This window comes from Strix uralensis, chromosome 17 (assembly GCF_047716275.1).
Source record: "Strix uralensis isolate ZFMK-TIS-50842 chromosome 17, bStrUra1, whole genome shotgun sequence".
NCBI classification, from domain to species: Eukaryota; Metazoa; Chordata; class Aves; order Strigiformes; family Strigidae; genus Strix; species Strix uralensis.
In genome coordinates this window covers 8,197,487-8,299,546 of record NC_133988.1, presented here as the reverse complement: position 1 = coordinate 8,299,546, position 102,060 = coordinate 8,197,487, and the positions used below count along the sequence as shown (strand labels likewise).

Genomic DNA, 102,060 nt, shown 5'->3' with positions numbered 1-102,060 from the left:
TGTGTGCCTTCAGCCTCCTCAGAACAGCCCCGCCGCCCTCCTGCCTCCCTCAGCATCCCTTCCTCGAGTGGAGGGGGTTCAGATGGGTGCCCAGCCCCTGCCTGGGGCTGGCAGAAACCTCTCGGGTGGCAGCACTGGCCGAGATGCTTTGGGGCAGAAAGCTGGGGACAGAGACACATGCCTCCAGAGAGCCCTGTGGGGTTATTTTTTAGGCAGTCCCATGGGGTTATTTTTAAGGCAAAGGCAGGGACTGCTCCAGGTTCCCATTTGCCTTCCCTGTTCCTCCTACCCCATTTCTTTGGGGGGAGAGTGAGTGGCCAGCAGCACCCAGCAGCGTGGCCCACCAAGGCCGCACCAGGAGTTGCATGATTTTTATCTGCACTTTCATCCCAGGATGAAAAGGATGATAGAAAACATTTGTTTTTATGATAAAAGAAATCGACCCTGGAGGAATCTGCCTCCCCAGGGCAGCCTGCAGCAAATCACAGAGATAAGGCACCGACATGCAGCAAATGCCAAGTGCTTCCAAGCCTCTGAGCGACTGGAGAGCAAATCCCTCCCCACGTGGGAGGAAACCTGCACTGGGTTTCCACCGCTGCTCCTGAGCCTGGACAATGTGGCCAGTTACAATTTTAGTGGATTTTGTTGGGGTCGGGAGGACCTGCAGAAAGGACACTATTTTTTTTCTTTTAACGAACAGCCAGATTTTTTTATTACAGACATCTTTGCCACAGATCTCAGTCGAGCTTTTAATAGATGGGTTCCTCGCCAGCGGCAATTGCAAATTGATTGCAGCAGAAATGGCAAGTGAAGACAAATATAGTGCAGGCTGCCTGCAGGGAGAGCGCACGGAGGAAACGTCGGATGCTATTTTTGGTGCTTTGTCTCCACCGCTTACAGTATTTCTAATCTTTGTTTCTCCTTAAAACATGCTTGAGGTTGGCATTATTTTTTTTTTTTTGGTTAAAAAATATTCCCTTCCCTGGAGAAAGGGTGCTGTGTCCATGCCCAGCTTTGTGGAGCTGGTGGGTGCCATGGTCCCAGTCAGTGTGGTGGGAGGACAAAGGCGCACTGGTGGTGCTGCCTCCATTCCCTCCGCCGGGACTAGAACCGGGCTGGTCTCTCTCCCAGGTGCTGTGTAGGGGCTGACATGGAGCCAAACCCTGATTTCACCCTGATCCATGGGAACCTCATGGGGGGTACAGGAAAGTTCAGCATGCTTGCTAATAAAAAAAGGACACAACACCATGGGGGCCAGCAGTGGCAGTCCCAGCCCTGCAGCAAGCTATACTGCTTGGCACCAATGCACCGAGTTTTGCTCAGTCTCAGCCAGCACCAGGAGCCACAGTGACCAGATGCTCCCAACACACAGCGGGACCCAGCTGGGTGCTGCGGGCAAAGTGCTCGCCCTGGAGTGGAGCAGGCTGCAAAAATCATAAAATCCAGGCATGACCGAAAGTGCACGCAGTGGAGCCCAACTGCGGGGAGGTGGAGAGGGGAGTGTTGGAAGTCACTCAGGTTCCTTGACAGAGCAGAAAAAACACTCTGAGTTATTGCTGTGTTTGGGGAGCCACAGCTAGGTGACACTGGAGTGATATTAAAGTCTTGATGGCACTGACGCCCTAAACTTCTCAACCCTGGGGGATGATCAGGGACTAAGTGGCAGATTGAGGCACAACCAGACCCCAGCGCAGAGGCATTTTGTTGACACCTGTGTCCATGGGTGTGAGAGCTGAGGCTGCAGTTATAAAGGAGCAGAAATGCTAATAAAAGTGACAAGTAAGCACAGGGAAGATCTGGGTTTAACCACAGAATAGCAAAATAAAAGCAGCTCATGGCCTTAGTCCTGCACTTTCTGTGTCCACCTGGAAACCTGGGACCTTTGCTGCAGCGGCTCAGGGGAGACCATCCCCTTCTCTGAGGATCTGAGGACTGTGTGGTAGCATTTGTGTTTGCCTCATTAGGAGGCTTCTTGGTATGAGAAGCCCCAGATGCTATTCTGCCATCTTTTTACACATCCATGTCTGTGCAGACCCCATTTTGCCTTGATTCGATCAAACTGCAATCTGGCGTTCACAAAAAAATCCCTCTGTTTCCCATGTTTGCCCCTAAATAACATAAAAGCCCCACTCCGCCAGCATGCTGGATGGTGCTGGAGTTAAAATAAATATAACAAAGATAGGAAAAAGAAATTGTTCATCAGTGGCTCATTGAGCCCTCTAACACAGGGAATCTGTGGCCCTTTCATGCCAGGCCAGGCTGACATTGCATGTCCAGCACAGCACAAGGCTCACACCCAACAGCTCACTGTCACCCACCCCAAGCCAGGGTGGGCTGTGGCTGTTGAGCACCCCCTGGAAAGAAAAAAAAATAATTAAAGAAAAAAACAACAAACCCTCACTCTTTTTTAAGATTTTTAAGGCAGACACTAACATCCACTTCTGGTAATTCCACTGTTGGTGCAGCAGCTCTGGCCACCCGCCCTGCAGTGCTGCTCCCACAGCCCTGCCGCAGGCCGGCTCCTGTCCCGCTGGGCATCTGCAGAGAAGGGGCTCGGTGCCACGCTGGGCACATGCCCTCTGCTTGGCATTTCCCAGCTGGGAAGGTTTTCAGCTGGCCTTGCCACGGCTGGTATGTGCAGATGTACCAGGGAGGAGCGCAGCAACGCTTGGGAGCCATCCAAGGTAAATGCATATATTTGGTGCAAACATGCATCTGCCCAGCACCGGCACTGGCACCGGTACCACACCTCAACGGGAGGATCTCAACGCTTACCAGTCAAACCCCCTTTTCTGGGGCTGCAAAGGCCGCAGGGGCAGCACGCGTCAGCTCAGCCCCCTCCCTGAGGTTATTTCGCAAGAGAAGTCAGCTTGTGGAGGAGGTTTTATGGCTGGGGATCAAAGTCCTTGGCACCCTCCCAGTTTCCCAGTATTTAGCTGTTGCACGGCCCAGGTTTGCAGCTGGGTTTGTGGGCCAGCACCACAGTGGGGAGGCAGCGGGGAGAGGGGGGAGCCCAGGGCTTGCAGGGGAGGAAGTCTCAGCCATCCCAGCACTGGGGTGCTGGGGTCAGCCCACTCTCCCACAGCTGCTCCCACCACCGGGCACCCTGGGACAAAGGAATGGGGGTCAAGCCCTGCAGCCACCCTTGGGGAGGGCAGGGGGAGCCAAGGCTGCTGGGGAGAGGGACTGGTGGTGAATGGGACTCCCAAGCTTCAACAGGCAAAAGGAAGCAGCTTTTCTTTGTCCAGAGACAGAAGCATCGTGTCCAGGTCCTGCAGGCATCCTAGCTAGTGGGGCTAGTGGGAGCATGGCTGGGTGCTGGCCCTCCCCCACCCCCAATTTGGGCAATGCCAGCCTCACCCCGGACAGTAATCCTGCTTTCTCCATCCTGCTCGACCTCCACCAGTCCTGGTCTGTCTCTTGGTCTCCATGGTTCCCAGGTCCTCAGCTGAATAAGCTCATTTCTTGCTGTGCTTTATAGCTACAGACCTTGTGGAGCGCTGCAAGGAAGCAGGCAGAGACACAAGGGAGACGTTAACTAACTTTTACAGCTTTGATTATTTCAGTGCGTATATTTATAGTGAATAACCTGGAGGGTCACATTTTAAGACACTGATGTATTCCCTCCTCCCCACATAAGGCAAACAGTGTGCTGTGGGGATGCTGGGTGGCATCAGTCATGGGGTGGGGACCGTGGGGGCAGAGCTCGGCTCACTCCCCAGTGCTGCACCCAGTGCAAACAAGGAAATCAGGTGACACAAATCAACCCCACCTTGCCAGGCCTGAGTTAAACGTTCTTGGCTTCTCCTCTGCCCATCGTGGTGCCCCCCGCCCCCCATCAACGCTCTCATCCTGTGGGAGCAAAAAAGCTGGGAACTGTCTTCTTATTTCCAGAATAAATGTCTTCCCAGAAAATTCCCATCCTGAAGCACTGGCCTATAAGCCTTATCTGTCTGTGTTGGTTTTGCATTTCATTCAGCCATATTTCCATAACCACCTACGGGGGGGGGGGGCACAGCTGTCACCTCCCAGTGACTGCAAACGGCAGCAAAGGGCTGGGTGTCATCCACCTTCCCCATCACCACCCAGGGCCGAGGAACCATGGCTCGCTCACGCCGTCCCTAATCCCCAGCCACGTCACTGCCAGACACTGTCAGCAGACACTGGGCTGGCAAGAAACCAGGCTGGCACTTGCCACAAAAAAAGGGTAGAAAACTGACGGTTGTGGGGCCGGGAGCTGTTCCTGCTGTATTATTATTGGCAACCTCTGTTATAAGAAAAAAAAAAAAAAATTAAGAATAGATGTAAAGAGCAACATGTTTTTTTCGCCGCCCAGCTGAGCTGTCAAGACTAAATCATTGCGTTTCTTTGCAAACACTCGGCAAGGCTGGGGAAATCTGCTGGGAGCCGGAGCGCTCAGGTCAGGGCTGTCCTGCCAAGAGACGATTACAGCCTGTCCTGGGGCCGGAGGAACAGGGAACGGGGCCAAGAGCGGCTTCAGGAGGTGCCTTGAGTCCAGGAATAAGATTACAGGCTGCAGGGTCAGCAAAACCCTCTTGCGCTCTGGGCGGCACCTGAAACCTTTCCAGAAAGGAAACCACCCAGCTCAGCACCACTGTGCCCGGCAAAGGGCCCTCCCGGCGGGGGCAGAGAGGCTCTGGCAGCCCCTGCGGGGAGACAGCAGATGCTCAGGGAAGAATTAATCAGTCGATACGTGGCATTTCTACTCGGCACTGAAATGAAGGGTCTTGGCTCCTGGCCATCACTCGTGCCTTGTGGCAGGGTGCTCCCCAGACCCACGCCTGGGCTGTGTCCCACAGGCCTGGGGCTGGGGTGCTTAGAGGTGGAACCCCCCACCCTGCTCCCAGCCTCCTGCCTGTTGATGCACAGAGACAGGTCAAACATCTTGGCAGTCTGTAGCTCCCACAAAAGCACAGATGGCAATCTGTAGTGTGCCCGTCTTAAAAAAAAGTAACAGAAGAGTAGGTTAAACGGCCAGTTCAGCAAAGTGCTGCAGTTAATCTATAACAAAACAGGTTACATGTTGCTAGACCTTGGCCTAATTTTTTTTTTTAGCGTGTATGTGTTTTTCCCAAGGGTGAGGGCTTGCACGTGCCCCGCTTGCAGCGTCAGGACTGCTCGCTCTGTTGAGGAATCGGAGCCAGCCTGAGCTTCATTCAGCACAAGGGCCTGCTCTGCCGCCTCCACGCCCCTGCCACGCTTTCTTCTTCCATTAACATCAAGCCTGTAGCGCAACGAAGCTGCTGAGAGCAACAGTGAAGTCAAACCAGATGCCACTTGGAGCTCATACCAAGGAGACGTTGTCCGGGGCCGTGCAGAGGTGGTGGCAGGGTGCTGAGTGATGGGGAGCAGAGGGGACGGTCCTCGGGTCTGTGTCCCTGCCCATCAGCTGGCTTCAGCATCCGTCCTGTAACCTGCCCACAAACAGGCAGGTCCCTGCCCAGCATCCCACACCCCAACGGTGCTGCAGTAAGCCAGGCACAGACATTCCAGCCAAGTTTTAAGGCAGTGTTGGAGCCAGGTGGTGCTGACAGCAGGGAGATTTCCCCAGGAGGACGACACCCACCTTCACTTCGCAGTCCATTGTCTCAGGGGACCAAACATTTGTGCAGCTCAGCCTCACGTAAAAATGGGAAAAAGAGGGGAAAACAGAAAACAATGGGGAAGAGGGGTAACCACCAGCTCTATCGATATTGCTGCTGGCTGCTGGTGCCTGGGAAGCCTGACTGGGCCAGCCTGGGCTTCCTGGGCAGATTTCACTGACACGATGTGAAGGCTGGAGACACTCACACAGCCCGGGTGCTGCCCTCGCCTCTTGTACATAATTTAAATTAAGGACCTACTGCATGGCTCAGAGAAGACAAGCTTGGTTTTCAGAGCCAACGTGCACAGAAACCAGAGAAGTTTCCATGAAGCCCTTCACGCTGACAGTGTTGGGTAAAGCCCCAGCTCTTGTTACAAGTCTTGGGATTTTTGAGTGGCAAAACTGTAGCATGTTTAATGCTAGCTAACAGGCACCGGAAGGACAGCTCCTGTGGTCAGAGGGCTCGGATGTTGCACCTTGGACCAGCCAGGCTCCCTCCCGGGCAGACAGTGCTGCTCCTTCCCCTGGGAAGGGGTCATGTCCCAGCCAGCAAAGTCAGGCCATGGTATTGCTGGACATCAGCAGCTCAAGCAAAGCCAGTAACTGCTCCTGGCTGTCAGGCTTTGTCTGATTGTAGCACAGCAGAAAGGGAGAAAGAGCTGAGGAGAGAGAGTAAAGGGGGAAAAGGAAAAAGAAAAATGAGAGAAGAGAGGAAAAAAAGGTAAAGAGAAAAGAAAACCCGAGAGATGCAAAGGAAAGCAATGGCAAGGGGTGGCATTGCCGCATGGTCAGGGGTGTAGTCAGGGCCGTAGAAAGGCTCTGGGGACTCCCACCCCCCCAGAAGAACAGCTGGACATGCTGCCCACGTCCCATTGCTGGAGTTGCATCTCCAGTTATGTTAATTGCACTGAAATTATTTTTCTTTCAACACCACTAGCCTGAGCATCTAATGGCCCCAGCACAGCACCCAGCAACTGGTTTCCCTGGGTCAGGGTTGGTTTCCAGCAGGAGCTCCCAAAGCCTTCACCTGCCACCCTGAGCTTCCCGGCAGCCCGCCCCACGCCAGGGCTGGCAGCAGAGGAGCTGTGCCCAGGCACTGCTGGATGCAGGCAGGGCATCCTTACGGGCTCTGGGGCTCCAGTGGACCAACACAGCTCAAACACTCGATTTGCCTGCTTGTGCACACAGGCTGTGTCCCATTGTGCTGTTTTGAAGGGCTGCTTTGCCTCTATAGCTCAAATGGAAAAAGCAAACATTAAAAAACACCCCCCACCCTCTGGCACAGCTGCAAACACTTCGTCATGCAAACCTCCTTGTAATGGTCGCTGCTGTGTTGATTTAAGAAGCCCTGTGGACTGGGTTTCTGCTTGCCAAGCCAGCCACTGGATTTCTAAGAAACCAAAGGATGAGGCAGGTAGTTTTGCTGCAAGTTTGTGGCCTGATGTGATCAGACACTGTGCAGTGGAAAAGGACCATAAGTGTCAGCCACCCTGTGCTATGCTGGGCAGGGAGCAAGAGCCCTTGATAGGCGAAGCTGCTGCTGCCAAGGCAAGAAACGAGTAAGACATCCACACCCAGAGCCCCGAGAGGCAAAATGAGTCACTGCCCTGTGCTGGCAGCATCCAGCACCGGGGACACGCCAGCCCCACATCCCTGTGGAGTCTTCTCAGGACAGGGGTGGGTGGTTAAGCGAGGTGGGGACATTTTGGCTACATTACACAGGGCTCCAGCCAGCAGGACCCACAGTGTGGGGCAAAAGCGTTTTGCCAGCCCACACCTGCCCTGTTCACGGCACCGCATTAACCTTTGGATAACATTTTTTTTTCCCTTCCACTGCCTCTGTGTGCAGTCTGGAGCTGGACAGGCTTCACGACAGGACAGGGTGCAGGTTGCCATTGGGTGATGGGGCATGGAGCCAGCCAGATGCAAAGGGGAGAGCATGGGGAAGCAACAGGGACTCTGGGCTTCGTGGGGCATGGGAGACTTCCCAGGCACTGGCTAAATGATGTTAATAAGGGGAGAGGGATGGGGGAAAAAAGGAACAGCAAATCGAGGCTAAAATATATGGAAAAACATCAACAGCACAATGCAAAAGCAAAACCCCAGGGGAGGCCAGCTGATCTGGTCATGATGTGGGTGCAGTCAGGCGCTGGCTGAGGGCTGACAGAGCGCAGAGGCTGCTGCAGTCTTTGCTGACAGGTCGTCAGCAGCAGGACGGGGCTTCTCCGGACCCCTGACCCCCTGGGAGCTCACCCTGACGGGGTGGAAACCACTGCCACCAAAGCAGCCCTCCCTACATGCACATATAGGCCCAGGCAGATAAACAGCAAGCTCAGTAAAACCCAGAGTTCAAGACCTTGGTGCCTCTCAGGAGGAACATGCTAAATAAAGAAACAAAACACGCTGTATTTATGATCTTCCCCATGAATGTGTGTTGCAGACAGGCTGCTGCAGTGTGCACAGCTGTGCTCGGGGAGGGTGAGGGGAGAGGAGGCTGGGAGGCAAAAAGCACTTTTCCTGGAGAGGTGCACCGCTGTGCACATCTCAACAACGTTAGCAGTGCTTGGTTATCCGGGACTCTCACACATCTCAATTCAGCTCCCAAATTTTATTAAACTTTTTCCCCTCCTGAGTTTGGTATTAAAGGGGTGTCTCGGTGCAGCATGTTGCTGCTTACCACTGTGGTCTCAGTGCATGGTGCCTTTAAGCCTTCCTGATGGTTCCTGCAAACCCCAACTGGTGGTGGGGCTGCTTAAAACGGCTTTGGACAAGCCCTGGGGCACAGGAAGAGCTGCCCACCTGCCTGAGCTCCCTGACCCCCGCCCCATCCTGCTGCACCCTCTCCCAGCTGGGCAGGGACACTGGGGGGCACAGCACTGCCATACAGACCTGGAAGCACCAAGGCAAATCCCCAGATGGGGCTCAGCCACGGCACACAACCCCCCCCACGAGCAGCCAGACACTGCTGAGCACTGGGACAGCCCCCTGTCATAGTGCCCCCACTGTCCTTGCCGCATCCTCCAGCTGAGCCCCTTTGGGAGCCTGTATCTCTTCAACCAGAGCCTCAGAGTCTAAATATCATCCTGGGACACACGAAGTCTCTTAGAGCTCCTGTAGCACAAGCAGATTTAACAGCCCATTGCCTCACTAATACGGCGTGCTTGCATACAGCCATGCACGAGGATGCTGAATTGCTTTGTGAGCAATGAGCTTACATTTACATGGCACCTTTTGCCAGAGAGATCCCCATTAATACTGCAAATACCACATACGTGCATGCAAGCTACCCACATCAGTCATGTCACTCTCACTCTGCAACACATCAGGTCCTCTGAGACAGTCAGAACCACCCAGGGAAAAGCGGGCAAGAGGCAGATGCAATTACCCCAGCTGCAATTTAGCCAAGGGTACAGGGTCAAAACCTCCGTTCCCGTGAAGATGCCCAGAAAGCTTTGACTGTTGCATGTGTTCAGGCCATTTCTATCTAATTTGAAAGCAATTGGACAGGACCAGCTATTGCATTTGTCTCCAGAAAAGCAGAGATTGCTTTCAGTCCTCACAAAATTAGGAGCTGGCATTGTGTTGTATTTCTATGCAGACAAGCCTTTGGTAACCTCCAGTGCTCCCAGGTAAGGTGTAGTCAGGTCATGGCATCAACCACTATCTCAGATCTGTCTCACAAAATATTTGCAGCTATTTCTGCCCAGGCAAGCATTGCCATCAGTCCCCTGACCCAGTAAATGCTGTAACTGAGAGGGGTTTCTAATAGAGGCCCAGGAATTGCAGCATGTTACAGTACAGACAGCTTTGCTGGATTAGAAACCTGATTAACAGCCTCAGGGCAGATTAGAAATTGCTATTTTGAGAGGGGGTGTTCATAGCAGGCCCCGTGTAATCGCCAGCCCGAGCGGACGGCGTTATCCTGCACTGGCTGTTTTCTGGGCAAGCGGACACTTCAGGGAGCAGGGGGAGGCCAGGCAAGGGAGTAACATTTCTCTCTGCTAATAGACGTGTTTATGTTTTCTGCAGTGCTGGTCCCTGACTGACCACAGCAATTACATGGGGGAGTCATATTTACATGTTTTAGCTGTGAAACACTGAGCAAACAAGGAAAGCTAATCATTAACTTCAGGAGCTGTTAACCTTCAGCGTGAGTTTTGGCCAGTGAAGCAGAAGTCTGCCAGAGCAAAGTCTCTATTTTAGTAAACATTGAAAGAATGACGTGAGAAACCTTTTGTTTTTGTATGTTATGGGTAGGTAATTAAAGGGCATTAATGTGTGTCTCCAGCCTCTATGCTGCAAGAAACTTTTCATTATAGAAGAGAGGGGGAAGGGGAAAAATTGCTGCTAAAGCAAAATCCATTGGCTTCATCAGCCTGGGAGCAGGAGCAGAGGCGATAAAGCAGAGCATCACTGGAGGGCTATGGGGTTGTGGTTCATTCATGCTCATTTTCTGTTGATTATCATGCCAGAGAAACAGTATTTTGGCCTCAAACCTGCTGCAGGAGTTTAATCAGTAAAGCAGCGATAGGTCAGCAGCAAAGAGCAGCACCTTGTCCTCTGCCCTCGAGATCGGAGGACTGGCCATGCTGGCTCCCCGCACAGGGCTGCACGTCCAGCCGGGGCAGGGTGGAAACACGGCGGTTCCCTCTGATTCAGCAGTGAATCAAACTGGGAAGTATCAGTCTCGTGCCTGACCACGAATCGTTAATGGTGCCCGTGGGGTAAGGCATTCTGGAGGGGAAAGAAGAGGAACAACAAAAAGCAAAATGCTGCAGACTTTGGGCTGTTACGGGTATCATAAAGAAGTGGGGAATTGAGGAAGGAGGAAGATAAAAGAGGAAGAAAGGGAGGGAAGGTAATTTAAGTACACAAGCAGAAGCAGATTTATAGTCTTATCGGTTATACAAGGTAATGAAGTAAAGCGTGCCATCCAGTGCAATAGGGCTTATTTGACCATCAGTGGGAAACAGATGACTAATTCAGGCCTGTAAGGAGATTATGGCCAGAAACAGCCTCTTGCCCCAAAGCGCAGTGGTTAGGACAGCTGTGGGTTTCCCACCCGAGCCTGGCTTCAGGCAGTGCACTCCCACCACAGTGAGCTGCCTCATGCCCAGCACAGGTGATGTTTAGCCAGTGAGCAGGGTGTTCGGGCAGAGGCAGATCCCTCTCTACAGGACACACAAAAAGCAGTTTCATTTCCCATTTAACACAAGGCTTTTGGGGATGGATGGCTTTTGGGGGACCCAAATTGTCACAAAATTTCATCTTTTCTCATTGATTTGCAGTTGAACTCTCTCTGCAGGACAGGCTGTAAGAGACTTCTCTTCTACAGATTCAGCTTTTTCCTAGCAGGCAGAGCCACCCCCCCAGCACTGCTGAGATCAGTACCCACCCCTCCTGTCCCAGTGCCCTACATACCTTTCAAACCCTGGCTATGTGGCACTTAGCACATGCCTCTTGAAATGGTTTCAGTGGCAGCTCCAGATCAACAGATCGAAGGTTCACTACGATAATATCAGCAGGTTTCTCCTGCGCATGGCAGAGAATTTATTTATATTTGTTTAGGAAATACATTTGTTTAGGAAAGCCCCCCAGCCCTCAAAAGCATGTGTTTTACATCTGCAACCTCGTTCCCAGATGTAGCAATCCCCCAGGCCCCAATTGCAAAACAAGCTCCTCTTGCCCTTGGCAGCCCTGCTCCCTGTCACAAGATCCCTGACTTCTGGTGAGCTCTTAAAGAAAGGTTTGGAAAAAAGTTTGTTTGCACAATGCACAAAGCTCCTGCAGTTGGGTTTAGGATTTTTTTCACTTTTAGTGTTGTACCTCCGTGAGAGTGGATTTATATGAATCAGTATGAAAACATTTTAAACAACCTTTCCTGCAGAATAAAGCTTATTTTATTTCGATTTAAAAAGGAGAAATAACTTGAATCACAATTCAAACACACTGGCTATTAGTGCCACTCAACCCAAGCTCAAAAAAAATTAAAACTTTTACCACATTCAGTAATATACCTTCCCTGTTCTCATACCGACAAGATGAGCTTTCAGCCTGAACTTACTGGGACTGAAGGTGCCCGTGCAAGGTGAGCACTTGCTTCTAGGACAAAGAAACTTGAAGATATTCAGTGTGAGATCAGAAATGGATGTAGCCTGACTCAAAGATGCTGTTGGTTGTAATCTCATGTGACCACAATAGTCTGCCTTGTGGAGTAAAGTACAAGGCTACCAGCTTTGACATATATACTGTACAGACATGCACAGAACAGAAAGGTTAGCAAAATCAGTAGTGATCAGGCTGCTGCTCAAGTCACTGAAGTTTTAATTTTACAACACTTGAAACATAAGATCAAAAAAATTTTTTCAGATGCCCATATACCGTGGCTTCACTGTCATCAGCTCCAGGTCCCAAACTGGAGGCTTTTGCTCATAAATGATTTTGTAAAACTAACTTAACTTCCATCAGGTGTAAAGTAAATCAGATGATCACTGCTAGTCATGTCATAAAGGTGTTCTGACCATTAACTAACATTCGCAACCCTTCTTGCAGGTAAAGGGCGAGCCATGATGTAACATTCTGTGGTGGAATTTGAATACATGTATATATTTTAACATCAGGATGCAAACTCCATTTTGAACAAAGGACTAGTTTTGTCCTTCCATTGCCTTTGCCTGAGCTAGAAACTTCTAAAGTCTATTTAGGCAAGAAGGAAGCTAAGCTACGCTATTTGCTACTAAAATACAGAAATCAGACTATGAAAACCTCCCAATTATTTCATTAAATACTGGAAAACCTACGTTGTCTGTTTTCTAGAGTGATCTTTACTAAGTAAAATCTTTGGGCAATCAGGTTTATACATAACACAAGCATAGATTAGACTGCTACCAGGATCATAGAGCATCTCAGATCCTCAGCTTTGCAGTTTGTGACCTCTGCCCAAATCTTATTCAGCAATACTATAGAAATGAAAGAGCCAAACCCTCAGATTAGCTCAGCCTTTGCTAGTGGAGAAACCGTTAATGCTCATCAATTACATGGCTCAGCAGAGCTGCTTCACAGCCAAGGAATTACTTTGTCCAGCCTCAGTTAATCCACAGCTGCTTTGCTTGTCACAGGTGCCAGTGCCAGCGGCAGCACAGGTGCTCAGCTCCGCTCCACGGGTTGGACCCATCCAGGGAAGAGCCAAGGGGGAGGGTGCAGAGGAAGAGACAAAAATGGAAAGAAAACCTTACATGGACAGAGTAACCTAACCAGAGCCCTTTTCAGAGATTAAACTAAGCCTTAGTTGTGACTCTTCCCCTGTTCAGGCTAACTGGATTTTGTAAACAGATTCATGCTACAGCTTCACCTACAGCTACGATGTTTCACATGTGGGGGAAGAACCCTCAGCTGAGACCGCTGTCCAATTATTGAAATTTAATGGGCAAAGACATTTAATGGAAGGTCTCCAACTTTAGATGAGGCATCTGCCCATCTCTATCTGGAAGTCAGAGATCCTCCAGGTACTTTCCAGCTGGTAAGACACAACACTGGAGTTCACATTTTCAAAATTATTCTGGTAATCCAGTTGCTGACAGTTTGCATTTTTACAGTTCCTTTGCTACACCAAAATTCAATGGGATGTTACTATGAACATTTTGAATATGTAAGATACGTCTGTGTTATCTGAATCTTTATTACTTTGATTATATCCATGTCAGAAGTTGTTTTTATTCAATTAATACCATTAAATATTCATCTCATAAAATGCCAATTTATCTTTTTTTTTTTTTTCCCCACATCTGGAAGGATTCTTTTTTCATGCCCTAAGACAGTAAAGCCAAGAAAAGGTTAAAAAAAAAAAAAAAAGAGGCTGACATGATAGCTTATAAGCACATGAATAAAAGAAAGGGTAGTAGGCTATCTTCCATTTTTCTTAAGATGAAAATATTATGTTTGATCTCATATGTAGAGCATGCCCATCCCTTTGTGAGATGGAATGATGGGTTATTGAAGAGGCACTGAATAAGCCTGCACTGAATGACTTCATTCTCAGCCTCCGGCAGTCCAAAGGGGTCATATCTGATGCACTGTTGCCAATGTTCAGTAATTGAACATTCAGCTAAGTCAAATAAAAACCAAACTCCCCCCAAATCCTATATGAGTCCTTGCTATCAATTTCCTACTTGACTCAAAGTGTTCAAATGCAAACAACTGATGTTTTGTATCTGAATTCTATGTACCCGACTGGTTTATCATGCTAAAAATAATCAGATGATCACAGTGACACAATTTAGCCTGCCTTGGCGTTAGGAGAAGTTCCAGGAAAATTTCATTAACACTTTAATATTACCTAGCATGCACCTACATCTTGTACTAGCAAGTAAGTCTGATGTGAAGCACTTCCTTGAAAGTTATTTCACATGGTTTAATGTGATTATTATCACATTGACAATTCAGCACCTGTTATTATATAAAAGAGTAAACTAAATGACTGGTAACAGTCCCTTGCTACAATTTTAAGAAATTCCAAAGGATATTTTACTATCAGTAAACAGAGCTTTTTTTTAGGGATTTGTTTAAACTGTGGCATTGGTTGAAGTCTTTCAGACATGAAGCCTTTCATAATAAAGTCCCAGTTTACCTTTGTTTTTGTAATCACAACCATTAAGATTAATATGACCATCTTCAGATTAATCTTCAGGAGAAAACATTGCTTTGCTTGGCCTAGCAATTTACTAAATCATCAATGAGTGCCATAGGCTGGATTTTCAAACTGAAAAGGACCTGTGGGGTTACAGTGGATACCAGGCTGAACGTAAGCCAAGTGTCCCCTCGCTGTAAAGGAACAAACCACATAGTGGTACTACTGTAGGAAAGTAGCCAGCTTATCACAGAAATCATCTCCCTCCTACTTAATCATCCCTTCTTAACCAAACTTGCTGTTTTGCACAGAGATTTTCCACTGGAGGATCTGAGAGCTGGTCATGCTGGCTGCTAGGGACATCTGGTGATGTACGGGTGTGATCTTTAGGGAAAAGCTCATATTTGAATGTTGAAGGGAGTCCTTCACAGCTATGCAAGCAGCACACTGCCTCCTGCAGATACACAGGTGGAATAAATCTGAGTCAGTATGAAGCCCACCATGACCTGGGCTCTTGGATGGAGAAGACCAATCTTCATCATTCCCTTGTTACTGACTCACAGCGGGGACCTGAACTCCACCGACACATGAGAAGACTGTTAATCTCACTGTAGGAACTACAGAAGTTCCTCCCAACCAAAGCAGAAATAGATTGAGTGACTGTGCTCAGAGTGCTCCTCTGGTCAACACATGACCAAGATAATGCAACAGAAAGCACACCCACACTTCCTTCAATTTCTCTGAAAGTTAGTTTTGTGGTGTGGACAGAATCATTCCCTTTTTGAAGAGAATTCCATGATTGGCTCAAAATGAGCAAAAGCTCTGAAAGCAGCAACACAACTTCCTGTATTTTGGAAAGATTAGTGAAAGGAAAAAACCAAATGTTTAGTAGCAGTCTTAAAACCACATAAAAATAAGATTCAACCCACATTTAGAAGTTTTTAAGAGCAACTAAGAGCACTAGCTTTTCTCTCTGGCTTTATCAGAGGATAAAGCAGGAGAATTTAATTAGCAAGAAAAGATCGCACAAAACAAGTAACTCAACAAAACAATTGAAAGCTTTTATTGTGATACCTCAAGTAGATACAATATAGTGAAACAACAAATGATGTACAGTATTGCTAGGACAAAACAGCAACACAGCCATGTCACCTGTAAAAGAAAGCATTGTAAAGAGTTTAAGAAACAATGAGGCACAACTCAACTGCCATTTACGACTCATGCTTTAGGCCTTAAACCATTTGTAACAGTCCTTTTAAAAGAAACCTCTGAAGTGTCTGTCCCTTTTGCAGTAAGTGTTTATACTGCTGGTTGGCTTAACATGAGTCTCAATGAAGTACAATAGTGTCCAACAAGTTTAACAATAATTTGACAGCTTCTTCCACTCACCACCATTATCAAAGAATGGAGATGTTCAAAATTTGGTCTGAGAGACTGTAGGTCACTGCTGTTGCAACCTGACTGCTGAGATGAGCGTGCAGAAAAAGCTCTACAAGCATTACTCAGAGGGAAGCGTGTCCACCAAAAATGGTACAGAGCATTCATGAACTCTTGCACTAACTTGACACACCAATAAGAAATACGGATGACCATTTAGTTATGGGCGCAGTGATGACTATTTGTCAGAACCTCTGAGGCCAGATTTTAATTCAAAGAAATTTCATAAACTCTATTACCCCTCCTGTCCCATGGATTGCAAAAGACAGCAAGCATGCAAGGCACACCACTCAGACTGGCCATTATACTAGGCCGTGCTAGGGGGAAATTAAGATGGAATTATAACAAACTTCATTAATACAGTTTGTCATTGTATAGCTTACAATGAACGAGGGAAATTCATATTCTGGCCCTTTTTACTGGCAGATAAAATTGAGATTACTAGACTGCTAAAAGCACACAGCAAAAGTAGTTAGGTTGATCTGTCAGCAATCCCTCACCAAATTCTGCAGCTTATTTCACAGCAAGTTTGCAACTTAATTGGATTTTTATAGATGGCAGCATTACCTTTTAATAATCAAAAAGGTACTTGGGAGTGACCAGCCAAAGGATAACTCTAGTGTTTGGAGGCAGACTCAGTCCTGGAACACCATTGTTACAGCCATTATTTTGGACCTAGATAGAGAATGTGTGGTCAGATTACTAAAAATCACATCAAATGATGATCAATTACTTTAGAACAGGCGTGGCTTTAGAGGTTCAGAGGAAAAAAACTCAATACATGTACATTTTTGCTAGCAAATTCCTATGCATCCCAATGAACATTTCTTCTAAGCCAGCTCATAGTCAGTTCATTTGGTCCAAGAAAGAGCCAGCAAGAAACAAAGGTTCACAAAAGCTTTTTGTTACAGTTTATAAAAAACAAAATACAAAATAAATGTTAAGACCAACAATAAAAATAACCAGTACAAGTAACAAAAGTGCTCAAGTTGGAGGGGAAGTAAACTTGCCCAGAGCAAACACATACAAACTTTAAATATAATCTTTAATATATTACAAAAATTGGTTAGAGGGAAAATGCTTTAGTAAAATTTTTTTTCAAGTAAGTTTATTTTTCTTTCAAATGACTGCTGGAGGGTTCAGTGACCAGACTGACCTCTTCACATCAGCCAGCAGCCATTGCTATCTGGATTCTACTTTCACCAAAACCAATAACAAGAACTCTCTACATCTTTACAAGGGGAGAAAATAATCACTGACGCTGCCAAGCAACATAGGAAGAAAATTCACATATTCCCTCCTCAATAGAATGAGCCTCAAGAATTGTTACATGGCAGCATGAAATAGCAATTTCTGTACTAGTTCTACTCTTTACTCCTTCTAAGCGTCCACTCTTAAAAGACCAAAAAGAATATTGCTTTGTTTGGTTCTCTTAAAAGCCATAAACATCACATACCGATCATTAACTCTTTATGCCAGTAGTCTGAAGCTCTATGTGCTAAGCACTTGATGAAGTCCCAACCTTTGGCATCAAAGTTAATTAAGGTTTTGGTGAAAATGTCCAGTTTGAAATATAAATAATGCACTGAAGAAAGAGGTTGAATTTCTAAGTAAGAATCAGACTGTTACAGACAGCATTAACTTACTAACAAGAGATAGCCAAACCTCCAATTTTAGAGAGAAAAATCTTTAATACTTTACATATCTTCTTTAATTTCAACTCTCTACCAAAAAGCAGCCATTACTTTTGTGTTCAGTCCAGTGTACTGCTTCAACAAGCCTGTAGCCAGGAAATATGAAAAGCCCAAAGATACACAAACTTCACGTAAGCATGTTCACAAGCATCAACATTGCAACTGGACTTTGAAGCCAACACAAACTTTTTGCCGATAGAAGTTTTACTGCCTTCTTTGTTGGCAACATATATTACAATGGAGGGAAAAAAAATCCCAAGAATTCCAGGTCAAAAAGATCAAGAGACAGGCAACACCAAAGCCCATCTTGCATCATTAACATTGTTAAAAAAGAGACTTTGAAGCCTGATGTGAACATGAAGTAGTAAAGTGTAAGCCACAAAATCCAGATTAAACATGACTGTACCACCTCAGGTCTCTGGACTGAAACCCAACAGCTTTAACTACTTCTCTAATTCTTACATTTTAATTCATAATTATAGATCACTACATCTTGAATGCAGTTTAGCCAGCCTGCATCATAGAGAATGCGTACACACAGGCAAACTCTCTTCTCTCTCTTCCTCTCCACAAAGAGACCGGAAAGCTGGTTTTAAAGATTCATATTGCCCCTACCCATTGGCATAATTTTTCATGTATGACAAAATTTCTAAAGTGCAGCAGAGTTTAGAAAGCCTATCAGAGATTCCCAAAAACGTAACAGCAGCAACAGCACCTATGACTAATCTTGCAGGTGCCATATTAGAATTGTTATTGAGAGAAAATGATTTTGTATTGCAAGGCTTCCATATTGTTCAGTTATAGTACTTACGTAGTGTTAAAGGTTTTCTTTTTCCAAACATTTTGTCCTCAAGCATTAAAAAGATTAAAATACAAAAAAGTTTTCAGAGACTGTTTAATTTGAAAATAAAGTTAGCAAATTTATGTAGAGCATTTCTTTCACAGTTGCTCAGAATTTGCATGCACAGATACCAACAGCTAATATTGTGCATACACTTTCCGGAAGTTTTTCTCAACTCATTCCATTTAAGAAACAGCGCGAGAACAGAAGAGAAGGTGAGTTTCATATAAATTTTTATTATAAAAAGGTACTTGGGGATGATTTAGCCAGCAAACCAAGAAACCCTTTCCCCACCCCCAAGTTTTAAAAACTATCTTGTTACTTTATGAAAAACTGAGACAAACTTCTCTTCCCTATTATTACCCCTCCTTTGCCTACAGGTACTATATTAATTTTCATGTCATAGGCTCTGGCCATTTCTCACAAAAATAAATATTTTTGTTCAAATGTAGCAGAAGCAGAATACTTCAACAAGTTTCCTTGATATCAACCTCTTTGTCCAGTGCATTAGGACTATACAGTTACATGGAACCAGCCATAAAACTTTACTTATGCACAAGTCCCTGTTACTGGCAAAGGTACAGTACCAAAACTTTTTTTTAATACACCGACTAATTTTTTTTTTCCAAAATAGAAGATGCATATATTTTTCTGCCTTTTTAATCTTGCAAGCTATAGTTTTATAAATTTCTTTTCCAGCAAACTCCTTAGGGAATATGTTGGTCTTAAATGAACATATTCTATAGCATTATTGATTTAAAATCCTTCTAGGGTATTTCATTAAGATACAAAACCTCTAGCATAACCTTTCCTAACAACTTGAGACCTGCTAACTTCAGTCAGTGCAATTGAAAAATTGAAATTTTTTTTTTTTTAAAGTGAGCACTGTACCTTTAACCAATTCACCTACAAGATGTACATAGGTTGTGGTACACTCAAATTTAAAAAAGAAATTAGTAACTACAATACTGCATCCTCTTCACTGCCAAACACATCAGAAATTGCTACATATAAAAAAGCACCCCATCCCATACATTCTTTCGGACTGCTCAGATATAGAACTTCTACAGGACTGGAGTGTAGGTGTTTAGGCAAGAAGCATGCACAGCAGAAGGTAGCATTGAAGGCATAGGTCAGAGATAGATGCTAACCAGTAAAATCCGCTTTCAATTAGTGAATTGTTTCTCTAGTTTGAGAGAGTTTAGAAAAAGGTCATCCAAAATGTTCCAAAACAACTGTTCACACAATAATACATGTACAAAAGAGGGAACTTACACAAGGAGAAAAGGCAAACATGGCCTGAAATAGCCACTTACACTACACTACTCATTTGTGAGGTTTCAGAGTTCAGTGATATTCTCAGGGCCACTCTAGCCAAGCTCTTCCTTTACTTTGCGTTAGTCTTTGTAAAGCATGTTCCACAGAATATTGTCCAAACAGAAGGAAAAAGGTTACAATTCACTCCCAGCCATTGTCTTTTATCATGTGGGCAAGTTCAATGATAAATTTTCCTTCTTTGTATTTCTGACTGCTCTCAAAAGCATGTTCCTGGGAAGAATAAAAAACAAGACACTGAATTAAGCTGGGGAAATTAAGTATTTTAAACATCAAACTTGCATTAAAAATACAAATGTGGAGACATTCCAGTTAACATCCCATATTGGTTACACCAAATCAAGGGCGGGAGGGAGGAAAGAGAGGGTGAAGAGGGCTGAGAAGGAAATAGGAGTAAACCTCCTAAGTGGAATCAGCAGATCCACTGCAAAACAAATCCTGCTTTAGAACTTCCCATGTTCTCTCACTGCTTAGGGAGTTTTGACACTTTTTTTTTTAAAAGTGAAGATTAGGAAATAGCATGTTATGTGTGTTTAGTTTCCTTATTCCCAGAAGCAATGAAAGAGGGAACTGGAACCTTGTCAAAAGATCTCCTCTATCTTCATCATCAGAGGGAACGCATTAGGACAACTTCTTTCCGTAAGATCTGAAGCTATACTGAATCAATGAAAATCCTACATACCCAGAATCTAACATTTTCAAAACATCAAACTTGCAACACATCTGCTAGTGTTACAGGTAACTGTGCAAGTGCACAGGTAACTTTTCAAACAACAGAATCCAGATCACATTAGTTGTAAGCAGTGTAAACATGCTCAGTACCACTTACTGTAATTCATATTTTTGCTAATGAACCAACTCTTGCAAGCCAAGAAAACAAAGACCCACTTTGACAATTTCTTCCATCCAGTTTAGTGTATGTGGTTGGCAATCTTGCAAAAAGGTGTTACAGAAGTATTAGATAGCTGTCATAACACCTGTAGTTCATGCCTGTTTTGCAGTCCAGAATAAAGTTACCTGCTACAGCATTCCAGCAGATGTAAAGCAGGAGAACTGTCTTACAGTCTGATATATGCAAAAGCACTAGAGCTAACTCACTGAAACTGTCAGTATAGGTGCTAGTCAATGGCCTACTCAAATATCTGTGCTTCAGCATATAAACATTTATCAAAGACTTAAGTATATTGCTTACGTATTTCCATCCAAGAGTGGTTTTACAGTTTTCACAATAGATATCTGCTACAGCATGTAAACCTGTCAGAAGAACTCTCTCCTCTGCTGGACCACAGCCCACATTTACCCTGAAAAAAGAGAAGAAATTACATCAACTGCACTAGAGTGTTTCTTTTCTTACCTGTTACCCACCTTTTCTCCAGAGGACAAAAAATAGTTTAAAAAAAAGTGCCTAATGCTGCAAAAGTAACTTCCTCTGTTACACTGAGCTGAAGGACAGGAAGGAAAATGGGGTTTGTTTTTTGTTTCTCAAGTGGCTAGTCTAAACAGCAAACTGTTGGCAATGCCCACTTACTCCCATCAACAAAGACAGGCTAAATATTTAAACTTTCAGAGAACAGAACACTAAGCAGTAACTGGACACGGCTGCAGTTTCGGGCTTTCCTTCAAAACCAATTTGAGACCTCTATAATGGAAGTCTGTACCAGTAAATCAGCACCAACAGCTGAATTTAGAACCAACTCCAAAATAGCAGCAAGGAAAAAGCCTCATAAATATTTCTTTCCTACAGATCAGCAGAGTAAGCCATGATGAAAAACAGCAATATCAAAACTAAACATCCTGTGAAGTACTGCATCAAGCTTGTTTTTTCATGAACAACAGTCAATGCAGAAAACATGAGGCAAGACTAAACCAAGTTTTTAGACAGTTATATATACAAGAACAAAATATTGCCATTTTTGCTGTTGTATTACCATATTCTTACTACTACAATTATACTAGAAGTCTCAAGCCACCACTGAATGACTATATATAAAAAGAACTTCAAGGATCTGCAATCAAATCCTTTGCAGTTATAGTTCCATTATCCTGGTCTAAAATAGACTAAGACACTTAACTGCATTTCTTTTTCCAAAATGCTCCAACACAATAAACTGCTGAAAAATGAAGACAAAAATGCAATCCTGCATATTAGAAACTTAAAATAAATCCATTAGCAAATTCAAAGAGCCTTATATCATGGCTAGAACGTGCCTAAAATTGCAAATATTAGGCTTGATAAGATCACAGAGACCTTTTGCCTCTAGCACATTTGCAATATTCAAGGTCATTTAAGATGTACCCAGTTTACTGAAACATTAACCTGTAAATGTATCTAACTATCACACTGGAAAATTCTTCTTTAGACTACAGCAGAGTTGTCTAAAGCAAATTTACAATCACAATATTTATTTTTTTGACTTCTGGAGTATCTCAGAATGGCAACTCTTACTCAAGACAGTTACCATTACGTACACAAAAGGAATTTCACATTAACACCCTCCCCCCCAACTTTCAGCTAGTAGCAGAACTACTTAAAATATAAGATAAACTAATATGTGCAAAGGAATACTTAGGAATCAACTCAGTAGCTCTTTAATAACTATTGCTGGTGAGTAAAGCCAGCATTAAAAAGAACAGGGCAAAGTGCAGCAATATTAATTCCTACTGTTCTCCACTTATGAAGCATACCAGAAAAATTACACTCTGTAGGTAGCGTGCATAACCATAACAACGTACTTACACAGAATTAAAGAGGTAGGCTCGTCCCTGGCTTCCCTGGAAGGACTGCATTAAAAAAAAAAAAGTTGCACTTGTTAAAAAACACGAAAACCCCCACCAAACAAAAAAATAGTCCCAAAATAGCGTGTTAGTAAGCATATAAACATAATACAGACATAAACTATTTCAGGCAAATTACTTTATACCAATTCTTTATAGGAAATCCTGGTCAGCAAAGCTTTTACCCACAACTATTTTACCCAGCAACTATTTTAAGTTGTTAAGTATTATTGTTCAAAATAAGGCATCCATAATGCAAACAAAACATACTTTTTCCTACCCCTCTGCAAGGTATCAATTCTCATTTTCCTAGACATCCTTCATGCTAATTAAAATAATCTGCTTTTAACTCAAAGAGAATTATTTCCATCTCCCCTGTTCTCTCCCGCTGCACCCAAAAGATGATTTATTTCAATTTCATTGCATCATTTGATGTAAGACCAGTGAAATTCTGGACCAAGCATAAAGCCAGCATACTCTGTTCGGGAAATGCATCTGATCAGTTTATAAGCTCAGCTTTATTTTAATAAAACAACTGTTATCATCAAATGCCCAAGCACAGCCCTATGCTTTCAAATCTCTTACATTCCTGATAGATTATGGACAAAAGATGACTGTTAGACTTTCTTAGCTGGATGTAAATTAATGTTTTAGTTCAGAGCAGTAGCACAGTTTTGTAGTAAAACCCCTAATCAACCACGCTTACTGGGGGTTGGTTTGGCTTGCAGAGCAGTTTCAGTGCCTGTGAACTACATCTTTGTTCCTTCTGTACTGAACTAAACCAGAAGCTCTTCTACTATGCACTCTACAAACGTTAATGACGACATAAAGGCCTGAACATTATGTTAGATCAAACATGATCAAACAGCCTTGAGCTACAAACATACTGGCAAAACTTGTGAGCAGACTAGACTCAGCCATAGGTAAAACATTCAAAATGTATGTAAGGCACATCACTGCTTTCATCTGTTGATTTGTTCCTTCTATATTGAATTACTTGATAATTTAGACATAGCCATTATTTACCATTCAAACAGGATCACACTGAGATGGATTTTTTCTTTTTTCTCTCTTCCATACTAAATTCCGTTTTAAAAAAGTTCCTAGACTATCTTGAATTTCTTTTTTTCCAGAATTTCCATTCCCTAACATGCTTCAAAACAAAATGAACCATTTTATCCATGCTGAGGAGCAAGCACAATCATTTTTAAGAATTCTTGCAGTTCTAGTATTAAAGACCAAAGACCAACTTTTCTGAAACCTACATTAGATCAACATGGAAGGTTTTTGGAAGGAAAAATCTCACCTGGAACATTTTTGAATGGTTTTAGTAACATGGAACCATAAGGCAGATTGACCCTTCTGCAATTTAGTTATATCATTAGAAGTCACTTGACACCAAAATAGATATTTTTGCCAGTCTAATGATTAGCAACACACCACCAGTAACTGCCGTTATCTTAACTACTTACTCAGAACAGTTTGCAAAAAAAGATGTAAAAGGGAAATGTATATAAATGAACACTTTTGGACCAACATTAACCACATTATATACTGCAACAAATAATATTAAAAGAAATTCATGACTCTGAGCTACTGCAAAGTAGAAATGATGGCAGTGTAGTTACATACAGCCCTTAGCTACTCATAAAATCTCACCTTAAGATGAGAAGTTCTACCTAACAGTTCACGGCGTTCATATTTTAGTAACAATTGTTTTAAATGTTTGCCAAAATAATAAATGGAGATTTTTATTGACAGAACATATTTCTTCACCTATAGCAAAGACAAAATAAAAGGTACTCTCTGTCCATTAGCCAGAACTGCAAGTCTTATTTTTCACAAGGCAAGGAAAAAAAGATAGGCTATGCAGTACAGTGAAAGCTAAAACTTCAGGTAGGACTGACCCTGAAAGGAGAGACTCAGTTGAGTAGAGTCTGAACAGCTCTGCCAGGAAGTAATCCTTACCCCTACCTTTAAAACAGACAGACAAAAAACCCCTCACTAGTTCAGTTCTCCTGAGATACTTAAACATGCATCACAAAACTGGCAGAATGGTACAGAACCTACAGTCTGTAGTTTCTGTAAAATAAGCAGTGCTCTCCAAATTAAAGCCAGTGTCTCATGATCAAGAACGATGCAGAGAATGTTTACTGCAGTTGAAAACAAAAACTATTCAGGTATATACGCTCAAAAACTGCCCATTAACAAATGAGTAACTAGCCTAAGCCAAGTACACATGAATTTAGAGACAACTACAGTTGCGCAACCCCAAAATTTAAGAAAAAAGCAAAGGAAATATTTTAAGGGTCCTCTTTCCTCTTATTCATTAAGAAGTAAACTAGAACTTCCTTGTTCCATGTACACAAAAATTACAAAAAAGAACTTTCAAAGCCATGATGACCATTATTTTTAAGCTACTGTAAAAATTCTTAAACTAAAAAAGTTGCAGCCATTTCTCTTTGCTTTAAAAACTCAATGTTGTGAATCAGAATTCACAAATCCTTTTTCAAACTGCACCAAGAAATACTCTCCTGTTAATCACATGCTAGTTTCTCTATTTACATGTAATTAGACATGCCAATCGCATACAAATTAATGGGGGGAGTTTTTTTGTCTGGTCCTACACAATCACTTCTTAAACTACTTATATGCCATACTTGAAGTTCCCCAGCTAGCTGGGGAAGAAAAATACTCCAAAACAAATGAATAGTCAGGAGACCTTTTGAACTACATTATGCAATTATTTCTGCCAGGCTTATGTTTAGTCTTGACTTAATATCACCTAATAAAAGCTCTCCCTTGACCATGCATTTCTCAAAATTAAGCAGAGGCCAGTAGCAGGATGCCAGGAACAGCAGAAAATGAAGCTCTTCCCCTCTCTTCTTTCATAAACTGAAAAAAAATTCTAGCCAAATGAAATACAAGCCGTAGGTTGGAAAGTACTGCTTTAGTTGTCCTTTCTTCCTGATGTATTTTTAAAGATGACTTTTCTTTCTTGCACCCTTTGCTTTGTTGCCCTAAATATGCTGTACTGTCCTAGGCTTTTTACCCCTCAGAAATGGCTGTCATCGTTACCTTCTCATTTTCAGGATTACCAGGGTAGAGTGGAAGGAGAAGCAACACAAAACAGAACCTTTTCCTGAGAAGTGGTTTTAGACAGAAAATCTGTTCACAAACATTCCACTGTGAAAAGCTCCTCCATTCCCACCTTCTCTAGCTTCCTGTTAGCAGAGCTTGGTTGATTCATTTGATACCATCTTTCTTACCTACGCACATGTTTAGAGGCTAAATATTGTATTTACATGCCATAGAACAATTGTTTCTTTGCCCAGCCGCGAAAAGTGAGTTCCTCCATGTTTACGTCACTCACAGATAACAGCAACCTGTAGCAACTTGTGTTACTGTGTTCTGGAATACAGAACTTGGGTCTAGACAACTCAGACTTTCCTTTAAAATCAAGTGTCCAACGACAACATCGGTATGACATTGAGCACTTTAATAATCTGCAGTCCATCCATGTGGAACTCATACACTGACTTAAGTAAATGCACTGTAAAGATACCAATTTTTAACATGTGCCCTTCAATTTTTATGAATTTCTTAACTCGTCAGAGCTTGGCAGCCATAGTTTCTTATTCACGTGAATAGCTCAGAAGATATTTTTCCAAAAACTGTATTCAAACAGCAAAACCCAGTATACATCTGTCACATATGCATTCTCTTGACCACAGAATATTGATTAGCATGTAGGGTTCCACCTACTAACAGGTATAAGAAAGATTTATTATCAGAGCTCTACTTCCTGATGCATCCTATTACTAGAAATGAAAAGAGGACAGTCCATTTCGGCACTTGAACTGCCTGCTAAGCTTGTAACTTGGCTAGAAACAGAGTATTTTGCATAACCAGAAAAAAATTAATACTGAACAAACATTCGTTTTTACCAGCACTAAGTTTCTCACACTCTGCACTGTATGAATTAGTTATACTGATACGAATTTTAAGAGACTGACAGGTTAAACGCCTTGTGTGTCAACTCCCCAAAGGAAACGAAAAAGAATATTTTAAATGGCAGTGTCAAGGACTAACAGGCATAACTGTTCAAACCAGTCTCCAGAAAAACTTCTTCTACAGAACAAACACCACCTATGCAAACACAAACTTTTACTTTGCAAGATTTGTTCTGTGCTTCCAAGATTGCTAGCACTATACATAAATCATAACTAAAACAGAATATTGTACTGAGTCTTAAATATATGCCTTACCCAGTAGAGAGGAATTAGAAGATAGTGGTAAATGTGATCAACTCTCATCAATAATGACTCACATCAAAACCAGGATTTTTACTTAGAGGCTGGACAATTTATTCACAGTTAAAACAGTTTTAAGTCTGCCTTCTCATGATCCTCAATTAATAATATTGTATTCATTTATGAGTTAAATTTTCCCCTAGAAAATTCACATATTTGACTAGCCGTCCATTCCTACAGGAAGATCTACAAGATCCAAAATTTTTTCTTGTTTCAGCACAGTTGTATCTAGAATGTCTGATAGTGTAAGCAAAACTGTTCAATTGCGCTTAGGAACTTTACTAAGGTCGACTGAGAGAATAGTTTGGTATTATGATCTTTTCAAGTCATCTGACAGACCTCAGTCATCAACACATTTTGTAGTAAAGAAACTTTATAGATGTTTCACTTACACACTAGTACATACCTGCAGAATTAGGTATGATCTATGCTTCTAAGTTAAACCTGTCATTACCTCTAACCCCAGGATTAGCTGGTTTACCCAGGAGAAAAGGAAGTATCAGTTAAGCAGAACATGTATTTACTGCCCCAAGGCAAACCTAAGGGCATGGGTGGGGGAAGGGAAGCTACAAAAAAGCTTATGTAATTAATTATTCCCCACAGATGGGATTAGATTGCATGGCTAGAGATCATGCTCCACAGAAAACATCCAGAGAAAGTGCCACCTTAGCACGTATTAAAGTTGCGGCAGGCATTATTATAAGCAAGTCAGAATGCCATTAACAGTAGCTTTCTTAAGCACAGCTTGCAAGCCACTCATAACACAAAAAAATCATTTTAAAGAATGGAAATGAAAGAAGTCCATAAGTGGTTTTTTGTTTCATTTTATTGAGTTTCCTTTCATTTGCCAGAGTTCACTTTACAAGCTAAGATAGATCAACCTGAATTAGTATTGTGAACCAATATGCAATTCAAATAAATATTACTAATTCAGAAGACAGTATTCTTAGGGGCAGTATTGTTAAGTAAACCAGAAACACATACAGGTGCTCTGATGACTGAAATGATCTTCTCAGTAAGCTGCATCAGAGACTGTAAGGATATCCTGTCACTTCCAGATTTGCAAAATTAATTTAGAAAATTTAATTCAACATAAGCTACCGACAAAAAAAAATTATCAGGGAAAACCAAGATTTGTTCCATTTGATATTTCTCTCAGATCCAACTCCTCAATACTCCAGAGAACTAGAGATAATGCTGCTCAGCTACTTACTAGGTAAATTCTAGATGACTCCATGATAAGTATTTAAAAAAATTTTTCAAAGTATATTTTTATTCAATTATTTACTGATTTTAATAAAGCAAGTTATAAAGTTCAGTATGTAACGAATAACCTTAAAAAATTCCACCCCAAAAAACTGCATGCCTGCAATTTGGCAAATGATATTTCCTGAAGTGAAGACTTTGTCAGGCAGGACAGTTATACAGCATCTTGAATGTATTTCAGAAATAATTATGTCAAAACACCCGTACAGTAGAACACTTTCCTTGCACATTTTCCAGCTCCTTTAAGCCTTTAAATCTATTCTTGGATGTTTTCCAAAGATTGCTTCTCTTCCAAAAACTGATTGTTCCCCCAAGAGGAAAAAAAACAGAACCCAAAAAACTAGAAGCCTCTTAAGAGAAAAAAATTATCACCAGAATATTTATGAAATTAGGCCCATTCTCAACTTTTTCAGCAGGGAACAAAAATGGCCTTCAAGCATACAACAGGCCCAAGTATCTTTCCAAGTACTTCTTATAGCATAAGCAAAGGGGGATTACCAAACTGAATCAAGCTAAGAACAGCATTTTTTACTTAAAGACAACAAGCACTTGAAAAAATTCCTCTTGAACTCATCAGTTAAACAGTGGAGGACAAAAACACGGATTGCTAAGCAAGGCTTAAAATGCTTTGGCATCTATTTAAGCTGAAGACTTTTCCTTCTCATCAATAATATAATAGCAGACATACCAAATGCCTTGGAGAACCAAATTTAGTCACCAAGACTGTTCTTTTACCCATAAGGTGAAAGGATTTCCCAGTGAAGTCAATGACAGTTACGTATATATACCTTTATGCAGAACTTGTTCTTGAAAATATTGACACATCTAGTCTTGTCTGTGACTTCATATGACTTTTTCCCCCTCTGGTCAGAAATGCTTTGCAATGAATGAGACAGAAGAAAGTGACAGTATTTATACAGGCATCTATACAAAATAATTCAGATTTTCCTCCATCCCCAGCATTAAGGCACATTGTAAGACAATTCAACAGTCTTTCAAGCAGGTCTGCCTTGAGTAACAAAGCATTATGCTTCGCAATATATCCACTAGGTTCCAAGATTTCTATTAGGTACTTGTATTTCTTTGTAATTTGTTGGACTGTGCCTGAATTTCTAAACAATTACTGGAACTTAGTGGGTACAAGCCATTGTCAAGTGCTTTGGAACTTATGCTCTTCAAGTAAAACTTGTCTCCTATAAAATTAAATAGCGCTAATAATCTCTGCACATTTTCTACCATTTACAAACAAATCCAAAGAAAGCTCTTTCAGTTAAGCCTTTCACAAAACTTATTTTAGAATCACTTTAAGAGCAACATAGATATAACTTTTTTCACAGGCCACACAAGTGGCAACTTCCCCCAGTTTTCAAATTGTCTTGTAGAGGTTTTCCCTCAAACAATTTTTTAAATTGTTGGGATTTTTTGAATTATTACCATATACTGTTGGGTTGGTTTTTGTGCGCTATTTGAACATTTTAAATCCAACAAATGCCTCCTATGGCACCAATTTTTTGTCCTGCTCTTTATTAAAGCCTGTGATTACTTGCTGATAGAGGTTAATTCTCTTCTGTGCCTGTAGTCATAGTAGGATATGATTCTAAAAATATCCCTTTGATTCTTTAAAGAAAAAAAAGAAGCTGCAGGTTCTCCCCCTGTCCTCTGTCCCCCAGTGCAGTGAAGACTGGTATACTCCCAATAGTATTTTTTTTTTAGATGTTTAACATTCACTTTGTAGTCTTTGCCAAAGAAAGAGAAAATCCTGCACTCGCAGACTTGTTAGACACTACTGATTTGCACCGTTAAGATCTACCTAACACCACTTCAAAATCACACTTATTTCAATTAAGTCATCTACAGTTTGTTAGTTCTCTTATTATGTATCCTTCAAATCAGTGTTTTCCCCAAGATGATTGGCATTATAAATTATTAAGGCAACTGTTCATTAATGTGTGCATGTGTTCAGCTGTACAGACTAATGTTTGTCAACATGTCTACTGCTGATGACCTCCTAGTTTGGGACTTGTTTTCTATGGACCTTCTTCCCATTCCTCCTCTTTTCCCCAAGTTCCTCTCTAGACACAGAAAACATAAGGTTATAGAGTCAAAATATCTAGAAATATACACTCTAATCACCAACATCCAAGTTGATTTCAACACTAGGCAACACATTGAGTCCTTTCATAGCTGCAGAGAAAACTAAAGCTGCAGACAACAATGAATTCACTTGTGCAGGTAGCACATTTTTATACTCTTATTAGTCTGCATTCTTACTTCTAAGCCATTGCCAAGACTCTCAGTTGCCATTTTATCACCAGCAAGGGCATAAGGAAAAAAAAAAGAGCCTGATGATTAATTCTAAGGCAAGAAAGAGATCCTGCTGCTCAAACAGAACAGAAATAAAATGAAAAGGTGATTCGTGTACACTGCCATCCTTGTCAGACAATTGGCATCAACAGTTCTCAAAAGCAGAACTGCAAATCTGTATTGAAGTCTAGTATTCCGAGGACCAGAATCAAAACGATGATTGACAGAAATATGCAGCACTCTTTACTTTTCCATGACAGACTAACATTTAAGAGAAACACCACTCATTTCATAGCACAGCTTATCTTTTCATCTTGGAGTTGATAACATTATAGCGTCAGGCATAACAACTGCTTATACCTCAAAGCACATTAGAAAGCTAGTTGTAGCTGCTTTAAATTAAGAGTGCACCATGTATTCAGGCTCTTTTCCCCAACCACACAGAAGGCAGCAGCGGCAACCACCATGTACCCAGGAAAGGTGGGGGACAACGACACCCACATGAAGCAGTTACAGTTAGGTATCAAATACTGTTTGCCTTTATCTGCTGAAGAGTATTTGTGGCACTAAGGTTCTGGAGTGAGATTGTAGAGTAAGCATTTGGAAAAAAAAGTGAGACAATCTTGAACAAAAATTGTATTTAATAAGTGTTACACAGAGCTTAAGCAAGGTGGGGGTGGGGGCAATGTGGTTGAGCAGTCCCCTTCTCTGCTCCATCAATAAATCCCAAACAGCACAGGAACTGCCCTGTTCTTAGTTAACCTCAGATGGTATAGAATCAACTTGCTACCCTCAGGTTAAGTATTTTTGCAGCAGCTGGATAGATATAGTAACTAGGATTCTATATATTGTTAGTATAAGTAAAAAACCCACCTCTCTGACTTAAGTTCATTGCACATAACATGCATCAATGAAAACACTTTAAGAGAACTTCAGAAAAAAGATTAATATAAAACACCAGTTCTGAGGTACACTCATCTGTTAGTCCTTTTACAGTTCTGTCTACAAGTGTTGTCCAGGATATTTCTTCAGTTATTTTCCATGTTAACCTGTGTTTTCATTTAAACCAAATCAAATCTTATTTCCTCCCAGCACTTTCCCTGCCACCCCCCAGGACAGCACTAATTTTTAATGATCCAAGTGTGTCTATTGCTTTGCAGTTGTTTCCATCAGAAGAACTTCTCCAATGTTGGAATATATACAAGTTAAGCTTAAAGAAGGGTGAGTTTTTTTAAAGCTATGTTCCAAATACAAGTACAATAGATGAGAAATGTTCTTTTTATTTTACAAACATACAAAAAGATACACCTCAGATTTAAATATATTTCTCATTATCACACAGATTTAAACAATAAAATACCATCAATAAATCTTAAGTTGACAGAATATGGATCAACTGTCAAATAAACACATGGTCAACCTGAAAGTACAGAAACTTTTGTAAGGTGTCTTCACTGAAAATTATGGAAGCCAAAAATAAAGCAGAAGCCATATCTAACACCCTTCCCAACACCATCAGAAACAACTTAGAAATAAGTATTTGCATTTACTAGATTAGAGTTCTCCATGTTCTTTGAATTGAACATGTTTTTTTAATGTTTGAAATTATTTATGAAGCTGTAATATGAACATGCAATTTGCTTAAGAACTTATTTAAAATACTCTGTTGACCAAAATTCCCGAGACCTTGGAGAACAGCCAGCTCATGTGGTAACTGTGCCAGTTTAGTCGACATGCAACATCTAAGTCCACTAAAAGAAGAACTTCCTATTAAGTATGTGTGCTTGGACTACATTGTCTCGATGAATCTATACATCTCAAGAGACAAGAGCTAGCAGAGTTTCATTCTTCCTGTAGGCATCTACAACCTGAAGTTCAGGAAAGATTAACCCCTCCCACTAGTTTTTGGCCCAGAACATGTAGTGAATAATGAAGCTATGATTGCTTGTAATTTAGAAACCAGTGTTTCCAAAAAGACCCCTTATATTCAAATTCTGAAGTCAACATGGCAACAAATGAAATTCAAATGCATTCACATTACTATTTGAATAACTCTCCTGTTTTTGCTGACCTTAAAACAAAGTAAGATTAGTCACTATAATGAAAGTGAGGAACATTTTTCACCTTGATACAAGTAAAACAAGTCCTCCCTCTTAATTTCTTCACATCATTCTATATATGTAGGTAGCTCACTGTTTCACATTTCGTAGGTCACATTTGCAGTTCCATGCCTCAATACATGTACTAAGCTGCAGAAAGAATTTATGGGGAGAGACTAAAAGCAGAGCAGAAGCAAGCAAGCAATACTTCAAAGAACCATCCCCAATTTTACTATTTGAACCAGAAAGTTGTCTTGAGATCTAAACAAAGATCAAAGATCAGTAACAAGAAAAATGGCATGGGGAAAACCCCATTATTTCCTGATAACCCTCTAAGGGATAAGCAAGCAGGTATACTCCCTCCTCACCCAAAGAAAATCTCAATTCAGAAGTAGCAGCATTCTCACACCCTCCCCGCCATCTCTTCAGCGCTGCTGAAGATACAAACAGGCAGAAGCAACAGAAAATTAGTTATAAAGGGTTTGACACTAAGCATTTTATTTGACAAAACAGTTATATAGAAAGCAATTTGTATTAAGAGGTCTGAAAAGTAACTGAAGTGTTTTCTCCAGGACACCATTAAGAGCAAATTCATCAGGAGCTTATTTGAAGCAAAGAATGAAACAGTCTGGCAAGTATTTATCCCAAACTTCAAGTTTTTCTACTTATTACATCAAAAATCTTGGTTTCTTCCAGAAACAGGTAAGGATGGGCCTAGCCTGTTTCAAGGATCCACACATCCTCTAAGCTTAAGTTTAGACAGTCCAACTATTTTGAACATCTGTGGCTAATCATATTCCTTAGGAACTGGATTACAGCAGAAGTAAATGTGTTTACAGATTCCATAATAGAAGTGGAACATTCTGGAAACAGACAGTTTTATGACCTTCAGAGTCAAAAATCTTTATCGGAAATAAACATAACCAGAATAATTTCCCTACCCAGAGATCCATGTTTTCTTCTGACATTCCTTAGCAGACTTCAGATATGACAGCTCACAAATAGTACCTACCTGACAGTAGACAGAGGTTGTCAATATGTGGAATACATTAGATCAGCCTTTATGTCACATTCAAAAGTTTCCAGAATATATCCAGTCCTCAGTACACAACATGTATGACCCAAGAGTGAACCCAGGGAAGATGCTCTGAAGTATGCATCAATTTGCATCCCTTATCTACTGGGAGCAGTGATACAGTGATAACCATTTTGGTTAAGAAATAATTCATGAGGTCTCTAAACAAACCACTTGCCTTGGAGATCAATTCATCATGATTGGCTAGATGGGCTCTGCAGTGGATACAGCTGTAGGTTCGATGACAGTTTGGCAGGTAAGCCTGGAACGTTTTTGATTTTGTCATTTTTACCATCTCTGCTGGTGGCTCCTCACTCAGCTCAGGGCTGGCACTTGAAGAATTACAACTTTGCTGAACTCGCTGACAAAAGAAACACTGGAATATGCAAGCAAAAGCCGTTGTTGTTCTGGAGTGTGTGTGGCACTTTCCACACAAGTGACAGAAGAGAAACAGTCACAACCTGTAAGTGAAAAGAGCAGAACAATTAGCAGATTACAACAAAGCCAGAATAAACTTGTTATTCAACAATTTTAGACAAAGCAAGGTGTTATTTGGAGCAAATGCCTGGCTGCACTGCAGGCCCCTTCTATGAAGCTGCACAATTCAAGTTCCATTCAACACAGCAACGAGCAGTTCTGTTCCACTAGTGGCTTCTACTCCATCACACTTCTAACAAAGGAGATTCAAACAGTCCTCCATGAAACACGAGCACTTTCTAATATACCAGGTATACTCTAAGACCTCCACACAGAAAATCACAGCAAAAAGCAGGGGATTAGAGAAAGTGAATTGTCTTTGAAGTTCCAGTGGTCAGTTCCAATATAGCAAGTGACAAGACATCTTGGAAAACACCTGCCACATCCAATAAACATACAATAGATATTTGCACTTCAGCTTTCAGCAAAAATCTTGCTGTATCACATCTGGCTTTAAGTGAAATACCAAGTAAGATGCTGTCACCCTACTCAGGGATCCATACCTCCTCATTTGAGCTCAGCAGAACTATGCCTTTAGGCAGAGGCCTTTTTGACTAGTGTTCTGATCAAACCTAGTTAGATACTTCCCCACTCTATCAGAATAGTCTTAATGGATGCTACCAAAAAAATCACAGATAAAAGCCAAATTCTCCACAGAGAACACCCAAGTGCATTCTTAATCCTCAGAGTGCCTTTAAGAGACATTACATGCACAGAGAAGGCCAGACCTTCCTGCTATGCTGGAAAGCAAGCCTTTTTTAGAGTTTGCCTCAAAATTACAGATTCTAAATATTCATAACACCATCTACTGATCTGTCAAAGGCCATCAGTTACCACACTATATGCGTCAAGCTAATGAGCAATCCAAACATGAACACTGCACAGTCACTTATGTCATCAGCTATCAGATGACTGACAGAGTAGGTCAATAGCACAAACACAGAAATGAGAGCCAATATAAAGAATTTACAGTATCTTGATCCAGCTATTAAAACTAGCATGCAAAACACTTATCACAGTTGTAAACTGTGTGCAGGGCAGCAGTTAACCACTCTTCTAGCAGTAGGATACTAGTAATACAAATAGAGCAGATAATGAAAGCCACATAAATTAAAGATTGTTTATAGGAAGCGGTCACTGTGCTTCAAAAGAAGTCTTGAGAAAGTAATCTGTACAGCAGGCCTAGCACAAGAGACAGCCACAGCAAGATTTAAAGGGTTTTGTTTCGGTTTTTCTTAACCTGAAGCTTATGATTGCAGCAGGAGAAAAGATTCAAGAACTACTGAAGGACTTGCTACAAGAAAATTTCTTAAACAAAGGATTACAAAGACAGATAAACCACAAACAAGACATGTAGCAGAACATATGCAATCCAAAAAAATAAGCAACAATGAGAACAAGTTGCCATCCAAAGCACATATCTATGCATCAGAATGATTGGACTTCTGTTAAGTCACAGAAAAAGAAAACAAATTTGATAAGGAATACATGAATATGTTTGAAATATTAACACAGTTAGCATGAAGAGTAGAACTATTAATACAGTAATTTAAATATTATATACCTATTGTCCCAGGATAATTTAATTGCAAAGGGAAGAATGATTTCAGTGTTTGGAGAAGAGATCTTGCTTCTGTAGAACAGCTGGATATTAAGTCATATTTATTAAGTAACAGATTATAGGAGAAAGACAACACAAGAAATAAAGTCCTGGAAGTTAAAAATGAGGTTTCCCTTTAAATTCCTCAATTGACCTCAATGTTGGAAAGATACAGATCCTATTTAGGTTCACAGAAATGGAAAAGAACCCCCAAGGTTTCAGAATGAAAGGCACCTAAAGCGAAGATGTTCCAAACTTTGGATTAGACCCTTTCGATCAGTAACTGAAACGCGAGTTCAATGCTTGCAGAAGTTCAGCAAGTTTTAACTCACACTTCTAAAGGCAATCTGGGCTCTTTCAGGCTCAACTGCATAAACTAAAGAATTCCAAAGCTCTTTTGACAAAAGTGTATTTGATATTGCTCTCTTCAAAATGAGGGCAATCCTAGGTGTTTGATATACACCATAAGAGCCACAGAGCTTGTTGCTTTGTGATGCTAAAGGCAAGATTCAAAACATGAACCATTTCGTAGTTGCTCTAGTAATGGAGAATAAATCCAGTCTCACTTCACTCTTATCAGCAGTAGCAGGTTTCACAGCTGCTGTTCAGTATCTTGTGGAAGGCTGTGTAGAAACCTGAGGCAACTATTTTGTTCTTACTCTCAGACAACAGCACAGTCTGTGCTTCGGTCATGCACATGACAGCTAGGTTTCCTGAAGATTTGAAAGAAATTGCAAAATGAAGCCTAAATGGCTGCTCAGACCCTGTTTTCGGGTGACTTGTATTTGCACCTCCCAGTCTAGAACCAACAGGAACCTCTGAAGCACTAACCCCCGCCCAGCCGGCAGCAGGAGCCCGACCAGCAGATCTCCTCGCCCTCCCCGCTCGGGCCGCAGCGGCCTGTCCCCGGCCCGCTGCCCGAGCGGCCCGCCCCCAGCCCCCGAGCGGGACCGCGCTCCCGGGGCCGCCCCCGAGAGCCAAAGGCCGGTGCCAGGGGCGGATGAACTATTAACAGCCCCGTCCCGCCGCCCGCACCTGTGACGTCACCGGGGAAGGGCGCCGAGCGGCCAATGGGGCGGGGGGTGGCCCCGCCCCGCGCGGTTCCCGGATGTGTAAACAAACACCCCGATAAGCGTGGCGGGGGGGCGGCCGGCGGGCAGCGGGCACGGGGCGGTCCGGGGACCCGCTCCGCCGAAGGAGCTGCCTACCGGGCACCGGCAAGGAAAGGCTTGCCTTGTCTGCGTGGGGATTTTCACACCGCTGCCTGGAACCACACACAAGCGTATTGAGACATAAAACGTGTAAGAAATTAGCCTCTCCGTCATTGTTTGTGGGCTCAAAAATAAAAGGGTGACACAAAAATAAGCTTAAGAGTCTTTGACTAGCTCCACGAAGCCGGACAAAGCCTTACACGCACTCCTAGTAAGCTGCGATTTGGTTACTCCAGCAGGGAAAAACCTCAGTTCAAGACGGAGACACAGGAGCCTCATTTTCACTTTAGATACCGAGAAATAAAAGGAAAAAAGATGCGAGGAGAAAGTTACCGGCAGAGACTCGGTTTCCCTGCCGGGAGGGAGCGGCTGCTCCGTGCACGTTTAAGCCTTTTCCCCTCTCACGCCGGAGCACAAAGCCGCCGCGGCGGGCGACGCCGTTGCCTTTTCTCTCCCCCCTCGCAGCGATCACCGCAGGACAACGGCTCGTTTCCCCCAGCCCGCCGCGGAACAGCCGTGCGCGGCCACCCGACCACGGGCCAGCTCTCAGCCCGCCGGCTCCGTCCCCGACGGACCCCGAGCAGGGAGCCGCCACACCGCCCCTGGGGCCCTCGCAGGGCGGAAGGGAGCGAGACGGGAACCCACCGGACCCCTTCTCTCCGAGCTCAGCCTCGCCCGCCGCCCCCCCCCCCCCCCCCCCCCCATTATGTAAACCATCGCCACCCGCCCTGTAACAAGGAGGCTACAGGCAGGCAGCGCTGCCGTCATTTCCAGGCGCTATAAATAGCGCCCGAGCCCTCCTCCCGCCAGCAAAGTTGCCTTGGCGGCCCCCCGCCCCGCGCACACAGGAAACCGCGGCCCCCCCGGCCAGGGGTGCAACGCGGGGCTCCTTTAGAAGCCGCCTCCCCGCCCGTGTCGTCGTGTCCCCCCCAAAAAAAATTCCAGCAAAACGGAGAGTGGCCGGCTTCTCGCGCGCTTCGGTACTCACCGCTGCACCGCGCCGGCTCCGCTCCCCAGCCCGGACTCCGAGCAGCAGCGAACCCCCGGGCCCCCTTCCCTCAGGGGCAAGGGCAGGAGGGGAAGGCGGGACCCCCGGTCCTCACGCGGCGGCCAGCGAGGGCTCAGCGCCGGGCCCTCACCGAAACACAAAGAGGGGAGGCGCGGGGAGGGGGGGAGCGGCTTCCCTCGCCTCGAAGGTACCTTCTCGGCGGCGGCCAGGGGTCATAAGCGGGGGCTGGGCGCGCGTCTCCTGCCCTGAGGGCCGAGGGGCGGTCGAGGCATCCTGCCGCCGCGCTGCGCTCCCGCCCGCCCGCCGCCGCCTTTGTTTTGTTTTCCCCCGGCCCGGGGGTGCTGCGGCCGTTAAACCCGCTCCCACCGCCGCCGGCAGCCAATCACGGCGCGCGCGCGCGCGCCCTCGCGCCCGCCCCGCCCCCTGGGGGCGGGAGAAGGAGCGGCGGCGCCCGCCGCGGGGGGCGCGTGACGCTCCGCCCCCTGCCTTTGTGGTGGCGGCGGGGGGCGGTTCGGGGGTGGGGCGAGCGGCGGCGGTTTGGCTCCGCCCCCTCTTTCGCCCCGCCCCCGCGGGCCGTGTGGGCGCAGCGGGGCCGGCGGGCGCGCGGCGCTGGGCACGCGGGCAGCGAGCGCCCCCCACGCCGCTCCCGCTCTCTGCCCGCCTCGGGCGCGCGCGGCGGTGCGAGGCGGGAAGCGGCGCCGGCGCGCGCGGGGGGCTGTCGCCCGCCCGGCCCCCGCTGAGGGACGGCGGGGCCTACCGCTGTGTCGGCGGGGGGAGGCGGGGGGCAGAGCCGCGCGGAGGGCGAGGAGAGCGGCCGCGAGGTAGATCCTCCGCCGAAGCGGCCGGCTCGGTTATGGTTTCATCCCGGAGTGTGTTCAGAGGGGTTTTCACGTGAAGGCGCTGTACTAAGCGATGTAGGATTGCTCAGACTTTTGTTTCTCGTCAGAGAGTATTTGTCTTGTCTTCCACAAGAAATGTCTTCCACATTTCTGCTGAAAGTAGGTAAAACCCTGGAAGATGACATGGGTCTGTTAAAATTTCAGTGCCGTAGGAAAAGCATTAAGAACAAAAGCCCAGTTGGAGATTGGAAGGTAAGTGGGGTAGGTCGGAGCACTTGCTTCTGGAAAGGGAGTTTTGTGAAGAGCTCATTGCTTATAAAGAAAAAAATACACAGGTTTTAAGGTATAAAAACAATTTTGAAAATTAAGGAAACCAAAATACATCTCACATCCAAGTAGTTTCCAAAGCATCTGAGTTCTGTTGGCAATGATCGTGTTTTCCTTTAAAAAGTAAATAAAAGCTAGCCGCTAGTTTATTTTGGCTGTACTCTTCTATTTCCACGGGCAGAGTGTAGACATACAAACTGAGGAAGCCTGTGACAAAGCTGTCATTTATACTTTGTACCCCGAGGCGGGGCTCTTTTGTCATGCTACAGAAGCGCAGCATCAGTAAAATCTTCGCCTCCTTTTCTTGTCGGTACTGGCATTTATTTTTTTTTAAATCTTTATGAACTTTTTTTTTTTTTACCCAAGGGGCCTACTTTGCAGAATATTAAAGAAATAGAATCCATTACAATTCAGCTAGTGGCTGTAATCAATAAACCATGTGCTAGTTGATTTTATTCTGCCTATCCATTTTTTGATATAATTCATAAGTTTATACATTTTTTGTCATATGCTTCTTCTTAACAGCAAATTAATGGCCATCCTTGAAGAATAGTACAAAAAAGTCATGCTTGCACAATATGTTTTGGCAAAACATCAGGAAACAAACATCTGTGAGCGTATTTCCAGTAGGGCTTTTATTGCAATTTTCCCATCATCTCTCCAGCTCCAGTGCTGGTAGCTGTAGTCTTGTAAAAAGGAGAAAGGTGATAATCCTTTTGACTTACTTAGTTACACTTCAGAGTGCACCAAATCAAGCTTCCTAATCCAGTTCCCACAGCTGAGTTAGATGAGGCGTATGATAAAGATGTGCAACAAGATAACAACTGGAACAGAGCAGGAGGCAGGGATGTAGCATAGGTGAGCAGAGAAATTACATTAAATCTGATACAGCGCAGAGTACATAAATCTTGAGATGCTTCTTGAAAAACAGCTCCAGCCTGTTAAAAATATCCTGTAAAAGGTTTTTACAGATTTTTAACAAGCTGGTTTTTTTACTTCATTTTGAGGGGCCTATTACTACTCTCCCTCAACAAGATAGACTTCTTAGTCTGTGCTTTATCTAGCTAAAAGATTCCTGACGATGGACAGCTGTTGTCATCTGGTATGGCTGATCCTAGACCCTATTTACACAGCTGCCATACAGTTGCCTATAAAAATACTCCTATATGTATGTTTTAGAAGTAATTGCTTCGACCTCTGAATAACAGTTAATAGTTAAATTGTATTTTACAGGTTCTAAGTACTATAATACAGCATGTTTACCATAGTTCAACTTTTAACCTCTTTTTGAGGATTAGGAAGAAGGAATATTAAGCAACAGCCAGAAAGTCACAATAAAAATAATTGATCTCTGCAGGTAGTCCTCCCAACTCACATAGTGAGGTACTGGTCCACGTAAATCATGACTGACACCTCATGACTGACTGAAACCAGTGAGGTGTCAGTCGTGACTTAGGTGGACCAACACCTCACTGTTTCACCAAAACTGGTGGCAAAGCTCCCACCGCAATACACAGCCCCTGCACCTCGAAGGCAGTGACACCCCACGTGCACAGTCCTCTTCAGGGATCGTAGCTGCACAGGGTCCCGATGCTGAAATGCAGCAAATGCTGCAGTAGCTCTCGCACTCTCTAAAGTCTTGTGGATTCTCTCACTCAGTACCGACTCGAAGAAGAGCAAAGTCGGAATCACTAGTGCTGCTGTACAGGCTTTTTTACCGATGTGAATGCAACATCAGGTTTCTCTCTTCTGTTTACCTTGAGAGACATGCTGTCATCTTGGTTTAGGTGTTAGGAACTGACCAGGTTACACAGAATCAGGAATTAAACTCTACATGAGGAATAAAAAAAATAACCAGCAGTCCAATCCTGAACATAGAAATGACTCTCCTTTTCAGAGATGACAGGATGGACAAGGGGGAGAAAGAAGTGTCTGTCATTCAGCAAAGGATCCCGAAAGCTGAACAATGTTTCCATTGTTTTAACACAAGCTCTGCTTCTCCACTGAGAGATCCAAATGACAAGGACACTGAGGGTTTCTTTCTCTTTGCTGTTTGTTTCCCTAGTAACAAATACACAAGCTGCACTGTTAGAATACCATCCTTTTCTCTTTTTTGTTTTTTTTTTTTTATTTATTTTAAGATAAAGACATGTCAAGGATGTATTCAGTGCTTTCAGTAGCAGGTTAAGGTTGCTTGTACGAATGAACCTCTGGTACAGCATGATGTACTTGAGAGTACTGCATGTAGTCCATTGAGACAGTGAAAATAACTTTAAAAGTGTGGAAGAAATTAAACGCTTGCATTTCAGTTTCTATACTGTTTAGATTGTACACTCTTAGGGCAAAGTCTCCCTTTCACGGTGGAGATCTGATCTTGATTAGCAAAGCAGATGGCAAACTACTACTACTAAATCCTGTGTAGTGTCCTAATTATATTGCAACCCTATTATCATCAGTAATATAATGTGCACCATTTTAATGGGACCAATTTTAAGGCTGACAACTCTTGCCTATGTTTTTGTTGTGAGCATCATGAAACTTCTCTTTAGATATAATTCTGTAATGGGGGGGGGGCGGTGCTGTTTCTCGTTGGGATTCTAATCAAGGTTATGGATCTGGAATTCACTGGGTGACAGGAATTGGAGAGATGGCAGGCAGTCATTGCCTGTGTAGTTTAGCACATTAGAAATAGAACTGGTAGGTGAATTGTATCCAAAACCATCAAAAGCCATTCTGAAAGCAGGACGAGCTCAAAACATGATAGGTAGAGGCAGGAAAGACCATTAAAGGCATCTAAACTGAGAAAGAATGTCAGGATCATTTCTTCCTTTGCTTCTTCAGGCTATGTTAAGTCTCAAAAGTTTGGAGGCATTAACCAAATTTATAAAAAATAAATCAGTTGGTCTTAGAATTGTCAAGCTCTGTGTTCTCTGAGCTGAAAGAAAACAACTGAAAGGAGGAAAAATAATTTTTTTTAAAACAAAAATAACTTCTTTCCTGTATGTTTGCCATAAATGTGAGCTTAATAATGAAAAGAAAAAAAAGTTTGTTCTTTTCTTCCCAGTTACTCAAGTTTATAACATTGTGTTCTCTGAGGAAAAGAAATATGCGTTGATTTCTTGGGACATGGCAGCAGCCAGCCTAAAAAGTATAATATAGAAATAACTGACAAAATTTATATCAAATTTCTGGTTATATAATATGAAAATATAACATTATGCATTAATTGCAAAACAGTTTGTTGCTAGGTCATAAATTATACTGGTTCTTGTCACAGCATATTTTAGTTACTTGTCTGGAATGCTGTGTGTAGGGAGGTATTTCAGATGAACAAATAATTTAGGATCTTTTCATTTAGGATGGTTTTTGAAACCAGCAGGAATAAGTATTAAATTGTACTACATATGCCAACATAAAACCTGCAAACCCAGAAAAGATGCAGTGAAGCTATTGCTTCAGTGGATCAGGGAATATCAAGTGATATGTTCAGCTGTCCTGAAATACTTTGATGTTTCAAGCTATCCTCAAGTGGAGAATAGGCAAAGGAATTTATTTGGGGGTTATGAATCAAACAAATTTGTATCATGATTTTTATATGATGTAGACATCTGCTCATATACATATAAATGGATGTGAGGTGGAAAAAAAGTCTGTATCACCCAACTCCAGATACCTAATTCAGGAGTATATCTATTCTCTCTAATCAGAGGGCTGAAATATACACCACTAGAGGGTGATTTGTCATCTGCAAAATCTCAAGTGCTCGTTTTTATCCCCACCATCACTGTGGAAGTTCTACTTTTATCTCTTATGTGACTTTTGAAATAGCAAAGCCAGATGTTAACTAAACTTTTCTAATATTCAGACTGGCAGATATACAAGTGTCTATCTAAAGCAGCGAAGTTCACCAGGGAATTAGCCAACATACAAGCCCTTCAAGCTTCAGCATGCCCTAGTAGCTAGGTTAAACGTGTATTTTCTTTTTATTTTCCAGAATTTGGTTTTATAATACTTAAATATCTACTTTCACTAGAAAATCTAGACCTTTCACTGCAGGATAACAGTAGTAGGAGCCTGTAAGAGTTCAGGTTTTGTTATATACTCCTTTTGGTCTTTAAACAAAAATATAAGGCCAACAAAAATATTATCTTGTTGTAAGCACCATGAAAATGGTGATGATAAGAACAAGTGACAGCCATATTTATTCCTGAAAATTGTTTCTTGTACTAGCCAACCTGTGGAAGGAAAAAGATGCTGGATCCATGAAGTTCTGATTGTCCACAAAAGCAGAGGCAGCTGCAGGGACTGCGAGCAGCTACTTGCCTAGTTCGGTAAGTGGGGAAGCCCTGCAACTGGTTGTTTCTGCTTTTCCTGCTAGCTGTTGTTGGATTCGCAGAGTCTTTCAGGAGACTCCAGAGCAGAGCAGACAATTGTAGTGTATGAATACATGTGTATATCTCTCTATATAGAAAATTAACAACAGTACTTTTCTAATGGGAGAATTTATAACTGTTCCATTTGCGTATGTATCTGGCACAATCAATTACAGCCTCTGGAACTGTAGGATTTGTAGATCAGGACCCAGAGGTGAGATACAGTAGAAATTAAATCCTAGTGTTGTGACTCATTCTTATATGCTTTAGACTGCTACAAAAGAAGATTCAGGATCAAAAAGCAGTACCAAAAGTATAATTAGAAGGTCTTTATATTTTAATTAAAACTGTAGATCTAGGCAGTGGTGTGAGCTGCATACTATATCTCTCAGTCCTAACTCTCAAATTCCAAATCTTACTGTCTATGGGCAATGTACTCCAGGTTTCTCTCATTGGGAAATAAGCATAAGCATTTTATCTATCAAATACAGACTTGTTTTGATAGTGAATGTTGTGAAAGCATACTAGGGATGGAAAACAGGATGAAAATGGTAGGCAGTCTTAACCTCTGTCTGTGACCTGTTTCAGAACTCAGTATTTGGATTTAATTTCTGATTCTGAAAGTGTATTGGTATAAATGACTGGCCTGGACAAAATCTGTCAGTGAACTAGAGCCTAACCCAGTAGCTCTATAACCTCCCCTTCATCTCTGAAAGAGCAGTAGTTATTTTAAACTCCCCCAAGCTCCTTTGGGAGGGGGGTTTCTAGATCATATCCAAAGACTGGACAGATGGAACTATTCAGAACCCCTGCCGGTGGCCGGGTAGGTCTGAATGCAGAGAGGGCTCTCTCACTTTACCGTGAGACTGGAAATGGTATCATCAGTTTTGCAGCTATTCACTCCTGGTAAGTAAATTACACAATACAGTGGAACATTTGAATCTCAATTTAGCATGCAAACAGGAGTGGCAACACAATAAACCATCACAACACCACATACAAACTAATCGCGCTTTATGAGGACCATAGCATTTTAAAGTGCAAAAGCAAATGCTAGCATGGATTGTCTGTATTTAGCAGCGAAGAAAACATAAGACACATTTCTCTAAGGCAAGAGGAAAAGGTAGCAGAATAAAAAAAATGGCATAAGCTTTCCAATGTACACATACATATATAAAATCCACCTTTATATAGGATTGTCATCTGCTTCATGCAGCTACAGACTCCTTGGTTAATGTTGGCCAGCCGTTACCTATCTGAGAAGTTAAACCTGTGTTTTGTGAGCCATAGAAAAGCAGAGATTAATTTTTTGTTGATACATGTTTTGTATAAACACATTCTGCATATGCTTGCCTATATATGCAAAGCAGTTGGCTAAAGGCAGGGATTCAAGCTTTTTCTGTTTTAGGTTTGTTTGATTTCTTTCTTCTTTTTTTTTCCCTTCCTTCAAGAGATGTGCTTCTCATCTTAAAACCTAGACTTATATATCCATCCTCATTTTATATCCTGACCAGATTAGGGCATCCAGCACAAACATATTCTATTGTTTCACAGGTAAATAGAGCCAAGGGGATTACTGGAATCATGTGGTACAAGTCGCTGTAAGATAGGAGCCATGTGACTTCTGATATTACTTGTCATTTAAACCAGAACATCCCTTAGGAAAACATCCTAGAACATCCTGTCTCTACAAATTGTTAATTCCTTGTTCCAGTCATTAATTACTCTCATTGACAAATATTTCTCCCTTGGATGTATTTAGTTTGATTGTTCAGCTGTTTTTTCCTTCATCTGTAAGTCTGAGGAGACAATAAGACTCACTGTAGATGTAAGAGCAAGTCACCCTTTTGAGTAATAGCATTTTATAAAGCACATTTTTCAATTTCTGAATTCTTTCTGTATCTCTTCTCAGATCCTTCTCCAAGTTATCAAATGATTTCTTGAACTGTGGATCCCAGCAGCAATTTTTGTCCCTGTCAAGCACAGGACTGTTCTTTTTCTATTTAGGCAGTCTGATGATCATATCTGTTTGGTTAATTGCCAGGCATTCAACTGATTCTTCATTAGGATCCCCAAATGCATTTCAGAACTGCTGAATACCTGCCTGCTCCCACCTTTCTTTCTAAACAAGGAGAGCTGCAAAGTTTAAAGCACAGAGAGGGAGAGACAATCTTGGTGAGTCTGTTACCTTCTTTGAATTACAAGTAGCATTTTGGATATGTCAGAGTCACTGAGTTAAATTTACTTTTTTTTTTATTTTAAGTTGTAACACCACTTTCAATAACTTACTAGGAACATATAAAGTTTCTCTAATAGCTTACATGCAAATTAGATTTGAAAATCACTGATGTTTAAGAGCATACAAGGAAAATGGACTTCTGGGAAGAGATGACATGGTAATTGGTCTAATAAAAATGTTAGGACACCCCACAGACCCTGTCATATAGCTGGTTTTAGACAATTATAGCTTATACAATGCTAAGAAAATATATTTCTGTTACCATTAATCCATCAGCCTCATGGCAACTATTTTAATATAGTTAGCTGGTTGAATAAACAATATATGAAAGATAAAATGAATGCTACAGATGTTTAACTTCTGTCTTTTCTACAAGCAGTACAGGTGTGCAGATCATATGTTATACAAACATATCCAGTCTTAAGTTGAAAGAAGTGGAGATGTGACTGACCTGTTCATAAATACACTGACACTTTAGTGAAGACTTTGGCTACTGAGAATCTCGCTATAAGGGGAAAGCAAAAAGAAAGTTAGCTAATTGATTGTAAAACATTTTCAGCTTGTTAATATTTTCTCCTCCTGAATTGGTCCATACATACCATACAAGTTAAAATCCTGGCTACATTCAGGAGGCATCTCTTGTCAAGTATAACCAGTGGGTCACCTGGATTTTTTCAGAGGTGAATCAGAACACAGGTTTCCTTAGTACAGCTATGCTCGAGGAAAAAAAAATAGATACCTATTTTGACTAGGAGGATTGACTTCCTGTGCTAGCCAGCCCATTGTTTACAGGGCAGGGTAAAACTTCAAGGCATCACACTGTTCTCTAGAACTATATGAAGACAGGTATTATTAAAGAGCTTATTCTTTTTTGCAATGTCAAGATGACTACACAAAGTAAAAAGTAATGTTTGCCACACAAATTTTCTGTCAGAGAAGGGCAAAAATAAAAGCTTTTATTGTAATTACTATGAGTCTAGTGTAACTCTGAGAAAGAGACTGAAGAGGAGAACAGTAGTAACATGAAGAAAATATAGATGCTCTTTAACTGTCAGAACACAGGATTGTGCACTATAACTTGACACAGCAGGCAGGCCTAACTGATGGATTTCTTGTTAACAACTCATCTAAAAAGTGTCTAAAAAGATTGCTGGAAGGAGAAGATACAGAGCAACCCTGTCTTCCTGTCCTGCTCACTGGGATTTTTACTGTAGTAAATTCACTGTGGTAGCTGCTAGAGCTGCCTCTGCTGTTTTATTACTTACAGTGCTACACGTGGTTCTGTAAGATTAACCCAAGGGCCCTATTTGCCACCCTTTAATTTTTCCCTCTTCTTAATCTTTCCTTCTTTCTTTTCCTCAAGCCACTTAATTCTGTAAACCCACAGAGAATGCAGCTGAGTCTAAAGACTAGTTTTAATCAGAGTAAAGAAAGAAGCATCACTGATTTTTATTTTTCTCGATCAGATTAGCTGTAAGAGTTTCATTGTGGGTTGGAATGATTTATATATGAATTCTGTACCCTAACTACTAGATATTTCTGGTTTGTTTGTTGTTTTTTTCTTTTTTCTCCAATGCTATCTCAGTAACTAAGTGAAAAGCAAACAATCCTCTTAAAGCTGCTGAAGGATTTAGAGACAAAATAGCATGTAACATTTTCTTCAACCGGGAAGATGTGCCTGGTACTGTACTGGCTCCATCTTGTGGCTGAAACTGTACTGATTTTTTTAGAACAGGTTGAATCTTCTTACCATCGTCCTTATATAAATATTGACAAATAAATGTGTGAACTTCCTTTATAACTTTTAGAACAAATGGGTCGAATGTTTCTGGTAATAGAGAAGTAGGGAGACTGGTTAAACACGAGATTTTCTCAAGCAAGCATTGCCTGTTTCCCTGGGTAACACTATCAGTCACCGTATTTGATTACATCCTCCTCCTTACTGTTAGAGAAGCCTCAGCCAGGCATAGTGAGAACAAGCGTCTGTCAGCACTTTTTAACTCCAACCTGCAGCAGTGTTGCTGTTCACTATTAACTAGGTGTGGCCAGGGAAGTAACTTGTCACTTACCTTCAAGAATTGCCTAGAATTTCTACCAAAACATAGTGTTTTTTATTTTGGCAGCATTTTTTTTTCATCTCTAAAACAAATATTTTTCAGGTGGTTGTCATTAAATAAAATGCTAGCATTTGAATAGAAGGAAAAAGCAGATACCTTTCAGTTAAGCTCTTCCTGCCATCCCTGAACTAGAAGTGTATTCAGTAACCGCCCCGATTTGACTGCTTGACCACCAAAACCATGAACTCGGCATAGGAAATGCCGGGCAAAACACACAGCAGAAATTGCAGAAATTACTTAGCTCAGCAAGTCTCTTGGTCATATCCCAGTTATGTAAGTTCATATTTTGGTGTATAGCATAACTACATATTTTCTTCAGACTGCAAAAAAAGTGTTTCACTTTTAGCACCTTCAGTCTTGGCAGCAGGAAGGCAGTGAGCTAAACAGGGTATGCTAGATTTTCTGTTCTGTTGTATATCAGCTTGTATTTACTGGATAGAGCTTCTAACAGTCACGTTAGAAATTGCATTCATCACTCTAAAAATATTCAGAGATGCAAGATTGCAGAGATCAAGAGAATATAAATTATGTTCCCAGAAACTGGTACAGCGTTGGTTACTGGGTACGCGACAGGACGAGGCTAGCTGCACACATATTTTGGCAGTCTTAATATGAAAGATATATCCCTGATCCATGTGACATGAAAACAAAGAAAGTGCCTGTTTCCAAGGAGTCACAGGCCCCAGCAAAATATGCCTGGCAAGAACAGTCTCTCTTGCCATGTCACGTAGAGCATCCACGATATCCAAAGGGGAGTAACAGAGCAGCCTTACCTTGTAATGTAAGTGCCAAGCTGGAGCACATTCCATATCTAGAATTCTAATTTATATCCCCTGCAGACGTGCTCAGAAATCTGAAAATAAATGCATGTTTGCAAGACTGACACATAGTGAGTTAATAGTATCAAAGTCTTAGTCTTTCTGCAGTACATCATATGCGTTTCATAAATCAAATTTGCTCATAGCTGCGCTACAGTTTTATATGAAGAATTCCTTACTAGATTTTGTACCAAGAAAAAACATTTGCATTAAATAAGCATGTCACTTTGTCAGAAGGCACTATGCACACAGTACCTACATGCTGTGCTCTATACTGTGCCGTACAGCTACTGAATGCTTATTCTGTACTGACATCTTTGTCAAAATGTTTTCTGAGCCTGGCACAGTCACCAGCGTAGCTTGTAGCCCAGTGAGGCAGCACAGGGAAGAGGATGGGAGAGGAACGGGGTGGCCGGGCTGTTGCAAGCACAGCATGGTTAGCACTTTACGTGACTGGAACAAGGGTGGGAGGAAGCTATAAAAGTCTATCTTACATCTGCTCGCGACAGCAGCATCCAGCACCACACATCAAAGTTACCAGGCGTATGTCATAGTATTACTTAAAATAAAGGCAGAGGTAATGCTGCTTCACGTTCTGCAGTGCGCCAGGACAGAAAGTTGACTGGTAACACAGGGATGAAATGCAATATTGCAATGGCATCTCAGTCAATATCTGAGTTTTGGAGAGGGTGGCGCTCAGGTGTATCTTATCCCCACTGCCTACGGGTCACAGCTTTCAGCATCACTTTCTGCATTAGCGTGTACAAAAAAAGTTGTGTTGATGCTGGCGTACCAGGCAAAGTAACTGGCAAAGGTGCGCTTGCCCTTTGATTTTTTGTTACACTTGCCCTTTGCTTTCTTGAAACCCATTTTGCATCCTGGATTTTGGTATCTCCCTGGTATCTTTGTCAAGACCCTGTTCAGCCACCCTTTTCTGCAAGCACTTCAAAAATATCCACGTTCCTGTGCCTCATTTCTGGGGTATCTCAAACCTTTAGGCTCTAAAAAAAAGTCAGCCGAGACCTCTGCCTGGCTCAGCGAGGCACAGGCTGGGCCCAAAGCCGCTGCTCTGGCAGGAGCACACAAGCACAAGTCAACGTAACTCACATTCAATCAGAAAAGTGATATCTACTCTTCTGTCCGCTCAAAGACTCACAGAGCAGCTAGAGTGCCTAGCTGAGCAGGTGCGAAGCAGCGCGTGGGAACCACTGCAGAGCCTTCAGAGTAACTGTTGGAACCAGCAAGATCCCCCGAGCATTAGCATCCAGAAACTTCCTGCAAGACACTTTGCTTCTGCTACAAACAAGATCCTGCAACCCCTTGGATATTATTACAAGAGAGAAATAGAGTCACATATAAGCAGGGGTTTTAAAACACGGCAACAGTTTAGTAAAGTTAATTTTTCATGTTATCAAGGTACAATACTGTTTTCTCCCAGTCCTTTATCTTGAATTGCTCCTTTGATACTTATATCAGTATGTATGAAGAGGGGTGGACGGGTACGGAGACGGGAAGAACAGATTGTACAAAGTTTGACAATCATAACCAGCATAATAATCATCATTAATATTTCTATTAAGAAAGTACCTGATGCTTCACCTTGCTCCTGTGCTTCATGCCCCAACACGGTGGTGTGCTTTATTCGTAGGTGGTTGGAATTGCTCGGACCCACACCAGAAACCAGGGAAAAAAGGAAGAATGATCAAACCAGTCCCTACACAACAAAATTTTCTTTTAATTCTCATTTCTACTGCCTTGACCAGTCATACTGCACACCCACTGTGAGACTCAGCCTGCTTAAAAAAAACAACACACAAAAAAACCCAAACCCAAAACAAAAGAATCCCCAAACCTATCACGTAAAAACACAAACCATTCACTAACAGTTTCAGAGGTATGTTGATGCTCTAAACTGTCGCTAGGTTAGCCTCTGGAGCTATAATTCTAGAGGATTTATATGATATCTTTCAGAATGCTCTAGGTATTATTGATCTTGCTCTTTAATGATCATGTTTAACTGTTGCTCAGCGAGGTTTTTATTTATATAAACGATATTCATGGCAACTTTCCACCAGCAGATGGCACGAGTACAGACCATAATCATGTTCTACAATGACTGGAATAAGCAGGAGAGCTTTGAAGCACATAGGCCTGAGCTACGGTTATGCTTTTCCATGTCCTTTAACATCTTTTCTTTGGGTGTTCATGGAGGCAAGGTTTCTAGCGGGAGGCTGAATAAAAAGTATTATTACATCTTTTCTAGGGCCAATTTTATCTGTGTAGTTTTTCCTCTCTGGAGACTATATAGCCCTGTTGCTGAAAAATTTGACCTGCGGACAAAATTAATAGTGACTGTTACACAAAACGGCTTTTGATTTCTAGAATATAGATTGTCTTTATGTGTAAAATCCAGTGCTTGAAACGTGCAAGGGGTAGCACAAGAGGAATGAAAGCTTAGCCTGAGAGCAGGAACAGCCCAAACTAGGGTGGTGCCGGGAAGGGCAGCCTGCGCAGCAAGGCGGGGTTCATTGTTTGCACCTCTGCGGCAGCTGAAGGCTCTGTACAAAAGTGAGTTACATCCTTTGCTCCCAACATGTTCCAGTCAACACAGAAAAAAGGATGTTGTGAGGGGTAGCCGCCCTGTATAGCCCACAGGCAACGTAACTGAAGTATGGATGGAAACAAAAGTGAAAGGGTAAATTCCATGCCTAAATCTTTGACTTTATCACTCTATTTCTTAAAACCTGCAAAAACTAGCAGGGTAAGGTATAAGCAAGTAAGAACTAAAGATCTACATTCTCCACCTCTTCATTGCTGTCAGCAGGGGTTGCACCAGGTGACCCTCAGGGGTTCTTTCCATTTTTCTGCAGATACCCGCATTAGCTTGGCCTACCATCGACAGAAGCTAGCGTATAATTAATTACAAAGAACTACAGAAAGTTCGCATGATGGACAGCTAAGGCCAGGCATTAACCTGACCCCAGCTCAACCTTTGAGTCTGCAAGGACTGAAGAAAAAAACCAAGAAAACAACTGATTACAGGAGACAACAAATGGAAAAAGGGAAAAATTTTTGCAAGAGGATAGCAGGTAGCGCACCTCTGACTGCAGCCGTTACTGCCTGAAGAAGACAGGGCACTGGGTTTATTCAACATCTGGGCTGCTGTAATAAGCCAACATGGCATCGGAAAAACCACCCAGCAGCATCGTAACTTCAGCTGACTACCAAGCCCGGGAAGCTGACAGCCTGTGGTTTAGGCACCAGCCAGAGCCAGGAACTGGGTTTATAGGAGAGCATGAGCTGGGTTTGCATTATCTATTTTCCTCCAGCTTTTGGATATTGGCTAGCTCTTCACTGCCTAAGGAGGTGCAAAGGGTATACGGATGTATTTATTATCCCTGAACAGGCCATACAGAGAGTTTGTAATTTTTACTAGTTTACCTGAAGATGATTTTATTCTAAAGACATTCCAGGGCATGGAAGGGTGCACTCCAAAAGAAAGGCAAATAAAGTTTCCCCCTGCTCCAAATTCAAGTACAGTTGGCAGGATCCCTGAAATGCAGTCACACTGCTTTTCACAGTGAAAATTACTAGGTGTTCAAGTGATTCCTACATTCAAGTAAAACCAAAATATACACATGCAAAATTTCAATAATGTAACACAAAAATGTCATCATGAATCCATTCTCAGTGCAAGTGAATGCCACGGCAAGACTTAAATATCCTGAATAAGCACCTTAAGAGCTGAAATGGGCTCTCCTGGTTAATTAATTGCTATCTTTGTTTGAGGTGGTGTGTGGCAATTTGTGGATAGAAATGTTTATACAAGAAATGCCACGGGCTTCGTTGTTGCTGCCCACCTCTACCCACAAAAAACGCCTGGGTTATAATCACCACCTTCAGACAAGCTCGGTTGCACACGCAAATTTCATCCATTCAGGCACATTGCTTCCAAGACATTTTTGTTTTCTAGTACCTGGGTTTTTTTGATCAGAGATTCCATTCAATAGCTATCATGGACATAACATTTTATTCTGAAAAGGGTTGCATTTGTTTGGAGTATGTTTATTCTTTGAACTGTTTAGTTTAAAATGCTTGCCGTAAATAAACTCAATTACCCCTTACGGTAAGAGGCCACAAGCTCCTGCTTTGAGAAGCTGTTTGATCCATGTTAAGTGGAACTGTTTCCAGATAAATGTTTTCATGCGGTATTTGCCTCTTAATTCACTTAAATACCTTGAAAAGAATCAGGCTCCCAAAGACTGTATGTAATAGTTGCAGGGAAGGAGATTTAAAGGGAAGAATAAGGTGAAGAATTACAGGAGCGATTGAAAGCTGAGAAGCAGAAATATTATCCTATCCAGTCACTGAAAGTAATGAGCAACACTGAAAGGTCATTTCTTTCTCCCCCGACTTTAAAGGATTGATTTGAATGGAAAGCAGTTTTCTTAATTACTTAATAAAAGCATGAAGGGAAAGTGTAGTCAAAAACACACACATTAATAGAGCCACTTTGATCAGACCAACTACGACTGGCAGTATCTGAAGCATGGTGATGATGGAGTCTGGCCCAACTGTTGGCTGTCCCCATCTTGAAAGCGGAGGGCAAATCATTTGTTCTTTGCTCATTTATTTGGCACTATTTAAGCGCTGAACACAGCTAAGGTTATCAGACAGCACCACATAGCATTTTTTGGCTCACCAGTTGCTTTTAAAAAGAGCTACAACTCTCCTTTGCTTTTCCCCTCCTGGGCAGTTTCAGGAGAGCTCCAGACTGGATGTTGTGCAAGGGCCGCGTGCCTGTCACTGGACCTCTGCAGCCCGGCCCTTCAAATAACAGCACTGGCACTGCAGATCGTTACAACAATTATTTTTAAAAATAAATGCACAAAATGCTTGCTAAACCTGAGCAGTTTTCTAAAAACAGTTTCTTCCAAATTAGCATGCTCTTCATGACTGTCGCCACAATACACAAGGAAAGCAAAAAATCTGTTCTGATTTATCTCTCTGTCAACTCCATTGTACAAAACAAGCATAGGCAAAGGTGCTTGCCAAGGTTTTTATTACTGTCTCACGAGGAAGTGTCATTTGCCTAGCAAAACACTCAGCTCCATAATAACTACCAACAGTTCTCACCAAAAAAAAAAGAAAATTACTGATTTCAGTATTGTAGTGAATGTTGCTTCCAGGGGAACTGAAAGAAACAGAGTGGAAGAGGGAGGAAAATCTGATCAGTCACAGACAAGGCATCGACAAGCAACATCACTGAGTCTGAACCGCCAGGCAGCGCCGGGGGATGCAGCCCGAGGGCCAGCAGCCCTGCAGGGGCTGGTCCCAGGCCGTGCCCCAGCAGGAGGAGCTGCAGGGCCGGCGGGTTCCCCACAGCCCCCCCCCGCCTGGGCGGGGTTCCGAGAGCAGCCTCCTGCGGTGGTGTGGAACCGGGGGCTGGCTTTTACCTCTGCACGCAGAAGGCGGCTGACTGCAGCTCAGGTAGCGGGGAACAAGTGGCTGATCTCTCCAGCACTGCAGAAAATTCAGCCATTGGAATATTTTCTTAAAGTATTCCATAGGACTAAAACATTCATCCCCAAAGAAAAGGCATGAAAACCCTCAAACACCAGGTTTTATCTACTGCTACACCGACCAATGACACCCCCAACACATGGATACACGAGGGCAAATTGTTCTGAAGAGCTTAACATCTGACTGCTAATTAGATCTTCTCAGGACTGTTTCCTAGAAGAGAAAGGGACTATTGTGCATAAACACATCCCCAGCTCCTGGCAGTGCCGGCCGTACCTCTCCTGCCTGCACACCCCTGGAGGCAGCCACGCAGCATTTGTTGCTCCGCTTCTGTCAGCATGCCACGAAGGGAACACAGCAGAGCAGTGTATCTGTTTTTTTTAACTAAAACACAGCACTTTGTGTTCTCTGCACAGGTCAGACCTCTTCCACTTTTTTCCACCAGCCTCTCACTTGGATAGGAAACAGTCCTTTGCTAGAGCCGATAGGCTCCAAGGACAAAACACTACCACAGCAATCAGCTTCCAACCGTAAATAACCTCACGTTCTCTACTTGCTTTACAAATTGTTAGAGATATTTACATAAAAATGTATTATTGCTCCACTGACAATGTGTTTGACGTGTTGATTTGCTGTCATCTAGCAAATAATGTTGCAAAGTTACTGCTTTGAAATAATTGCTGTCAATGCTGTAGTTGCCTGGAACTTGTTACTAGGACCAGATTGCTGTGGAGGCTGGTCACAGCGAAAGGTTTCTTGTAAAAGGCACAGACAGCAGCTTTGTAATCTCTAAGTGCAATGTATAGTTCCTTCAGGAGAGCACAGTTAAGATTTACAGCTAAGGTAATGTCACACATTTACCGAGCAGCACCACAAATAACTTGACCATGTGTTTACAGTAATTTTATTTACAAGTTACCACATGACACCTGTAGTACTACAGTTTTTATAACACCATTAGCAGTAAAATAAGTCACATCTAAGAAGAGTAGGAGGCAGCAGAGAAAAATGTGCGCAGAGAATGCAGAAAAGCTGTTCAGCTATAACTGAAAGTAGGTATTTTTCTACAGACTGAAAGCGAGGAGGAATATACACGTCGAGACGAGCAAGTTCTTCAGCCCTGTTAGTTCTACAGCATTAAAATTTTTGTACAGTGACACTTTAGTATGATGAATACTACACACTAGCAGTCAAATGCAAGTGGCGGGGAGATAACGGTCTTAATATCTTGCCCTTTTGAGCACCCAGAAAGGAAAAACAAAGCTTCCATCTTTGAAGGGAAAGTTATCCAGGGCTGGTTTACTTGCAGAGCCAGTAGTGCAGAATTGCTACTGGGGGGGCAGGAGGGACAGAACTTAAGAGTTCCCATGCACTGCATATTGCCTGCGCGGTCTTATCTGGTCTCGAGTTAAGTAGCAGGTGAGCAAAACCAGTTGCAGCATTCCGCAAGTCTTTTTACAGTGCTGTGATCTAATAAGGCTGAGCATAGCTTAGCAGAATCCCGAAATCAAGCAGAGAAAAAAAAGCCCTTCCGCTCTCTTATAATCCTTGGCTCTAATGATGCTGGTGCTGAGCCTGGGCCTTTCTCAAGAGGAAAATGTGGAGGAGCAATTCCGGAGAAACGCTCTAGATCTAGATGTATTCTGATGATAAGACTCAGAAGAAAATAAGCTTAATGCAGCATCAGACGCAACCCTTTTCTGCTTCAAAGTACAGCAGCAGCTTCCAGAAAGCAGACAAGTATTATTCAGGACTGTTTTTTTTTTTCCCCCCAGACATCTTTAATAGCCTGGAGCAACTGTCAATGCACACAATCCATGCTAGTGGCTGGAAAGACAATGAAAATAAAAGCTGCACAGTAATAATTATTTCCACTACTAACTACACACAGGATATATTGCTTTTGGTACAGTGCCATGTATTGTCACAAGAAGAAAACCAGTGATTAAGTTGAGCACACATGAATTACGCAGACCTTTGCCATGCTGGAACAACAGCGTATTATACTTCGAGAAATGTCACCAAGTCAGCTGTAAAAACAGCTTAATACAATTCTCTTAAAATACCAAACACACTCTCAAAAACAAGTTTATAAATTAAGTATAGCTACAAAAGAATGCTTAAGAAATGACCACAGTTTTTTTTTCCTTAATCCCCACACCTTTGCCTGGAGTGCTGCGCTTATGCTGCATGTGAGACCAACCACAGAATTAGAACATGTAGCTGTCGTGACATCAACAATATGCATTTAAGTATTTTTGAGTGTGTAAGCTGGCCTGCAAAAATTTGTGTTCCCTCCACATCTGTGGCATACCTATTCAAAAAGCCTGCAAAAGTATATACATGTACAAAAACTAACAAAAAGCTTTTTAAAAACACAGAATGCAGTAAAAAGTCTAAAGTTTGAACTCTTGAGTCTATGACGTCTCAACTACAAGTTAGAATATTTGTGAGTTTTAACACTTCCAGGAACATAGAAAGGTTTTTTAGTCAAAATTACCTTTTAAGTACTAGCTATTGAAATTAAAGGTGAAGTAGGAGAAAGGCTTGACTAAAAAATCTTCCAGCACACTTACAATATAATCAGTTCAGTGAGTCTCAAGTGAAAATACTGAATATTCAACATTTTTGCATTTGCAGTTTTAAGGCAGAAAAACATCTTCAGAACAAGCCATTTAGTCCTGGATCTAACAAAAAAAGAAAACCAAAACCACCCACCCAACAGAAAACCCTAAAAGGTGCATCTCAAGTCTTTTAGTAATAGCAAATTTTAAAAATTCCTATGGCATTCTTTTACAGCTTTGGGTTTTATTATTTTTTTTCTAGAAAAGCCTGAATTTTGAAATAGTTTTCAGACATGCTGAAGCATGCATCATGGCTAGAGAGACTAAACTTTTCCATTGTTATTTCTGGGTTGTGTATTCAAGGTCAGCATTAAAATCGTAAGGTGGAATTAACAGATCACTCTACTGTGCGACGCCTTAGCTGGCGCCATCCTGGGCACTGCAGTGACTGGCCGCAGGAGAGGAGCTGCTCTGCACTCCGCAAGTTTCCTCCCCAAAGCCAGCGGCCATAACCAGGGCCCAGCTCTGTGAAGCACAGCTGTGTCCTTGGCTCAGCTTTACAGAAGGAGAAAAACAAAAATTCAAACAAAAGTTAAGCCGTGAGACTGTAGATAATCTACAGCCAGGCAAGATAAAGAAAAGTAAGAAGTGAAATCATTGAGCCAGTCACAGTAGACAAAGGACTTTGAAGAAAAATACCAACATGGAAAATGTAAAACCCTGAGGAAGAGAAGTGTCACTGGAAGACAGTAACTCAGCAAGATCAAGGGTCAGCCCAGTCCAAGCAGCAAAGGAAGGAGACATGGAGGAGTATTTTAGTCGAGAGCTTATATAGTTGAGTGTCGCGCAAACTCACAGAAAGATTCACGAGATAAATTAAAGCATTTTTTAACTCCTTATTTTTAGATAAGAAAATGCTGCAAACCCACCACGATGTCAGGGTATTTCTTGTTCTTTTCTGGGAGATCAGAAACAGAATACTTTAGGGCTTCTTTTTTCAGCCTCCATGTACAAATGTAAGCTACCTCTGTACCAAGTAAAATGAAAAGCTCAAAGGATCGCACATTACCACACTAAAAAGGGAAGGAACTTAAGGAAAATGGGCTCTGTGTGTTGAAAGATGAGGGGCAGTTTTAGGGAAATAGCAGAAAGCTTTCAGTATTCACAAGGTATTTGAAGATTTAGAGTCAAAAAGAAAAGTTTGAACTAGGGACTGTTGGGCTTCAGGCAGAAGTTCCCAAGAGCAACATGCCACATCTTAGCCAAATGCATCATTCTTTGCTGTTCCTTATGTCTATTTTAACATTGCCTCCCCAGAAACCCACAGAGTTACCACATCACATGCTGTGCTTCCAACGGGAAGAGTCTCAGGAGACCTTCCAGCCTTCTTGCTTACCTCTTCACTGCATCTACATCAGTTTAACTAATGGGATCAATAATCTGTTGTTTGTCATCAGAAAGCTCACGAGTCCTATAGAAGAAAAATTGTGGAACAACTGGAACTTGTTTAGACTCAGTTTGAACAGGAAGACAAAGAGAAAAGTAAATTGTCAATAACAAGATATACTGAAAAAACAGGCAGAGTTCTGGAAAACACCTGAAGGAAAATCATCAGTGTAACTTATAAAGGGGAAGATAGAGGGGTTACAGAACAATTCTGGTATCTAACTTCCAAGATTGGCCTTCACATGAACACTACACAAGTGGGGCCCCATTCCTGATGGGGGACATGAACACCGGCCACCTCTTGCACCCAGCGGAGCACCAGGATGTTGCTTTGCAGACTCACCAAAGCCACCTTCGGAAACAGAGTTCAAGCTCTAGGACTCTCCTGAAGCCAGCTGAAGAGTTTCACATGTGGTGAAGACACATCAGAGCAAGATAACCATCAACAGACATGTACTGATGCGCTGAAGTTTCTAAGTCTTCTACACACCTCAAATGTTTTCCTTATTTTTCAAGCTTGTCAAGCATTAGGTATATGCAATGTACTAGAAAGAATAACTGAAATTGAAATCTGCATCTTTGGTCCGCAGAGGAAGTCCTGGGGTCAGAGCTCTGCAAAGCTTGGTGCCATCAAACCTACACTAGTATCTCTTCCAAAAAAAGGGGGCCTGTACTCAAAAGTAGTTCCTTGCAAGCTGTCATGAGTATTTGAGCACACTGTCTGCCCCCGCATGGGCAGCTCAGCTTCCAGAGCACCGGGGGGCTCCCACTGAAACAGGCCAGCCCACACAAACCACAAGCCCGCACCCAGACCCAAGCACCCATCTCTACAGTCTTTGACTCCAACAGTTTAAGAGCGCCCGCTGTAATTGAAGCTTACAGATAGAGAGGATCAGTGTCCAGTTCTGGTGAAATACAGGAAATACGCATGATATTTCAAAGTAACCCTACTTAAACAAGGATTACAAGAGCATTAAGTCAGTCAGTAGCTTGTCAAAACCTCCACTGAGACGAGCTGCAGCGCAGTTACACCTTGAAGCAACCACTGAAGTACATGCTGTTGTGAAAGCAGCGTTCTGCTAGGGGGAACAGAGGAAGCGAGAGGCAGCTACAGCCAACGAAAAAGTAAGAACACTCATAAACCTATCTATGGCAAAAACTAAATTCTGTAATATTCTGGGGAAAAAATGACACACTCTGCTGTGAAAGCCAAAGAGGGGATGGAGAGATCAATTTGGACAAGCCACTCCTCAGAGTCTTTACAGACCTGTCAGTTACAGCTAAGCTCTCTTTAGTTTCAGGTCACATTTTCTATTTTTATATTATTTAGAGAAGTTTCTAGCTGCCATTATCCAACTACATCTTTTAAGAGTTCAGTTCTTTGGCACAGTCTGATTCTAGGCTAAAAAAAATTTTTTTAAATTAATTAAAAGCCCATTACAGTGATGTAAGCTTACTTGCAGTGCTCCCAGAAATCACATTTCAAACCCTTGGCCTGAGAAGAATCTTTTTGTAGTAAAATGAAAACATTTGGTCTCTAAGGATTGCTCAAGCAATTATTTTCAAGATTTCATGGGAACAGTGTGATAGCTACATGAATATCAATATAAAGAGTGTCAAAAAGCCTGTGAATCATCAGATACACTGGAATCTATTTGCATTACTCTGTGTGCAACAGTTCAAAATACTGATGATTTCATAACTTTCTTGCACCAAAGATAAAAGATTTCCGCCTGTCTATAAAGAAACTTCACCTGTGGTTTTTTGGATGGCTTCCCTAATTTAATTCAAGCTGGTTTAGTCATACAGTGGAACAAACACACTTGAGTATTTACAAATAGGCTGCTCACTACTGCAGTGTTCAAGTGACAGTCATTTTTTAGATAAGTCAATGTAACACACCTCAGTGTATTTATGGTTTATAAAACAGCAGGTCATTTTAAAGCAAAATTCCATTCATTCTATATACGCACAGTACTATGCTGATTTGGTAATACAGGGACACAATTTAATGATTTTTCTTTGCATTTGTTTTTACAAGATTCAGATGCCAAAAACAAAACAGAACATTAAGTTACCTGATTTAAAAAAGAAAATCACATACGTTTACAACATCAAAAGAATAAGACGAAATATAAACCTTTGCTACTTACAATTGATCTATACAGATTAACCAAATCACAAATCTGTCACAATATAAACGTTTAATTGTTACAATGAATAAGAACATACAGAAAATGACTTACTTTTTTTTATAAAATCTTCCTTTGCTTTTTTGTTTTAAACTTACCATTAACTAAGTTAGCTATGCAGGACTTGTGGGGTACATGACTAAGAAGGCACCAACAGTACAAAGCAAAGACAAAGCAGTTTGAGTATTTTAAGAGTGCTCTACACTGATACAACACAAGAAAAGGCAACAATAGTAAGTAAACCAGCTGCAACCTTTAGAAATTTGTTCTAGATTTACAAAGGTAGTCCAACTTTTACATTTCCTCCAATGTTTCACTTAGTTTGATCACAGCACATGCTACAAAAACCACTGTAAGCTTCACTTTACTAATGTGCACTTTTCCACTAATTTAGTGTCTTGATTTCAATTGTTAACTAAACCATTTTGAACCACAAATGTATTTAAAACTTAGTAAAAGGATTGTTTGGACTTTTTTGTTTAAACCACTGCATTTACAAAAATATTTCCCCTAAAATCTGGGATTACTTGAAGACATTGCTGTACAAATATAAAAGTACTATGCAAGGGACCAGATTCATGAGTATACGGTGTGTATGTATAAACCTATATTTATACCATATCACTGTGCTGTAACAACACAATAAATTTATCAGTAACCAAGGACTATATAAACTACACTAACATAAGCAAATATATATTAATAAAGTTTAAATCTATAGTACAGTTGCTCAGCAAACAACTTCGACATGGTATAAATATATCGTAGCATATTACAGTGGGCAGCAACAACAGGTTTTTCTTTTCTCGTTCTGTAAGGAAAACCACGCTCAACTCCTTGGGTTTCATTTGGCCACTGCTGAGTTATGTCATCACTGCTACTCCTGAAAGCCCATAGTGCACCACACCGCTCAGCCCATGTAGTGTGTTGTACACTTCAGATCTGATATATCGTGTGATATTGATGAGGAAGAGTCTGGCGACAGTCAGGACAGCAGAGCAAGATGCTCATTTGCCAAAGCATCCAAGAGAATTTTATGTTTGCATATTTTTCTTCAGCTGAAGGTTGGAATGTTTTTGACAGTGAACTGTTTACATTCCTTATTCCCAAAACATCTTTACCATGAAATATGCATGTTACTTTGATTAAGAGTTGCTGTTCTCCGCTCTAAAATATAAAAACTACATAAAGAAAAACAACCCAATGTAAAATGATGAAATAACTGACCTAACACAGTGTTGATATAGGCACCTTCTTTTAAACTATTTTCAAAGTCTGACAAAAAAAAAATATCATGATTCTGCATTTGACGCATCAACAAATTCAACCCAACGACGTTTCCTGAATTCAGTAAAAGATTGATGAATGTAGTTACTGATACTGATGGATGCCAATTGGATTCAGCAAGAATAGCTAAGGAAGAAAACCCAAAAGCACCAGATGTTAGGTAAAGCAAACCCTCGGCTTCTCACGTGGAGAGACAGAATGTAAGTCCACACCTCCCCAAAAATCCAAATGAAAGGAAGTATTAAAAAAAGAATTGGGAAAGAGAAGGGTGAAGTAAGCTGCCGAAGTTCTTCCTTAATAAATTAAAACTGAGGTGTTACAGACTAATTTCAGTAACAGTCATCTTTCCAACCATGCCAAAAATGATTCCCGTAGTAATGATAATCGTACAAGTAGCAGAGATTCTAGAAATATTTCAACTTTTCAAAACTGAGCGAGAAAAGCATTTTGGTAAAGATGTGTAGAAACGTCAAGAGAAATTTCTACACTAGTATCAACAGTCAAGTGCGTATTTCTATAGAAATGTTTTTAGCATAGGTTCCATACCACAATTCAATGATCACTTGTGCAGTGTCCTGACAATGCTCCCAATATGTTCCCCGCAACAGAGATCTATGTACCACAGGAACTTCCTAATAGAAAATGCCCTTTAATGATGAACCCTTGCTTATTAAAAATTAGTTTTGGCAGACTAACACTTAAACTATAGGAAAAAGAAAATTTTGAAATGGAATCTTGTAAGCACCCTTATCTATTGAAGTCTAAGTTAATGGCTTTCTAGATTTCTTTGAAGAGCAGACTAAATGGTATGAGGAAGCCTGGAGTTATTAACCAGCAAGCATCCTTATATACTACAGTAGCAATTGAACCTGATTTCCATTCAAACACATTACCCAAGAGGAAATCAAAAACTAATTCTTAATGTTAATGTGAAGATATAAGATTTAAATTTATTTCCAGGAATTACAAGTGCATTTTGTTCATATTAGCAAGCAGTCTTTATACAATCCATTCTTCACTGCTGCCAAAATAAAATGAGAAAAAGACAGCAGAGATATGAAAAGCTAAAAATAGAACTATTTTTCCTAAGTTATTTGTTGAATAGCATTTCAGTTGAACACAACTCAGAGGTAACAATAGATTATTTTTTTTCTCAATCATAGGCATGTGGCACTTAGACAATCATCTTTGCACAGAAAGCTTTAACAGTCATGCGAGGGCACAGTAATTATTTTAAACAAGGCAAATTTCTCACCACAGAGAGCAGTGGGGAAAGAAAAGGAGGCACTGCACTGGAACATAACACCTAGTAAACTCCACATTATACAATTTCAGTAACAAATACTTGAAAAGATCATTAAAAGGTATACAATTTTAAACATTATTTAGTGCTAGCTTTGTTTGGTTGTCCTAACTCAGCATTATCAGAAAAGTTTGATAGTACTTGACAACAGAACAGTACTTCATGTCACGAGCTCATGGAGGCTTGATTACAAATCACCATAGTGTAGGTTGCAAGAAATGAACTTGAGATGCTGACATGCTGTAGGAGCAAAAGTAAAATCAAACTTTCTCATTTAAAGATGCAGTGTTCCTCTCTGCAAGAATTCTGAATGTCAGTGATTAGATTCAAACGCAAAAACTATCAATCCTCACTTGAAGCATTTCATTGGTATGCAGGATGTAGACTGAGTTTATTAACATCATATTTTGGTTTCTCGCTTGCCACCACATATGGGTGCCTTCCACAGAGAAAAGCATTCACCATTAGGTCATCATGCCATTATGTTCTTTGTTAATCTTCCACCACACGGTGAGCAAATATAAGTTGGCGAGCTGCCACTCACTCTCTTTGCACAACTCTTATAAACACTATTACATGGTATGAACTTTGGAAGTACTATGCCTCCAACATGGTTAAACTTTAAATGATCTCTTTTAGAAAAGGCAGGGAGAAAAAGGTACAAATTTTGTCAATACATGGAAAAAATGTTTCTTGGATGAAGTCAATTAAGTTGGGTTCCTATGTGGCTCTTACGCTGTATAGAATACCTGTATGTACAGCACAGGACACCCAAACAAGTGCATAAGCAAGATTAACATGAACACGACTTATGCTGTAATCCATAGCATAATGGTATAAATTCCATTGGATGCTAACCATTTCTATTTAAAAAGGAAGTGCAAAAAAAATCTGGGATGTCACTGACTTAAAGTGCCCTGAATAGTAGCTTTTCTAAAAAAAAAAATGCCAGCGACTTCAGTAAAGTCAGAAAAATATAGTTCATGGTGTAAACGTCTTACAGGTTAATGAATTATCTTCTTGGATATTGATCCAGGAGTGAAAGGAACCACTGCATCTTTCAAACCAGAAAGCAAGCAGTTAAAATACGGCCAGCAGTAGGTGCACTTACAGTACAGTACTGCAACAGGTCAACAATGGGCATTACGCATAGGAGTGTCAATTACAATTCTTCAGGCTTAAAAGATTCATTGAAAGCATGAAAAGCCAAAACTACCAGGAACTGCCCTCCTGAATGGCTCAAAGGAGTTAGTGGATAAGCTGAGAGAGGCCACAAGACATGACCAACAATAAAGAACTGGGAAGAGGAACAGCAACGTTTGAGCATGCCCAGTCCTTTAAGTCCTTGTCCTACAAAAAAGAGCAGAGACATATTTCAGTGAAGGAAGTTTTAACATTGCCTTTTAAAACAAGTGTACTTTCCTACTTCTATGCTTTATGTACACTATGTTTACCATGAGTCAGAGACAGCTGTATCAATATGTAAAAAAAGTCAGAGACAGCGGATATCAGTACATTACATTTTAAAAGAAAATTTTAAGTTTTCAAAAGATTAGGAAGATTAATCATAACTAACGAATCAAGTAAATTATTTGGTTGTCTAAAGGATCTGTTATTTTCACATTGCTTCTCAATTCCAAAAACTACGGTCAAGGGGAAAGTTTTCAATCTCAAGAAATAACACACTGAGAAGAACTGCTGATAAAGAACGGGGGGGTGCGTAGGGGGAGCAGAAATGCACAGGAAGAGACTGTTGCTGTCCATTTTAAGGCAGCTCCTGGGGACTGGCCCTCACTAGGATGTCAACTACTTATGTTTGCACGGTTGTGATGGGGAATAGCTAATAATTCTAACCACAAATGACTAGGACAAGTTACCAGCATATCATTATCAAGCAAAGTACCATATTTAAATTTCAGTATCATGTTGGCCAAATCAACTCTTCATAGTAGCATTTAAAGGTAACATTTTTAGCAAACCTGAGATGTCCGATAGCACTGGATCACTGATATCGTTATCCCTAATCCCTTAATCTCCAATACAACCTAGGTAAGCGTGGTGTGGGCAAAGAGGCAAGCAGGAGAGATCATAAACCACAATTTACCACAATGTTAACTACTTGCTCTCCCTTCCTTGATACTGCAGCCTACTAGCAACAGGTTTCATCTTAATCCTAAAAATTTATGTCATTTTCTTCCAGAAAGTGTACATGTACTGCTAGTGCCTCTTGTACAGAATTAGCTTTAAAAAACACAGGTGGGAAATAAGCACCACGCGTGCTGTTGTGTCCCAGGTCTAATTCTACTGGCAATGCCCAGCTAAGAAGAGTCAGACGTGTGAACCTCAGATTTACCTAACTTGTAATTATTAAAATAGTTTCAAATGTTAGCTAGTAAGCTTAAATAAACAAAATACAGTATTTCTAAAGATGAAGATTACTTCATCAGTGAGCTTCTATACATTTGAATATTCAAGCCACTGGCAACAGAAGTCATCCCATTTAAGTAAAAACTGTATTTTTATAAGTTTCCTCTGCTTTTTTTCTTTCTTTCCCATGAATTCATCGTTAAATAAAAAACTGGAGGTATATGCAATGCAGAAACTGAAATCCCATTTTTAGTGCAGAAGAATTTTTGCTTTTAGCAAAGCAACAAAGCTTCCACACACTGCTATCAGAGCCATGGATTTCTTGCAGTGGGGAAGTTCACTGGTTCAAAACCTAACCTTTCTGCTGGAACTGCCAACAAAAAATGGTGATTGTAGAACACTGCTGTTGAAGAACAGAACAGAAACTACCTTAAAGACCATAGAACAGGCACTCTAGCTTAGGCTGTCGTCTTTGGCTTGTTTTTCTTTTCCAGTCACGAAACTTTGATACTTTAAACTATTAGTATCACAGAAGTTTCACAAGTATTACAAAAATTATTCAGGTCAGTATTTGACCAATTTTGTTTGAAACTACTGAGACTTGTAAGCCTTGTGGTATATGAAGATCAGTTAAAGTTCATGGATTTTTTTTAAAAAAAAAAAGTCAAGAGATAGTAGATATCAGTATGTTACATTTTAAATTAAAATTTAAAATCTTCAAAAGATTAGGAAGATTAATCATAACTAATTTATTAATATTTAGATACCTATTCTTATTTACTCATACTATTTCAGAGGTACTTAAAACTGAAGTTAAATCATACTGAAGCTTCATGGGGGTTTTTTTCCCTTTAAAATAATTTACGAGATTTTTCCTCTGTATATTACATTTAAGGAAGAATTTTTTTAAAAAAGCATTTGAAGCCATATGACAGAATAGTCTGTAAATATATGAAGAACACTGCCCCCTTAAAATATTTTTGAATAAAATTTGCATTTCAAAGTGTTACCATAGTTTTTATTCTGAGAAGCACTATTTAAATGTAATTCTTATTCCTTAAATGTAACCTAAAAACTAGGCAAACATCTCAGGCAATTGTGTGGATTCCCTGTAGACACTTCAATGTTGTAAGCAAAACTAAACCTTTTCTTCAACAACAGAACAGGACTGAGGTCAAATGAATAAGCATAAAGCTATCTTTTAGCAGCTAGTTACCCTGTCAATAGAAAAGGGAAGTTCTACATTTCATTAGTGGTAACAAAGTCCCAAAATTCTTCCCCCTGCCCAAGTTGTTTCATATTGCTGTGACTTTACCTATGCACAATTTAAGATCGGTATCCTGGCTGGAATCTAGCAGTTTCCTCAAAAATCAGTTCTTTCAGCTTTTCCTTCGGCAAGTCATCCAACTCCATATCAAACTTGAAGGGTGCTTCAGCTACAGGCTTAATAACATAAAGAAACATTATTACTTTTTTTAATATTACTGTTCTGTTGAATTTCATGTAGTCCCTGTAGAGGGAAAAAAAAAAATCTGAAGATGTGCTTCATGAAAATATCTAATACTGTACAGTCTTCAAGGAAAAACTCGTTCTGTTAGTCCTCGGTGTGCTTTATGTATCAGTTTACCAAATTTTAAATCAAATCATGGTAAGTAGCTACTCAAATCTAAACCACAAGTTAAAATATTTGTTAAAGGCTCATAACTTAATAACTTCAGGTAGATATCTAATACATTTGTATTTCTCAAAATAAACATCTGTCCTGTAAGAAAAAACTAGCTTATTTCCTCCTCCCCTACTTCTTCACCACAAGTAACCTGAAATCTCATCAGAATTGTTACTAAACCACAGCAAGTGCAGACTGGGGGGTTCTAAATGCATAATCTGATGGCAAACTCAGTCATTCTACTCCTTTATCTCAGACATTATGAGACAAGACCATACCGAGCTGAGAAGTTCCATTTTCTGAAGAGTACCCCTTAGCATCTATTTATTGTGTTGTGCCTCCAAAACATTGTACTCGAACTAGAAATTTTTTGTAAATTGATGCAATTCATTCAACTCCGTGAGAGCAGTAGAAACACTGTCCTTAAACTAATGAAGAAAATAACCTGTTGCATCATTTAATCAACATTTACATTTTAACAATGTCTTTACCTCATCACTTGGATCATAATACTGCTCCAGATATGGATGGGCTAAAGCTTGCTCCACTTCAATCCGCTTATGAGGATTAAAGGTCAACATTTTATCCAACAAATCAAGTGCTAAGAGGGAAAAAAGTGAGCAAGAGTTTAATATGCACTCCAAAGTACAAGTGTTATAAACACCGATATTACACAGAAAACACATGCTACCCTCAATTTTGCAGTAATTTCAATTTACATCTGGAATTCCCCAGCTGCAGTAGCAGTGACAGCAGCAGCAGATTGCTTCCCGTAACTTGGGCCGAGTATTTGTGCCTGCCTGTGTCACTGGCATTCCGTGGTTACAGTTTCCTTTGGTAGGATCTGGTCTAATGGAGGTAATACCCTTTCAGAGGCTCTTAGCGTCAGACTGAGTGTCGAGGGAAGAACCCTATGGTACAATCTGGTTTTAACTACAGCAGAAATTGAATAGATCAGGCTTTTTCTTCACTTAAATAAATGCTTTGGATTTTTGTGCCAAAATAGAGCTTTTCTGAAATGAGTAAGTAACCAAGAATATGTTCTTATTCTGGAAAGAAAACCTGGCTATTTAATAACAAAAACATAATCCAAAAGTCATTAGGAGTTCTAGATCATCACAGTGAACTATTCTAGCATAACTAGCAGCCCAGAAGGTACTCTCCAGCTAAGATGCAAATACATTCATATGCATGAGATTCAGGCAAAATCTGTTGAATACAGCTTGTAAAGAATCCATAGAGAACTTGAAGATCCAGTAAGACAGATAGTGAGGTCTGATGAAATTCTGGACAAACGTTACAAGTCAGAGCTACTGGAATTGTTCGGCTACTTTGATTGTAACACATTTTCCTTTTCCAAGAAAAGGAAACAGAATGATTATTGTAGCAAGAAGCCCAAAGATATCTGCAGTATCCTAAATCCATTCCATTTCTTCTCCTGACCACATCATTTATGACACAGAACTTAAACAGAGGCTTCTTAATGCAGCAAAGGAGTTGTAGCTTTGCATCAGGATAAGATGCATACCAAGCATTGCAGAAGAGGCAGACCTTGCATTCACTGGCAGCTTGAATGCTTGAAAAAGCATTGAAAAAGCTGCAAACTTAGACAGCAATTACCATTAACTAGTTTGATGTGGTTTTCTCAACACTGGAAGCTCACATGCTCACTCCATGCTAAAGCATGTTGTGCACAATGCTTTTTTACTGAAATGATTGACAGCTTTTTGAAAAATGCTCTGTCAAAGCTACTCTGAAAATCAAGCTGAAAAAGTGTTGCAGAAGGCATGTTCCCTTAGCAGCTAAGCATATCAGCATTGCTACAATTTGAGCTGTCAGAAGCCTACAGTAAAAATTCTCACATTGGTGAGCACTATTATAAAAGCAGAATAAATCACTGCTGTTTCTCTCAATGATAAGGATAACCAGTTCTACACAGCTCCATCTGCAGAAATCAGCTTTTACATGGTTGTTCAGTACCTGATCACATTCACTAAGAGTAAATTATCATATCTGTTAAAAAATTAAGTGAATTATGAATTGTGTCTGAGCAGGTAAGAGAGCATTGTACTGAGAATACAATCACCCTTAAACTGTATGAGAGAGAATTTAAAAGGCAAGTTAATAGCTATCTAGCAAAACAAAATCATATTTACCCTTTACTAAAGCCTTGTTAAGAAAGGCAACAATTATTACATTCCTTGCTTTTATAACTTTTGCTCCACTTATCATAACTGAATTTTTTAACCCACTAAATTTGAACCTTTCATACTGCCTGAGGATCCACACTTCGCTATTACCCTGTTTGATCTAGAACTGACATGCAGTCTGCACAAACTATACCGAGTTCAGCAATAAGCAACTATCTCATATCTGATTTTAGAAACAAAGTTCAAGATTTGTTTGATGCCTGTCAAAATCCAATGCCTATGTTCAGTACTTGAGTAATGTATCATGCTTTCAAAGACAGTAACAAGAGTTAGGATTTATGTTTTACATGTAAGTTAAAGATCAAACCCCACATAATCTCAGAGTTACTAAAAATTGCTTTAAAAAAGTAAGTTGGTGTGAGGGTGTCATGCTGGTTTATGATTTTACATTAGATTTAGACTACCATTTTAAGGGACTTGCATGTTCTATTTCCGCTACAGATAAAGATAAATTCTTAGGGTGGTTTTAAAAATCCCATCCTGCCACTACTTTCTGATACAATGTAATAGAGCATAAAATACCTTTGGGGTCAGCATTTGGAAACAGCCTGTTCCATGGTACCTTATTTTTGTGTGGTAGGGAAAGCAAGTAGTTTCTGGCCTTTAAATTTATTATACAATTCAAATCTTCTTGGGAAGGGGATCCAAGTATACCTAAAAAAATTAAATACAAAGAGTAGTGCATTCTATGAAAAGCACATTAAAAAGGTTATATCACATTCGCTAAAACTCAGTATTAAAACTGCGGGGAAGAAGATTTCAGACTAAATGTTTTAAGAGTATAGAATACCTTAGAATTTTTTTAGAAACCTTTATTAAAAAGGTTTATTTTTTTCTGTAAATAAACAAATACATTTGAGTTTTCTAATGATTAATTGGATCTTTTAAGCAGATTACTAAGTGGTGTATCTAGAGAAATTTTTTTTTAAAAATTGACCTGGACCTAATAGTACATCTGAGCCTTTTTTTTTAAATTTTAAAAACATCTCTGCTGATGTAGTAAATAAATTGGTAAGTATCCTCTAGTTGCCCCCCAAATCAATGATTTGTTGTAGAAATCACTACAGAAATGACTACAGGGAACAGATGATACACCTACAGATCCATATGTTATACACTGACCAACAAGAGAGAGAAATGAGCAACCAAAGACCAGACTAGCTGGTAGAAAAGATGGAGAAAGACAGATGCAGAAATTCTACTTTCACATAAAACTTACCAAGGATATGGTTAAGTTGGTCAAGGTAGTGTTTTCCTGGAAAGATAGGTCTGTTGGAGAGCATCTCTGCCAGAATACAGCCTACTGACCAGATGTCAATAGACTTGGTGTAACCCTGCAAGTAAAGCGAAAACACATTTCTGTCAAAGAAATTTTTGCATAATTGCAGCAACATGTTACTTTAGTAAATTGTCAAAGTGCACACAAATAAATCTTTGGGGTTTTTTTAGATGAGTCATGCTTGTTCATGCTGTTTGGTTTTTCTGTACAGAATGAAATAATTAAGAATTGTATATCAAAATCACTACTTTGAAGGGGTAGCAAGAACTGCAGTATGCGAGGTATGCTTTTCCAAAAGGATTCTCTAAGTTTAGCTAAACACATTACCAACAGCAAATTTTTGAGACTCCCTAATTTTATAGCAAATTTAAACTAACAAATTTTGGAAACAAGCTATTCTTAACTCCATAGCTCCTAACAGTATACTAAATGTGTGTGAAAAAAGGCCATCCTTCTTCCTAATAGGATCTGAACACCACACAAGTAAGAAGCCTTCAGCAAAGGGGCAAAAGGGCAAAATAGATTGTTCGTTAGCTGATTTGTGAAACACAACAGGTATGTTAGTAGTAAAGATGATGTGAGAAGGCCAACAACAGTAAATGGGATACAAGAAGAATGGAACAAATGGCCATAACCATGTCATCCATAAGAAAAGGCTTTTATTCAGAAGCAGCTGGTTACACTAGTGCCTGGGTAACACTGCAAGTTTACCTCAAGAACCCCTGGCCCCATAAGCTCCTTTGCCTTACTGTCCCCCAGCCTGCTGCCTGCTACTCCCCCTCCCATTAGCAGGGAGATTCCAACAAAAGCCAGTGAAAGGCACCTCTGCACCAGCTTCTCAGGGCATGATCACCTGACCATTTGTTTTCCAGGCCCTGCAATTCTAAAAGGAATCAGTCTATGGGCAGGAAAATTTTGAGTTGACCACCTCTTAAGAAACACAAAATACTTTTTTGTAAAAGCAATTGATAAATCTATGTGGATATCCAGAAATAAGGTTAAGTTGCCCTATGTTTATGGCCTCAAAGTGAGTATAAATACAAGAAGCTGGGGAAAAACCCCCTCGACTGGTCAGATGACTACTTTCTAAAAGTGCATTAGACACATATTGCCACAACAAATCAAACCCAACCACCAGTAGTAATCCTACAGAAACAACAAAGGCTTCAAGGAATATAAAATACAGATACGGCTGTCACACAGGTATTTTGCTAACAAGTGTATGGCTGTAGAAACTAAAGCAAAGGTTATGAAGGATACCATTACTCACACCACACAGGGACTGGATACACCTTAAAACGGCCATAGAAGAACATAAGAATAATTCCAAGTATAAAAAAAACCCAAAGGGATGATTTCATTAAGACTACGGGAATGCAATTAAGATTGACACACAACGAAGATCACATGCCTTCAGAATCAGATTCACCCTCATTATACATTCTAAACCCAGATTAAGATGTCAAGATAACATTAAGGCAACATTCACAAGCCTGGATGAAGGCAGCAGTAAAGCGCTCCCATTACTGTCTGTCCTGCTCTGTGGAAGAGCGTTTGATGGAAACAAGTCTCATGACTGGCGAGGAACTGGACACATGGGAACTCATACATGTGATTACTTAGTTGTAGTATCCAGTGATTGTATCCGGAATCACAAATTTATTGCAAGCCAGTAGCTGTACTGCAAATCCATTACCACATTTCCTCAAGACTATGCATGTGTTCTGATCCTAAAAACAGAGGGGGGGAAGCAAAATCGATACTCACAAGTGAATAACCAGCAACAGAAGCACCATAGCAATGCACTACAGTTCTCACCTTAGAATTCAGCATGATTTCAGGAGCCCTGTACCAACGTGTGGCCACGTATTCTGTCAAGAATCCTGTGTGATCATGATCTGGATCTGCAACACGAGCCAGTCCAAAGTCACAAATCTGGTTTTAAAGAAATAAAAAAAAAAAAAAGCATATTAAACATACAGTTGCCAATACTACAACATTACTAATTCAGCTTTCTCCAACCCATGATGTAACACCTACAAATATGGTGATGGTAAACTATATTTTTAGAAACAAATTATTGCACAAAGGTTAAGAAAAATGGTTTGGATTAAGTACAAGGAGTATCCGATTCGGCCATGCAGGGGCCAGGAAAAATAAACAGTTTGGGAAAAAAAGATGTTCCTGGTGCAAAATTTCTGTTCCACTATGGGCTTACTTAACACCTTCCCAGCCAGATAGGTGGCAGGATATACTGCTCCAACCTGTTATTAGAAATTTACCAGAAAAAGAAAAGAGATTAAGATTTCCAGAAAACAAAATTACCAACACATTTGTAGCCAAGTTCAATACCCCTTTTTACAAAAGCTACCATCATAACTGCATCTTTGCACAAGAAACATCCTATCCAATCATGAGATAATGGTAGACTGGAGAGATTACAGGTTGCTGAAGGAAGCATGAGCTTAAAAAAAAGCATAAGAAAATATTTCTTAACCCTGTATCAGGAAAATAGTTTTATCTAACCATGAAAAGAAAAATAAACTTTGATGTAGACTAGTCAGTTCAGCAAAGAGGAAAAAGTGTTTTTATCTGTACTCTAGTAAGGTGGCTCCATGGCTTTCAGAACTACTTAGTGTCCTCTCTCCAGAGAGAAATTAAGCAAATTGAAAGTGTAAAGACAATGTTCTAGAGTACAGCAGCTGTTCCTTTCTTACCTTCCAAAAGGTAAATGGCAGGCTTGTTGAGTGACATTCACATGCTTTTGCTACCACCAAACAAATTCCAGTTTATGATAATGATCGATTTCCACATGAAGTGTATTTGCATGAAAGAATATGTACTCTCAGAAAAACAAGACATCAAATATAGGAGTGGCAAACAGTTAGGGAGTTTCTCTGATGCATGCGTTTTATAACAGTTTACTCTGATAGTTGTGTACACTGATTATATTAAAAATGTGAAGTAATAATATGTTGTAGTCAATAAAGACTGTAATGGATAATCCTACCAAAACCGCAGAAATCTCATTGTACCCTGTCAACCTACCCCTTTATTTTCCTGGAAGGACAGCCTGTGAAACAACTGATAGATCAGTTAAGGAAGAAGTGATTCAGCTGACTAAAAGCTACATCTGAAAGACAAGATTCAGCAGCTGACTGTTAAACAGAGGGACTGAAGAAAAGGCAGTGATGAAATTCATAAGCCAGGCAGCATAGGATGACTCCTCTTACTTTAGCTACATATTAAAAAACCCCAGAACCCTGAATCCTTAGAAAACAAAACCAAAAGGAACCCTTTTAAGCATGTCAAGGTTTTCCCAGGCTACGGAAACAGAACAGCTGCCTTGTGTGCAATTAGCAGCTTACATAAAGAGAATCACTACAAATAAACCAGAAGAGTCTCCTGGAAAGACAGAAGCAAAGAAACTGTAGAGGACGGCTTTATGGACTTCAGAAAATAATCATGCAGGCAAAGAAAACTGTTGTAATCTCTTCCTCCTAACCTCAGGAAAAAACTAGATAAGACTATAGGCAAGGAGACTTGTCCAGAATTATAGTATTACACATAAGCAAAGTGCTACAATTTGTTATTATTAAGACAAAAGAAGAAAGACTCTCCGGTCCACAGAGCAGAGAAAGAACTGAATTACAGAAGGTGTCTGTGAATCTCTCAACTCAAGTAGAAAAATGCACATGGGATGGAAGGGAAGATTAATGACAAAGAGAGCTCATTAAAATGACAAAAAGCCCCTGCTGACTAGAGCAGAAACAGGTTAAGCAGAAAGAAGAAACATCATTAGTGAGAAAGGCATCAAGGTTGAAGCTGCAAGAAAGAGGTTTTTGGCTGTTAGCAGTGTTTTCACCAGCTGCAGAGCTGACCAGGAGCATTAGCAGGGCAGAATAAAAGAGACAGCGGAGAGGCCAGCATTCTGCCTCAAGTCCCCGGTGCAAGGGACAAAGCACAGAGACTGACTGTACTCTGGTGAGGGCAGCCGGTTCTTGCCCTGTGGCAACAGAACACATTTAACAAAGCAGCTATCCTACTGGGGGGGGCGGGGGAAGAACTGCGAGTCCACTATGCCTGTTCAAATAATAATCGGTAGAAGTCAAAGCACTAGAAGAAGGTAGGCTTCTCAGCCAGAACTAAAACAAAAGAAGAAAGAATCCGCGAGAGCAACATAATGACAGGAAAAATTGTCTTGGCATTTTGACTAAGCAGAGAATAAAAAAACTGCATAACAAAGACCCAGGTATGTCAGTCAGTGCTTCATGCCTTGGAGAGACAGAACAGATGCTACTAAGAGAGAAGGAATAACCTCCCCACTAAATAAATAAATAAACAGAATGCTAGCATCCTATGTATATATTTAGCTTCCACTTCTTGAAAACAATGTTCTTGCAATCTGTACCAGGTATGCTTTTCTTTTTTTTAAACAGAGATGGCTTAGAATTGGATGAAACTATGAAGCAGCTGGGAAGATCTGTGAGGATCATGTACATATGACCATTTACTAAGCAAACGAAATGACACCCAACAGTACTACTAATATAGTGAAATATCTGAAGCTGTGTCATGGAAGAGTCTGTGTGTGTGTATGTAGCTATTTGTATAAAAGGAAAAGGAGAGGCTTCCATTAAGTTTAGTTGCTAATGATAAGATGGTAGTTGAAACAGTTGCATGTCTAGAGTAACTGGTAAAATCCTGAAACAAACAACAACGTGCAGTTTTCCTCAAAAAAACCCTCTCTCACCATCTTCCTTTCAAGTATCTAACAATTCTTGGATGTTTAATACTTGGAAGTATTCACTATGTAGACAGAAAAGCACAACTTATAAATAATATTGCTGTAGTGTGTTAATGTTTTAACCAAGTCAAAGGAGTAGATTCTCAGCTAAACTAGTACACTGAAGGTGCAATATACTAGTTGAGAATCTGTTTAAAATAACTTTGACCTCATTTTCTGGCCTAGGAAAAATATATAGTCATGAGAGCTTTTATGAAACTTATTTCATTTACAGAACTGCAAAACAGGTCAAATTGTTGGATGCAGATAATCATGAAAGCATGTGAAAATCTTTCTAAAAATGTCAGATACTATTTTAGAGTATATTCCAGCCTGTAGCATGTCAGTATACATTAGTCTCATTCATGGGAAAGATGCCAGGCTGCAAAAGAGAAGGCCGGTATCTTTATTACCCAGAACTCTCACTGGAGAGAGATTCCAAGGTAGTAGTTTTCAGAGACTCTCAAATCTAATCTTTCGCTGAAAATATGTAACAAGAGACAGTAGTTAAGTCAAATGATGTACTTTCACAAGCTTTCATTCACTATGTGATAAGTCATACTTAAGGTCTCATTTAAGTCTGTAGCATAGCCTAAGGAAATAGAAACAGCTTTAGGTTCTGCACTTCTGCCCTGAGCCTTTCAGCTGCTTAGGACAAGCTATAGGGTTCACAGACAAATTGTGTAACAGAGACTCATACATTTATTTCCTGGAGATGGAATCTATGATCCAGAGGTCAAGATCATGTTTAAGGGATAAAAAAGAGAAGCTCTTGTTACAACCTGTAGGACTCTGAGCTCTAGAGATCAACAGCTCACTGTTATAACACCATTAAAGAAAGAAGCCAACAGCATTACCACTGAAGATGAACAAACTTTCTATTTTCTTTCTTCCAAAAGTGTGATTTTAAGTTGTTCATTTTCACAGTATGCTGTGTTGTGAGTTTATGTGCAATAATCAACTCTGTAAGCACGCACATGTACATAGCTGACACACAGACTTGCAGAACAGCCCTAAAAGAAACAAGTTAGTACAAGTTCAGCATTCATCAGACAAGGCCTAACATGTACTAGTTCTCTCTCCAGATCTGTTGTTTAAACTTTAGATGTGGTATTAATACACCACCAGAGTTCCCTTTAGGTTATGAAAAAGCATATGCTCTGTCATACAGACTACCATATTCTGCACTAGGAAACATTGCAGTGGTATGCTGGTTTTAAAATCTTAAAGAAATTATAAGAGTACTCACCAAGGTCATATTGTATTATTTTGCCATACAATGAGCTACCTTCTTTTTCATGACCATCTTGTGTTAAAACATTGTCTTTTATTGCTTTAAATTGCACATAACACAGAGCTACACTCAAACATGTTCTTTCCTGCTTCTATCGCACAGTCGTCGTGGACTTTACTCCATTTCTTTTATGAAGGGGTTAATGCCTCGAAGGGATCTGATGTAATAACAGCTGCTGAAATCCCACAGCAAGAGTTAGAGGTGACCAGTCCAGCAATACTGTGCATTAGGAAAAGCTGACAAGTAGCAGTGGGAATGTAAAGCAAACTGATCACGTAGCCAGTATTTAGAATGGACCAGCATATGAACAGCAAGGACTTTTCTTGGAATTGTGACAAACTTGTATGGCCAGCAACTGGTTTACATTTTGAAGAGGGTATTTTTGGTTTGCTTGGGTTTTTTTTTTTTTAAATGAGAAAGCTAGAGCTACTATAAAAAACAAAGTGTAATTAGGTGCAACACAGTATGCGACAAACACAGTTGTACCACATCAGATCAAAGTAACGTAAGCTCTGCAATCTCACTCCATCAATGGCCGACAGCAAATACATAATGTAAAGTGTAAAAGGGAACATACTCTGATGCTTCTCCACTAGTCTGTCTCATCCTCTATGGATTTGCCACCATGGGACCCTAAAGCTGAGGTAGCATTCAATAGCTTTTTCTTCTATTAACTTGCTTGGTGTTTTTCTAAGTCATGTTATCTGCAATATCTACAGTGCTCTGTGGTACCAAATTCCACAGCTTAACAATGCTGCAAGTTAACTGCTATGTCCTTTCACTCTGAGCATGCCACCTGCTCCTTTCATTCCCTCCCCAGCCTTTTTAATAGGTAAAAGACAGTGAACAACTGTTCTCCATTCACCCTCCCTACGCCACTAACAATTTTATCAAATTCTATTGTACTCTTTCTTTTCCTCAAGCAGTATCTACCAGCAGAGGAGATTTAGGCTAAATAGTTCTTCCTGATATGGAGAGAAGTACCTTGAAGTCCAGGTCTCCTCATTTTAAAAGAATATCATAGGAAGAAGTGTGATAACTATTATCACACAGAACTGAAGACTCAAGAACAACAGAAAGTTACGGAATGGCATGTTTTCTGTTTTATTCTCTATTTCTGTTCTAATTCTTCACACCTGGTTTGCTTTACTGAATGCCACTAAGCATTGAGCTGACATTTTCCAAGAATCATAACAGCTCTACGATCATCCTTCTGTAGTATTTAGTACAGCGCCCATCACTAGAAATGTAAATTAGGAACATTCTCTCTCCAAGTAATTGCTGTGCACTTAATCAGCGCCGAGTTTCATGTGCCATTTTAGTTGCCCACTAACATGAAGTCCTTTTCCAACAGTGAACAATCAACAGTTTAACAAAGAAATCAAGACTTGAAATATATAGTTTTGAGTTTACTTTGTAGATAAACACAATTTTGCTTCAGATAAGTATTTTCACCTAGCTTTCAAAGAGGCTGTTTCAAAGTCAGCCTCCAGATGGAAACAGTGATGCACTCATTAAAATAGCAAAACAGAGTTCTTAGTCACTCAAATCTTAATAATTATTTTATCAAAGCCAATAATGTTTTGGCAATCTTTCCAGGATAAAAATCATATTAATCCCCAGTAACAAAACCACATTCATGGTTATAGCAGGTAGTTTATGAAGACCTTGGGAGCAAAATCTGTAAGAAATTTTAACTAACCTTGAGATCACAAGTGGTGTTAAGCAGCAAATTTGAAGGTTTGAGGTCGCGATGAAGCACATTGGCTGAATGGATATATTTTAACCCTCTCAGAATCTGGTAAAGGAAATAACAAATGTGGTCGTTGCTGAGGTGTTGAGTCTTTAAGAGCTTGTAAAGATCTGTCTCCATAAGATCTTGCACAATGTATCTGTAAGGCATCAGATGTAAGGCAGCAAAACAGACCTGGTGTCATGTTAGATATCAACATACAGTACCCAATGAAACTTCCATAACAATTTTTCACTCTTATTTGTCTGTTTCATGACAATTAGGAAATGATGCAGTTGTTTCTTGCTTTACAAGTTTTGAATCAAACCAATCCTGTTACATGATGCAGCCCTTTACAGAATTAAGAGGCACCAGCATGCGGTCCTCTCAAATTAATCATCATAAACCTCTATTTGTTTATATTAGAGCCTGATTTTTATTGGAATCTTAATATGATCAGATTCCTACCCTGCTTGCCAAGAAATAAAGATTGTTTTTTAGTTTAATGAGTAATAAGCTTCTGAGATACTTGCTTCCAGTTGCATAAAAACATGAAGGTAGAAGATCTGATCGTTTCTGATCAGTCTTCTCTGCCACCTCTCCACTTCAAAAACTCAGCAATTGTTCTCCTGTACTATATATTTATCATGCTACATTGAACACAACAGTCCTTTGCTTACCAAAATCAAATCCTAATATTTTTAGTCAGATGATTTTATTTTTTTTTTCTAAGGTTGGAATGAACATAAAGAAAAGGGATTTTTTTTCTGCTTTGGCAGGAATGAGTTAAGTAAAATTTTCTTCTCCCTTAATTCAGTTTGGCTGCAAAACCCTTGAGGTGTAGTTCCATGATCACTTTTCACTGAAATAGGATTTCATTAAAACACACTACTATCACCATTCCAGTTGGGCGTTCCCATCCTCTCCTCTGGGTATTCAGAGTGGATCACACAACTAGGACATCTTTTTAAAGGCAGCATGCACTTACACTAGTCAAAATGGCCACAGAAATGCAACCTCAGAACTCCATGTAAAAGACTCAAATAATACATTGATAATTTATGAACTGAAAACATTTGACCAAGATTCAATTCAGTTTCTGCCTGCATGCACTCATGCCTTTATTGGGCAGACATCTGCAGAGACCTGCAAACCCAGTAAGAACCAATGCATGCAGACTTGGGGAAATTAAGCTGGCTGACTCTAAACTAGGCCTTGTATCTCAGGTAGAGTCCCCCAGCTAAGACTACTTGAGAAGTTAGATATCCACAGGAAGTTGTATCCACACAAAGCCAAATTTCCAATGAAAGAACAATTAGTAAAACAAAAAGGCCAGATTTGCATATATTAATCAAGCATGTTTACCTGCCCATGTGCAGTTTCATACTTCCCACATACACAGGAAGCACTGCAAATCTGGGGGGTTGTGTTTTGCTTATTTTCATTTCCCACCCCCCCCCCCAAGATGTATCCAATCTATTCTTTATGAAAATTTTCTCCTCAAAGCAATCAGTTCTAACAGCTCTATTAAGAGCAAATACAGTTTTAGGATTAAGTGACTAAACTAAATCATCTCTACAATGTTGAGTTCTTTGCCTTGGAAGACAGAAATTAACATTTTTTTCTTTTCCTGAAAAAGAACAAACAAAACTAATGTTCACCTAAATATCAAATCTAACTACGTATCTATAAGCTGATCAAACACTACGAACTTCCCTTTCAATTTACAGTAACAGAAGCCAACTTTTATTAAAATTTAGTAAGAGGATGAAAAAGAAATAATCAAAACAGAGAAGGTGGCAACCATTACTCACTACGCAGAGTAGCAACACTTTGAAAGGATACACATCTTTCATTTGTTCAATAGTTGGAGCTCTGATAATATCATTTATTCCAATAATATTCTCATGCCTGAAGCGCAGTAGGATCTTAATCTCTCTCAGAGTTCTCTGGCAGTACGTCTGATGCTCAAAAGGACTGATTTTCTTTATAGCAACTCGAACTTTGTTGACATTATCATAGGCAGAACTAGAAGAGAATCAATAACATTAGTTATAAGTAATATTAAATTCATTCAATTCAGAAAGCAAGAATGCGAATTCAACTGAATATAGGGGTGGTGCATTTGTTTTACATGTAGTTTTATCAAAAGAAGAGAGGTGACAGCAGCACATATCTTTCAGTTTGATGAGCGGACAAAATACTGTTGTTCTATCACCAGCCTATTTGGGTCAAGTCATTAGCTTTCCCAACTGATAGAAAGTCTGCTGATTCTTGGGTACCTGAACAAAGAAAGAAGTATTCATCTTCTTTATCAGCCTGTAGAACAAACAAGTTTGAGTCTTTTTCTATATGCTGTAATCAAGAAGTTTGAGAGAAAAAGTTCATCTTGAGTTAAGCCATTCACTTTGGGGTGCAGAAAAGCCTTCAGAAATCATCTTTCAAGCAGCATAATTCCACATCCTATGTCTAACTCCTGCAAGTAATTCCAATTGTCACAACCTTTACTCTTCCATCGAGCTACACTGTCGGCACCTCCAAGAAGAACAGACATGGAAGAACAAAAGGGATGGAGAATTTGTGAAAACACCTTTCCAAGTTCAATTCCAACAATAACAGTTTGAGAAAAGAAAGAATGTATCCAACTACACACATGAAGTGAAAGCAAGCAGCTGTACAAGGAGGTAATATGGTGATTGGGACCCATACTAACACACACACGCTGGCTGCTACATTTACAGCACTGTCATTTCAGCTCAGAACAGCATTCCCAGCTATACCAATAAAGCAGTCTCAGTATTTCTGTTCAAAATGCCTACGCATTTATGAAGACTATCATAGCCTGAGTCTAATAAAAAGGCTCAGTAAAACATACATAAATTTTGAAAATTTGGACTCAGGTTATTATTTAGTAAAAATGTTATGAATCCTTACAAATTTTAGGATGTTTTCTATAGTCTTGCTTATATGCATGACAAAGCATCTCATTATAATAATTTCTCTTTGTATTAAAAGTGTATGGTAATTTAATTACTTCGAATTTAAATGTATATATATGATTCTTGTTCCTTTCAAATTTCTTTTTGCTCACTACTGCATTGTTTGAAAATTAAAAAATAATCAAGCCTACATTTAAACATTTCTGTTAGCCTCAACTATTTCATATAAAAATATAAACAGACTAGCCAAACAGGCTTTACATTCCACCAATTTTCTATAATTGAGTCCCAGAACATTCTCTGAAACTCTTAATTGGCCTTACTCTGCTGAGATGTCCAGGTATTTGGTCACCAGGTAAAGCAGAATGAAATATGAAAATCCAATTAGAAAAGGACACCTAGAAGGAATTCAAATGCCTGACCACGCCAAGGTGGTTCTACCACTAAGCAGATCTATGGTGCAACAAGGTGGTTTTGAGACAGTACTGTTACCACTGTATGCAAGAGTGTTTAACATTTCTCACTTTCATTATTAAAAATGCCATAGAATTTGTGCCACCAGTAAGATCTTCATACAGCTCATGCCTATGTAGTGACATCCTTTCTGCATGATTTTTCCGCAGAATCACTTTGACCTGTCTGCATCTGTAACTCCAGTCTGTAACCACAGACAGACTGCACAATTTATTTGCCTCTGGAAACACTGAACTCAAATGCTCCACAGGGTGCTTTGAAATTCCACACGCTAAGCAAGTATTCATTACAACTGTTGCTATTACATATGTATAGATAACACATTAGCAGTTCATAAGTCCCAAAATAGATAATAACAAAGTGCCATAAGTGGAACTTGGCATAGCCTTCAAGAGCACTTCGTCTACAGTCATTTTCTTAGTTAATCACCTGCGGTGTTTACAATATACCAGTAAGGTAAGTCACAAGCAGAAAACAAAACTAGTAATAATTCTGAAGCATGAACAACCTGTATTTGGGAAAGAAAATAAAGAATCCTATGGACCATTTTATCATTATAAACAAACCTCCTACCTCCTTCTTTGTATTGACTTAAGCATATTTTTTTTTCCCCACAATGCAGAATCTTGCTTCCTTTCAAAGTACTGGACAGCAGCAGCTATGCAGAGCAGAAAAAGGCAAAATGCCAATATTTACCAATTGATGCTGCTTAAATAAAAGCTCCTAATCTCTTACAATATTCGATAAATCTTTAAGTTATTGCTTCTGAAGCAAAGGTTGGTTATTGATGAAAAATATATATATCTTTCCTTGTACAGATTCAATTAACTTGAATCCATCAATTAAATATATCAACATTTCCTCTCTTGTAGCGGTTTCACTTATAGTTCTTGAGGCATTTTCTTAGAAAAATGTTTATGCTGTTATTTAGAAAAGGATGGGTAATTTTGCTTTCAGATGGTTCAACTATAAAACACATGATTCAGTGTGGAAAAAAGCTGACTATTTGCAGGAAAGATGCAATCAATTTCCTCTCCAGTGTACATTCTGCATACACTCATTTTTCTGTTCGTATCAGAAGATCTCACCACACTAATGTAGCTAAGTGTTACCACTGCAAAGCCTCAGCTAAGGAGAGCAAAACCGAAATACTACCTAGTTGAAACATTAAGAGGGACACTGGATTTATTTCTGTCATCACGCTTTCTACAATACGAGGTTTTCTGTAACTTGATTAAACATATGCAAGATTATCTCAATTCCTATGAGCAAGAAACTAATCATACAAGTAGTTAAGTATACTTGCTTATGCATAATATTTTAAATATCATGCATAATACAGGTACACAGAGAATCTGTATTATAAAGTTAAAACCATTTCACATTCTCAGAGTCATAGCTCTCAAGGCAAACACAGCTTTGAGTAAACTCTGTGACCCTTTAAAATACAGTGCTTGTTTCAATTTGGCATGCACTACAGAAAACTGTAAAAGCTACGTATGAGACTGAACTTCAGTAGAACTGAAGAGTCATGTGTTCTCTCATGCTCATATGCTACAATCAGACACCTATTTGGCCTGGGAAACTATACAGCAGTACCTATTTCACTACCTAGGAAACACTGTAAACTAACAAAATTGGGTCCTTTGTAGGTCAGACTGAACCATTTCCCAAAGCTTTCCCTGTTCCTCACTATCTCCATCCAACCACCAGATTTACCCACTACTCTCCAGAACTCTGCTGAAGAAATACGCTGCTCATACACAGTGTCCATTTGTAGTGTTTGCAAATGAAACAACTGTAAAAAATGCAAATCCAAACTCTCAATGCATTATCTCACTGCAGTTAATGTAACAGCTTATCACTTAACTGAGGATTCATCTTGCTCAGCCTTAGCTAGAATTAGAGATCTAATTTTACAACTAATAATCACCTGTGCTCCCCCTACAGTCCAAAAAGGAATAGCTCCACATATACATCCCATCCACCACGCAGCGCATCCTAAATTTAGATTATTTGCATTCTGGAAGTGCCATCCCAGTGTGCACAGTCTAACCTAGTTGTCTAGACTGTCAGCTTCTACTAAATCTCACAACAACTGTTTATATTTTCACTGAAGCAGTTAACTGGGACGCCTTCTAAAAGCAAGAACCTTCTATTATCTAGACTTTTTTCCAGAGAAGATAAAAATCTGTAAAGTGGGAATAACAGTTCACAGACTAACAACTTTTAGAGTGCTAATTTATAGCTTTTAGTTTCTAATCACTAATCACATGCACCAATCACTAATCACTACAGATAGAACCTTCCCTTTAACAGTCTCTGTGTTATTCACATTATTATTAATCTAGCTACTGACACTAAATATTCAGAAGGAAGGATTTATTTCCACCCCAATGATGCACAGCTTCACAAGCTCATGCAAGTGTTCAGCTGTGAGTGTTACTTATCTGTAAAGTGCTAAATTTAAATACAGATTTTGCAACTGCCCAACTCTAGTATACACAACGTTATTCCTATTTCAGCGTGTGGTTACTATCCTGTGACAACCTGCAACAGCACCATTATTTAGATACTTTTAAGACACCACATGAAAATCAATACAAGCCCTAGCAGTACAGTTTATCATTCCTAATATTATCTTGTAAATATATAACAAAGTTTTGACTTAGTAAAGCATCTTGCACAGCTGTACAAAATAAACAAATGAGCATTTATAACCCAAGAAGTTGCACCACACAACTTTAAAGCCAGTATTTTATCCTTCTGCTGCTACAGTACCAACTTCCTTTTTACAAAGAAGTCCGGGGTGGGGCTGCTTCCAAACACAATGACCAGAAAGTGCACCGCAGTGTCTGAGCAGGGTACAGAGAACAGCATACTAATTGCCCAGATGAACCTCTGACATGTAGCCCCTTTCCCATTAACTCCTTCTTAAGGAAAGAAAGCTTTTCACCGGACAGATCGGGATAAGTGCCAAAGCTTAGCTCCTACCCACAATGGCTGCTGCATGTTCTTCCATCCCTTTCTATTCTTCACATGTTTCATTTCGGAGCAGAACTGGAACAAGTGAGAGCATGCTGCAGCTGCCGGGAGGAAAGGAGCCAGCTCCTGGCAATAGTTACATCCCACAGAGGGCTGTTTCTTCATATAACCATTGAAAAACAACTGCCTACTCTGTCGGCACCCCCATCCTCAGTACACTCCTCTGCCACGCTGCCTGAAGGCTTACCCCATCATGGGATATTCTTCCAACACTTCTAGGATTATTCACCTTATGGCTGTTTCACAGGCTGCTCTCAGCATACACTATGTACACATAAAAATACACAATGCCACCGGCAAGCATCCTAATTACAACTCTAAATAAAAGACTGATTTGAAGTTTAAAAGGGATGTTTTATCAGTAGCTTTGTGTTGCTGTGGAAACAAGATTCCAAGGGCATATCCAGGGATAAGAATCTTGCTGAAATATTGAATAATTCTGCTTGCAACCAGGAAAGAAAAGTCAAAAATAATTTCCAGCAAACAAGCTGATCTATGAAGATCTTTAATCTTTTCATTCAGTCTACATTTAGTTCAATAGCAGACATTTCTACAACATGTTGACATTTATCAAGTTACAATGCAAATAGCTTAAACTTATTTTTAAGACTGCTGTAAGTAAAATAACACAGTATTATGATATAGCAATAACCAGCAGTACCATAACAGACTGTTCACTACAATTTTTGGGGGTGGGGGAAGGTGGCGTTCTGGGTGCAGATTTGCGGAGGGGACTGTGGTTTCTTGGTTGGTTGGTTTTTGTTTGTTTTTTTTTTAATATATATAATCATCAGATATTAATCCTTTCAGATTCTTCAGAACAATTAGTTTCTGATTCTAGATGATTAAAATACAGGGAGCAGCTACAGTGTATTATTCTTTTACCAAAGAGAAAAGACTGGAAAAAGAATAAAAGTAGTCAAAGACAGTTTCAGATTTGAAGACATCCAGTAATGTCTCATTTTTATACTGCTGGATATACTTTTTGTCCCCAACTGTAAGCACCTATGTTTACTAGAAATATTTGTTACTTTGTTCCATTTATTCGTAATATTTTTGAAAATAAGTATATTATTCATTCAGCGTTTCTTATTGGCACTAACTTACAGAATCAGCACCTGGTTTTAAAAGGAATAGGTGCCTATTCATATTAAGATATATTTGCCTTGTTTTAACAGACCTCAGCTTATGAAAAGACAACCCATGTTCTGCTCAGAGTTTTCATCTTGATTTATTAGCTTTCTCTAGAGGAGGTTCTCAATAATGGCTTCCCAGTAGTGAATTCAGGAAATAAACTATAGAAACAGGGGCATCTTAATATGCTTCTATTTTTCCATGGAGAACCATTAAAGATTTAGTTTAATTCCTACCATGTTGGAAAGCTAGTAGATCCATGAAAACAGGAAGCTACTTAAATATTAGATTCTTAAAAACAAACAAACAACTCAGTCTTGAGGCTCTAGTTGCTTTTCAAGCTACAAAGAGATTATAATTGTAATAACACAAGCACCATGTACTTTTTCATCCTACTCGGAGGGACAAAAGTCAAGTAAGTTGTAATTCAGCACTCTTGGAATTATCTATAGGTATGCTACAGACACTCTTCATTCATTATCAGAAGAGAGCTGTACATATTACCTTCTGTGTCTTTGGAAAACATGCATAAGCACTAACAGCTTATAATGAAAGAAGAGGCCAAAAAACTTGAATTCAAAATTGAGTTGCTTCAGAATAAGCTTAGATAGAAGAATTACATACTGACTTGCCAAAGGTTTGAGCGTTTAAGAAATGGACCTCTTTCTCATCATCTGTTGATGAATTCTCCACCATTTGTCGAGCGTGTCGGAAAACTACCTCAAATTGTAAATTACAGGATGACCTCAGGTTTATCTTAAGTCTTGTTTTTGTAGAAGAAAGAAAGAGAATATGCAGTGTTGTGACATACGGCTGACAACAGACACTGAAAGCCACTGACAGTTTCTTCCCATTTTCTTGCATCTCATGCAGCACAGGAAGACTGAGCAACAAGACAACATTAAAATAACTACACAGTAGATGTGATCCAATTTGCAGTAGTATTAATCTGCCCCTACCTGAAAATTCTCAAGTTACATGCTATTTGAAAAATCTTGGTTTTGTTTTGGTGTCATTTTGGGGGTTTTTAAGCAGTTTTTGACTTGTCAGGATTCTAGTATCAGTGAATAGATTATTGCTTTGGGGCTAAGAAAATACGAATTTGTTTCTAAACCTTTTATCATGACCCCTCTCCAAAGCAACTGTCATACTTTACAAACTCCTCACAAGTTTATCCATATGCCTAACCCTTTTTGTCTGTTGCTCATCATCAAATGATCACTGCTATGGCTTTGTTTTGGTTTTATTATAGAAGATACCTAAACAAACTATTTTTGTTTGCATTTGTTATAAAGCTGATTTTTTTTTTCTTTTCCAACAAGGGGAAAATTAAATATAATTTCTAAATCAGTGTCCTTTATTTTATTGCAAGTCCGTAGCAAGGTGCCCAAGTAATCGCTGCGGACTGCTCTATCATGCTTTTTAACCTCTGAAGCTTACCGGGTCAAAATGTAACTGCATTACCTTCACCTTTATCACCTACTTTTTCAGTCATCTTTCTCACAACAGTCAAAATCAGTCCTAATAGTAAAGTTTTTTGGTACAATTATGCCAAATCTTTCCTCCCATGACAAAAGTGAATAATTGATTTTACTCTTTGACAGTTTCTGATCTACTACAGGTTATTGCCCTTCACACCACAAATTCTTAAGGCGCTTTTGTAACCTCCTACAGGAGATTTGTTTTCATATATCTACTCAAACAAGGTTACAAAGGCACAATTTTAGTTTTCAGAACCTGTAAAGTAGAATCTGATGGAACCTTCCAAAGCACTACAATTTTAAACTATTTACTAGGTACATAATAATGACTTAATAGTTTAATTTCTTAGATCACTCCTAGTATTTTGAAAACGAATAGCTAGCTGTGCAAAATGGAGTCTGTTAAATAAATTGCTTTCGCCAGAAGCTCAGTCAATTCATAATCCCGGGTGTGGCAGACCAGATGATTTGTGTTTCGTTAGCACCTACTAAGCAGAAATACAAAGAGCAACAATTCTAGAACTAAACCTTAACATTACCATTAGAAAAATTTTAGCTATTTCACCCAAGGTTCTGTATTGTTTGGCTAAAGATGTCATTTAACTTCATGGTGTTTTGACCAATCTTAGTTGTCCGAAAAAAAGAGATCACTTATCTCAATCTCTTCTAATACGTGTTTTTCTTTCTCTACCTTTAGCTGTGAAGCACTGACTTCAAATCATTATACATGCCTACTCTACTTTCTGGTCTTCAAAAAATAGACAACTCTTACATATCAGTATTTCATCTACTTCTTGCCCTCCCACTTATCCTCCCCATTTTAGAGGTTTACAGGTTCTCCACTGCCAATATTTCCTTTGATAGCATCTATGCCAAATTTAACATTTAGTCAAACTTCACTCTTACGTTTAAAGGCCCTTCGGCTATCTGAGAAATGAACCCCTCATTCCAAAAGCACCCATTGCTTTTGAGAAGATATTATGCTATTAAATTTCACTATCTTTCGTCTCTATATATAAACTCAAAGACAATTCCTGTGGGAATCAATTTCAGGGTAAAATTGTAAGAGCTTGACAACATCTGAGACAACCTAAGGGCTCAGTAAATTTAAAGGAGTGGTTGTGGTTTACCCTCCTTTTTGTGCCTGACAACCCTGCCCCTTTCTCACTTTTTTGGTTGGAGCAGTGGCTTTATTTGTGTCAGTTCAGAGAACTGAAGCAGCTCAAAGTCAAAGCAGCTTATGAACAAGAACAGTAAAGAAGTCTTTACCTGTGTATTCCTATTCCCCTTCCTGTGTCAGCACTATCACTCACAGGGTTTTGCGTCAGTCACATCAACTTACCACCTTTAAATTTTATTTTTTATGAAGTAACTTTTCAGCAAATCAGTTTTCCAGCACAGTTAATTACAGCTGTGTAAGCACCAGCACAAATGTGGAGGAAGGAATGACATGACCCGAGGCATGGAAGGAAAGGCTGACCCTTTAGAAGCAGCACAGCCTGAGATCAGCACAAGTCAGCCATGGAAACCACAGCTTAAGTGTCTAGGCCCAACTGTCATGAAAGCTAAACCTCCACACAAGCCCATGAAGTGCTGACTTCCTCCTCCTGTGCTTATGGCTTCTCAAGAGGCAACAAAAAGCCACCAACACAACGCTGGCAGGTCAGTTACGTACCCAATGGTACTCCAGAGCCTGGGAAACTGCAACCACCACCACCACCCTAGCAGCAAAGCAGGCACTGTCAATGTGTCTAGGAAACATTTCCCCTTTCCGAGAGACAAGGGAGAGCACTAACAGAGCTGTGAGTGGTAACAGTATTAAAGAATCCCCTGATGTGGTTTACTCTTTTGTCTAATAAAGTTCTAATTTGACTTATATCCCAAATAATCCTCCCAAAATCAGCTTTAGAAAAAGGAAAGAGCACAAGATCCAGACAATTACTATATTTTTCAATAATTAGCTTATTTGATTCCACATGATATAAATCTTCAGAAGAGATAGTTCACAGTATTTCACTCCACCAGAAAATAAATAAATCACTGAACAAAATAATTCACGCATACTTAGAAGCAGAGGTTTTCCTAAACCTGTAGAAACATAAGTGCAAAGTGAAAACTATCACAAAGCCCTAGAGAAAGCAAGCTCATTGCGACTGTCCACTCGGCCATGTATTCCACTTGCAAAACAAAACAAAACAACCAAACCACTAGCAGCAAGTGTGCATCTCACCACTATCAGAAGTTACTTCCCTCTAGTATCAGCTTACAAGGCATTTTTTGCATGTTTTTTCCACCTTTTTAAAAAGACTTGCCAACAGTAAACCCTAGCCCTTCAACATATTAACAGTTTTGTGTTTTGTTCAGACAGGGTATCAGCATTAAAGACATGTTGGCTACTGTAACTAAAAGGAAGATATGTCACAATTATGAAACACTCAGAAAAATCCAATATAAAAGTCAACCTGAATGTCATTTGAGGTACTCTGCACCATCCAAATCGCAATAAAATCAGGCAAATTCCGGACCAAAGCAGTTTGGGGTGTATTGATCTGCGGTGCTCAAATGACTTCCAAGTTTTACTCAGGACATATCAGCAATATCTGGTGGAGCAAACTGCCTTCCCTCCAAACAAGCCAGAAGTAAGGTACTGCAGTGACAGCTGCTAATTTTAAGAAAAATGGCAAAATGAAGTAATTGCATATTATAAACTGTAAGGCTAATTGCAAGTTGCTGGTACTTAAAACATACCCACAACACAGACGAATTACTTTCTATCATGTAACAAAAACTCTCATTTGCATTCTAATCACTACAGAGTATTTCAGTATTTCATGAAAATTCTCTTAAAATACAAAAGAAGAACTTCCAAGAGAAGACATTTTCCCTTAATAGAACTTCGGTTGTTATGATTTTAGGTACTGCTAAACAAGATAGATAGTAAAAACACATGCACAAGTCCGCTAAAAACTAGACTGTCATGAAGATTCTGACCCAATCGAATAGAAAGATGTTTCTATTAAAGCCTTTCTTCAAGCCATATATACATATATATACACACACACACAAATCGGTATTTCATCCACCACTGCTTGGTGCAGCCAGGGCACTAGAAGCCTCCCGGGTAGAAGCCGGGCTGCAATCCCTTCTCAGGGGACGGGGCTGCCTCTGCGCTGGCCCTACCCGGCGGAAAGGGGTGGAGACAGGAATGCTCTCTGAAACAGAAACTAACCTGCTGCACACCGATGGAGCACGAGAAACCTCGTCTTGCCAAAGCATCGACCAATCTCTTATCAAGTAATCCCATCTGAATTAATGACATTTATTACTACTTGCATCTTATTAATCTACCTGGTCAAAGCTGATAACGAAGTAATATATATTTGGCTTTTAATGTACCTTGCAAAAAGATGAGTTTGAGAATAGCTCCTTCACACGCCCAGAAGTTGTAATAAAGCAAAGGAAAATAAGCTCCCTTCTGAAAAGGAGATTTATTCACAAGCAAACAATTGGCTTTAATAACTGGACTAGCAATTAAGAGAATCTAAGTTTTACACAGATAAATCACCTGAAACAAACTACACTTCGCTGCATTTCACATACACTATTAATTTAATTTACCTTACAACGCAGTAAAGGGAAGTTACATTCTAAAATATGTTTATGGCTCCATACGCTTCATTTGAGCGATTTGAAAATCAAAATCAAGTAGAACTGAAATCACTTAATAAAATATTGTGGGGTTTGGGGTTTTCTAAAATACCTCACTTTAAGTGCAAGTAAAAATATTTTCCAGATTACCAGAACAACATCCAACTTCATCCACTAGCAGCACCTGCTCACAGCAGTGATGGCTAACCATGGACTGGGCTGCCTTATTAAGTGCATAGCCAGCAGGTCAAGGAAAGGGATTACTGCTGTGAGGCCACATCTGGAATACTGCACCCAGTCTTCTTCTCTACCAATACTGGAGCAAGTCCAGCAGAAAAACATTAGGATGCACAGAGGGCTGAAGGACATGACATACAAGAAAAAAGTTGAGGAAACTGGGTTTGTATAGGCTAGGAGGGGAAAAAGGTGGGGGCGGAAAGCATCCAATTGCTCTTTTAAGTTACATAAAGGGGAATTGCAGAGAAAACTGATCCAGACTCTTCTCAGAGGTAAAAAGTACAAAGGACAAGAGGCAATGGTCACAAGTTGCAGCAAGGGAATCTCTCATGTTTTTAAGGGCAAAAGTTTCACTGGGCAATCAGCTTAACACTAGAACCAGAAGCTACCTAGAGATGTTGTGGAATCTCCGTCCCTGGCAATTTTGGAAATATTGAGTGGACAAGTGGAGAAACTTGATCTAATTTTGACATCAGCCCTGCTTTGAGTAGGAGGTCGGACTACATAACCTCAGGAAGTCCCTTTCAACCTACATTATGCTGTGAAATATTCCACAGCACGATGTCATTAAATATTTTTATTAAATATCAAATTGATCAGTTAATTTCATTTGTAGATCACAGCTGAAAGCTATGACAAAGCATCAACATAAAAAAGCATTAAAAAAATTACTATGTTGGCGAAGTATTCGTTTTCAACTCAAGTTGAGCTGTACACCTACTCAGTTGGTAAGGATTAACTCTTCTGTGAGCTGTAGATTCTCACTCCTAAACAACGAGCTCACTGAATTAACAGAGCCTGGTGTCCTACAAATACACATTTCTGGTCTCAGAGTACCAATAAATCCACCTGTGAAACTGGGGCATCTATCATGTCTCTTCGGGGGACTCTGACTTATATGTGACCTCCTGATGTAGTCTCCTCCTCAATGGAGAAGCATATAGGATCTCTTCACTCTAGAGAAATACCCATTTTTAAAAAACTTGCAGAAACTTTCCATCTTTAAGACTTCTACCATCTGTCAAATTCGATGGGAGGCAAGCAACAGGTTCAAGAATCATACATAGGGGTACACGAGACTGACTGATGCAACCACATACAGATACTGTGAAGATATAAAGCCTTATTTCCTTAATAAATCATGTTTAAAAAAAAATAACACAGGTTATCTCTGTTTCTGTGGGCTGGACCATGCTATGTTAAGAAAATGTCTGTTTATTTATAAAAGGCAAGTGTTGCTGAGCTGCACTCTTCAACTGTTAAGCCAGTGTCCCATTGCTTTGGGCAGACAGGAAAAGTTGCTACCTCTCATCTTCCATAAATCTTACCGAGAGCTCCGATACGAACAGGCCTCTGCCCAGCTTGCCGACCACCTGCCCCATCACAGGGGAGAGCAGGGAAAGCAGCTCTAATTGCTCCTTTCCTGCTTCCACGTCAGGTTAAGCAAGTACTAGAAGTCTGAGTGACTGAAGGGAAATGCTTACCTCCGCCTTCTCCCCAGAGGGAAGAAGCCGATAACTAGCCACCAATCACGCTCCCTAATTCTCTGCTCTGATCCTCGCACTAAGGAGGACGCATTAGGGTTGGCTAACGTGTATCAGCTCCCCGTTCTCCTTATCACACAGACCAGAACACGTTAATTACCAGGTATCGACACCCATACACAACCTGTGCTCCCTAAAAGCACAAATAAACAGGGACATGAATCTCTACACTTGCTCTGCCATTAAAGAGTACTCTCTCCAGATTGATGCAATAGTTAACAGAAAAAAAATTACAGGCTGTTTCTGATCCTTGCCAGTAAGCAGTCCACCCCAGATCACCAATCTGACCCTCACCGAGGGATGCAAATGCTACCTTTTTGTGTAACTTGGACAGTCTTGAAAGAAAATATTACACGGCCATCAACCCCATCAATTTTTTTATTTTCATCTTTTAATACAAATATCTATGCCTTGCAAATCATTCTATTTCTGATTGTTTTTCTGTTTTGAGTCTTTGTGAATACACTTCTCAGATTTTTTTTTTCCTCTAAAAGTAGGGCTCTTCTGTGAGACAGCAGAAAGGAGCAGAACTTTGAAAAAACTATTGCCAAATATTTTAAATATTCTTTACAGTATTACTTTAACGTTCATCTACTGACTACCTTAATTTCTAATATCACTCTTGTATAGCGCATGAATAACACAAAGATGTCTTTGTAATAACACAGTCAAATTCAGGCCAAGAAATGCAAGATTTGAGCTTCAAGATCGTGTTCTTCCAACTGCATTCATCTCTATTATTTATATGCAGTTATTTGCAGCAGTGATAATACTTCACATTCACATAAGCCTGATGACAAAAAGGGCTTCCAAAAAACAGAATATAAACCAGAACATCCCTATCACATTCCCACTCACCATTTCTTTCCAAAAAGATTATTTGTTTTACACTGTCAAATTATCATCCTTGCCGAATTACCACTGACCAACTGCATGAAGAACAACTCACACTGGAAATTTAAAGCTCAACACTATTATGTTTTTATTGCTGTTTCAGTGTGTTTTAAAAGTATGGCCAGTTAACAGGTTGTTTGGGTTAGGGTTTTTTTGCCAAAACACCAAACATTTCGGGAGGAGACAATCTCAAAAACCTTTCACATTTGATTGCATCTAAAAGGTCGTTCTGAAACTTTCAGACTTGGTCTGAAAGTCGGTCCCAGCTGACTCTGAGGTTGATCACCCCCTATCACTGAAAGAAAGGGCAAGTCACAAAGAACTTCACACCAACACCCCTCAAAACAACTCTTAAGCAAAAGAGAAGGGGAAGAGAAAAAAAAGCAAACAGCACAACATTTGGATAAATTAATTCAGAGTAACAAACATGACTGTATGACTAAATAATTGCTTAAAGAATGTCCTGCAGTCCTAGGAAGTGCTGAGGATTTTAGCTAAAAGTTGTTTGCACTGTGGTCATCCCCTAGTTTCACATGCAGAAATACTGAAAACAAAAAATAGGTTAGAAAGGGACACTGACATGGATATTCACTTATTAACCACTTCAGCCCCAGCAACAAAATTTCTGAGTAAGATGCAGGCCTGTATGAAAGGAAGAACATTTTTGGCAGAGTTTAACTGGAGAACATTAAGATGGGGGATTGCCTGATAACATGCCTTTTCTGCTTACGAAGCTGAGAAAGTGCAACCACAACATAGCAGTAAATATACTGCTCTGTTAAGTTTATTTTTACTGAAAACCTGATTGTGTTAAAAATGACTGCACTAGGGAAAATAGTTAAATGCCTTTAAGGTTTTCAAATCCAGATGAGAGAACATTCGCGTACAGCCTATTCAGTCAACATCTTCCTCTATTTCCTGTGCTGTTATTTTATGTTGTGATCAATATTTCTCAAACGTTATTCTCTCTGCTGCAAAATCAAAATGGAAGACTGACCGTAACAGCATTATCCTAAGAATACTTAATTTGCCCCTTTATTAATATAATTAAAAGAATTTTATTGTTTTCAACTCCCTAGTCCAATAACCCAGAAACATGGGAATTAGGAAAAACAAGGAAAAGAGTGAAGGATTTTAACAGTTAAGTCACTTGTTTTCCATATAAAAAGCACAATGCACTTGTAAATAACTAGCTTCTCCCAAGTCAAACACATTAGCTGCTGGTCTGAAACAAAACCACCAGAGCCTGCTTTGCTTTCCTTCACTACAGTGTACAAATTTAAATGGATTTTGCAGTTGCAGGAAACATCTCCCTCTGCACACTCATAGCTTGCCCTCTACTCCACCCCCCAAGGGAGAAGCTTCTGCAGATCCTCACTGCATTAGCAATCAAAGCAAGATAGGAAACATATAGTATTAAACTGCATAACCTATACATCTGTTGATAAGTAATGTTATTTAATCATAGCAGCTTGTATGTTAGGCACTACAATACATTACAGTTGCTATGACATTTAACTACAACAAGTGCATCCAACACTTTCCTTATCAAGTTTACAATATAAACTGAGACTTTGTTCCCTGTCGTTTCACACACAAGGCAGAAGAGCAATGATTAAGAGCACAACAATCAAATTTAGTATTTTGAATTAATAATTTTAGAGTAGAAAACACAGCAGCTAAGTGCGTATTTCAGCTAAACCAGATTTGGATTTTTTGTTAGTAATTTTGTATACCATTCATAGCAGACAATGTACTAAAATAAAATTTTAAATAAAAGATAGCCTTATATAATTTTAGAGGGGAAACAGTCTCCATATAGAACTTAATAACATACCATTTGGAGGGGCAGAAAGTGGCCCTGTTTCCCCTGTATCTGCTCACTAGCGTAGAGACGCCAAAAAAGGGCATCAACTGCCATCGTACTGCTGCTTGTAATCTCTGATCTGTGGCGAAATATTTTAGCTTTAATATGTTGTCTGATAAACACACTTTTAACACCCCACTGATACGAACTGGACTATACACAGCATACATCTTGGAAGTACTATTCCCAAGTACCTTCCTAAATCGGATGGCAAGGGTAAACCAGTACAGTTAGTACTGAGATTATCTGCACCAGTTTACTTGCTCTAGATCAGATGATAAAATACACCAATAATAAAATACAGCCTGTACCATAAGCTACATTAACAAGTTTTCGACTGGATATATTACTGTGATTTCTAACAATAAAACAATAACAAGGATATTTTTAACTGTAAACAGGAGTTCTGATTTACATTTTGAAGGTTCTTCCCACAGCAAAAAAATGAAGGCCGCAACTCAAAACTTTGTGAGAGGCTCATCTCCCAGCTAAGTTCAGGCCTAGATGAAAGCTTCCACCCTGCAATACAAGATGACTTCATCTTAACAGGCCAGCACAATTCAATGACTATATGCAAAAACCTATACCTATAAAAATCTGTAACAGCTGAAGGCTGTGAAGAGCCCTCGCTGAGAAATGCACTAGTTTACAAAAGATTAAGCATCAGAGAGAGGAATTAATGCTGATAAAGCTTTCATGAAGTCATAGCCTGTAAACCTCATTTAGTACCTCTGGTCAAAAAACATGCTGAAGAAACAGAAGCAGCATTGAAAAAAAGTTGACAAAACGATAATGAAAAAAAGTTTTTCATCTGCATCCCATAATTATTTCAGAAGGGTTTTTTTTTTTTTTAAAAACCTATTTTACTAATAGAAGCCAGAATATGAAATCCTAAATAAGGTCACTGAGGATGTCAGATTTATAACCCAGTCAACTAGATATACCATCACACAGTATCATCCCAACTCATTTAGATCGCTAAAAAAATCCCATCTCGCACTCTTAATCCGGTTACTTCACATTTTCAGTATTTTGTAGTTCATTCACCTCGCTCTTTAACACTGATATTAACCAAAGCAAACGCACAAGATCGCTTTTTAGTGAGACTTCGTACAAGCCTCTATGCTACAAAATAACCAAGAGCTAGAACGGCTGAAGAGAACTTTCACCTGTATACATGTTAGACTAATCTGGCAAGCTGTGCAGCACAGACAACACGTCCTAAGAAAACCCAGGTAGGGGCAGCAACTCGTAAGCACAGATTCACTTTTTTTTTATCAACCGTGACCTCAGGGACATGCAGCCAGGTGAGCCTTCGCACGGCACAAAGAGAGACGCGGAGCTGGGAGCAAGATTTTACAACCTTTTCGCTTTTACGAACGCCTGCAATCCCACTACGGAGACGAAGAAAATAAAGAGAGCGACCAACTCTAGAGGCAGGGACAAAAAATATTCAAGAAAAAACCCGCACGACCGAAAGGAAACGAGACGTTCAGCTGCACCCATCGATGAAGGAATTTTGGGCGGGAGGGGGGGGCAGCAGCGAGGGAGGGGAAGGGTGATGCCGGAGGGACACCCTCAGCAACACGAAGGGAAAAGCAGAGCTGAGGAGAGCGAGGCAGAGATGCTTGAGCCCCGGCTTCCCCTCCCCCGAGGGCAAGGCACGGGCCTCTCCCCCCTGCAAGGGCGGGCCGGAGCCCGGGGCCGGGCCCCAGGGAGGCTGCGGCCAGGCAGGGCGGCGGGGAGGGAAAGAGGGAGTTGTTCAGGGCAAGGGCGCTGCCCCAGCTGGGCTCGGCAGCCGGCACTCACCACACCATGCCGTAGGCCCCCTCGCCGATGTAGGAGAGGTTGGTGTAGCGGGGCCCCACGTCGAACACTTGGCCCCGCACCATCTCCGGGCCCCCGGCGTTGGCAGAGCCGCCCGCAGCCCCGGCCCCCGACACCGCCGCCATGTTGTCCGTGCCGGGAACCGCGGTGACTGCGTGCGGGGGGGGGGGGGGAGGGGGGGGGGCGGAGGAGGCGGGGGGGGGGAGGAGGAGGAAGGAGGAGGACGAGGAGAAGGATGCGGGAGGAAGGAAAAGAGGCGTCGCCCGCTCCGCCGCGCTCCCGAGCACCGGCCGCTGCCGCCGGCTCCGAGGCCCCGTCAGCGCCGTCCCCGCCGCGGCCGCTGTGAGGAGACGCCGCCGGCCGCGCGCGCGCGCATCGACCCGGGCCGGGGGGGAGGGGAGGAGGGGTGGGGGCTCGCGCGGAGGGAGCGGCGGGGGGCGGGGCCGGGCGGGGCCGGGGGCGGGGCTTGGGCGGGGCCGGGGACTGCGGTAACCGCAGCCGCTGGGGAGGGGGCGCGGCGGGCGGGTCACGTGGTGGGCGGGGTGGCTCTGCGGGCGCGCGGCCGCCCGGCGCCATTAGAGGCGTCAGGTGACGGCGGGCCGGGGGCAGGAAATGGAGCCCGCGAGGCGGCGGGGCCGGGCCGGGGGGCCGGAGCCGGGTCCGGGTCCGGGTCCGGGCCGCCGCCCCCGCGCGGGGAGGCTGCAGCACGGGCACTGCTGCCGCGGGGCGCTGCGCCAGGCCGGAGCTTCTGGGCGCCGGGAGAGCATGGCGGGCCTCCCGCCCGGCCGGTGCCCGCTGCGCTCGTTAGCCCCGTCCGGCGGCTGGGCGCGGGGCTGGGCGCGGGGCAGGGCGCCCGGAGGCCGCAGTGAGTCAGCTGCAGGAAAGGAGAGGGCTGCGCCCGTGTGCGCGGCGCTGCGCGGAGCCCCAGAGGAGCTGTGCGCGCCTCTTGGCTGCGCGACAGCCGCCTGATGTCATGCAGCACAGGGTCATTATATGTGAAAGCTGAATTACTGTAATAAGGGCAAGTTTATTTCTGACATTTCCTAACTTCAGTGCATAGTTTTGCAACCTCTATTTAGCATATTTTTATATAGAATTCTATTTTCCTATTAGATGTTTCCCATATAAATAAACCCAAGGCTTTGAATGGGAGGTGAAAATGCAGTTGATGATGGTTTGTATCGTGCCATGGTCGCTGCTTGCAACAGCCTCGTATCTTTTCTGGTTTCCTGCAAGGCTCAGCTTTCCTAAAATAGCTTTTGCTTGATCTGGAAGTTTGCAAAAGTTATGCACAAGGATCCGAACTCCACTTACGAATTTTTTTCTGCAATTCTCTAATGATCTTGGCAAAAAGTATTAACCCCTGATCTGAAATCCTACTGCTGCTCGCTTTAACTCCTGCAGCTGCTTGAGATGGGCTGTATGTTCTGTTCCTTTGAAAATTCATTCAAATGCACATCTTTATACATCTTAGCATGCCTGTATCTCTATGTTTATACCCCTCCCAGTCTGTCAGAAGACCCCTGTGTGGAATCATCCAATTACCCCTTGACTATCAAGCTTTTTTCTTGGAAGTAGTTCCTAATTTTGCATTCCTGTAGAACAGTGCTCAGCCAGAAGCTGTTACATGACAATCCAGTTGTTCGCAGGTTCTCACCAGTTGTACTTCACCCTCTTCTTTCTTTCAACATTTCTCTCTCAGCTCTGCTTTCTCTTTCTATTGACATTTTCACTATTGACATCTCTGCTGGCAGTCCTGCTTCATATCTCTCTTTGCCTAGAAGATGTCCCTGCCAATGTATTCTCTTCCTTCTCCCAACTGCCAGAGGGTCATTTCTGGCATCCCACCTTCTTCTGTCACTACTTGCGGCAAGCCAGCTTCCTTTGCCATTGACCAAACAATTGCAGTTTTCTGTAGCTGCTTCCAAATTCTGCACAGTCTCCTGATTACAACTTACTAGCATCCCCCAAAGCATTGGGCTTGCTGTTTGACCAGAAGTCAAGAGGGAAGAGTTACTGGTTTCGGTTGTGCAGCCGGTTAGCCAAACTGCAGCAGACATACCCAGCAGGGTCTGGCCTTCAGATGCAGCCCCAGCCCAGTTTGATGGAGCGAAAGCTGTTGTGGATGACCAACATAATCTAATAAACCCCTCTCTATTTAACAGACATTCAACTATACCACTTGTTTTTTTATGTATTTGAGTGGGATAATGCTTTCCCTTCCATGACGTGTTCTGTACTTTAGAAACACAGCATTATTTTTCTCAGAAATTTTAGACAGCAGTAAATGTGAATAAATGTTTAAATTTTCTGAAACCAAGTAAAATACTATTTAAAAGGTTCTCTTAACTCTAAAAATGAAGTTATGCTTACAGTTCTGATTACATACATAAATAAATCTGTCATCAGCAAATGCAAAACAAATTATTATAGAGAATCTAGCTTAAACACAACCTGTCATAGCAAATTTAATTAAAAACTGGCGTGTATTTAGATTATTTTTTACCTTCACCAGGACGTGTCTCATCAAAAAGGAAACCAACCAGGCAGACCAGGAAATTGTGGAAAGACTGTCAGCTCCTTTGAGTGCTGCGTTCAACTATATGTCTAATCCAATTAAACCCAAATAAGTGGTCAAAAGGCTATGGCATGCTTTCCCAACAACTTCTCCTGTGACAGAACTTAGTGTGTGTATTTCAATGAAGGACTACAGCTACTGAGATAGGCAGAGGTGTTATCAATTGCTTTTCAACCTATTTAAATACGCTGCCATTACCTGCACTTAATGTTGGGTTCTTTTGCCTTAACAAGATGACATTAAAGCCTCAGTTCTGGAAAGAATGTAAATGTGTTTTAAGAAAATTATTAGTTCCATGATCAAAATAAAGGGTTATGTTGGAGGAAAAAAAGATGATCCTAAAAAATAATAGCAGATAATGAAAAGCAGAAAGAAAAAAAACCCCTTTTATTTCAAACATAAGTAAAAGCACTGATAAGAAGAGTTTGTCCAAACAGAAACACAGTATTTCAGTTTGAAAGCTGTATTAGGAAACAGCTAAGCCATACAATTGGTCAGTTTAAATATGCCATGTTTTGGACTATCTCCACCTTCATATCAAATTCAGGAGTCACAGGGATGAGTTCACCCTACAGTCAGGGTCTAGAAATGCTCTGCACTGTTCTACATACCTACTTTAACTGTTAACTTTGTGTTCTGTAAATAGATCCCTTGAAAAGTAAATGTCATACTACAAAAGGCCCTACGAGTCCTGGAAACAGCATTATCAGGTTTAGGCAAAGGACAAACACTTACGTAGCTGCCCTACAGTGCCACTCTTTATTGGGGGTGGGAGCAATTTCAAATTTTTTTGCTAATTTAAAGCTGCATCTCCCAAAATCATCAACATTATGTCAGTTGTATTATTTGCACGGGGACATTGAAGACATAGCTTTCTTGGTAGCTGCTGTAGGAGCATGGCATTTGCTTTCAGAGTACCTCAGCAGGACCCTGAACCTCCCTATCATCCCAACAAAATGCAGGCATTAAGTATATAAAACAATTTTCCCAGCATTATTTAAAAAGACCTCAAGCCTCTGTGCGGGGGTGACAAGAGAGAGAAATAAGACATGTAAGATGTTTTATAAAGATATATTTTACCTTCTAAGGCACTCAGGAACCATGGTGATAAACGTGACACAAACTTAAATTGCTTAGATATGAGCTCTGATCCACAGGGAACTATCCTAAGATTCATAAAGAGCATCAGATGCTAATAACTTCTAGTCAGCACCTACCTGGGCTTGATTTAACTGGTGACATACAGCTGAAATCCCTTGAGACTGATTTTCAGTTAAATGTCAACCACTGCTTTGATAGTGTAAAGTGACCTCAACAAAAATGAGGATCTCACTGTGATCTTATGCCATTGGGAAGTTAAAAACAGTCTCTCACCCAAACTGCTGGGCAACTGATGCCAAAACAAATCTACTTTTTTCCCCCAGTATTCAGCATTCTGACTGACTTTGGAGGGGGCTTATACACCGTGGAGTTAAAATTAGTATACAGATTGCTATGTTTGTTTTGTGCATGCCAAGGGGAGCGCAAAAGATTATTAATTGAAGAACTATTCTGTCAGTAACAACCTTAATCTTGCACTGGGTATCGTTCTGTCACTGTCAGAATCTGTCACTGTTGTAGGAGATGTCTTGTATTATCTATCATGTTCTTGTTAGATTTGCTGTTCACAAATATAGTTTGAAAACACAGTTGCAGTTTCAAGTCATTTTTATGTTCCTTGGTTTTGTACAAGTAGTTTACAATTGTTTTTAAAAGGATAAATTTTACAGCAACCTTAAAAGCTTATTCTATAATTCTAACAATTTTAATTAATATGCTGACATTTTGTTGCTGTCTGTGTAAAATTAAGTTGCTTTTATTTCTCAGCTGCAGTAGCAGCAATATTCAGGCACTGTCCTGCACTTCAGTAATGGAAATTTCCCAGCCTCAAAGCACACTCTGTCTCAGTCAGCTGCAATAAAACTCTGAGTGATTTCAATATTGCTGTGTGCTTTACTTGTCCTCAGTTATCTGGAGCTTGGTATCTTCTGAAAACCAGCTACTCCTCATGAGCTTGCTTCATCTTACCCAAGACTTAAAATTGAGTAAACAAGCTGTGAGTGATAAGAGAATTGAACGACCAGATAAAATGTTATTTTACAGGACTGACAAAACAAAACATACATATAGTCAATATTTATACAGTGACTTGTGAGGATGCCACTGAAGTCCTGGTTGTTTTCTTGTCGTCTTCTTTCTGAAGACCTTTGTTTTCTTGTGCTGAAGCTTTATGCACTGGAAGGCTATTAAGTTTTTACAAAAAGATTTAGCTAGTGCATAATATCAGTCTCTTGATCTCTGTATTTCTGATATCATTGATTGCT

General features: G+C 40.8%; 2 protein-coding genes and 1 long non-coding RNA gene across 7 annotated transcripts; 1 reads left to right on the top strand and 2 right to left on the bottom strand.

Moving 5' to 3' along the window:
- Nucleotides 1–15,271: 15,271 nt before the first annotated feature.
- Nucleotides 15,272–38,058, bottom strand: YPEL1 (yippee like 1). Of its 5 annotated transcripts, XR_012631356.1 has the most exons (7): nt 37,647–38,058; nt 33,549–33,831; nt 22,276–22,319; nt 20,731–20,839; nt 19,479–19,751; nt 16,236–16,343; nt 15,272–15,383 (listed from the first exon to the last, which is right to left on the bottom strand). XR_012631356.1 is itself a non-coding variant. In XM_074887764.1 (5 exons), exons 2-5 carry the CDS (start codon nt 33,663–33,665, stop codon nt 19,662–19,664), a joined length of 360 nt encoding a protein of 119 aa, XP_074743865.1. In that variant the 5' UTR covers nt 33,666–33,831; nt 37,647–38,058; the 3' UTR covers nt 15,272–19,661. The 5 variants fall into 5 exon arrangements, 1 of the variants encoding a protein (XP_074743865.1); XR_012631355.1 differs by having other exon boundaries at nt 16,236–19,751; XR_012631353.1 differs by having other exon boundaries at nt 15,272–16,343.
- Nucleotides 38,059–38,656: 598 nt separating this feature from the next.
- Nucleotides 38,657–58,367, top strand: LOC141951440 (uncharacterized). Its single transcript, XR_012631346.1, has 4 exons — nt 38,657–38,758; nt 43,064–43,164; nt 45,251–45,381; nt 57,785–58,367. It is a non-coding gene; the product is annotated as an uncharacterized LOC141951440 (long non-coding RNA).
- A 1,532-nt stretch (nt 58,368–59,899) lies between these two features.
- Nucleotides 59,900–97,462, bottom strand: MAPK1 (mitogen-activated protein kinase 1). Its single transcript, XM_074887660.1, has 9 exons — nt 97,102–97,462; nt 79,875–80,057; nt 78,000–78,189; nt 72,036–72,152; nt 70,158–70,272; nt 69,461–69,592; nt 67,220–67,329; nt 66,378–66,505; nt 59,900–64,045 (listed from the first exon to the last, which is right to left on the bottom strand). The coding sequence occupies exons 1-8, from the start codon at nt 97,242–97,244 to the stop codon at nt 66,389–66,391; spliced, it is 1,107 nt and encodes a 368-aa protein (XP_074743761.1). The 5' UTR covers nt 97,245–97,462; the 3' UTR covers nt 59,900–64,045; nt 66,378–66,388.
- Nucleotides 97,463–102,060: the final 4,598 nt, after the last annotated feature.

Bases quoted from the DNA above. Each gene is read 5' to 3' on its own strand.
- YPEL1 (XM_074887764.1), bottom strand. From the start codon at position 33,665: ATGGTAAAAATGACAAAATCAAAAACGTTCCAGGCTTACCTGCCAAAC. The intron at 22,320-33,548 runs GCAAGTGGTTTG...TTTTTAATGCAG, and splicing joins ATGATGAATTGATCTCCAAG to TCCTTCCAGGGAAGCCAGGG. The intron at 20,840-22,275 runs GTAAGTACGTTG...CTCTTTTTTCAG, and splicing joins GCCTACCTCTTTAATTCTGT to GGTAAATGTGGGCTGTGGTC.
- MAPK1 (XM_074887660.1), bottom strand. From the start codon at position 97,244: ATGGCGGCGGTGTCGGGGGCCGGGGCTGCGGGCGGCTCTGCCAACGCC. The intron at 80,058-97,101 runs GTGAGTGCCGGC...ATTCTCTTCTAG, and splicing joins GGGGCCTACGGCATGGTGTG to TTCTGCCTATGATAATGTCA. The intron at 72,153-77,999 runs GTTAGTTAAAAT...CTTTAAAACCAG, and splicing joins ACACCACTTGTGATCTCAAG to ATTTGTGACTTTGGACTGGC.